Source organism: Podarcis raffonei, chromosome 17 (genome assembly GCF_027172205.1).
Source record: "Podarcis raffonei isolate rPodRaf1 chromosome 17, rPodRaf1.pri, whole genome shotgun sequence".
Taxonomy (NCBI): Eukaryota; Metazoa; Chordata; class Lepidosauria; order Squamata; family Lacertidae; genus Podarcis; species Podarcis raffonei.
The window spans coordinates 10,027,163-10,171,341 of record NC_070618.1 but is presented as its reverse complement, the minus strand read 5'-3'; the positions used below and the strand labels follow the sequence as shown (position 1 = coordinate 10,171,341).

Sequence of the window (144,179 nt, the reverse complement as noted above, 5' to 3'; positions counted from 1 at the left end):
CAATGGCAAGTGGGCGTGGGTATATACGGATGTACAAAAACAACAAATCTAAGACATCAAAAGGACTAATTTCACCCATTATTAAAAGCACAGAATCACGAGTCCCTTGTGGAAGCCTGACTTTCTTCGTCACCCCCCCCCCAGCTCCTTCTCCTGCATCCCCCAAAGGCAGAGCCTTGGGAGGGTTTATTTGACCTTTGCACAGTGCAAGGCTAATGAGAAAGCTGTTTGTTTTTTATTACAGGTTGATTCATGTAAAACGTGCACAGAGGGATAATCTCATCTTGAGATGTGTCCAGGGAAATGGCAGGAAAGAACACACCGACTTATTCATTAATAAAAGTGACATTTAGAGCATATATGGAATTATAACACTGAAACCACAGCTCTGGTATAATGTAGTAGCTGGGAGAATGAATGAGCTATGCGTCAGGAATTTTGAGTTGCAAAAATTACCATGAGCTCATCCACGCTCCATATCTGCAACACGGGGGACAGGGGTGCCAACTGGAATAAAATATTGGGGGGGGAGTAAGACCCACCCCATGTAATTAATCACATGATGCAGCACACACCCCATTTGAATGGCAATGTCCATCAACTTGCAGAGGGGCTGGCCCCCTCAAATATTTTATTTGGGGGGCCGTAGGGACCTCGGCCACTAGGAGTTGGCTCCTATGATGGGGAATAGTGACCTAACTTATAGGGTTGTTATGACATGAAACAGTTCTCATTTTCCCATTCTTATGTTTGGCTTGCTAAATTGCCACGTAGATTTATATGTTCTCTGGCTGGAGAACTGTATTGCAAAGTTTGGAGAAGTGTGGATTTCAAAGGAGAGTGATATTTTGCTTTTGCATATTGGTTCAGGAAGTGCAAATTTGACCAAACACATTTCTTTCTTTTTTTATTTTAAATCATCTTTATTAATTTAAATTACACACTTATACAACTTCACATTTCTCTCTCATTCCTAATTAGGACCAACCAAAATGTCACAAAGAAGTGAATAAGTTTTCCAAGTTTCCCAGAATTCTATTTCAGTAGTTGTTTATGTAAGCAAGACAATTCAGAAGATGGAGAGAAAGGTCCTAACCCCTTATCTGGATAGATCAGTTGGTTTGAGCGTGGTGCTGATAATGTCAAGGTTACAGGTTTCATCCTCATACAGGACAGTTGCATATTCCTGCATTGCAGGGGGTTGGACAAGCTGATCCTCAGGGTCTCTTCCCACTATGATTCTATGATCTGCTGCTGCAACAAGCACAGTGGGTTTAAGATTGCAGCCTTAAGTGAGTAACTATCAGAATACCTTGCAAGATGTGAATTCCATAAGTTAATCATGACCTTAGTGCTGTCTAACAGCTGAAGTCTTTGACTCAAGTCTGCATACTTTATTAAACATATGCTCTGTTAATAACAATGTATTGGACTTGATACAAAATCCCAGAGTATTCCATGACCAACATGGTCTTCACATGTACAGATGTCTGGTTGGTGGGGAAGTGAGACAGAGTCTTTTCAGTAGAGGCATCAATCAGGAGCCCTGATTGGACACTTCATTGTTCAATGGCTTTTCAGCATTCTGTTGTCTTTCCTTTTTGTCAAGCCTTTGAACAGATTTAGGCACCCGCTCTCATATTTTAGTTGGCTTCAGATCAGACAACGTTTGTAGGTTTGCAAGAAGTTTTGTGAGGAGTATTATTGGAAGTGTTGCAAAAATGGAGAAGGGGAAGGATGATTTGTTAAGAGATGTAAAGGCAATATAAAGTCAAGAAATGCATAAGAAGTGATTAAAACGGTGGCTCATCAGAGGTGCTGATGGAAGTCTAAAAAGATTGTATAAGTGATAAGTTTTGTGGTACATTCTATAATTTATATGTTAAAATCAATAAAAAAAATTAAAAATATTTTAGTTGGCTTCATTTTTTAGCTCTCTGTATCGTTTCATTACAGTTTTGATTGTTGCACGTTAACAACTAGCAATTGCGAGCCCCATGTGGGTCCCTGTGTTGCGTCAAACGACTGGGTTAAAATGATTTTGTAAGTAAAATGTATAAAGGAGGAATCAGGATCACCCAAACAGTAATTCAGCAACTTCTCTCGCCCAACTGACTTTGTCTTGCAGTCACTCTCTCATCATCCCTCAGTTTCGGGTCACTTCATTCAGTGGGAGGGGGCCTGGTGCCTTTTCCCAGCATCACAACAATAAAAATAACCAAATGAATAAGAAGATGGCTCTGAACATTCACTGACTGATCCACGTGACTAAGCAATCAATGTCTTGATTCCATATTAAAGACAGAATTCTGGTGAATCAGAGCATCTCGTGTGGGCTCTTCCTTATCCTCACTGCTAGGTCCCTCTACTACTTTCTTCGCTTGCAGTCCGATCAACTTCTTCCTGCTGTTGGAGAAGCAAAGCTGGTTTTGTTTGCCTGGAATGCTGCCATGGAGCAAGCTGGCAGGCCACCAAAGCAAATGAGGAGGAGAAGAAGAAAATGTCACTGGAAGCTGCAAAGTGTACAAGACAAGGAGTTCCGAGTTGTGCCAGAATCTCGCTTGGGGACGGGGGTGTTCTGTGGAATCTGAAGAACTGGATGAGCAAAAAAAATAGAAGGAGGTGGCTCCCTTTAGTATGAGGAAGGGAGACAAACCCCAGTTCTGAAGATGATGTCCAGTAGTGAAGAGCAAGACATGTTGGGAGGCAGCCAGCACTATGACCGGATAAGTCATTGTAACCAATCTGCTTCCTCCCTGCCCAGGGCTAGTAAAATATACATGAACTTTCCTTGGGTCCAAAGGAATAATAATAATAATAATAATAATAATAATAATAATAATAATAATAATTTATTTATACCCCACCCATCTGGCTGGGTTTCCCCAGCCACTCTGGGTGGCTTCCAACAGAACACTAAAATACAATAACCTATTAAACATTAAAAGCTTCCCTAAACAGGGCTGCCTTCAGATGTCTTCTAAAAGTCTGGTAGTTGTTGTTCTCCTTGACATCTGGTGGAAGGGCGTTCCACAGGGCGGGCACCACTACCAAGAAGGGCCTCTGCCTGGTTCCCTGTAACTTGGCTTCTCACAGCGAGGGAACCGCCAGAAGGCCCTCAGAACTGGACCTCAGTAGTGAAGAACAAGACATGTTGGAAGGCAGCCAGCACTATGACCGGATAAGTCATTGTAACCAATCTGCTTCCTCCCTGCCCAGGGCTAGTAAAATATACATGAACTTCCCTTGGGTCCAAAGGAGAGATGGTGAGAACAAAAACAGGCCCTGGATCAGGTCAAAGGCCCATCTACTCTACCATTCTGTTCTTACAGTGGCCAACCAGATACCTATGGAGGTCCACAAGCAGGTCCTGAGTTCTACTGCACAGAAAATCCACCTAGGACTTTTCTGTCCCTGGGTGGCACTATGGGTTAAACCACTGAGCCTAGGACTTGCCAATCAGAACGTCAGTGGTTCAAATCCCCACGATGGGGTGAGCTCCCGTTGCTCTGTCCCTGATCCTGCCAACCTAGCAGTTCGAAAGCACCTCAAAGTGCAAGTAGATAAATAGGTACCACTCTGGCGGGAAGGTAAATGGTGTTTCCGTGCACTGCTCTGGTTCGCCAGAAGCGGCTTGGTCATGCTGGCCACATGACCCGAAAGCTTTACGCCGGCTCCCTCGGCCAGTAAAGCAAGATGAGCGCCGCAACCCCAGAATCGGTCGCGACTGGACCTAATGGTCAGGGGTCCCTTTACCTTTAACCTGCTAGTGAGAAAGAATCGCCTTCCTGGCATCCTCTGTAGGTTGAAACTTTTTTAATAAAGAAAAGAAAGCCCCCCCAACCCCTGCCCCACCCAAAAGGCCCCAAAGTATATTTTGAAGGTATTTGGTTAGTTTTTAATTTGAACTGCTGTTTTGTGGTGGGTATTAATTTGGGGCACTGGGAAGATACATTGTTGCTGTGTTGTAATGCTTTGAACTGGGAGATGGTAATCTGTTACCTGGGTGGGCTAGGAATCTAAAACCAACATGCAGGCAATCTTATACAAGAAATCAGTCTAAATAAAAATAGTTTAAGGCTGTTGTTGTTGTTGTTTTAAGAACAGATATCTAGCTGAGGATTAAACAGCAATCTCTGTAAGTAGGAATCTGAATAAAGCAAGATAATAACATGCCACGAGTGCAGAAGCAAGGGATAATCAAAATCACCCTAACTTTTTAATGTGGGCTTATTTACCACAAACCCTCCTAAACACAGCTTGGAAGAAAGTGCTGGAAATGTGATGTGGTTAATTAGAGTTAATTAACTCTAATTATACATATGCCATATTGTGGGGAGTTGTCTAGAAACAAGTGGGTTTGATAGCTGCGAACGGTAAGTATAATACTGAATTCCGTGGTGATGCTCATTGAGGCAAAACACTCTTTGAAAAGTGAGAGAAACACAAACCAAAACCAGAAACAGTCCTAGCTGCTACGGGATAGCAGCATCTTCCGAGACCCCAGGGCAAGTCCGAGACCCCAGGGCAAGTCTGTTTGCTTTTGCTCTTTCCTCTTGCAGTTTGCAAATGTATGCAGTTTTGATAGATCCATGCTTAGATTCAATCACAGAATTGTAAAATTGGGAGGGTCCACAAGGATCATTTTGTGCAACTCCCTTGCAATGCAGGAATCTTTTGCCCGGTGTGAAGCTCAAAACCACACCCCTGAGATTAAGCGTCTCGTGCGCTAGCTCATGCTTTTACACCGTTCATTTAGTCCAGCAGTTGCAACTCAGCTCTAAAGCACCAATTCCCAAACTGTGTGCACCAAAACAAGCAAACAAAGGCTCTCAGGACCACAAAACAGCCGCTCACAAAGGAGTCTGCCTGCTGCAGCTCAGCATGATTCACTGCTCAGGCCTGGTGTGCTTCTAGTTCATGGGTAGGCAAACTAAGGCCCAGGGCCGGATCCAGCCCAATCGCCTTCTAAATACAGCCCGCCGACAGTCTGGGAATCAGCATGTTTTTACTTGAGTAGAATGTGTCCTTTTCTTTAAAATGCATCTCTGGGTTATTTGTGGGGCATAGGAATTCATTTATTTATTTATTTATTTATTTTTTCAAAATACAGTCCAGCTCCCCACAAGTTATGAGGGACAGTGGACCGACCCCCTGCTGAAGAAGTTTGCTGACCCCTCTATCTAGTTAGGTACCTCAGGTACCGATGATAGTTTGCTGTATAAGTGGTAAGCTGAGAGCTGCCAGGGATTTAAAGGTGAAGTGTTCTGGCTTGGAGCCACACACTACAGCATTGCTAGAAGGCCTCTGGGTGCACCTGTGAGCCAGTGTGGTGTAGTGGTTAAGAGCGGTAGACTCGTAATCTGGTGAACCGGGTTCGCATCCCCACTCCTCCATATGCAGCTGCTGGGTGACCTTGGGCCAGTCACACTTCTCTGAAGTCTCTCAGCCCCACTCACCTCAGAGTGTTTGTTGTGGGGGAGGAAGGGAAAGGAGAATGTTAGCTGCTTTGAGACTCCCTAGGGTAGTGATAAAGCGGGATATCAAATCCAAACTCTTCTTCTTCTTCACCTCTGTCTTCTCAGCAGGGAGCTTAAGGGCAAGTGAGGGGCCGTGGGGCAATTGGTAGAGCAGCAGAGCTGCAGATTCCAGCTCATTGCTAGGCAGGAGTTAGCAGCCTCAGGGGCAAAGTCAGAAGACTAGGCTCTTCTTCAGGTGGCCCAGCTGGTGTTTTTTTCCAGACTAGGCAGCAAGCAGACTTGTGGAGTGTGGCGTCTCTGAAGTACGCTCCTGTTGATCTTCCTTACAGACCCTCTGTGTCTGAGGCGTCGGGAGGCTGGGACGCGACACCAGTGTCTGAAAGCAACCTTCAAGTTGAATGTTCATCATGCTGGTTTATTTCATGGTTCCCTTCCCAATGCTCGCTGCCCCCAAGATAACCAGTTATTGCCAGTGACCTTTTCCTGCAAGCACTGTCTTTCCCAAAGGTCTTCAGAAGAGGATTCTGCCTCCCCAGCACCAGATTCAGTGTGCAAGGATAGGCATTTTGCTGCCCAGAGAGCAAATGCTCAATTTATTATTCACCGCTCTCTGGGGGTTCAGTGTCACTCTGAGTTAGCAGAATTTCCCATGTAGCAGAGTCGCACGCTGCAATTTAACATCCATGCAAGCAGAGGAGACGATGCATACAGGAAGGTCACTGATATTGTACATGAACATTTTCTTGTTCTGCTCTCTTTCGGCTAAAGGTCTGGAAACTAAAATGCTACCACTATTGTACTCCTAATAATAGTAATAAAAAGCCTACCACTTTTATAGCTCCCTCCCCACCCGCCCTTTCTTTTCCTGTTTCAAAGCCTTCTATAAACAGTCATTAAATAATATGTGCTTTGGAGCTCTGTAGAAGAGGGAATTTGAGCAAGTGTATATTGTTTCTCATGCAAGTTTCATCTGCTCAAATTTTCTTCTGCATAACTGTCAGAGGTGTCAGGGCACCTGGGCCATTCCAATCATGGGCATGAAGTTAATTATAAGCTATCTAATAGCTGAAAAAAGAGGAGTGTTGATTCAGAAACCTTTGGTTGTAAAGGGCTATGAACCATCCTTAGCCTGGTTCACAAGACAAAACCTATTTATTGTAATTATCATTATTATTACACAGCAACCTGAAAAAAGGAGAATGTGTCTTGCAAATGTACTGTTTACAGGATATGTGTTTTGTCTGACAAATGAGATAGATCTTTCAGGACACCATTCACCCAGTTCTAAACACTGAGAAGTTGTACTGATTTCAGTGGAAGGGAAATCATAATCCCAATGAACCTGGTAGAACTTCAGAGTGTTTTGTTTTATTTACAGCTTACTTATTTGCAGTTTTCAAATACTGTTTTTCAACTACAATGGTTCTCAAAGTTGTTGAAAAAAATAATAAAGCAGCGGGTGGACTACTAGATGACTCTCGAGGTCCCTTCCAACTCTACAATTCTATGATTCTATTATTTAAAAAAACAAATGTACATGGGAATTAATTTAAAACTACCATCTGCAACTGTGCAAGTAAAACATGAAATGCAAAAAAACACAAAAACACCCAGATAGCAGCTGGATAACAATGGCATGGTGACAAAGTTCCGAGAATAGAAATAACACAATGAAATAATCTGTAAAGGAAGAAAGGGAACTTGCCAACCTAACCCTTGAGGAGGAGGAAATTCTACCTTTTAGGTGCTATCAAAGAAAAGGCACTGCTTCCAGTTGATAACTGTTGTGTATTGAGTCAAAGGATTTTATATCTGTATTATTATTGTCTGTATTTGCATTAGGGTAAAGTAACTGCCTTTTGGTTCCAGAGGGTACAGCTACTATTGGTTCATTTAAGCTGCTGTATTTGGATCCTCTGTTTTATTGGTTTCCTCCAAAAGGCAGGACTGTGATTGCCTGATATTGTTCCCTCCAAAATATCCTTTCTAGCTAGTTCCCTGTCCCTATAAATGTAGCTCTCCCCTCCTCAGTTCTCAGTCTTGTTTGCTTTAATAAAGAAGTGTTACTACAGAACTGTCTCCAGCATATTATGTCAAGAGAGCTGAAATCACAAACCCCACGTCACAACAACTACAATATAAATTCCTTAATTTACAATTTACAGAACATGGAGCAAGGTGAAATGAACAAATTTAATTTCAGGGGTAGGTGTCCCCTGAGATTCTCACTTAATGTTGACTCATTGGTGTCCAAATTTATTATAAACTGAATCCAGATTATGCCAGTCTTATTCAGAGTAGTCATTGAAATTAATAGGCATGGCTATCATAAGCCTATTAATTTCAATGGGTTTAATCTGAGTGAAGCTTAATTGTGTGTGTGTGTGTGTGAGAGAGAGAGAGAGAGAGAGAGAGAGAGAGAGAGAGAGAGAGAGAATTGGTAGAGATTCAGATAAATCCTAACTTTCGCAATAATGTTTGTACCGTATGTTACACAACCTACCCATCTCGATTCTTTTAAATTGTATGAGACTCTAAACTAGTGGCCAAAATTGTGGGAGTCTTTAGGGGAAGTTGTTACTTCTAAAGTTTGATGGTTCAAAATGTCAGTCTTTTCTGAAATAATACCATAACATTATATATCATTAGAAAGATTGTTTCATGCGGAATATAATGCAACGTCTTTGTTCTTTCAAAAGTTACAGCCAAACAACTAGGAAAAAAGGAGAACGCAACTGCCTTATGTAACAAGAAGCGGATTTCCTTAACTCACAACTGACCAATGACAATCAGAGTGAAAAGAGAGGTCTAGTTGCCTAGAAAGCAATGTAACAGCCCTGGCCTGAATCCAACAGAAAACCTGTGGATCCGATTAAAGAAGCTTGTTAGTCAGAAGCAACCAAGGAATAAAGCACAATTGACAGAAGCAAAAATACAATCTTGGTTTCACATTATAACACCTGACAAACTAAAATCCTTGGTTCACTCCATGGGATGCCACTGTAGGACTATAATTGCGGCAAAAGGTTTCTACCCTAACAGAAATTGTGATAAGTTATGAAATACCATTTATCATGTTTTTCTGTGTGTAACTTTTTTTATTTGGCTATACTTTTTGATGAAATAAAGATAATTCAACATAGTTTGTTAAATTATATTCTGCATTAATTTGTCTTTCTAATGATATATATGGTATTATTCTAAAAAAGACTGATGTTGTGAGTCTTAGAAATACATATTTTCCAAAAGGTTTCCACAATTTTGGCCAATAGTGTAGTTCATCCAATCCAAATCCATATCTTGGAAAAAGCCTAAAGGTAAAAGTAAAGGGACCCCTGACCATTAGGTCCAGTTGTGGCCGACCCTGGGGTTGCGGCACTCATCTCGCTTTATTGGCCGAGGGAGCCGGCGTACAGCTTCCGGGTCATGTGGCCAACATGACTAAGCCGCTTCTGGAAAACCAGAGCAGCGCACGGAGACGCCGTTTACCTTCCCGCCGGAGTGGTACCTATTTATCTACTTGCACTTTGATGTGCTTTTCGAACTGCTAGGTGGACAGGAGCAGGGACCGAGCAATGGGAGCTCACCCCATCGCAGGGATTCGAACCACCAACCTTCTGATCGGCAAGTCCTAGGCTCTGTGGTTTAACCCACAGCGCCTAATGCAGGTTCACACACACAAAACACACACACACCCCAATTTGGCAGTAATATTGCATGATTAATGGTGTACTCCCATTTCAAAAGTTGAAAAATACAAGAAAATACACATGCTATGATATGGCAAATACAAAAGGTTTTCTTTTAGGAAAGGCACCACAAAGATGAAATAAATAAATAAGTCAAAGACAAGCTTTACACAATTGGCAAGTGGTATAAGCAATTTCCAAAGAGCTCTTTTCAGCAGTGGCGTAGCGTGGGTTGTCAGCACCCGGGGCAAGGCAAGTAATTTGCGCCCCCTAACCCGTGGATTTGCGCCCCCTAACCCTAACCCCCAGATGTTGCGCCCGGTGTGGCCGGCCCCCCCTGCACCCCCCACGCTACGCCACTGCTTTTCAGCAATCGAAAGCAGAAGAGTTACTAACAGGAAATCTCAGTGGCATTCTGCATGACACAGGCTTATAGTTTGGATGGAAGATAAAAAGGCACTTATCTCCTCTCTTTCTCTCTTCATCTCTCACCATGTCAAAATTACCCCCCTAGGGCGGGGGGGAAGAGGTGAGTGGATTGCTAGCCACAAAGGCAACATATATATATTCTTGAGATATTTCCGGATGTTGATTTTGAATATTTATATGCCCCGTTATATAAACACACCCAAAGCAGCTCACAACACAACAGTAATACAAAAACAAAAAAGACATATCAGTACATTATTACCACAAGCAGTCTAAGATCACTTTATTTCAATGACAATCCAAATAAACAATCTAGTGAAATCCACCAGAAATGATTTTTTTAAATCAACATTTGTATCCTCCTTCCTTTATTAGTAAGAAAATCTAAAATATGTTAAAATTAAACAGTTTTAGCTTATTATTTCAGGGGAAGGGGGAATTCTGGTGGAAAATAGGCAGAAGTTAAAGAGCTTTTGACTCCCTTTTGCTTTCTGGGTGGAGTGATTTAAACACATGCTGGAAAGACTCACTCATTGAAATCAGTAAGATTTATAAGTCCTTCACTTTCTATTCATGTATGAAACTTACACAAAGTGAAATCCAGGACACATGACTCGTTCCCAGCCACAAGCTTCCCTTCTCTCTGTGTTTCAGGAAACCCTGGGGTTCCGTAGAAGCTTATCAGAGCTCAATTTATAACCAAAATGAGATGTTTCAAAGCTCCCTCACTACCAATGGCATCAATGGCTGTGTAGAAGCAGTCTATGTGTGTGCTGGCCTACGGAAAGGATGATAGCTTAGTGACACACAGCACACACTTTGCTTGTAAAATCTCCTGTGTTCCATCCTGGGCAAGTTTGCCACTGTGAGTCCATGTAGGAAAGAAAACTCTGCTGAATGGAACAATGGCCCAGCTCACTTTAAGGCATGGGTGGGCAAACTAAGGCCCGTGGGCCAAATCCGGCCAAATCGCCTTCTAAATCCGGCCTGCGGACGGTCCGGGAATCAGCATGTTTTTACATGAGTAGAATGTATCCTTTTACATTCATACCTCGGGATAAATGTACTTCAAGTTAAGTATTTTCGGGTTGCGCTCCACGGTGACCCGGAAGTAACGGAGCGCGTTACTTCCAGGTTTCGCCACGCGCATATGCGCAGGCAGTCAAAATGATGTCACGGGCCTGTGCGGAAGCGGTGAAACGCGACCCACGGACGCAGGTTGCGTTCGCTTCAGGATGCAAACAGGGCTCCGGAATGGATCCCGTTCGCATCCCGAGGTACCACTGTATTTAAAATGCATCTCTGGGTTATTTGTGGGGCATAGGAATTTATTCATTTATATTTTTTTCAAAATATAGTCTGGGGCCCCCACAAGGTCTGAGGGACAGTGTGGACTGGCCCCCTGCTGAAAAAGTTTGCTGATCCCTGCTTTAAGGCAGTTTAAGGCTACTCAGAGGTTCCTCAGCAGGAAGATCAGTAATGGGAGATAAACATTTCTGTGTCCATCATTACCCTTCTCCCCAATAATGCATAACCGCAGCAGCATGTTGGCTGAGTTCTGCTCATGGGGCACGGGTGGGGATTTGCCCTAGAACAGAGGTGCCATGCGTAGTTTAAACTGAAATGTGGCGTGCCTCTTTAACATGAGCTCAAAACTTCATTTCCCACCTGTTATGTATTCAGTGGTGGGACGTGGGTGGTACTGTGGGTTAAACCACAGAGCCTAGGACTTGCCGATCAGAAGGTCGGTGGTTCGAATCCCCGTGATGGGGTGAGCTCCCGTTGCTCAGTCCCTGCTCCTGCCAACCTAGCAGTTCGAAAGCAAAGTGCAGGTAGATAAATAGGTACCACTCCAGCGGGAAGGTAAACGGCGTTTCCGTGCGCTGCTCTGGTTCGCCAGAAGCGGCTTAGTCATGCTGGCCACATGACCCGGAAGCTGTACGCCGGCTCCCTCTGCCAATAAAGCAAGATGAGCGCCGAACCCCAGAGTCAGCCACGACTTGACCTAAAATGGTCAGGGGTCCCTTTATGTATTCAGTGGTCTGTGTTTGCCTGAGCTTGAGTCTGGACTAAGGAATCTGAGCTCCTGTGTTCTGATTCGATACATGATATCCAATCACAGAACATTTCAGGATTTCGGCCTCTGCCATTGGCCCTTAAACTCTGAGTCATGATTTGCAGCTTGGAAGTCTAGACAGCCAATCACGTAGGGAGTGGGAGTGGCCCAGGCCTTCAGAAATGTATATAAGCAGTTGCTTTGTCCCTGTTGTGTCCAGTTATGTAGTTCAATAAAGGTTCTTGCTGTTATCACTGTGTCTTGCCTCGTGGGAACCCACCTACACTTCACCACCCCCACGCCATGCCGCTATTTTCATTGTGAGCTGGAGCTCACAGAGGCTACAATTTAAGAACCCCTGCTTTTTAAGTGCTGTATTTTATATGGAGTTTGATAGAACCTATTTCACCCACCATCAGTATCACTGAACTGAAAATGTTGCAGGAAGCACTCTAGCCAATTTGCTCTGTGTGTGTGTGTGTGTGTGTGTGTGTGTGTGTGAGAGAGAGAGAGAGAGAGAGAGAGAGAGAGAGAGAGATGGGGAGAGATCTCTACTGCTTTCTCATTGCCCTTTCATTCACTGAGGTAAAGGTAAAGGTAAAGGTACCCCTGCCCGTTCATGCCAGTCTTGCCAGACTCTAGGGTTGTGCGCTCGTCTCACTCTATAGGCCGGGAGCCAGCACTGTCCACAGACACTTCCGGGTCACGTGGCCAGCGTGACAAGCTGCATCTGGCGAGCCAGCGCAGCACACGGAACGCCGTTTACCTTCCCGCTGGTAAGCGGTCCCTATTTATCTACTTGCACCCGGAGGTGCTTTCGAACTGCTAGGTTGGCAGGCACTGGGACCGAACGACGGGAGCGCACCCCGCCGCAGGGATTCGAACCGCCGACCATGCGATCGGCAAATCCTAGGCGCTGAAGTTTTACCCACAGCGCCACCCGCATCCCTTCATTCACTGAAGGTGCGCCCAAATACAGTCCTCAGTACAATCAGCATGTTTGCTTTCCTCTGGGTATATGTTCCCAGGCGTGATTACAAGCAGCAAGGCTCTGGCAAGGAGCAGCCTCCCGCTGGAATCAGCTGTGAAAATATATCCTGAAGAATTGCCACTAAGAGAACAACTCTATCTCATGAGGTCTCCAAATTGATTGCTCGTGCAGGAAGAGGATGGAGGAAGATTTCCAGGAGCATGCCTATAACAGCAAACCGCGCCAGGAGTGTGTGATTGGGTGCACTGGCAATGAAAAAAGCAAATTTAAAGCCAGTGGTTTGTCAAGAAAGGGACTGAAAACAGAACAGCAAGTGCCATAACGGAAACTATGCCAATATTTGATCCAGCCCCATTCAGGGTATTATATATTAAGGCTCTTCTGAACGATTTGTTTCAAAAAGAATCTTCTAGACCTAAAAAGGTAGCAAAAGAAAACTACAACTAAAGGTTCAAGCTGATGCTAAAGGATATGGATGTTTTTAGATGGGGGTGTAATATGGCTAAAGAGGGATTGACAGGGGTTTATAATAATTATATCTAGGTAAAAATGCATTTCTTGTAGTTTACTGGAATTTGATCCACTGGACACAAGACAGAAGAAAAGTATTTCTTTGCACTTTGTAGACCTCCTGGATTTACTACTGGTGTACACTGTTTAAATGGCTTCAGTTTTAAAAAGGGAAAGGGGAAAAAATGGATTAGCCAGATTCATGGAAGAAAGGCATACAGCAGCTTTCATCCATTATAGTTAAACAAAATTATAATAGTGAAATTATAATAGTGAATTCAAGGTGGTGAGTGCCAACAGAACTAAAAAGGGGATACTGAGAAATAAGAGGGAGGTTGCAGATTTATTTTTTATTTTTTGGTGAAACCCAAAGTTTGGGGAAGTAAAATAAAGAAATAAAAATATTTAGGCAACCCTAACACACATGCACATAAAGAAACCACAACCCGGTGAGGACTGAGCATGTTCAGTGGCCATGGAATGCCAGAATGGAGCAGAGAATCCTGGAACATGGCGTGGCTGGAAGACTCAAAAGAAGCCACACTGCAACATTTTGTTGCAGCCAGGTTACATTTGTAAATTCTAAAATTTCCAGATTCAGCAGACAAACGAGGGAGATTAATCAGCTTCATGACCTGCTTCTAGAGGAATTTGGTTGGCTATTGCTAAACAGACAATGCTGGTGCTGCAGTTGTATCTTACATACCATATTGGCACTAGCTCAAATACAGATGATCATTTCCCAAGTGGCAGGTGTACCTATCATGGTTCATGCACAAAATGACTTAGTAACGCCTCTTTTCCCTGGCTTTTGACACAAAGAGGTATATTTTTAGGAGCCAAACTATTTCTGTGATTGTAAGTTGCTTTAAACTGCTTTAAACTGCTTTTAACATTGCCTTTTAATAGTTGTTTTATAGACAGATGATAGATAGATAGATAGATAGATAGATAGATAGATAGATAGATGATAGATGATAGATAGATAGATAGATAGATAGATAGATAGATAGATAGATAGATAGATGATAGATAGATGATAGATAGACAGATAGATATAGATAGATATTTATTTGCTTTTCATTTTTATCATATCAATGCATAGTACGTTACAGACACCGACTGTAAATAATAATAGTAACTTATTCCTCTGATTTAATTGATTCTTATGAGCCTTAACTCCCCTTCCACTCTTTCTCTGGTTTCCTATCTGTTGTCTTTTTGACTGGGTTTTCTTATTCTGTTAAGTTATTTTCATTACCTTACACTGTCCCACCTTGTCACATGTACTGCTGAGTATTTTTTCCCCAGTCTGTTACACTTATTTTCTTGTTATAATATTTTTCCATGTATTCTATATGTAATATCCAGTCCTTTTTTAAATTATCATCTTTATTTCTTAATCTATTTATCATGCTGGTCAGTTCTATATATTCTAATATTTTAAGGTGCCATTCTTCTCTTGATGGTACTGCATCTGTTCTCCACTTTCATGCTACCAGAATTCGGGCAGCTGTAGTCACATACATCCATAGAGTCGTTTGATTTTTTGGGGATTTCTATTGTTATTATTCCCAGAAGAAAAGCTCCTGGGTTTTTAGGAAAGGGTCCTTTAAACATTTTTCTTAAGTTCATTATAAACCATCTCCCATAATTATTTTATTATTCTACAAGACCACCATGAGTGATAAAATGTGCTAAACATTTGCCTTTTAATTGTTGAAACCCATCCTGGTACCTTAAGGTGATGATGGTGATGATGATGATGATCTGGTCACCTGGAGCTGCCGTGTGTAGACCCCTCTGCTACAACCAGGGACTTCCGACATTTATGGGAGTAAGAAACATGCACGCATCCTGCTGCATGAGAATATATGAATTGCTGTGAGTCTACGGGTGCCGGACAACCCTAATCCCTGGTGTTAAAAGCTAATCAAGTCAAGCTAACTTCCTGTGTTCAGGTAATCGCTTGGGTGATGGGCCATTAAGAAAGCAAAGGAGAGGGGGCTCTCTGTGAGATGGCAAATGGGTGGTGCTCCTCCCCCAGCTCATAGTTAGAAGGACAAAAAACACAGTATAGAGTGGAGAGTCTATGTTATGTGAGGTAGAAAGTCTCTCTCTCTTTGGCGATCACTCATAGCTGAGTAAGATTGTCTTCCGTAAACACGGTTTTAACAATGAGTCCGTAAGTGACTGTGGAGGCCAATTCTGGAACCACATGTCCTTCCACAGTGGGGACATTGGTTGATCACAGTGAGGGTTTGCCAAGCGTGCCTTCCTCTTAGCATGTAAAGCAGCAAGCTGGAGAGGCAGAGCATGATATTTGATTTCTGTTTGAATCCAAGGCTGTGGCTATAGGAGAAAGACAACCCTCTTGGGGTGTTAATGCTGTGAACCCCTTCATCATAGGCTCAGGTTGTCTATATGTGTAAATAAAGTAAATATCATAAAGACATCACAGTCGCCGTCATGCCTCATTCCCAAAAGGAAAAACGAACACTGTGTAAGCTCCTGGAACACCTGGAATCTCACACCACTCAGAGACTGGGGTAGCGTATTTGGGTGGCATATTTTAACTCTTTGCTAAAGAACCAGAGAGAGTGTGAGCGCAAAGTGTTTGCAGTGTGGTGGTGAGAAAGAGAGACTGCTGGCACAGTACAGAATAAGACATCTAATGAGGAATCTGTGAGCTGAAAGGAAACCTATATTCTCATGTTTTGAAGGAACAGTTTATTCCACACAGTAGGGTGAGAAAACCCCTACAAGTATTGATCACTTTTACATAAAGGGGGGGGGCAGGAAGGAGAGAGAGAGATTGCAAAGAGTGTGGTGATTATAGAGGTGGGATAGAAAATTGATACACTTCTCACTTGTTGTTGTTGTTTAGTCATGTCTGACTCTTCGTGACCCCATGGACCAGAGCACGCCGGGCACTCCTGTCTTCCACTGCCTCCCGCAGTTTGGTCAAACTCATGCTGGTAGCTTCGAGAACACTATCCAACCATCTCGTCCTCTGTCTTCCCCTTCTCCTTGTGCCCTCCATCTTTCCTAGCATCAGGGTCTTTTCCAGGGAGTCTTCTCTTCTCATGAGGTGGCCAAAGTATTGGAGTCTCAGCTTCAGGATCTGTCCTTCCAGTGAGCATTCAGGGCTGATTTCCTTCAGAATGGATAGGTTTGATCTTCTTGCAGTCCATGGGACTCTCAAGTGTCTCCTCCAGCACCATAATTCAAAAGCATCAATTCTTCGGTGAGCAGCCTTCTTTATGGTCCAGCTCTCACTTCCATACATCACTACTGGGAAAACCATAGCTTTAACTATACGGACCTTTGTTGGCAAGGTGATGTCTCTGCTTTTTAAGATGCTGTCTAGGTTTGTCATTGCCTTTCTCCCAAGAAGCAGGCGTCTTTTAATTTCGTGGCTGCTGTCACTTCTCACTTAAGGTTTACTCACCCTGACTTGCACTTAACAAACCCAAGCCTTATGAGGAACAGTTGAGAGAGTTGGGTATGTTTGTTTTATACCCTGCTTGAATAAAAGGAGGCTGAGTGGAGAGATGATAGCCATCCACAAATATCTAAAGGGCTGCCACGTGGAAGATGGAGTAAGCTTATGTTTTCTCCTGCTCTGGAGGGTAGAGCCCAAACCAATGGCTTCAAGTTGTAAGAAAGGAGATTCTAACTAAACATCTGGAATAACTTTCTGACAATAAGAGCTGTTTGACCGCGACATGGACTCCCTCAGGAGGTGGTGGACTCTCCTTCCTTGGAGGGTTGGATGGTCATGTCATGGATGCTTTAGTCGAGATTCTTGCATTGCTGGGGGTGGGACTAGATGACCCTCGGGGTCCCTGTACAGTTCTATGATTTTATGGGTAATATCTCCCTCTGCACCTTTAGAATAACTCTTGGTGACTGAAAACCTCTGTCTATGCTGTATTTTCTTTATAGGTCTGAAAAATTCCAAGCGTAATATTCAGCTGTTGAATGTGGACTTTTTTATTAGATATTTCGACTGAACTCCAAATGTGAAATTCAGCCTCGAAGTCAGTCTGTCATCATTGTATTAGTATTTGGCAGGCTTCTAAAATGAAATCTAATAAACAGCCAGCTATTAAATACTCAACTCCGTTGCATGTGAGCTTTGAAATGCAAATCCACCTCAAATAAAATCAGCTGTTAATGCTGGGGGGGGGGACCCACTGTGGAGCAGGGGCTGCATATACCGCTTCTTTAATGGGGAATATTCCTTCCTCCTGTTCTGCCTTCCATGTGAACGAGAAACTGGATTAAAGGGAGTTTAAGGTCTTCGGCATGCTGAGTAATTGCTGGGATGAAAACCGCTTGGTATCTTCTCCTTTTTTTAAATCCCAGCAAGGGAAAGGAATGTGCCGAAGAGACTGAGCTGATCTCTTCCGACTGCTAAGCAGCAGAAGCTCCTGATCAAAATCTCTGGAGAAGCAAAGGAAGGAGGGAGGAGGAAAGAGATCAAGTCCCAAAGCGCAGCAAAAGCGGATTCTACGTGGCCACCCTGTCAGGAGCACAAAGCCTTCCGTCACCTCCCCATGTTGATTCCACGGTTCCTTTTTAATTGACAGGCGATGCTTGGGAGATGGAAAGTGCCCCTTCTAGTCAGTTCTCGTCCTTGCCTTCCTCTGCTTTCAAACACACGCATCTCTCCCCCTGGAGCCCGATGCTCAGGGGGGCAGCAGAGCCCAGACATAAGCCTGTTTATAGGCTCCTCCACGGGCATTTGCTTTCTCTTGGTCGTCAAAGCGCCGCTCACTCCTGCTCCATCCATTTCCAGCCAGCCGGAGAGCGCACAACAGCTATTAGCTATAGGGAAAGAGTAAGATCATCATCATCATCATCATCATCATCATTTAAGGAAGAATGAGGGACGGTAAATAAAACATCATTTGGTCACCAGCAACTCCAGGGAGATATGCACCCCGATATTATGCATGCTTACTCCGAAGAAAGACCCCCACAGTGCTCAGGGGGGCTAGTGCCCCCCACCCCAAGAGGAAAGCGCGCAAAGAGATGCACCGCAAAGGGGAGGCGGAAGAGGGCCATTGATAGCACAACCTGAGCACTAGGGGCTAGTAATAAAATAATTTTAATAATAAATAATAAAATTTATTATTATTATTATTATTATTATTAAACTTCACCAGCACTTTCGGCCTCCGTCCCCGATTTCCCCGACGCCTCATGCCGCTCGCCAATTTCCGCTTCTTCCCAGTTGCTTAAATTACATCCCATCTCGCCCTTTTCTAAAACATCCTCCCCCGGCATGTTAGTTCGGTGCTAAAAATGACAGCGGCGCGTATCAAAATAACTCGCGACAATGCCACGAGCTCCTTCGAAGGGGCGGGAATCTTCCCTCTTCTCCGCGCTTTACAGGTGTAGCTCTGAGGAGGCAGCGGAGATTCATCACCATGTTACTGATGAATGAAAAGGCCCCCTTCCCCACGCGCCCACCCACTTTTTTTTATTTTCCAAAGCTAACTCCGCTCTCCGGGGCTGCGTTTCGCTGCAACCCAGCGGAAAGCCTCTCTCGCTGAGGTAACGCGGGCGCCTCCTTTCGGGCGCGAAGGACTTTGCCAGGTGCAGGAGACTTCGAAGTTCTCACCTCAGTTGGGGGTGGAAGAAGAGAGGCGGGGGTGGGGGGGGGGAGAAAGGCACGGACCTACCACTTTTTGGGGAGGGGAGAGGGGGGAGAAGACGCGAAAAACGACGGCACTCGTGGTGCCCTCGAGGGAAGTATCTTCGGGCTGACCTTTCTCCAACTTTCCAGTGCGCCCCCGGCGCGCGCGCCGCTTCTGCCCACCTGCCCACCGACGTGCTCCTCCCGGTTTGGTGCGAATGGACGGCGCTACTGAGCCCTTGTGGGGGGTGGGGGGAGAGGGAGGTGGTACGAAGTCTGCATCAGCGAAGAGGAGAAACCGAGAGAAACCTCTTCTCCCCCCCCCCCCATGCCATCCCAGCGCACCCCACTTGCGCCGGCCCGGCCCCTCCCCTGCCGTCGAGCGCGTGGCTGCCCCTCTCCGAGCGGGAACTTGCTGCCATCAATAATTCATTGGCTCCCAGCAGCGGCGGCGGCGGAGCGCGGGAGACGGCGGCGGCGGCGGCGGCAGCAACAGCAGCCGCCGCTTGGATAAGAGAGAGGGAGGCAGCGGGGCGGGGAGGGAGAAGCGTGCGCGCGAGCCGTGCTTGCCGGCTGCCTGCAGAGAGGCGAAGGCGGCGGCAAGCGGCAAGCAGCAGCAGTAGCGGCGGCCGCTGTGGCGGTAGCAGCGAGAGCCCGAGCAACGGCGTCGTCGTCGTCGGAGCATTTGGACAGCTCCCTTCTTGGCGCCGCCAGCAGCAGCAGCAGCAGCAGCATTATGTCCCCGCAGCGCGCGGCGGCCGCCTCCCCGGCAAAGGCCGCCGGCGCCGAGGAGGACACGGGAGGATGAGGACAGGAGGGAGGCGAAGGAGGAGGAGGAGGCGCAGGCGGTGGGAGGCGGACGAGGCGAGGCAGCGCGGAGGCGGAGGAGGAGGCGCAGGCGGCGGAGGAGACGCGGAGGATGAAGTGGAGTGTCCGGGGAGCCTGCGCCGCGCTCTCCAGCTGCCTCCTGCTCGCCTGCGCGCTGAGCGCCGCCGCCGTGGGCCTCAAGTGCTTCTCGCTGGGCTCCGAACTCAAGGGGGAGCCCTTCCGCCTCGGCAGCGCCGCCGGAGCCTTCTACTCGGGGCTGCTGCTGGCCACCGGCCTCTCGCTGCTGGGCTCCGCGCTCTTCTGCTGCCGCCAGCCCGACGACCACGCCGGACACGGCGCCTCCGCCGAGGGCGCGGGCGCAGCGCCCCCTCGAGGCCACGCGGGCAGCGAGGTGGTGGCCGTGCCGGTGAGCGGGGATTCGCAAGCGCCGCCTCAGGCGCCGCCCAAGGCGCCCGCCAACGGGCGCCAAAACTTCCTGCTGCTGGGGGCGCTGGTCTTCATGCTGGGCGTGCTGAGCGCCTTCGCCGGCGCCGTCATCGACGGCGACACGGTGTCGCTGGTGGAGAAGAAGTACTCGCACTACTGCCTCCTGCAGGCCGGAGTTGGAGGAGCAGGAGCAGCGCCCGCCCGGGCCAGGCCTGCAGGCAGCAGCCCCGACGGCTCGGCGGCGGCGCTGCGCTGCCAGAAGCTGCGCGACTACCAGCGGGGCTTGGTCATCTCCACCATCTTCAACGCCCTCGAGTGCCTGCTGGGGCTGCTCAACCTGCTGCTGGTCAAGAACTACAAGGCGGCCCAGCAGCGGGGGCTGCGGCGACGGCGGCGCCGACGGCACGACCACCACGTGGCGGGCGGGCGGCGGAGAAGGCGCCGGGGTCCCGGGGGCGGCGGTGGTGGTGGTGGTGGCGCCGGCGTTGGACGGCGTCCACAGCGCCCCAGCCAAGGCTCCATCTTCTCCAGCGAGGACCCAGATGTGTCCCCCGGGGGCGATTGCGCCTTCCAGGCCGTGTCGTACATCAACGTTGGGGTCTTCCACGTGTTCGACGAGGCGGGCGTGGAGGTGCACTGCGGAGGCCACCCTTCCGTCGAGCTGCCGGGCTACTCGCCCATGGACCCCGACCTCCAGGTGTCCTACCCGTATTGCTACCCATTGCCCAACGAGCAGCCCCCGGCCTACGAGGAAATCTATCCCAGGGAGCCCTGTGCCAACCGCATCTAGGCACCACCGGACAGCGCCCTTTGGACAATCAGCCTGCTGGACCGAAAGGGGCAGCAGGAGGCGAATTGGGGCAGAGCACGAACACTTTATTGGCAGGACCAGTAGTAGCACAAGGTGAGGCCAAAGCCACAGGTAGTAGTAGTAGTGCGGACTCCTCCGAGAACCCTCCATCAAAAGAGGCAGGTGCCCGTAAGATGCCTAGCATGAGACAAGGCTGGTGCACGCTCTTGGGGCGGATTTGGTGGCAAGTTGAAACATTGGTCCAGACCACTTTAGCTTCGTTTTTCTGAAGACCAGGCACACTTTCTCTTCATCGCCTCTTTGATGGAGAAGTCTTGAACAGTTTCAGAAAGTTGCCAGTGTTTTGCAACCTGTTGGAGGTTTCTCCAATATGTCCTTGTCGAGATTTCTCTTTTCCTGCTCCTTTTGGTTCTATCACTAAAATCTATAGCTACATACTAGAGGTTTTAGCAAAGTGCATTTTTCTCTTGGGTTTCTTAAAGATGGCTGGGCCTACTTGGGGATGATGCTTTTAGTACCTTTTAATTTTACCCCTTGTCTGGTGGAATCTTTTCATCCATCTCTTCGATATTGATTGAATGGCGAACATTTCAGGGTTGGTTTACACAGTCATATTTGGCTCGGATTTGTTTTGCTTTAATGAATCAGCCTGGCTTACCCACACACCTGCCCCCCCCTTCAAATGAATCTTCATGATAGCCTCAGCTTTAAGATTTACAAAATTGTGTTGTTAGAAAGCCAGCCAGAACAAGAAAAACACACACAAAATGTAAGGATGAATCTTTCCCTCTCAAGCAAATATATTTCTAACCATGAAGAGAGACCGAGAGCAGTTTTGATCCAAGCCTCTTATGTTTACAGTATTCCTGGGAGATTTTATGTTTTAAGTTTAAAATTCAGTGAGAGTTAAAACCATTGTTGGTCTTGTAAGATGCACATGATAAACCTGCACTTTCAAAAAGGGGGGGGGAGAGAATCAACAGCAACATTTTTGTACACTAATGTGCCTGCTTTTTGTTGATAATTTCTTACTGTAAAAGCTTTCAAAAAGTCTATAGTGAAAATGTTTGGTAAAGTCATTGCAACGTAGAATTAACAAATCAGTTCCTTTACTACAATAGAAATGCTATATTGAATAGAAGGAAAGTCCAAATCGTCTCATACATTCCTTTTTGTAAACAGGTTCTGTGTTTTTAATGCAAAGCAGGGCTTATATTTATTTTTTATTTTGTTTTAAAACAGTCTAATCCTATTTTGTACACATGCAGCCAGTTATTCTTGTAAGTAGTTTCATTTTAGTGTTACCGATTAATTAATTAATCTGAGAAGCTTGAATAATAAGTTTTTATTTAAATATAAATACATAATATATACATATATCTATATATGCTTTAAGCAGCCTTAACTGATGGTCACAATTTTCAGCGGAGTTACCCAAACTCCTTTGAAGTATGGTTTATAAAAAAAAACATATTTGACAGAATTCAACAGGTGAGCATTGAAAATAATAATACTGCATTAAAAAGGTTCCGATTATAGTGACTAAACTCTTGTCTAGATATTTTAATAGTTTCACCAAAAATGCTCTTTTGGAGGCAAAGCCACGAGTGACACAGGAGACCCGTGATCGACTCTCATGACATTCATTTTGCTTTTAAACAGGTGCAAGGGGCTCCAGCCTTGTTTTGAATAGCAATGCTGGAAGAGGAAAGCATTTAATGTTTTCATCTTTATCATTTCTCTGATCTAAATGCCCAACCCCTAGAGATGGCTTACGTAGCCCCTCTAGAATACTGGAATTTCCCTCTGTGAGGCTAAAAGCATATTCCAGGGCAATTTAAATTGGGAAACTGGCAAGAGGGGAAACAAACACACACACACACACCACCAGCATCGCTGCACTTATCAAATTCAGAGCCAATTGCACCTGTTTTAAAATGAAAGAAAGGTGCATTGTGAGATCTGGTCACAAATCTCAGGCATCATGGGTGGTTTAGCCCTCAGTCTGCTAGAGAATGTCAATGAATCAGGTAGCACAGGGAAGGCAATTAATTTATTTTATTTTTTGGAACACTGGCATAAAAAGGAAGGCTTAATTTAGAGCTGTTCAAAGGGATGAAAGAGAGAGACTTCAGCTCATATTGTTCACCTATTATTCTTGCTACTATGTGTTAAGACAGAATTCCATTTAAAATTCCACCCCTTCGTTAAGCTCCTTGTAGCAGGGACCTGTCTGCTGCTTATATTACTTTGTAAAGTGCCGTGTACACTGATGGCGCTATATAAATATTAATAATAATTCATTTTAGGAGACTGCTGTGGAATGTGAGCGTTATCAACAGAGACAGTGTTAAAGGAAAACAGTTTTTGTCCTATTTTTGCGATGTACAGAAGATTATTTTTTGATTAAGGATCTGAGCAAAGTCTAAAATCTGCAGCCTTAGATTAAAAGTCCAACAGTGGTAAAAGCCTCTCTGCACTACTTTGTTATCTGAAGTTGTTTCGACTTGCACACTTTGTATAATCTAAAATGCAAAAAAAAATAATGCCTTAGAACATTTAAAACTATATACCTTTAAAAACTAAGCAAAACCTGCACCCTAGGTAACTGGATCAAAAGCAACTAATCCAGTTCACAAGGTAGCTTCACATTTTTTCAAAGGTTAGAGCCACCATTATTATTATAAATTATGTAAAAGATTCTCCTTTGCTGAGAGCAAGCACAATGCTTATCTAGTGCATAAGACCTAGTTTGAAGTACTGCACTTCCTTCTTCATTTCTTTACTCTCTAGACTAGTATAGATTCTATCTCGGTGGATCCTTTTTGGGCCCAGTCCACAAGAAACATCTCCAACACATTTTATTTTATTTTAACGAATAGGAGTTGTAGAACAGCATGGCTGTACCATTGTACTCCTCCCATCTTCTTCACAGGGATATTTGGAAGACAAGCTCCTAGCAAATCGTGTCCCCTTAACTACAGTGCAGTCAGGCCGCATTTTGGATGTATATACGGCCAGGAATTTTGTAAGATAAACTGGTGCCTAAATTAAGTTTTGAAATCCCTATTGAAGTATCTAAATAAAAACAACCAAATTTCTTTTTTAAAAGCTCGCATTGCATACTTCTTCCTACATTAAAGGGTGTGGTCAATGCGCTATTCTTATTGGCATCTTTCAGTGGAACGAGAACAGGTCCAGACAAATAGCTAATCATGTGGTTAAAACTGTTCCTGGGCTAGGCAGACCATAAGTACAGGGCTTTTTCCCCCACCAGAACTCAGTTCTGGCCCCTCTTAAGTGGGCGCCATTGCCATTATAAGAGAACAAGGGAGGTGTTCAGGGTGACTTCCAGCACCTCTTTTCTACAAAAATAGCACTGCTCATGTGTGTGTGTGTTTGTGTGTGTGTTAAAAGCCCATTAGGATGAAAATGGCTCCTAGTCTAGCCATTTCTGCAGGCATGCTAACATTCTATTACTTTCCAATTTTTTATTTTATTATGGAGTGTTCAAATGTGTGATCCCATAACTGAAACCTGTAGTAGTGCAGTCCAGAAACAGTTTGGTTTGTGATGAGCTGTTTAGACTATGAGAATGCTTTAAATAATGACAGATTTCCTACATGGACAGCATTTATATTGGGGGCGAGCATGCAGACTGTTTGGTCCCAATCTACTTGCGCTTTACATGTGCTTTCCTACATGGAAATGCAATACACTCCAAGAAAGCTGTCATATTAAAGCTGGCCCTGTAGTCCTATACGGTTCAGTTAGCCTGATTTCAGCATGAATGCAGTTATAGTGGCTTCCATAAGTTTTGGAACTGGCTTCTAAACAGGAGCCCTCAAACCATCTCACTGAGCCAGAGCGTTCTGGTATAAGCTGATTGAGATGCTCTGTCTGGAATCCTTTAAAAAAGAAAAATAAAGGAAACCTTAAACGAGAGAGGCCTCATTATCTCAAGCTGTGCATGAGAAGGTAAGCACGTATCTGGTCTTTGCTACTTCAGAATGTAGATGCTGGCTCACATGGCTAATTGTGGCTGCAAAGCATCTACCTACATGCTAATCAGGGTTTTCTCGCTAACCAATTTTTATGTGCTGGGGTTTTGTTTGTTTGTGAGTAGGAGAATTTAGTCATATATTCCAGCATAAGCAAGCTGAAGTGGTGCGGTCTGGGCAGGGATTTTACCATCTTGTGTGAGAGCCAGGTCTAAACCTCAAAGCAAAATCCATAGACATAATGAACCCTAAGGACCAATCAGGCTAGTTTTTGCAAACTGCAGCCTAAATCATTGCAGTTTACAGATCTATATCTTGGAGTTGTTTCACTGTATTCAGAATGGTGGATCACGAGTTCTACAGGCTTGTTTTTGTAGTTTTTTTTAATAAAAAAATCTTTGTTTGGGAAAATCGTAGGCAGTATGCTTCCAGATTTAAGAGGGCTCACCGTAAACAAAGTTGGAGAAACTCTACACTAGAATGTATCATAAAGTCCTATCATTTGGGACTTCATGATTTCACAGAGCGCTTTTATTTTAGGTTATTTAGGATCAAAACCACCCACAGAGTAAAAAACAAAACAAAACCAAAGGTGTAATCCTCTATTGTGAAATCCATTGTTGATCTGAAGGGGATCTGCAGTCTTAAATAGTACTGTGCTCTTGAACAATTCCCATTCATTTTAATGGGAGTCCCATGAGATAATTCCCTGGTTGACTGTGCTAGGTCTATGCTTCTGAGATTAAAACCAGGGCAGAGAAGGCTACCAGTTATGTGAATACACTGTACATGCTATCAGTCTCCCTACCCTGCCTTTAAAATAACAAACTGCATCCAGTGTTAGTTCTGCTCAGAGTAGACCCATAGAAAGTAGTGACTATGACTAAGTTGCATTCATTTCAAATGGGTCTACTCCAAGTTACTTGGATATAGCCCAGCATGTATACATAAATTTCCCTCCCCAAGCCAAAAGAACAGATGTAATCGAAAGCGTCACAGACCTATATGTCTTGTGTGTGCATGGAAATTTGCCATTATGGGTAAAGGACATTGTCCTATTTTACAGAAGTAAGCCAGGAAGCTTCTGTGCTGAATTGCATCTTTTTGTGGGAATAGTACAGTGGGCACAATTCAGCAAACATCAGTCACAACCAAACCCTATTGAAAGGGATGTGATGGGACTTTTCTCATGTCTAACTTAAGTTCCATTTTGAATTGGACTGACTCATACCTCAGTTTGGCTGGGCTGTTGTGGCCATTAAGAAAACCAAAACGTACCGTATTTTTCGCTCCATAACACGCACCCGACCATAACACGCACGTAGTTTTTAGAGGAGGAAAATCTGTAGGCATGCCACCCGTAGGCATTCCCTCCATGACACGCACAGACATTTCCCCTTACTTTTTAGGAGGAAAAAAGTGAGTGTTATGGTGCAAAAAATACGGTATATTCACGTTAAGTAACCTCAAATTTGCAGAGTTAAACATTTTTAACAACTGTTTATTCAGGCTTAGTTTAAAATAAATATTTTGAGGTGCTTGTTGGCGTGTGTGTGTGTGTGTGTGTGAGAGAGAGAGAGAGAGAGAGAGAGAGAGAGTCCATCCAAAGTTATGCATTTACTGTCCTATTCATTGTGAAGGGGTTAAAACTAGTGATTGTTGTTAAATAAATAAATAAATAAATAAATAAATAATAATAATAATAATAATAATAATAATAATAATAATAATATTCTGCCTATCTGACCTGGTTGCCCCAGCCAATCTTGGCAGCTTCCAACGATTTCTAAAACCACAGTAAAACATCAAGCATTAAAAACTTCCCAATACAGGGCTCCCTTCAGATGTCTTCTAAAAATCAGTTGTTGTTAATAATAATAATAATTATTATTATTATTATTATTATTATTATTATTATTATTTATACCCCACCCTCCCCAGCCAAGGCCGGGCTTATCTCCTTGACATTTGATACCGAGAAGGCCCTCTCTGCCTGGTTCCAGGTAACTTCACTTCTCGCAATGAGGGAACTGCCAGAAGGCCCTCAGAGCTGGATCTCAGTGTCTGGGCTGAACAATGGGGGTGGATACGCTCCTTCAGGTATACAGGGCAAAAGAAGTTTAGGGCTTTAAAGGTCAGCACCAGCACTTTGAATTGTGCTTGGAAACATTTCCATTGAATTCATTGGGATTAAATGTCCTTCTCTTTAGATGGAACGGGCGCCTGGTATTGAAAGGGCTGCTTAGGCTTGATTGGACCACGTGGTCCAACACTCTTTTCCCAACACAGCCAAGCAAGTATTTCTGGGAAGCTTCCAAACAGAGCAAGATGGCAATATCACACACACACACACACACACACACACCCCACCTCCAATGTCTCTGCTACATTAAGCACATTAAAGTGGAACACCAAACATGAAAATTTCTGTGGTAAGCATCTTTCAGTGCAGAAAAAGGCACCACACCTCACAATCCAGCTGAAAGCTCAACACTTTTAAGTCCCATTGATTTGCACATGGAAGTTAAGCACATGCATATATCTCTTGTGGTTGGGACTTTAAAAATAATAAAAAAGGTTTGCACCTGTCCTTTAAATAGGGAAATAAAGCAGGTTTTCTGATCAATTGTACTGTGAAAAACTTAGGCACAAACTTAATTTTTTTAAAAAATGGCCATATATAAGCAAAGGGAGTTTAATTTTATTTGTATAGATGCTTTAGGTGGCTGTTTTGGAGTTTGAAATTGTCTTAAAACTCCAGTTGTTCCAAAGATCAGTGCTCAGGGGTGGGGAATGGGAAGTCACGAGAGCTATGTGTTACAGTCAAGTATTAAACTTGTTAAATTAAAGTTTAACTTAAATTCTTTTTTTTTTAAAGAAATCATTGGATCCAGGACTCTCACCCACCGCCCTTACGTTTGAGGCATTACACATACTGAAGCAGCTTGTTTTAATGACAGGAGAAAAGTGAAGGAAAAATAGTCCAGTCCTGCCAAAATCATTGGGAACATGCCAACCAGTTTATTGGGGGAAAGCGAGAGAGTTGAATAGCATCTATATGCAATCATTAATGGGAAAATGTATGAGTTCCAGTTCAGCAAGGGAGATTGCCGTTGTTGCTGATGTACATCTGAGTGCCATTGATTTAATGAATGCATCTGTTGGGAGGCTCATGCATGGCCATCTGGGACTATTAATTGCATTCATCAGTATAAGGCCACTGGTTTTTCTAGTATAACCAACATGATTCCAAAAAATAAACACAAATAATTGTGGCACCTTAAAGCGTAGCAAGCTTATTGCAGAGTGAGTTTATTTCATAGACAAAAGCCACTTCCTCAAATGCAAGAAGTACATCGCAGATATATGCTGCAGTGAATGGCCACACTGGTGTTGGAAAAAGAAGTTTGTCCACTAAGACTAAGCACGCATAAAATTTTAGAAATAAAAAAAATCAGGCAGGCAAATTAGATGAATGAGCCTTTTTTAATTATTATTTCATTTCAAGGCACACAAATGTTCCAGGTGATTAATGTTTGTGGTGTAGTAGGTGTATTTAATAATTTCTCAATGAGAAATTTATGACTACAAAGAAAGAAGATTGCAAAATATCACTAAGGCTTCAGTTAGTCATTTCTGGCAGCTTTTGAAAATCACCACTATTCATTAAGCAATAATGTTAGAGGGAATGTGAAAAAGCTTGCTGTGATTTGACTGAAAATAGGATAGGATGATGTCCAATTCTTCTGGCGTGCATGAAGTAGAGAGGGAATGAAATATTCCTATGAGATGGGGGCAAACACCAAAAAAAACTCAAGCCTAGGCATGTCTGTGTGGAAGTAAATCCTATGGATGTTAATGGATCCCTGCTCCAAATCAATGTGCTAAGGACTGCAGTTTGGGGCTGCAATCCTATACACACTGATCTGAGAGTAAGCCCACCAGAAAACAAGGGGACTTCTGAGCAGGCATGCATAGGATTGTACTGTTAATGTTATTGTCTAGGACTGATTCACACAACCATGTTTTCTTACGGCATCAATATAGTAGCATGGAGCTCATCTGATGATAAATCTCCATGCCTTCTGATGATAAATCTCCATGCCTTCATGACTTCCTGGAATATCCATGCCTTCGCCAGTTGTGTGAACAGACCTTTAAAAACCTGTGAAGATATTGAGCCTTCGTAGTTTTTAGACAGCTTGCTGAGATTTTTAAGTCTACCATATTAAAGGCTTCAGTAGCCACATAATCTAACTCTAATTATTAGGGCTTTCGTGTAATTAAGAGAAATCTTGGCTGATATAATTGTATGAGTTTTACTCACAGTGGCATACATTTGCATATGTAGAGAATAAGAATTCTAAAGAAGAAAAATACTTCCTTTAGTTAGATTACACGTGTGTGTGTGTGTGTGTGTGTGTGTGTGTACTGCAAAGAGTATCTGGGTATCTCCAGACTGTCACATATTTAAGCACATACCACAAGTTTAGAGCTGCACAATTAAAGTTGACTAAAGCACTTTGTTGCCCTAGTGCAACTACATCACATTAAAAAAGAATTAGGCCTTTTTGCAGTTTGGAAAGTGAAGGGTAAACATATTTTGAAGCGTGGGAGGGACAAATGATTAACGGGAAAATGTATAAACAGCCCACAGGCAAATTGGGATGACTCCAGGACAAATGCTCATTAGTCATGTAAAGGTAAAAGGACCCCTGACCGTTAGGTCCAGTCGCGGATGACTCTGGGGTTGCGGCGCTCATCTCCCTTTATTGGCCGAGGGAGCCGGCGTACAGCTTCTGGGTCATGTGGCCAGCATGACTAAGCCACTTCTGGCGAACCAGAGCAGCCCACGGAAACACCGTTTACCTTCCCGTCGGAGTGGTACCTATTTATCTACTTGCACTTGACGTGCTTTTGAATGGCTAGGTTGGCAGGAGCAGGGACCAAGCAATGGGAGCTCACCCCGTCGTAGGGATTCGAACCACCAACCTTCTGATCGGCAAGCCCTAGACTCTGTGGTTTAATCCACAGCGCCACCCGCATCCCTGTCATTAGTCATATACCTCCCCCATAAACAAATGGAAACAAATGCTCAATAAAGATTGGATATAATTGTCACTTCTGCTGAAGCTTTGTGCAAGCAAATGGGGATGAATACTCAACAAATAGGTTGTCTGGAAGAGCCCAGAGGCAAGCTAGATGTGAATACCATTCATACAATTAGCAATTGCTTGAATGGCATTTTGAAAGTTAACTGCAGGTATTTAGGGGCCTGATACAGTATGGGACCCTGGTATGGGGTAGGGGACTTTGCCACCACTAACACTCCCAGAAGTCCCAGCCTGGAATAGTGCCTTTCTCCCATTGCAAACCAACAGGTGCAAGGGGCTGGGTGGATTGGGACTGCAGGGGAGGAGTGTGTTTAAAACTTCCTGTCCCTACAGGCCATGGTCCTCTTCAGCCCCCATCCCTGACACCTGTAATATACTTTGAAAAAGCTATTTGCACAATTGCTAATTGTATAACTTGTGCCATATCTAGTTTTGCCCTTAGTATAGTCAGTCTTTGAGTGTGTATGGGGTTGGTGGGGGGAGAGGGAAACAGAGAATGAATGAATATGAATATGACTCTAATATGGTGCCATCTTCTAATTGGGAGTAACCGCTGACAGGCAGTGAAAAGATCCAATCAAAATTAGACAGCATGGAGTGGTGCTAATAAATACATTAAAAAGCCAATATTTTAGGAACAATAAAAGATTTTAAAGCATAGCATTATCCTACAAAAACACTTAATTTGTTCAGTGAAAAACCACATCCTCCCAAGGCTATTTTTCCTTTCGTAAAAAACCTCATCAGGGCATTGTTGTATATATCAGCATATAATGTGTAGTTCGGCTTCTGGAGCTAGATTTCTTAAAGCAAATAGGTAAAGAGGCAGCAAACAATACTACCTATATTAATCTTTACCTAGTTGTTAAGACACCAACTGGCAAACCTCCATAACCTTTTGCAAAATCCTTCCATGTAGAAGCAGAGCACTACATGTGGAGGAATCGCCATAGGGTAGAATTCTTGGTGTGAGCGTGTTCCTTGACTGTGTGAACAAGACTGAGCTTGAGAGCTGTGAGGAGACACCATTTCCCACAATGCATTGGTGCAGGGCTTGGGGGTAAAATGGAGGAAGATGGGCCCCTTCTGGTATTGTAGGCAGGCTAGGAATGACGAAGTGTGGGAAGATGAGGCAGGTGACTGTTCAGCTCCCTTCATTTCACATACTCCCTTCAGCATAAAAAATAATCACTCCACAAACAAAACACATAAATTAAAAACATGGTTAAATTGATAACACATCTGGATTAAGAGGTATTGAATATGTGAAATATGTGGTCTTTAGGTCATCCTGTGCCATTTCAAATCTTGAGTTCTGAAATTCGATTTTTTTTGGGGGGGGTGATTTATCTCTAGTTCTGATCCCCAATACTGATCTGTTCACATCAGTAGATCTGCAAGCAAGAGATGTTGAGACAAGGACTGCAAAAGTAACTTGCAGGTAATTCAGGCTTGTGGCTTCGTAGACTTAATAAAAGTTCATACAGCCTCTCTTTCATGGGCTATGAAACCTGAACTTTACTATTGATGCTTTCATGTATTTTGTTAATGGTTGTCATGTTCTGGAAGGTTACTTATTATGCATGCCTAATATTCTTCCCATTGTCTATTTATATACACCAGACAAAAATCAGAGTAGTACTGCGGCCTGTTATAAAATCACGGTGGAGAAAAATCTGATCAGTGCAACATGACCAAGACTTGCTCCTGTCATAGTAAAAGCATGAAATCGGGCCCAAATGCATGTGTTTTTTTAAAGCAGATCAATGCAGACCATAGGATCAATTCAAATTCATCATTGTTTGGCAATGGTGGCTGTTTTCCAAAATGGCCATTGGAGTAATGGATGGATATCAAATATTTGAAATTGGCAAAACGAATGAAGTAAACAACCCTAATGCAGACTTAAACAGTTGTAAAATCTGGTGTGGAAGAACACACCTTTTTTGTATTCCCATGATTTCATGAGTGGACTACATACCATAATTTTACCATTTTCATTGAAATGTGCATGAACACACATGTATGCAATGTAATTCGTTCTTCCAGCAGGGACAGGCTGTTTTATATCCACAGTGGTTAAGCCCATGGCATGAATCCTGAACCTGCGGAAAATGGATCCCAATGTAGTTGCCATCCTATGTTACGCTGATTCTTGCCTCCTTGCTAATGGAGATGGAAATATGTTTGTCCCCCAGTGATTGCCCACACACATCCACATGGGATTCATGGGGTGTAGCTGCAAGGCTTCCACTAAACTGATCTACCTGGTGAAAACACATCTCTTTCTTCATTCACTGATGTCCACTCAGTGCTGTGCTCATACCCAAGTACAGCATACATTTCAATATTGCCTAAACAACCGACTGAACTATTTAAAAATGTCAGAAAGCTGTCCCATGCTGTAGCAATGGAAGAATGGCAAATGTTATTAGCATGTGTGGTGTCCGCAACAATTTCCGTGGTTTGCAAATATGCCTGTGGGCTAAGGCAAATCATGGCTTAGCTCATAGCAGCAGGAGAACCAAGGTAGGAGTGTGAAAACTGATCTCTCCAGTCATCCACAGGCCCATGCCTTTACACTAAACCATGGCTTGGCATTCCCTGCAAGTCACTGTGTAGCGCTACCCTCAGAAGTCCCCTAACCATCACAAAGTAAAACAACTGGTCTTTGAAAGTTTGCATTTTTGTCACCATTGGACATTTTTCATTTATATTCGAATTATGCTTCAAATGTCATAGCATCGGCACCATTTTAGGGAAGACACTACACTTCCTTGCCCCTTTGTACCTGTGTTTTGGATCAGATGTGTTATGTTGTGGGTGAACATATCAGACGACACAGCGATTCTTCAAACAGCTCTTGTTTATTCACAGGCCAGGACAGAACTGAACTGAAGTGCTCAGTCAGCCTGCTTATATAGAGCTCCAGTACAACGTCACTGTAACAACTTTCTAAAACTATCCAATCACTGAACGTCACATTCGATCCCTTATTTGCATAACTATCTACAGTATCCCCCTGCTGGCCCAGGGTGAGAACTTCAGTACATAACAACATGTGATTATTGTTCAGGAGGAGCTAAATCCTTATATGTGGATTTTTAAAAAAAAAATCCAATCACCAGAACCAAGTGCTGCTTTTTTGTCATTTAACCTTAAATCTGAACTTTGAACCATGCTGAGAATCTTCTTTCACCATAAAAAACCCTGTTTCCCACCCTCTCCCAATAAAATATCTCTACCATGGTGCCACTTACAAAAAAGATTCAAAGTCAAACAAGTTATTACACTTTTACTTCCCGATAGATGATATTCTAGCTTTGCAGCATACAGCACACAATTAGGAATCATTATTCCTTCGGAGAAGAGTAGCAACCGCAACACCAAACAGGCGGACACCAATGCCTCACCCTAGCAGTTTCACTGCCCTGTGGAAGGAAGTGTCACAACCCATATTTGAAGCAAGTGTTCATCCCCTCAAGCTTAAAACATACCTAAGCCTTCCACAACATAATATTAAGTACAGGACTAAAAGAATCTCGCTCCCAGCCAACTAGGAATCAGCACCACTGAGCTGTATCCTTCCTTCTAGCAAAAGAGCAGGAATAAAATTTGTACTACTAAGACTCTAAAGCTGCAAACGGCTTTAGAGCTGCAAACAGCTTGGTTTGGAAGTTACGGCGCCTATCCCTCCTCCCTAGTCAGCCCAATGTACTTTGATGGCAGAGCAGTTTGGTCCACCTCTCTCCAAGTCCATAGAGTAATTAGAATGGCTTGACTCCTCTCATTGAATTGCAGCTCCCAGTAATTAGAGATTTAAGAATGCCATGACCACAGAGGGTTTTTTAGCCACCTAGGATAGTCCAATCCTCCCACAATCACCCTAGCTCTTTCCTTGAGCTCACTGTTTACTTGTTCTTTTTCCTTTGACATCACATGATGACTTCCTCAATTTAACAACACGCTTGGATGCTACTTGTCTAAAAATAACACGATGAGTTTGATTGTCATCAAATGAGTGGCTGCATCATCATCATCATTTAATTTGTTGTTAACAAGTCTTCAAGCAGCTTATCTTTAAAAACTTAAATACATTGTAAATCATTAAGTCATCCACACATTCATATCCACCCCACACCCCTTGATAGCCACAGGAAACTTTGGTATCACACTAACATAGCTGTCAACTGTCCCTTATTTGGTGGGAAAGTCCCTTATCCCAGCACTGTGTCCCGCTGCTGTCCCTTATTGATGATGTCCCTTAAATTTCCCAGGTTTCAAAGGAAGCAGCTCCTCTCCCTCCCTCCCTGCTGGCCAAGGAGGAGGGAGACTCCAACTGTGTTGCTTGGCTGCATTGCTCACCCAATAAGAAGTCTAAGAACGACTGGGGGGTGGAGCTTGCATGCCTTGTGCCGATCAAATCGGCCACGTTGCCTGGGGACTCGCCTTTGCTCAGCGCTTCCCAGCGGAGAGGTGACAGTGGTTTTCCTTGCTGTATCCCGTTTGCCGGGTTGCTGCGCTGTGGGAACCAGCGCTTGAGACTTCGTTTGGCTGCTGGCTGGGTTTTCTGCCTTTGGCTTGGAGGGGCTCAGAAGCTGAACATACCTGTGTTCGGAAAATCCCTTATTTTGGCTGCTGATCCCTTATTTTCGAGGCTGCTGGTCCCTTATTTTCAAATCTGTAAATTGACAGCTATGCACTAACGGTAAAACAACATTGTCTCAGTCGACCTGCGGGGAAAGGCAAGTCTTTACCCGACGCTGAAATTATGTCAATGAAGGTACCAGGTGGACCTCACTGGGGAGAGATTTCCATAGCTGGGCCACTGGCCTGATTCAACAGGCTCTTCCTATGTTCTTAGCCACAATTAAAAAGATGACATGAAAATAGTTGTGGCAATTTCCCAGTGACTTTCATGCCCCTGTGGGTCTTAGAAGCTTCTTATCCCAGGGTCACAACAGGCAAATGGGCAACATAACTGTCAAGGGGAGATTGCTTCTGTTCCTGATCCCACTTTGAGAGACTGGGGCAGCAAATCTGCCAAATGGAGTCTCTCAGTGCCTGGCTCCTGGATTGCCTAGGTTTATCTGTTGCAGATCAAGCTCACTTTTGTCTAGAGTCACTAGAAGTTAGCATATGTCACCCAACTGCTGCTTTGTTTCCCATCTGGCCTAGTGAAAAGCTCTGGAGAACCCATAGGCTTGACATTTTTCTTATGGGCCAAACATGAAATCGCTGCAGGCAAAACAACCAATTCAAAGCAGCAGGAATGTTTCCCGAATCAGTTACACGGCAGATCCCAGCTAGCTACACAGGCACTGTGCGGATGTCACTGAGACCAAACCAGGTCAATTCAGAACGAGGACCACGCTTCTTAAATACAGTGGTACCTCGGGTTACAGACGCTTCAGGTTACAGACACTTCAGGTTACAGACTCCCCTAACCCAGAAATAGTACCTCAGGTTAAGAACTTTGCTTCAGGATGAAAACAGAAATCGTGCGGTGGCAGCGGGAGGCCCCATTAGCTAAAGTGGTACCTCAGGTTAAGAACGGTTTCAGGTTAAGAGCCGTCCTCCGGAACTAATTAAGTTCTTAACCTGAGGTACCACTGTATATTTAAAGGGACCTCTACACAAAAGGTCCCTCAAGTGGGATAGGTAGCTTGACTTTCAACTCTAACAAATGCGTTCATGAAGAACAGTGAGGGTTTTCATCTCAGCCCTCTTCCTATCAACCCATGTTGGATGCGAAATAAAAGCGAGCTAATAGTGTTAAGACATACACACTATCAGTGAAAAACATAGGTACAGAAAGAGACGTATTTATTAATTCTTGTATGGAGGTAAAATTGGACCTCAGACCTGCCAGCTGGCCTGGAGGCCAGAGCCTTGGTCTGTCCATCTGAAGGAGTCCTTCAATAAAGGAGGGTGTCTGATGCTGTCAATTAGCTTCTCATCAAAAGGCTGCAGTGCTTCACTGGTGGGGTTTTGGTTTGGTTTGGTTTTTTGTTTTTGTCTGTAAACCAGAACTTTTCCATCAAGAAAGCACCAGGCATTTTAGAAACTTAGTCCCCAGGAGGCAGACCGGTCAGCCTTTTTCCATTTTCTCTGAGTGACCCGCTTGCCACAGAGCAAGCAAGATCAATTTAGAAGCAAATGGAATGAGATGAAGCCAGTCACCTCCCCCAGAATGAGACGGAAAAATTCAGCTGATGGCTGCACAATTACAGAGGTGAACATCAAGCCCTGCAGAGTTGGATTCATCCACTTTGAGTTGTCCCCATTCTGCCTGGCCCAAGTCACACAGAGGCCTAGGTGAGAGTACCCAGCCACCTAAGGGTCTTCCTCTCTACACCATCACTGTATACGTACTCTCCTGGCTCTTCAAGGTCAAAGATCACAGTGAGCAGACCCATTTCTCAAGTTCTGCCACCATTTAAGAAAGACCCCTTCAGAGGCTACTATTCCTTACTGTTGTGCTATGACTTATATGGCTCCAGGCTATGACAACGGTCCTAATTACCTATTTTCCAGGGACTGTCCCGGATTTACAGGAGTCATCCCAGTTTCGGATTTGATCCTGGAATGTCCCGCTTTTCCTTAGGACACCCCTATTTTCATCAGAGAAATGTTGGAGGGTGTGACAGATTGTAAACAGTGAGGTCAGATAGAAATGAATTGCAGAAAAGATCATAATTACCTGATTAATGGTGGACATTCATGAAAAGCACTTGTCTTTATATCCTGGCAATGGTAACCCAATTGACCCATGTACTGTGACTGAAATCCATTGTGCCCCCTTTCATTTCACAAGTGATAGCACTGAGCATTTAGAAGAATTGTAATTCCAAGGTTTGACATTGCAGCCTCAACTTTGAAATTCCTCCGTGTTCTTGTGTCTGCAACTCTGGATAACATTTCATTCATCTGATGAAGTGGGTTGTAGTCCGTGAAATTTTATTCCATAATAAAGCTAATGCCTTAATAAATAACTGAGGTCATTTAGAGGAGCACCCCCATGTTACAGAGGCCTGACCGGCCTTAACCAGAAATCAAGGCATTTAGTGTTGCTGGTCCCAGGCTGTGGGACACTGTGCTGGCAGAGATTCAGCTGGCCTCCTTACTTTCGAAATTAGGGATCATAGGAAGCTGCCTTCTACTGGGGCAGAGCATTAGTCCATCTAGCTCAGTGTTGTCTTACATGGAGTGACAGTAGCTTTCCAGGGTTTCAGGCAGGAGTCCCTCCCAGCTCTGCCTGAGGATGCCAGGAGTTGAACCTGGGACTTCCTGCATGCAAAGCAGATTCTTGGCCATTGAGCTACGGCATGGATCCCTGCACCACAGGGCGTTGCACTACATGACCCTTGTGGTTCCCTTCCAACTGTCCAATTCTATGATTCCCTGGTGTCTCTTGGGGACTTTAAAGTGACTGTTGAGTAGTTGGCCATTCGATTATTGCATCCACTCCAACATTTCTCCAATGAAAACAGGGACGTCCTGTGTGGTGTAGTGGTTAAGAGCAGTTGACTCGTAATTTGGTGAACCGGGTTCGCTTCTCCGCTCCTCCACATGCAGCTGCTGGGTGACCTTGGGCCAGTCACACTTCTTTGAAGTCTCTCAGCCCCACTCACCTCACAGAGTGTTTGTTGTGGGGGAGGAAGGGAAAGGAGAATGTTAGCCACTTTGAGATTCCTTTGGGTAGTGATAACGCGGGATATCAAATCCAAATTCTACTAAGGAAAGGCAGGGTATTCCGGAATTAAATCAGAAACTGGGACGGCTTCTATAAATTGGGGACTGTCCCCAGAAAATAGGGACACTTGGAGGGTCTGCAATTTTTTTGTATTGCTTCCAAATGTTGTTGCATACTGCCCTGATCTTTCATGAGAGAGCAGTATAGAAATAATATTATAAATAAACACAATTTGTGATTCTTTAAAATGGGGCAGGAAATTTTTTCTCAACTCTGCATTAGGTGTGAATGGAGTATTCAGCCACCTAACAAAAAGAGACAGTGGCTCAGGTGAGGGGTCCTGTTGCATCTTTGTACGGGTCATTGTTCTGGGCTGGTTCCTTTCAACCAGGAGTGTCACTCAGAAAAGTGACTCACGCAGAAACCGGACTTGGGCTCCTCTCAGAGCAAGCAATTCTCTGGTATGCTAAAAGTTTTATTGTTAGGCCATGTAAGAGCAAAGTGTGCCATTTGTTTTAATTCAGAAAATCATGCTTCTTAGCATTTTTGGAAAACAGAGGTGTAAGAGTTGATAGAAAACATACATCTCGATGGCAGCTGGTGGGCTATATGCCAATTGACATGTATACAAAAATATGCACCATTAGAAGTATTGTAAATGCTTCACTATGCCCCAAATTCAATTTACTATGATGGATAGTAAAATTAGGCTCTCTTTAAAATAACGTCACATGCCTAGCTTTCTTTTATTTTATTTTGGAGCAAAGAACTTTTTTTATCCAGAGGTAAAGGATGTTGCAGATATTAATACTGTGCAGCTTGAAGTGACTGGAAGCATAACAACTGACTACTTTTGGAATAAATCATTTTCCAGACCCATAAAAATATTATTCAAACTTTTACTGGCAGAAGTCTTTAAAATAAAACAGAATACATCCAATGATACACCCAAAATATCCATACAATGTCTTGTGCTGTCCAGCACAGGCTCATCATCTAAAAAAATATGAAATAATCCAAACAGACCTAGAAGAAAAGGTCTCTCTGTCTCTCTCTCTCTCTCTCTCTCTCCACAGCCTACATTCCAGCCTCCAGGCTGCTTGCTCTCCCTTCAGGGGAGCTTCATTTTACATCTTCACTCCACTAAGTTTGGGAGAAAAGACTCAAAGTCTCCCTTCAAAATGGAGATTTGCAACCCAATACTTTTCCCATGATCTAAGGTTACAACACTCACATGTTAGCTACCAGAGAACAACCACCCATTAAACATTAATTTATCAAGAGCTCAAAGTGCTCTCCTTGGCTTTCAATATAGCCCCATGTCAAACCTTTTTGCAATATACCCTTAGCTATTTTTCATTTCTGTGTCAATTAGACCATTATACTTAACAAAGGAAAAGGGCACTTCTCACGTTACACCTTGATTTGGTTGTATAGCTAAGATGTTTTAAAGCATACATCTATAACTTAAAGGGTAAGTATCATAGCGCTGTACTTGCCAGGCCAATGCCATATGCCGTGGCTCCTGGTGGCTGACAAACCTGGTCTTGCCAAGGGCTCTGCAAAAACATGCAAATGGCCCTTTCAACAGACCAGCCGTCTCTAAGAATGCAGAGTCCAAACTCACTACCAGCACTGTCTACAGCTCTATTTTCAAAATACTCTGGAAAGGGAAATGTGAACCAAGGGGGAAAGAAAGCAGTGCAATACATATTTCAATTTCTTTGTTCATATCTGATGCAAAAATTCCTTCCCTCGTCAGGAAAACAGAAGAAGGAAAATCATGTTTTCAACCAAAACATAAGCCCACTAGACTCAAATGGCAGAAACAAAATAAGAAAGCAATTTGTCAGCAAACGAATATTCTTAAGCTGGTCTTATGCATTCAAGGGCTGAGTTGTTTAAGACTGCTGCACATATTTGCTTATTTCACACAGGAGACTGTTTCCTCTCCTACTTATTTATTTGCAATGCAGATGTTACGGTGCCTCACGACAGCAGACTACTAAAAACATCTACAATTAAATACCAGAACATTTAAATAAGCCTGAAAGGGTCAGGTTGAATTAATTCCACCCAATGAACTACCCTAATCTATTCTTCAATACTCGGTCCCAATAATATGCAAAGCATTTTTATTTTTTTAATGCTACACAGCGTTTCTAAAACTGATTCTGTATACGTACACCTTGGATTGCATAAGAATTGTGTGCACAAGCATGCTAGTGTGTATATTTATTTATTTCCAAGCTTGCAAGATATTCGTTATTTTAGGAGGCATTTGCATTATGAGCATTTCAGATTCTGGTGGAAAAGAAAGGGCATGATCCATGCAATGCTAAGCACTTTTAAATCCTATTTATTGATTTTCAACAGGAGAGCTAAGCACCTACTTAAATAAATAAGTATGAAGTACTTAAAATTTGGCTGGATTGAGCAATTTAATCATTTAAATTGTATGAATGTATGAAGACTCGATCTCAGTGGTTTAGGCACTGGTGGCTTCCAGACTAGGCTACACAAGGCTTCTTTTGCACGTGTAGTTAGCAATTGGGCTGCAGCGTTTTGCAGTAATAGGATTGAGAATTTATCAATATATTATACCTGTGCTCATAGATCTGCATTGGCTGCGATTTCACTACTGGGCTGAGGTATATGAAGCACTTAATGGTTTGGGACCAGTGTAGTTTAAGAAGTTGCCTTACATGGGCCATCTTAAGTCACCAAGATCTGCACAACTGGCACTTTTGCAAGGGCCATGCAATGTCTGTTCCACATTTGTCAGGAAGCATTCCTTTAGCATGGCAGCACCTGTACATTAGAGTGACGCGGGTGGCGCTGTGGGTTAAACCACAGAGCCTAGGGCTTGCCGATCAGAAGGTCGGCAGTTCGAATCCCCGCGACAGGGTGAGCTCCCGTTGCTTGGTCCCAGCTCCTGCCAACCTAGCAGTTCGAAAGCACATCAAAAGTGCAAGTAGATAAATAGGTACTGCTATGGCGGGAAGGTAAACGGCATTTCCGTGCGCTGCTCTGGTTCGCCAGAAGTGGCTTAGTCATGCTGGCCACATGACTCGGAAGCTGTACGCCGGCTCCCTCGGCCAGTAAAGCGGGATGAGCTCTGCAACCCTAGAGTCATCCACGATTGGACCTGATGGTCAGGGGTCCCTTTACCTTTACCTGTGCATTATACAATGACATTCTGATTGACATTGGGCAAGCCCCATCGCAGTACAGTGGATGCTTGGGTTGCGAACGTGATCCATGCGGGATGCACGTTCACAACCCGCAGCGTTCGCAACCTGCGTCTGTGCACACGCAGGTTGAGATTCAGCGTTTCTGCACATGCGCAAAGCACGATTTAGTGCTTCTGCGCATGTGCAACCACCAAAACCCTTAAGTACCCCGTTCCGGTACTTCTAGGTTTCTGTGGTCTGCAACCCAAAAAACGCAACCAGAAGCATCTGAAACCCAAGGTATGACTGTACTCTGCTGAAAACTTTTCTGTTTCAGCAGGCCCCTGCAGGGCTAGCACATCCACATAAAGCAAAACAAAGAGCTGCCCTCGCCACAGCCACTCTGCCCCACTCACCCTGTTGCTGGCATTGGTGTCAATTTCTGGCAAGAGCTGAGATCTCGCTTGATAGAACCAATGAGTGTTGGAAATGTAAAGAAAGGGGTAAATATACAAACTATTTGAAAAGTAATTGTAATGAACAGATTACGCTAGTAGGACTGCAAGAAGTTTTGTAAGGAGGACTATCTGAAATAGTGCAAGAAAGACTATGAGGAGAATAAGAGTAATCAAGAAATTAAGAAATGCAGAATAAGTGATAAAGAACGGAAAATCATCAGAGGTGTTGACGTAAGTCTAAAACATTGTATAAGATAAGAAGTTATGTTATATGATTGTTGGAAATGATATGTTTAAAAAAACTATATATATATATATGGAATATAAAGAAAGGGAAAGTATCTTCTACCACATGTGGTGGACTTGTAAAGAGGTAAAGGTTTCTGGGAAGTGGTATATAATGAGTTAAGGAAAATGTTTAAAAATACTTTTGTTAAAAAACCAGAAGCCTTTCTTTTGCGGATAAGTGGGTGAAGAGATACCAAGGGAAGATAAAAGACTGTTTCTGTATGCAACAACTGCAGCAATAATTCTTTTAGCCCAAAAATGGAAACGGCAAGAAGTACCAACGAAAGAAGAGTGGCAGATGAAGATGACGGACTTTGAAGAACTGGAGAAGCTGACAGCAAAAATCCAAAACCAGCATGATCAAGTATTCCAAAAGGACTGGAGTAAATTTATACAATATTAGACAGATTGTTGTAAGCAATTAACATCACTAGCGGGGTTGTCCAAAGACTTGTAATGAGAAATTTTCTACCCTTCTATATTTATTTAAATTTTGAGCCATTTTGTAATGAGTGTAATTAGAATTGGAAAACCTACAAAATGCAATGATATAAAGGTTAATTTTGATAGCCATGAGGCGGGAGGCAAGGAAGTCAATAGGCTCTAAAGAGCCAAGGAGATAAAGTGGATAATGATGATGTGAATGTATATGTTTAAATGGAAAATAAATAGAGAGCGAGAGAGAGATCTTGATAGAAATTGGGGAGGGCGCTTATGGGGGTACTGTCTCAGGGTCTTCCTTTTTTTACTCACAAAGGGTGCTATTCCTTCTGGTCTCTTCCCTCCCCCCAACCCCTGGATCAGCCCCACCCCACCTCCACAGTGTCAGAAAAAGTGAGAGCAGGTAGACACCCACTTCTTTTCCACCTGGGTAAAAATCAGATCTTGTAGACGGTCTTTATATTTAAATTAAATTTAAATTAAGTACGTTTCCGAGCACGATTCAAAGTGTTGGTGCTGACCTTTAAAGCCCTAAACGGCCTCGGTCCTGTATACCTGAAGGAGCGTCTCCACCCCCATCGTTCAGCCCGGACACTGAGATCCAGCGCCGAGGGCCTTCTGGCGGTTCCCTCATTGCGAGAAGTGAGGCTACAGGGAACCAGACAGAGGGCCTTCTCGGTAGTGGCGCCCGCCCTGTGGAACGCCCTCCCATCAGATGTCAAAGAGATAAATAATTACCTGACATTCAGAAGACATCTTAAGGCAGCCCTGTTCAGGGAAGTTTTTAATATGTAACGCTGTACTGTTTTTAACACTGATTGGGAGCCGCCCAGAGTGGCTGGGGAAGCTCAGCCAGATGGGCGGGGTATAAATAATAAATTATTATTATTATTATTATTATTAAATTTTACATTAATATGTATAAATTGGCACGTGCAAATGTTATGTGAATTTGTGGCCCTATTGTTGAGCCGCCAATGTGTGTTGTCAGGTGCCTGCCAGGGAAAGCAATTGTACCCACTGCAAATTGAATACACCTGCCACATACACACCACCCAGGGAGAATCCATTTGTAACCCTCAACTCTGAAAATATTTGTGAATTACACGTTTTATGAATGATGTTTGTGCCAAAACACTGTAGTGAGTTGAAAAAGGGGAACGGAGGAGCCATGATTTGCCCACACTGTATCTGGCCCTGGCAGCTACCTCTGTAGCAGGAAACTTGGAAACTTCTCAATGGATTGAACTGGTTGCCTGTCAATAGAAAGGTGAGACCTGTCAAACAGGTGAGAGCAAGATGAATGGATCCAAGAGGGAGAAGGAGACAGGATAGTTACAATACCTAAAGGAATGCTTGGGTATATGTCAGGAATACAGTGGTACCTCGGGTTAAGAACTTAATTCATTCTGGAGGTCCATTCTTAACCTGAAACTATTCTTAACCTGAGGTACCACTTTAGCTAATGGGGCCTCCCACTGCCGCCGCCGCACGATTTCTGTTCTCACCCTGAGGTAAAGTTCTTAACCCGAGGTACGATTTCTGGATTAGTGGAGTCTGTAACCTGAAGCGTCTGTAAGCCGAGGTACCACTGTATAATGACAGAGTGAGATGGGCAATTCAGAAAGTATCACAATTGACAAGTTGGGAACCATGTAAATTATGCATGCTCCAGTTTTACCCAACAACCCCTCATTCGATGGCATTTTGTGACGTTTTCGTGTGGTCTTTCTGTCAAGGTGGGGGGCTGCACACTTTCTGAAGTTTTAAAAGTTGCTCCCCACTTTGCCCAGGGCTCTTTTTGTTGGGGAGAGAGACTTGGTTGCCAGAGCTCAAGAAAGAGCAGGCTTAGCAGCTTGCCTTGCTTCTCCTTTTATTTTTCTGCCTGAGACTGGCCCTTGGGAAATCCTAAGCCCCTGCTGTGGGAATTGCTGAGCTGTAAAAGTGAACCCCGATTTCTATAACAATACAAGCACAAAACATAACCCCTCAGATGGAAAACAAGCATGCTAGGGAGATGATGAAATATACATTTATAAAGAAACCAGAGGCCTTGGAATAATAGGTTTTGAATTGCCCAAGAAAGATGCCAAGTTATTCTTGTATGCCACAACTGCTGCTCAAATTTTATTAGCCAAGAAATGGAAAACACAAGAACTACCAACTGTGGAGGAATGGCAGATGAAAATGATGGATTATATGGAGTTGGCTGACCTTACTGGAAGAATCCGCGACCAGAAAGAAGAGGAATATCAGGAAGAATGGAAGAAATTCAAAGACTATTTGAATAAATACTGTGATATTAAAATTTTGAAATTACTTGAAAATACCAAACAGGCCTAGGATTAAAGTAAGAGACAGTAAAATAAATGAGATCTAGAACCTTAAGGAAAGTTTAATTTTTTTTACTTTAATTGGAATATTGTGTTTTAATAATGATATTAGAAAACTGCTACATTTAAATACAAGGAAATTCAGATGGGAGGGCTCAGAGGAAGTCCAAAAATATGTTTATGAGGTTAGAAGTTTAAATAACCAATTAATTTGTAATGTTTAGGTGTTTATTGTCATTTTGTTTCTTTTTTTCCTGGTTTATATTTGTGACGCTGTGTCTTTCTTTTTTGTTGTAGTATGTGTTATATTTGTAAGAAACTTAATAACAAATTATTTTTTAAAAAAACCAAGCATGCTAGGGAGAAGACTAAATTAGGATAATCTTTTTCTCTAACAACATATTTCCTAAGGGTGGGGCGGGTAGAGAGATTAATTTTTTTCCTTTGCATGGAAGAGCATTCAACCCTATGAGCTCCCAGCTACTACAGACTAAGGTACCTCAGTGAGAACTCGGCTGAACTACTCAAGTCCAGCATTTCCCCATCTACTTTTCTGCTTCCTTGAACCCACAGAACGGAACAGATTTCATAGTATTTCATAACACTGGCCCCGGGATTTTGGAGGCTACTGGCAAAGCATCCTCTGTAGGCTCCTTTAACCCAGGAAGGGAGGAAATCGGCGCAAACTGAGGACTCGTTCATGGTGCTACACACTTTCAAAGCAAATGCGGAATCTGCTAGTTGAACTTCGCCACCATGTCTGAACCTTCCTTCTCAAGTTATTTGAAGCTAAATGCTCTCTTCTGAACTTACTTCATAATTGTGCCTTGATTTCCTTCCTCACCAAATCAATACTAGCAATTAAGGCTCATAAACATTTAAATATGCCAATTTGCTGCCATCAGAAGCAGCGGTGGGGAGGGGGCTCTTTCTTCAAGGCTTCTAATTAGAAACCGCAATATATATTAAGTTGCTACTTTAAAAAAAGTTTCTGCTTTGTTCAAAGCCGAGTCCAGACATCATTTTCATTGTATATTCCTTTTTTGTCCCCATCCTTCCCAAAAGTATCTTCATATGAAAAAAACAAGCAGATTGTTTAAATTCACCGTCCTTGAAAGCAAATATTACACCTCTTATGCTTAGGTTTATTGCAGCAAAGCCTGAATTGTGCTCATCATTATCACTTTCATTCATTTTTCATAAGATATATGCTTGTCATAAATCCTCTTAATGGATATACTATGGGAAATGGATTACGGGAAAGCTGGAGATCAATACCAGGAATATTGTGTGATTTATGCTCAATACTTGTTCATCTCACTTCTTTCCTCTCCTCTCCCCCCCCCTTCCCCGCCTTCTTCCTTCTTATTTGTATTTTGAGAGCTCTGGCCAAGCTGGTGCTCCCCTAAATGTTTTATCTAATAATAATAATAATAATAATAATAATAATAATAATAATAATAATAATAATTTATTATTTATACCCCGCCCATCTCTCAATCAAGTGTTAAAAACAGTACAGCATTAAATATTAAAAACGTCCCTGAACAGAGCTGCCTTCAGATGTCTTTTAAAGATAGGATAGCTGCTTATTTCCTTCACATCTGAAGGGAGGGTGTTCCACAGGGTGGGCGCCACTACCGAGAAGGCCCTCTGTCTGGTTCTACAAATCCCATTACCCCTAGCCAGGACCAACAGACAGGAAGTTTAGGAATACTTCACACGTTAGGGTCTGTTTGTTTGTTTTCCTGGTGCACACCCAAAGACCTAAACCCAACAGCAAGTGCTCCAGCAGCCATGGACATCAGGAGATTGGTTTAGAAACTATACGTCCAGGGACTCCTTTTCATATTGATCCATCTGTCAAGAAACAGGACCTCAGAATATTCCAGAGGATTCTGAGCAGGGCCAGATTTAGGTTTGATGAGGCCCTAAGCTACTGAAAGTAATGGGGCCCTATATATGTCCAGCTGTCCTTTGTCAACAACAAATTGTCGCTGTTTTTTGTGTTGAATATATGCTATATGGTAATTTATGGACCTAACAGGTATCTAAAGCCATTTTCACATAACAGTCCATGCAGAATGTAGGCACCCTATATACAGAAATGAAAAAAACAGTGATATTTTAGGGAGCAGGCTAGCAGGCGGGGCCCATTACTTACATCATAGGAGCCTACACAACACAAAACACTGTTGCTGTATATAGGTTTTATTTTAGTTGTCTTTTATCTCATATTTTGGAAATGTACATCCAGTTTGTTTTTTCCTTTAATTTTTTTGAGGGCCCCCAAGAGAGCGGGGTCCTAAGCTATAGCTTGTTTAGCTTATATGTAAATCTGGCGCTGATTCTGAGGCATGTTCAAGGGTAGGAGTGGGAAGAAGATAGATTGGGATCTTCTAGAGATCTGTGAGCACCACACGATATCACCCCCCCCCCCAAAAAAAAACCCAGATTTTTTTGGCTGAGATCGCAGCACAAAATCACGCGAGACCGTGGGACCCGAAATGGCTGCCGTGCTCTTGCACGAAACAAACAAGGTGTAACAGTTTAACCAGGACAGTTGTGGGGTATGAGTTAGGCTACTAAAACAAAGAAAACATGGGGGAGGAATAGTGGATTTGTGGCTGAATGAACAGTGGCTATGTGTAAACATTCCTGCTACTCTACATCCAGCGTGTTCCCACTTCTGCTTTGGGAAGCTGTAAGGTAAAGGTAAAGGGACCCCTGACCATTAGGTCCTGTCGTGACCGACTCTGGGGTTGCAGCGCTCATCTTGCTTTACTGGCCGAGGGAGCCGGTGTACAGCTTCCGGGTCATGTGGCCAGCATGACTAAGCCGCTTCTGGCGAACCAGAGCAGCGCACAGAAACGCCGTTTACCTTCCCGCTGGAGCAGTACCTATTTATCTACTTGCATTTTGACGTGCTTTCGAACTGCTAGGTTGGCAGGAGCAGGGACCGAGCAACGGGAGCTCACCCCGTCGCGGGGATTCGAACCGCCGACCTTCTGATTGGCAAGCCCTAGGCTCTGTGGTTTAACCCACAGCGCCACCCTTGGGAAGCTGTATACACACCTAATTAGCCACCCACAATTCCAAGACCGACCAGCCTGCCTACTACCCTTTTCTAGGACACATACTCAGTTAATGTGAATGGTGCCCTGGCCAGCGAGGCTTGCTATTGTCTCATGTTAATTGCTAGCATGTCCCAAAAGCCACAGTGCTTCCTCCAACAACATGCAAGAGAATGCAGTGTTAGGATGGATTGCACCACTTTTGCACCTGGAAGGAGGGAAACTCTGTTTCTGAACATTTCTCTCTATAAAGAACAAGAACAAAAATCTCCCTGCATCAATAACGCTTGCACCATGGGAAGAAACATAGTATCTTAGCCCTTCACCAGCTGTATCGGTTTTCTATTTACATTTTTAAGCATGGAGGGGCATTCAAAATATACAATTCCCCCATCTGCAACCTGAAGCGACACTCCATTCTGCATCTACATTGTGTTGCATGTGCAGGCAGGCCAAGCTCCTTGAGGAAGCCCTCAGTTTGATTCTTCGGCATGGCCGCAATGTGAAAACCTCAGCATGGCTATTGCAGACCGTCAGTGGTTTCTGTTCCACAAAAGCAGTTCTTGAACTCCTGCCGGGAAAACGTAGCAATTGAGTGCAAAATGAAACAAAAACCCTCATCCTCAGGTAGAAATTTAAAGGTAGTGCGAGGAGGAATGGGGTGAAAGCCTATTTCCAAAAGAACAAAACGCTCAAATGGAAAGGACTGCAGATGTATTGATTTAAGATCACCACATGGTATTGGAGGGTTCCTGCTCCTTTCAGTTCAGAAACAGCAATGTGCTCGCTCTCCCCGGGATGAGAACTGACTGCAAAGGCAGAGAGGAGTGCTCTCTTTTTTTGGCATGGTTCCTATGGAATCAATATAAGGCTGGCACTGCAGAGACACTTTGCTTAAGCTCCTGGCTGGATGCTCAAGCCCAAGCTTCCAAAGGTTTGTGTGTGTACAAACAGAATCCACAGAGAATACAGGGGCCAACAGGTAAAGCATAAAAAGTGGAGAAAGAACATAGATGATATTAAGTTCCCCAAATCTCCAAGGACGTACTGAAAATGATCGTTTTCTATTGTACCTTAAATCTATTTCAGCACAGAAGCCTGACTCAGGAACCGCAGAAATGTAGCGTTAATAGCTCAGGGACTGCAGGACTCGAGCACAAAAATTGCCTGCGTTTTTCAGAGTCCAGTTTACCCCAAGGAACTTCCGAGCCAGGCTGAATTCAGTTGGCCTTCTGTATTTAGGCATCAAGGAGTACAGTGGTACCTCGGGTTGCATATGCTTCAGGTTACATATGCTTCAGGTTACAGACTCCGCTAACCCAAAAATAGTGCTTCAGGTTAAAAACTTTGCTTCAGGATGAGAACAGAAATTGTGCTCCGGAGGCGCAGCAGGAGGCCCCATTAGCTAAAGTGGTGCTTCAGGTTAAGAACAGTTTCAGGTTAAGTACGGACATCCGGAACAAATTAAGTACTTAACCCGAGGTACCACTGTATCTCACTATAACTCATCACAGGAGTATCTCATGATAGTGGGATCCATCCTTTAAGGCAGGGCTTTCCAAACTTTTCAAGTTGGTGACACGTTTTGGACATGCATCGTTTCACAACACAGTAATTCGGTTTTACTAGCAAACCAGAGGTTAAATTAACCCTTTCCAGCTCCATGAGGAGCGTGGGAAACATTCGCAAAACAACTACACACTGAAGCCGACATACTAACGTGTCGTGACACACAGTTTGGAAAGGTCTGAACGAGGGCCACTTCCTATATGTCAGGTGCCATAGGGTTTCAAGGGAATGGAATGGAGTTTCCTGCAAGAAGGCATGGCTGGCTAGCTAGAATCCTGAACAGGTGCACGCCACGCAGCAACATTTTGTTGCAGATCCCACTCGTGACCTATTCCCATTGCTCAGTCTGGGAACAGTGTAGCCAAAATGGCAGCACTGATGTGCAGGAGGGCATTTTTGTAATACCTGTGTGCTTACAAAAGAAGTTTAGCATGGAGTGGGTGCAATGAAGCTCACAGTCTATGAAACAGCACAAGTTGCTTCAAGAGAAAAACAGCCTCTTTCAGAGTCCTCTTGCCCTGCCCCAAAGCTCTTTCCTGCCTGCTGCAAAATTCCAAGCTTTGTTCTTTTTTTGCTGGCAGCCTTGCAACTGCCAAACTGTTTCCTTCAGCTCCCACCCAAGCAGGTGAGGCATGTGCAATAGCTAGTAGCTCTCAGCCACCAAGGCCATTCAGCAAAGTACATCCAGCTGGCTAACTATACCAAAAGCTTCTGGGTAAGGTAATTCTAGCAATTCTACAGAGTCAAAGGATGCTTGGAACAATGCATGTCAATTAATAACTTCACCAATTTTCTTGGCATACCATTTTGACTGATATTGTCTCTCCAGCCATTAAGTAATATGCTTGTGCCAGTTGCAGAATAGTCAAGAAGATCCTATGTTCAGGGTACTATCCTCTCAAATCCAGCAGAAAATGAAAGCTCCTTCTTGGCTTAAATTCTTATTTCTGTGCAGGAAACAATTTTTGTGTGGTGTGTGTGTGTGTGTGTGTGTGTGTGTGTGTGTATTACAAGAGTTCAGTGTGGAATTCCCAGTGAAGAACAAGATACCCATTAAATGTTACAGCTGGGGGAAAATGTATGTGATTGGAGTCCACAAAAATGCATGATTACTTCTGAGATAAACCTGAAGAATTAAACCTTTTCTATTTCAATTTACAGGCAACTTGCCCGGTGGTTTCTTAAAGGATCTTTAAAAATACTGATAAAAGGAAGAAGCTTCGGCAAATGTTTGGCAGCTAATTAACACTCAAGGGTACAGGATAAAACGAGGGTTTCTGATCGTTTGGAAAATTCATCCTGCTTTATTTCTCACACTGCTCCAGGTAAGATTACAAGGGCTCCTCTGGGGTGATTTTATACTTCCACAGAGTTTTTGCTGTTCTTGTTGTTAGTAAACAGTTTCATTGATTCACAAATAGTACACAACAATATGTTCAACAGTGCTGGGTTCCAAGATTTACAGCAAAATCCCCACCCCCCATTCCCAGCAAGAAAAGACGTCTTTTGATGCTACCTCCCTCCTTCTGTTCCCCCTCTCAGTACAACACAATGAGTCATTTTGCAGCAGCACGTAGACCCCAAAATCTAATTTTACAAGGATCTCTCAGTGATAGTAAGTATGGTCTGGTAAGCAGGCTTTCAAAAGGAAGCATAAAAACCCATCAATGTTTGATATGGTTGACTATAAATAAGTTATGTAGCAGGCAGTTCACCAGAGACAAAAGGATGGTTTGGAAGCAGATGTAAAAATAGTGACTGTCATATAGCACAATATTCAGAGACAGCTAAAATATTCAGAAAGGACAACAATTCTTAGAAAGAGCAGCTACATAAATGAGCGTTTGAAACAATATTAAATCTAGGGACACATAATTAGATCTCAAGATTACCTATATCTCCAGCCAGTTCATAGGTTCTACAATCTTGACTGTTATTATAAACAATTAACTAGGTGCATGAACCAGCATTCATGTCAGATCTTCGGGAGGGTTATTCAGATGCACAACCCATGGCTGACCCAAGACGTTTTGCTGCCCGAGGCAAGGGACAAAAGGGCACCGATTCCATGTACATAAGCTAGTTGGGCTGGCCGTTCGATATTACTTCAACAATGGTGACAGGGTGCCATCCTCTATTACACTTGAGGTAACAGACTAGATTAGGCGATTCCTCAAGAAAGGGAATCAGTCCTCCAGCATCTGCCACCTGACACAATTGTCTTCTTAATATGAGGACTGTCCCTGCAAACACACACACATACATATATTAAATGTTCCATGAGGGGTAGTGGAATCACACCTGACAGGCATGCATTCAGTGTTACCTCCCGCTTGGACTACTGCAATGCGCTCTATGTGGGGCTACCTTCGAAGGTGACTCAGAAACCACAACTAATCCAGAATGCAGCAGCTAGTCTGGTGACTGGGAGCAGCCGCCGGGACCATATAATACAGACACCCACTTATTAGTTGGTCAACTTTGTATTTTACAGCTTTTTTAGCTGCCTTTCTCTCGCTGGCATCCAAGGGCATTTACCAAACTGGGTGTGCACAATCTGGTCGCCTCTAACAATTTCGGGTCCATTGCAGAACAGCAGCAAACAACTGGTTCTTGCAAGGTGAAAAGTACTTTTTGTAATGCTGAAGGTTTGTGCGCCCCACAACCAGTATATCTGTTTCCAAACCTTACAAAAGCTGGCACCTTATTATAACATTTGAAACAAAAGGGGTTTAATTGTGGGACAGTTCAGTGCTGAGAAGGAATCAGAGTGGTGTAGATGGTTATTACCATTCACTCACGGCATTACAAGGTAGAAAAAGTTATTTGGCTATGGAAAACACTGTTCAATAAGGGTCTTTTGACTTGTTCATTGTTTTCTGCAGTAAGCAAAGTCAGGAAACATGAAATGGTCTATTACTAGGCAACCAGTGCACAAAAGAGGCAATTGAAAGGAGCTGAAAAGGGCACAACAAACTCAGCTAGTAAGCGGAAAATGGGGCACATCAACACAGCAACTGATGCTGGATAGTTTGGGGGGTGAGGCACATGGAAACTTGCAGGAGGGGAGGGATTGCACAGCAAAATATTCTCAACGATTCTTGTAGATCTCAATTTGAATTATTAAAAAAGGGGGAAGAAAGAGGGGGGGAATACAATATTGCAAAATTAAATATTTCTGTAAACCACTCACAGCCCCAGCTAACAAATGATACCTTATAGTCCGCTGCCCACAAAGCGCCCTGTCCCTCACTTTAATCAACAACAACATGTCACAGCACACCCAGTTTCCCTGGGTTCTGGAACATGAGGGAAGGGAGAGCTCCCCAAACTCCCACACCCATATACTGTTTTATAGCTACTCTGTTCTTTCAAGATAATGCAAAACAATTAAAAGCAAACAAACCAACAAATAGCAGCAATGTACTAATACATAAGAAAACACACATCTGTCCCGAACCCCTGGCCTACCTGGCGGCAAGTCAGAATATCAAGTCTCCAGTCGAGGGGCAAACCACAGGTCCAGAGTCAGCACAGTTCCACAGAGATCCTGCAGAATCCAAGCTGAGATCCATTAATATGGGGAGTTGAGCAGACACAGCACCCCAGCTCAGCTGCCCTTTTGTACTTTGCATGCTGATTGCAGCATGTGGGCTTGATGAGGCAGGTGACCCCACCTCCTCCAAGCCTCCTCCGGCTGAGGAATCACACACCCCCTCCCAGAGCTAGCGAGCCTCACCTGGCCAGGCAGTGAGTTGGGCTGTGGGCCCTGCCTCAGCCTCCTGGAGCATGTCACCCTCTGCTCCCTAGGCCTCACAGCCTGCCATGTTCATGGGGACAGGGGCCCCTCTGGCTCTGGCAATGGGTCCTGCTGCTCTCGTTCCTGTGCACTGACCCCCAATCCTCTCATCATCCTTAGTCACCCAGTGAGGACTTCCTACACCAACTTCTCCCTCCTCAGTGCCAGCTTGCCCTGGTTTGCCCCAGTCCTGGCTACAATCCATAGCTGGAATCCTCTGCCACCTCCCCATTGTCATGGCAGTTCATGACAACACCGTAAGTTTAAAAAAAAAACAAAAAAAAACTTTACTTAGAACTAGGGAGAAATGTATATTTCCAGTATCCAGAGATAACTCTTTTACTTCTAATTATAACCATGCTGTTTAAATAATGAATATTTTCAAATAAGATTACCACCCGTTACCTTTTATCAAGTGAAACAGCACACAATTTATGACTAATTCACATACTTCATATATTTCATCTTTGAATATACAGCCTCTACTGTTCCTTTGTACATATACAGCAAACATTGTTTCCCCCAATAAATGTGGGGTATATACACAGGCAGCTTAAACATGTAGTCATGGTGGAAACTCGCTTGGCCTTTTCGAGAATTGCTTTAAAATAGACTTCTCTGCCACCTGCCCACAGAAAACAGGATGGATGCTTCAGTAGGCTGACAGAAGGTATTGAGCAAGTATCTTCTAGCCATTCATGTGCTGTGTAATCAAGCACCTTTAGCTAAAGAAAAACATAACAATTGTATTCTTTTTGGTGTTGGCACAATATCATTTTTGTTACAACTCCCCTTATTTTCTAAATAGTTAATTATTTCTTGTAAGACAAGGGGTTTTATTGTACACAGGTTAAGGGCTCAAATTAGTCAAAGTTCATGTAAATGGAAAACTGCTTCTCTTTAATTGGCAGTTTCTACAGTATAAGGCAGGGACGTCCAACTCCCAATAGACTGTGATCTACTCACAGTATAAAAAACTGGAAGTGATCTAGCCATTGTCGTTGGATGGGCCAAAGTTGTTGAGCTTTCTTTAGGAAGTCTAAGTTGTTTGTTGTTGTTTTCCCTCTTTGGGGGGGGGGTGAGGAGATCACTGAGGGGCCAATGATCTACCAGGAACTCCCCACAATCTACCAGTAGATCACGATCTACCTGCTGGACATGCCTGGTATAAGGTATTTTCATGCAAAGTCAATACTTTTGATTGAAGATCTTACAGTGTGCCAGGTTGATTGAGATCACATTGCAAATCTTTCCTTCTTTTGCCAAGAAAGTGAAGCCTTTGCTTTTAAACGAGCCACCGTGGGTGCCTGACATTCCATCTGTGTTTCTAACATGATAGCTCCGTTCCACTGTGAAAGCAGAATTAAGTGCGGTGTGCATGTTCACACCACAATTCCACGCTTCACATATGAACTTCATCTTACCTCCCAAGAACCACACTCAAGGATGCCAGAAAAGATGTAAAAACATACTGTGATTTGATGCCAATGGATTTGGGTTCCTTTGGCACATAAGTCAATTTATTTTATTCACTCAGAATGTATAGTGAGCATCCCAAATACAGATGTTATCAACAATCAAAGGAAATGTTCACATATCCTTATAAAACAAAGGTTATTCAATTTAATGGTCACTTTCAACATTTCACTAGCTTGGGTTGGCAGGTTTAGAATTAGTCAGATATTTGGCATGCAGATTATATTGGGCAGACGATTCCTGAAAATGTCAGCCCTCCACCAAAAAAGAAAGTTTCAGAGTGCACCAACGGCAAGATTTGGTTTTGACCCTGATTCTGTGCTTTGTAAAACTGCCCATTTTGGTCTGAGATGTTTCATTGTCTGATTAGGCTCAGGGTCCATCGAGGTGACTCCATCCCTCCTGTTCACATGGAAAGGATAACTAGAACTGGGTATCATCTGCATGCTGGTGACTCTTCACTCCATATCTCCTGGTGACAACTCCCAGAGGCTTCATATAGATGTTAAATAGCATGCAGGGGAAGAGTGGAATGACTGAAACACAGTACCCCCAACTGCACCCTTTTCCTCCCTCGAGAACCAAGGGTCAGTCTCAGGCATTGCACGTGGTTTTGATGTGGCAGAATGGCTCGAAGGACAGACCAGGACCTGGAAGACCAGGGTTCAAATCCTCACTGAGCCAAGAATCTCCCTGGGTGACCTTTGACCTGTCTCCATCTCTCAACCTAACCAATCTTACAAGGCTGTTGTGAAGATAAAATGTGGGGAAGACCATTATGCTGCTTGGAGCTTCTTGGGGGAAATGGCAGGATATTAGTGTTTTGTATGGAAGTGAGAGCTGGACCATAAAGAAGGCTGATTGCCGAAGAATTGATGCTTTTGAATTATGGTGCTGGAGGAAACTCTTGAGAGTCCCATGGACTTCAAGAAGATCAAATCTATCCATTCTGAAGGAAATCAGCCCTGAGTGCTCACTGGAAGGACAGATCCTCAAGCTGAGACTCCAATACTTTGGCCACCTCATGAGAAGAGAAGACTCCCTGGAAAAGACCCTGATGTTGGGAAAGATGGAGGGCACAAGGAGAAGGGGACGACAGAGGATGAGATGGTTGGACAGTGTTCTCGAAGCTACCAGCATGAGTTTGACCAAACTGTGGGAGGCAGTGGAAGACAGGAGTGCCTGGCGTGCTCTGGTCCATGGGGTCACGAAGGGTCGGACACGACTAAACAACAAAAAAGTGTTTTGGAGCTTATGGTGGGCTATATCGCATGTATCCACATTAATGTGGGAGCCACTTCCCTGTGGTGTTATCCCACATTATTCTAGAAACATATTGGTGCTCAGGAAGGAAGGAGAAACATCCTTAGCCTTACCAGTATGGCCATTTCCAACAGCTGCACTCTTAGCAGCATGGCATTACACCACAAGGAAGCAACTGTTGTTAGCATATGCGAATCCTAGAATTGCAGCAAGATAATAATCAATGCACCATATTGTGTCACTCTCACCAAGCTTTGGGTTCTTGCAGAGCCCTTGAAAGTTCCAAGCGTGCAGAATGCCATAAGCATTTAGCCCATTTTCCAAACCAGCTTAGTCTACCCAGGTTGTACAAAGCAAAACAAAAGCATGAGCTGGATGCTGTTGTTTTTCCTCCAGGTGTCTCAAACCTAGCAGCGAGGGCCGGGCAACAGAGCAGTGGCTTGTGAGGAAAGCAGCTAAAGAAAGCTCAATCCCAGCAAGGGCTCCCTAACGAGGAGTGACTAAGCGCTGACTCAGAGGAAGCAATTGGCAGCTTGAACAGAATCACAAGGGCTGCAGTGGGAAAGACGCTCCCTTTCAATCAGTACCTCTTGCACTGATCTCATTCCCTTCCTGCTTCATTCAGCTCCCTATTCAAGCCCCCTCTTTATTCTCATCCTGTTCCAATACGGTAAAAATCTTCCCACATCATATTCGCAGCAGTTAGTTGATTCACTGCATCCCAAAACCTCCTTTTCATCAGCAAACTATCTGAACTAACTTTCCATTTTTATCATTCTGTTACCCAATGACCGGGTCCCACAGAAGGAGAAGAAAACGCTCCGGCATCTGAAAGCACATCAACAGCTGCTGCTTTCAACAAAAACAGCTCTGTTTCTTACTAAACAAGTGTTCGTCGTGAGGACACACAGATATCTGCGTGGCAGGAGAAGCTGTGTAATGCAGGAAGTCCCAGGCTTCCTCCTGCTGTGCCAAACAGGGTCAATACTACCGTATTTTTCGCTCAATAAGACGCACCAGACCACATGATGCACCTAGTTTTTGGAGGAGGAAAACAAGGGGGGGGGAAATTCTGAATCTCAGAAGCCAGAACAGCAAGAGGGATCGCTGCGCAGTGAAAGCAGCAATCCCTCTTGCTGTTCTGGCTTCTGGGATAGCTGCGCAGTCTGCATTCGCTCCATAAGACGCACACACATTTCCCCTTACTTTTTAGGAGGGGAAAAGTGAGTCTTATAGAGCAGAAAATACAGTAAATGGAGGATACAGGAGTTGAAGTGTCACTCAATGGCTCTACCAGGAATAGACTGAAAACCATTTCCCAATCTCCCTCTTTTACGTCTACCACCCTGGCAGCTAACTCAGTTTGTAAAGCATGAGATTGTTAATCCCAGGGTCATGGTTTCTGAGCTCCATGTTGGGCAAAAGATTCCTGCACTGCAAGGGGGGCGGGTTGGAATGACCTTTGCAGCCCCTTCCAAATCTACAATTCTGTGATTCCTAGATTGTTGAATGGTGCTAGCAGCCAACTCTCAAGGAAGAAGAAGAAGAGTTTGGATTTGATATCCCACCTTTCACTCCCTTTAAGGAGTCTCAAAGCGGCTAACATTCTCCTTTCCCTTCCTCCCCCACAGCAAACACTCTGTGAGGTGAGTGGGGCTGAGAGACTTCAGAGAAGTGTGACTGGCCCAAGGTCACCCAGCAGCTGCATGTGGAGGAGCGGAGACGCGAACCCGGTTCCCCAGATTACGAGACTACCGCTCTTAACCACTACACCACACTGGAACTCCCCTCTTCTTCTTTTTTAGTAATGATACATATGGAATTTTTAGGTACTCGGGTGGCACTGTGGGTTAAACCACAGAGCCTAGGACTTGCCGATCAGAAGGTCGGCAGTTTGAATCCCTGCCACGGGGTGAGCTCCCGTTGCTCGGTCCCAGCTCCTGCCAACCTAGCAGTTCAAAAGCACGTCAAAGTGCAAGTAGATCAATAGGTACCGCTCCGGCGGGAAGGTAAATGGCGTTTCCGTGTGCTGCTCTGGTTCGCCAGAAGCGGCTTAGTCATGCTGGCCACATGACCTGGAAGCTGTCTGCGGACAAACGCCGGCTCCCTCGGCCTATAGAGCGAGATGAGCGCGCAACCCCAGAGTCGGCCACGACTGGACCTAATGGTCAGGGTTCCTTTACGTATGGAATTTAAAAAACATACAAGGGGGAGGGGGAGGATGAATGATGAATTGTGGAGAGATGATCAAAGGGTAATTAAAGCCAAAGTGCTGAAAGAATTCTTTGAAATAAATGGAAAACAAGGCACAGATAGGAAAATAATCTGGGATGCAAGCAAAGCCTATATGAGAGGCTTTGGAATACTTTGGAATACAAATTAAGATTGAATAAATCTTAATTTAGATGAGTGGGGGGCTGGTTCTGAAATCTTGACGAGCCCAAAGGTTTATTCCCTTACATGCCTTCCAAATGCATGTTTCAAAAGGGGAAACAGAAAGCTCAAAGCAGGCTTAGTTCATCCTATGTTGACACAGGAACTGGTTCCCTCCTTGGATGAAATCTTCTCCAGATGCTTCTCACCCATAAGAGGCACAAATTAAGATAATCTTGTCAGGAGATGAGGATTTCTGAGTGCAGCTATAGGCAGCCTAGTCCATTTCTTTTTATGGGAAGAGGTATAGCCGGGTCCCATTGGGATGCGGGTGCTAAACCTGCAACCACATTCCTGGGACCAGAGTTTTGGGGAAAGGAAGTCCTCAGCTATGCTACAAATTACAGTGGTACCTCGGGTTAAGTACTTAATTTGTTCTGGAGGTCCGTTCTTAACCTGAAACTGTTCTTAACCTGAAGCACCATTTTAGCTAATGGGGCCTCCTGCTGCCGCCGTGCCGCCGCTGCACGATTTCTGTTCTCATCCTGAAGCAAAGTTCTTAACCTGAGGTAATATTTCTGGGTTAGCAGAGTCTGTAACCTGAAGCGTATGTAACCTGAAGCGTATGTAACCTGAGGTACCACTGTACAGCCCATTTACTTTGCCCCTTACAACTCAACGGGAATCGAGACAGCCCTTTCCTGCGCAGCGCTACTGATTATTCCTTTTCTCCAACAATATTACCGGGTGATGCCTGACTAGGGTGCCTCAGACACCAGAAACTTGGTTTGTTGTGGATTTTATGTACTTGGCTGTGTTTACAGTCCCGGTCGACATGACTCACTCTACTGAAGTTTCCCACTCATCCCTGCTTGAAGCAATATGGTGAAGTTATAGTCATTCCAAAAACAGGTGGCATGCAGTACTGAGACTTGAAAAACAGGCTCACTTACCTATGCTTCGATCACCACCTGCTTAGACCACTACAATGCGTTGTTGCCAAGGCTGCCCTTGATGGCTTTGCAGAACTCATTCCTGACAGCACCTGATGTGGCCTTCATTAAAAGGGATGCCAGTGGGGTGGATGGAATAGTCTGCTGAAGGCGGCTGGTTTAGCAACTCAAAAAGCACCCGTTAAGGTTCTCCCCCCACTTATCACAGGTTTTTCTGCTGCCAAAAGTGCAAACATGTCAATTTCTGAGCATGTCGTTTGTAGGGTGTGTCGTTTCGGGGGGTGAGGCTGAATTTGTGCAAATTTCTTCACTGAGGGGTCCTTGCGAGAAGGGAGGTTACAGGGACCCAGGCAGAGGGCCTTCTCGGTAGTGGCGCCCGCCCTGTGGAATGCTCTCCCATCAAATGTCAAGGAAATAAACAGCTATCTGACTTTTAGAAGACATCTGAAGGCAGCCCTGTATTGGGAAGTTTTTAATGTTTAATGCTGTATTGTGTTTTTAATATTCAGTTGGGAGCCACCCAGAGTGGCTGGGGAAACCCAGCCAGATGAGTGGGGGATATACGTGTGTGTGTGTGTGTGTGTGTGTGTATGCTTTTTGGATGTGAGGAATTGAAATTGCCTATTATTTTTGTGATTGGAAGTTTTGCTTGGTAAGTCTACCTTTGATGAAGAAGCACATCAACTGCTTTTGGGGGGAAAAGGTAAAAAATAATTTTACCTTTTGAAAATGTCAGGTAATGCTAAATAATTATTATAATAAAAAGTAATATTAATATATAACAAAACTCCAAGTACTTGGCAATCATTTTTAATGATTTCTCTGCAATATTACACACATTTTACTTACCAGGGAAAACTAAATTATATTAATTCAACCAAAATATCTATTGAATTCCCAAGTTATGTTGCAACTTCTTAGCACCCCTCAATTTTGGAATGTGAAAGTTGAAAAATTCAACATGCCCTAATGCCAGACCCTCCAAGTGTCCCTATTTTCCAGGGACATCCCTGATTTAGAGAAGCCGTCCCAGTTTCTGATTTGATCCTGAAATGTCCCACTTTTCCTTAGAATTTTCAGTGGAGAAATGCTGGAGGGTATGGAGTTATCCGATCCCTGAGCCATCTGAAGGCATTCCTTTATCGGAAAGTTTTTTAAAATGTTTAATTGTGTTTTATATATCTTGGAAGCCACCCAGAGTGGCTGGGGCAGCCCAGTCAGATGAGTGGGGTATAAATAGTAAAATTATCATTATGGAATGGGACGTCCCTATTTTCATTGGGGAAATGTTGTGTGTAATGTGGTAGCTCACACTCTTTTTTTGATGGGCTAGCAGAAGATTCTTGAGAGTCCCATGGACTGTAAGAAGATCAAACCTATCCATTCTGAAGGAAATCAGCCCTGAGTGCTCACTGGAAGGACAGATCCTGAAGCTGAGGCTCCAATACTTTGGCTACCTCATGAGAAGAAAAGACTCCCTGGAAAAGACCCTGATGTTGGGAAAGATGGAGGGCACAAGGAGAAGGGGATGATAGAGGATGAGATGGTGGGACAGTGTTCTCAAAGCTACCAGCATGAGTTTGACCAAACTGCGGGAGGCAGTGGAAGACAGGAGTGCCTGGCGTGCTCTGGTCCAGGGGGTCACGAAGAGTCGGACACGACTAAACGACTAAACAACAAGAAGCATAAGATTACGTCCATCAGAATTCCTTGCCTGAAGGAATCAAAATGGAATTCCAAGTGTCGCAGCAAAAGGGCAGAGGGCTTCAGTTAAACCTACTGATAAATGCTCTGTAGCATAGTGAGAAAAGAGACAAAGTGCGTTAATTGCTAGACCGGTGCATTTCCAGTGGTCGCCATTCAAAGGGATGGACATTACCTTTCACGCTGTAAATGGCTTGGGACATTGGAGGACTGGCTCCCTCCCCATATGAGCCTGCCCAAACCTTGATAACGATTCTTCAACATCTTCTGAAGTTAGGCTGGTAGTCATTGGAAAGAGGGCCATCTCAGTTGTGGCACCTTGCATGTGGAATGTTTACTCCAGGGGTGCTCACAGGTTACCAAATCTGATGTCTTTGGGGTACTGGGTAAAGACATCGCAATTTGCCCAGTGCTTCCAGCATGTCATCAAAGCTGGTTTAAATTGATTTTTGATTTTTTATTTTACCAATCCCGCTGGTTCTAATCACTCTGCTGTGCTGTTATTGCTTTTGCTAATTTAATAAAGTCATGTTGTATTGGATAGCATTTTAATGATTTTCCGGAGGCCCCTGGGAGTTTTGTAAACTGAACATTTGTAACGTTTCCAATAAATAAAATGCTTCAGAGAGTCAGAAACAGCACCCCTACAAGTAAAGGTGGGGTTAGTCTCCCAATGCACTCCCCACCCCCTCATGGTAGCCGAGGAACAAGCAAGACCTGGGAAAACAGCAGATAAGCATGCAGAGAGAACTGAAAGGCAAGTCATAACAAGGGTGTTTCATAGATAGAATCATAGAATCATAGAGTTGGAAGAGACCACAAGGGCCATCGAGTCCAACCCCCTGCCAAGCAGGAAACACCATCAGAGCACTCCTGACATATGGTTATCAAGCCTCTGCTTAAAGACCTCCAAAGAAGGAGACTCCACCACACTCCTTGGCAGCAAATTCCACTGTCGAACAGCTCTTACTGTCAGGAAGTTCTTCCTAATGTTTAGGTGGAATCTTCTTTCCTGCAGTTTGGATCCATTGCTCCGTGTCCGCTTCTCTGGAGCAGCAGAAAACAACCTTTCTGCCTCCTCTATATGACATCCTTTTATATATTTGAACATGGCTATCATATCACCCCTTAACCTCCTCTTCTCCAGGCTAAACATGCCCAGCTCCCTTAGCAGTTCCTCATAAGGCATCGTTTCCAGGCCTTTGACCATTTTGGTTGCCCTCCTCTGGACACGTTCCAGTTTGTCAGTGTCCTTCTTGAACTGTGGTGCCCAGAACTGGACACAGTACTCCAGGTGAGGTCTGACCAGTGATCAGTGATGCGGGAACCAGAGGAGGCTAAGCCAACTTGGTGTAAACCAGGCTTCCTCAACCTCGGCCCTCCAGATGTTTTGAGGCTGCAGTTCCCATCATCCCTGACCACTGGTCCTGCTAGCTAGGGATCATGGGAGTTGTAGGCCAAACACATCTGGAGGGCTGAGGTTGAGGAAGCCTGGTGTGAACTATCTGAAGTAGGGCTGGAATGCAGGCAGAAGGATAGGCAAGGATGGAGGAGAGGGATATTGGAGGCTACCAACCATGATGACTATATGCAATGCCTCCACAGTTGGAAGCAGTGAAGCTTCTGAATGCCAGTTGCTGGAAACCACAGTTCTGCTTCTTGGTTTCCCATCTTAGCAGATTTTGATGTCACTTTCTTGAACCTCATCCAGCCAACCATTGCACCCAAGCGCCAGTCTACGACCTGCAGAGCCTCAGCTCAGCACTGGGGGAGTAGAACCGTACAGAAGACTAAGAAGAGAAAGTCTGTCCTTTCTTCTGCCACTTGCCAGAGCAAGGCCTCCTATGTCATATTGCAGCTGATTCATAAAACCACAAGAAAAGCCTCGTGGAGAGCCAGTATGGTTTGGTGTGGTGGTTAGAGCATTGGAATAGGACCTGGGAGACCAGGGTTCAAATCCCCACTCACTAACTAGGTGACCTTGGGCCAATCACTCACTCTCAGCCTAACCTACCTCAGACATTCTAAATTAAATTCTAGAAGCAGGATATGGAGGGAGATAGATCAACAGCAGAACAAGCCTTTAAATATATATATATTTATAGGACATTGATCTGAAGTCTGACTTTGGCTCAATTTTATAGCAGGCAAAGGCTGAACATTCCTCTATCTCCAATACATCCCCCTGCAGGCAATGAGAAGTAATCCTAGAATAACATTAGAATAAAACAAGCCCACAACACTCAACTTTCCAGCAGAAGAAATGAAATGTGGGTTAAAACCCAGGTCCTTGCGCTCCAAACACTTCAAAACAAGTGCATCTAATTTCTCTCCCCCTTTTACAGCGGGCAAAGGAGGCTAGAAACACAAAAGCGCACACACAAAGGCTTCCTGATTGCACAACGGCACAGAAGAAAATTAGCAATTAAAAGCAATTACGTTGCAGTCTGAAGTTAGAGGTGGTTTCATTAAGAGCAATTTGGCAATTTCCATATCAGTTCATGGCATTCATTAAGATTGTAAAACATGCCTTTTCAGAGGAGCTCAAGAGACCCTAATGATTCAACCTCATTCTAACAATCACCACCAGCAAGGTGTGACTGAGCTGTTATTAGCAGAGCTAAAATTATCACGGGGGTCCTGAGGTCTGCAGGAGATTAAGAAGGCAGGGCAGGCATGTCTGCACCATATAGCTCTGTGGTTCAGTAATAGGAACACACAATACTGGCCTGTGTCTAGTAAAACAATCCCACACAAAAGTAAAGGGGCGGAGAAAAGCCCAATGTAAATATTGAGATGAAGAGTTCACTGTGCAATGAATCCCTTCATTTATCTATTTAAAAGCGAGCTTTTATGTTCTGATGGCTGAAAGCACAGAGCCAGATCTTCCTTTGCCAACCTGTGTCCCTATACCGTCGCTGCCAGGAAGCAAACTCAAGCTAAGAGCCAAGCACTGCTGCTAGCTAGGATGGGTTTCCACCACACAAGTTTTAGTACATGACAACTGCAGTGTCATCAGGTTTTGACTTCTTAGTTTATTTTGCATAGGGTTCTTCATCTAAAGACCACAGGGTGGTTCACAACATAAAAATGCAAAATGAAGACATAATAAAGCAAAAGCAGTCAATAACCGTATCCCAGACACATTTAAAGGGTCATAGAATGTTAACCAGCCAAAGGCCATGGGGAAGAGGAATGTTTTTGCCCTGCAACTAAAGATATGTAACGAAGGGGCCAGGCAAGCCTCCCTGAGGAGAGCATTCTACAAATGGGGAGCCACCTCAGAAAAAGCCCGTTCCTGTGTTGCCACCTTCCAGACCTCTCGCTGGGGAAGCACACGAAGAAGGGCCTCAGATGATATCTCAGGGTCTGGATCAGTTCATATGGCACTGGCATGTGTCAACGATGATGTCATGGATAGAGTGTTTCATATCACATGTCATATCACATTGTTCAAACATTCAGCTGCAACTTGCCAGGTAGCAAGGACTCAAATGATGTACTTGCCAGTATGAATCAGCTGTTAAGAATGACTGGATTCAGGCAACTTTTATCTATCGGCTAAGCTTATATCAACTTCAAGATAACGTTGCCCTAGTATAGTAAAGGGTAAAGGGACCCCTGACCATTAGGTCCAGTCGTGACCGACTCTGGGGTTGCGGCGCTCATCTCGCTTTATTGGCCGAGGGAGCCAGTGTACGGCTTCCAGGTCACGTGGCCAGCATGATTAAGCCGATTCTAGCGAACTAGAGCAGCGCACGGAAATGCTGTTTACCTTCCCGCCAGAGAGGTACCTATTTATCTACTTGCACTTTGATGTGCTTTCGAACTGCTAGGTTGGCAGGAGCAGGGACCGAGCAACAGGAGCTCACCCCATCGCAGGGATTCGAACCGCCGACCTTCTGATCAGCAAGTCCTAGGCTCTGTGGTTTAACCTGTTGCCCTAGTATACATTCCACATAAATAAATGTACCCAAGTGCAAGGCTCCATCCAGTAGCGGCATCCATGACAAGGAGCTATGAAACTGCAGGTGTAAAGTAATTGAGAGAGACATATGTTCAGGGCAAGGCTGGATCTATGGAATCATTTTCCTTTTACTGGTCTCTTGTGTCGGCAAGAGAAGCATGGTGGCAAAGAAGTGTTTCCCACTCAAGACTCCAGCTGCCCAGCATTTCTTCCTTAAAACACAGCTGACAGCAGGCACAGGAAGTAATACTTCTCGCAATCAGGGCTTTTTTCAGCTGGAACTCACCTGAACTCAGTTCCGGCAGCTCTCAGGTGGATGCCGTTGCCATTCTAAGAGAACGAGGGAGGCGTCTGTGGTGAGTTCTAGCACCTCCTTGTAGAAAAATAGCACTGCTCACAAGGCATAAAAAAAGTTGTGCAATTAAGAGATGCAAGATGCAGTGAAGGACAAGCACTGAAAAGGGAGGCAGAATGAGGTCAGCTAGACAGAAAATCTGGTAGCACAAGAAATGCACCCAAAAATATATGGTAGGGAACAAAATCCTAGAATTGCATGAACACAGCGCAATTAGAACATATAGGTGTAAAGAGTAATCTGTAAGGAAAGTAATGGGTACAAAAGACAGAAAAGATGCTGGACATCTAAATGCCGAATAAACATCCAGCACATTACCAGAAATACCAAAATATTCAGCCCAGCATGAATGTAAAGTTGCCGGAAAGTCCATTAATGCAGAGATCGCTTCATATTCTGAACAAATCCCGACAGGAGGCTGGTCCATTGATTTATTTCGGACGATCTTATTCATAGGAAAGATAGCAGCAGGAAAACATCCATTTGTAAATCAATTGCGGTGTACTGGACCTTAATAGTTTATATATTGCGAAACTGCAAAATTCTGCTGGTAGAGAGGCTTTAGCGTGGATCAAAGATAAACTGATGGGTTGCCTTTTGAATGAAACACACCTTCTTGCAACTAACACACAGCACAAGGTTCAAGTGGGGAGGATCTATAGAGTTGTAACTTTTGCTAGTCCTACTCAGAGTTGAGCCACTGAAATTAATGGGCATGACTAACAGGTTCATTAATTCCAACAGGGCCTACTCTGAGGAGGTCTTAGATGAATGCAACCCTGTAATTCCCCGAGTCCAGCTACAAACAATTAGAATACAACTTCCGGAGGCGGCGCAAAACCGTGATGGCGGACCTCTTCGAGCTCTGAAGAGGGGCACCGCAGAAAAGGGTTGCTCGCGACGGCGCAGCGGCAACCCATCAAGATAAACCACGGGCAGAGTGAGTCCGTGGCCGTGGGACCCGGCGGGCACCTGGAGCGACCCCGAAATCACAAAAGGAACCCCGTAAGGGGCTCCGGAGTGAAGGAGGGGGAGCGGTGCTGTGGGTTCATCGCTCTTTCTGCGGAGGCGAAGCCGCGCGGCTGTCACGGATGAGCGCTGACCTTTCTTCCAAGAAACATCGGGCTGAAACATCAAACCCGTGAGTAAGGACCTAAGATTCTACAAATCAAATCGGAAAATTTGGCTAAAAACGGGAGACGAGAAAGAGGAAGTCCGTCTTCCGACACTGCTTTCAAGATCAAAGCAGACGGTCTAAAGAGCGGAAAGCGCTGTGAACAGGGAAGCTTTGAAGCTTTAAATCGGGACTTTCGTGCACATTTGAATTTTACTTTTAAAGAATAAATACAGCATAAAATTGACTTGGAGCGGACACCCCAAGGGCAAGGGAAGACTCTAACCCCAAATTCCCGGGTGGCCGGGTAAAGTTGTTTAAACTGCGGAACTGTTGCAAGCTTCCAGATACTTTTGTAACTGGATAGTGTAATTTTGAGCTCACCTAGCTGAAGTGGATACAATTGCAGGCACCTTGCTGGAACTTTGTTATATGTTTAAAAGGGCTCTGCAGGACCTTTCTTTTAGCGTGCTGGAACTAATTTGCTTTTAAAATTGTTTTTAAAGTTGGAATAAAGAGACTTTAATTGCGGAAAGTTACCTTCTTCTTACTAAAACTTTGGTGGCACTCCCCCTAGAGGACATTGGGAATATAGAGGCCTGGGAAAGTTTCTCTGTTTACCTTCTCTCAATAGACTGTTTTTAATTCTGGACTTGCCTTTCCCATGGGATTACAACACTTGACCTTGAACGTTGACTGATGAGTGGCACAGGAAAGACAAGAGCAGCCAAAGCTAAGGAAGCTAAGGAGAAAGAGAAAGCAAAAAAGCAAGCACAGCTTTTGCAAACAACCTTAACTCAGGGACGTAGATTATCAGTTCCAGCTGTGCTTGCGACACAAAAAGTAGAAACCGAAAAGCCTGAAAAATCTGAAGAGGAAGATATGGCAGCAGGAGGAGCTGAGGCAGTACTGAAACAAGTTTTGGAACAATTGTCAGCAATAAATCAAAAAATTGATAACCAATCAACAAAAATTGACCAAGCAACATCCTCGATCCAGAAATTGACAGATCAGGTTTCCCAACATACCCAAGCAATTGAAAAATTGCAAGGAGCAACAGAAGAGAATCGTAAACTGGCAGGGGAAGCCGTTCAAATTGCAACATCAGCTAAAAAAGAAGTCGAGGAAGTTAAAGCGGAAGTCAAGCCTCTTCATAAACAGATAGGGGACCAACAAACCTATCTCTCGTTGGTGGAATTGAAAAATCGCGAGACCAACCTCAGACTAAGGGCAGTCCCAGAAATTGAACAAGAAGATTTGAAAGGACTTTTGACAACAGAGTTTACAAAGTTCTGGGACTTAAAAGAAGAAATTGATTTCAAAATTGTATCGGCTTTTCGGTTGGGAAGATTAGTAAGAAAAGATAGATCCAGAGACTGCTTAATAGCTTTGAGATCAAGGGAGGAGAGAGACAAAATACTAGGCCTACACTTCAAAAACTCAATTGTGATACAAGAGAAAAGGGTGGAAATTTACCGAGATATTCCTAAACAGTTATTGGACTTGAGAGCCACCTACTCAGATTTGGCTAAGTTGCTGAGACTCAACACAATTCCTTACAGGTGGGAGTTCCCACAAGGGCTATCATTCACTTACAAACAGAAGAAGGTTAAAATAAGATCACCAGAGGACTTACAAAAGTTCCAGCACGATCACGGAGAAGACCTCCAAAAAGAAGCAGCAGCTAATTGGCCTATACCCAACCCAGGTGGAGCAATACCTGCACCTTCGGAACCAGAGGAGAAAGAAGATACACCGCTCTAGGTGTAGCAGAATAGTTCAGGATGTCTCTGCGGCTACTCAGTTGGAATATAAATGGCGGAAATTCCCCGGAGAAAAGAAGGAGGTTATTTCACATATTGAAGAAAGAACAATTGGACATTATTTGCCTACAAGAAACCCATGTGACCAGGCTCCACAGGAAGGTTTTGGTAAATAAAAGATTAGGCCAAGAATTTATTTCGTCTGACAAAGTAAAGAAAAGAGGAGTGGTGATCTACGCTAAGGAGAGCCTGATACCCAAATTTCTATTTAAGGATGAACAAGGAAGAATTTTGGCAATTGAAATTCAAACCCAAGGAGAAAAAATATTGATATTAGGAATTTATGCCCCAAATGACGGGAAATCAGAATTTTTCAAGAAGCTGCATGAGACGTTGCTGGACTATCTGGATTATGCTAACATCATAATGATGGGAGATATGAATGGAGTGGTGTCTACACATATGGATAAGTCTTACAACCAAAACTTAACATCAGACGGCAGACTGCCCAAAACTTTTTTCGAACTGACTGACAATCTGGATTTGATCGACATATGGAGGACAAAGAACCCCCTAGGTAAAGAAGGAACTTTTTTCTCTGAGGCCCACCTGTCTTGGTCAAGGATCGACCAAATCTGGACCTCCAGGGGGCTGGCACCCAAGACTAAAAAGGTGGAAATCTGCCCAAAAACATGCTCCGACCACAACGCCTTGAAAATAGAACTTAGATTAACTCAACCCGGTTCCTTCAGATGGAGAATGAATGACACACTACTAAGAGATCAAGAGATTGTGAAAAAGGCCCAAAAAACATTAAAGGACTATTTTGAGATAAATCTGAATACTACAGTTGAAAAAAGAACGATCTGGGACGCAAGCAAAGCTCTTATGAGAGGGTTTCTGATACAACAGAATTCAATCAAGAAAAAACTCTGGAACGGAAAGAAGGACAAAATATTGGAGAAAATACACCAAGGAGAAAAAAAACTGAGAACCAAACCAAAGTCCAAGGAGGTGCTGAGAGAAATTAAATTCCACCAAGCAGAATACTCAAAATTGATTAATCAGGAGATTGAATGGAAAATAAAACAGATGAAGCAAAGATCTTTTGAATCAGCAAATAAATGTGGAAAGCTGCTAGCTTGGCAGCTGAAAAAAAGACAAAAGCTAAACACGATAACAAATCTAGAGATTGATGGAAGGATCGTACAGAAACCAGAAGAAATTAGGAGGTGCTTCCACAGATACTTCAAAGAACTGTATGCACAGGGGCCCCAGAAAGAATCAGAGATAGATCAATTTTTAAAGATAAATGGACTATCAAAAATAACTCAAGATAAAAGATCAATCTTGAACTCTACAATAACCTCACAGGAAATTGAAGGTGCCATTCAGAATATGCAACTAGGCAAATCTCCAGGCCCGGATGGACTTACCTCCAAATATTACAAGGTTCTGAAGGACTATTTGATACAACCTTTGTTGGAGGTATGTAACCAGATTATGGATGGGAAGAGGGCACCAGAAACGTGGAAAGAAGCCTTCATCACATTGATACCTAAGTCAGAATCTGAAAAGACTCAGCTTAAAAACTACCGTCCCATCTCACTCCTAAATGTGGATTACAAAATATTTGCAGACATTTTGGCAAATAGACTTAAAAAAGTCTTAAATGAAGTAATTCATAAAGACCAAGCTGGCTTTCTCCCTGGTAGACATTTATATGAGAACACTAGAAACATCATTGACATTTTAGAACTTTTGCAGACAAACAGGAACACAAGGGCGGTGTTAATCTTTATTGATGCGGAGAAAGCATTTGACAACATATCTTGGATGTTTATGAAGAAGAACTTGGAAGGGATGGGAGTGGGACGGGGGTTTGAGAATGGATTACATGCAATCTATTCAGAACAAAAAGCTAAATTAATAGTGAACAATGTGGTGACGGAGGAATTTAAAATTGAAAAAGGGACACGACAAGGGTGCCCTCTATCCCCTCTGTTATTTATTTCAGTCCTGGAGGTGCTATTGAATATGATCAGAGAGGACCGGTTGGTACAAGGGATAGAGGTCGGAGTGAAACAATATAAACTGAAAGCTTTTGCAGATGACCTAGTTTTGACACTGCAGGAGCCAGAATCCAGTACAAAAAGAGTTCTCGAACTTATATCTGAATTTGGTCGGGTGGCGGGATTTAGGTTGAATAAACAAAAAACTAAGGTTCTGACCAAAAATTTAACAATTACAGAAACAGAGGGGTTTCAGAGAGAAACAGAACTGAATGTGGTTAAAAAAGTGAAATACCTTGGGATCTATTTGTCCTCCAAGAATTTGAATTTATTTAAGGATAATTATGAGAAATGTTGGTTGGAAGTTAAAAAGGATTTAGAAATTTGGTCAAGATTGAAACTTTCCTTGTTGGGAAGAATTGCAGCTATAAAAATGAATGTGTTGCCGAAAATGTTATTTTTGTTTCAAACCTTACAGATCGTGGACAGAGTGGATTGCTTTGGAAAATGGCAGAAGGATATATCTAGATTTATCTGGCAGGGCAAAAAGCCCCGAATAAAGTTTAAAATATTAACAGATTCGAAAGAAAGAGGGGGGTTTGCCCTGCCGGACTTGAGGTTGTATTATGAAGCTGCAGCCTTCTGCTGGCTGAAAGATTGGTTTTTGTTGGAAAACACCGATGTCCTAGATCTGGAAGGTTTTAATAATGCTTTTGGATGGCACGCATACCTATGGTACGACAAGGTTAAAGCACATAAATTGTTTAAAAGCCACATTGTCAGAAAAGCAATTTTTGCAGTCTGGATGAAATATAAAGACTTACTAGAGAGTAAAACTCCGAGGTGGCTATCACCAGTGGAGGCCAAGGCCCGAAAAAGACCCAATATGGAGGCCTATTGGCCGAAATATTGGGAATTGACTGAAAAAATTGGAGACAATTGGAAGTTGCAGAGCCAGGACAAGCTAAAAAATAAGGTGCGAGATTGGCTACATTATGCTCAAATTCAAGAGGTTTTCAAAATGGACAAAAAAGTTGGTTTCCAGGTGGAAAAGTCGAAACTAGAGACAGAATTGTTAGAACCAAAGACAAAGCTGTTATCTAGAATGTATAACTTGCTGCTTATGTGGAATTTACAGGATGAGACAGTTAAATCTGCTATGATTAAATGGGCACAGGATGTTGGACACAACATTATGTTTGAAGACTGGGAAAGGTTATGGAACACCGGAATGAAATTCACGGCCAGTACGGCCTTGAAGGAAAACATTATGAAAATGATATACCGGTGGTACATGACCCCAGTCAAGTTAGCTAAGATACATCACCTGTCTGACAATAAATGTTGGAAGTGTAAGGAAGCAGAGGGGACTTTCTTTCACCTCTGGTGGACATGCCCAAAGGTTAAGGCTTTCTGGGAAATGATTTACAATGAGTTGAAAAAGGTATTTAGGTATACCTTTCCCAAGAAACCAGAGGCCTTCCTGTTGGGCATGGTAGACCAGAAAGTGTTAAAGAAGGACAGAACTTTGTTTATGTATGCTAGTACAGCAGCAAGAATACTCATCGCAAAGAACTGGAAGACACAAGATTTACCCACGCTGGAGGAATGGCAGATGCAGTTGATGGACTACATGGAGATAGCTGAACTGACCGGCAGAATCCGAGATTTGGATGTAGAAACAATTGAGGTGGACTGGAAAAAGTTTAAAGACTACTTGCAAAAGTATTACAAACTGCATGAATCTTAAGACGGTGCATGATTTGGAAATGATACGCTTTAGCAATTATGATTAAGTAAATAGTAAACTAAGTGATAAAAGAGAAAAGGAGATAATATGAAATTGAACATGTTACGTTTATTTTAAAAGTATAAAAATTGTGACATAATACATTGAATATAGATACATAACATGTAAAAGTTACAATAAGGTATGACATAAGGTAACAAATTGCTGACATTGTTAATATAAAGAACGCAGAATCGGAAGGGGTGGGGAAGTCCAAGTTGGGATTTTTGTTAAAAAAAAAAAAATGGTTTCTTGTAAACTCCTTATTTGTTTGTAATGTATAAAATTTGGAAAGAAACGTAATAAAAAATATTATTAAAAAAAAAAAAAACAAACAATTAGAATACAAATCACCAACATTCACAAACGACAGAATGTATATTTTATACAGGCGTTCCCCCCACCACTTACGCACATTTGACTCATGTGTGACTGCATATATGCTTAGCACCGGGAAATAAATAGATTCAAACCAGGAAATGGCGGAAGAGCTGGGGAGTCTATGTGGCTCATGAGGAGATCCTCTCTGGAGCTTGAAGACTTCAGTGTGGGTCGAGGAAGCCCCAAAGAGGCACAGCAGGGCTTTGTTTAGGGCCAGTGGTGTCCAAACTTTTGATGAAGTGAAGGGCCGTGAGGGCCGACCAAAGCTGTTAACCTTTTTTTTTAGGACTGAAGTTGTTGAGTTTTATGATTTTACCCCAAAGTTGTTGAGCTTTTTTGGGGTTGAAGTTTTAGGATTGAAGTTGTTGGGACACAGGGGACAGATTAAGTGGTTGAAATTAAGTGGTTTTTAGCTGTAACGATTATGTAATTAAGAAAAGAAAGGTCAAAAATTATATAGAAATTAGGGGAAGGATTTGCTGAATTGAACTAATTAGAGATTGGAATACAGAAAGGGGAGGTATGAGGAGGTCGGGAAAGTAAGTTTTATGAATATAGGGGATTGAAATTATACTTGTTGTTGTATGTGTTTTGTATGTATTTTTGTTGTTTCTGTTTGTTCTTTTGTTTTTTCTATTTTATATAAATCTTTAAAACTTTAATAAATAGCTTATAAAAAAAAATTAAACCAACCGGCGGACCAAATTACACCCCCAAAACGGACTTTGGACGTGCCTGGTTTAGGCTGCTCTCAGCCTCCCTGTCTAGCAGCTGATGCAACAGCAATGTTTCCACATATTCTCCAGCCTCCACTCAGCCCCAGAGCTTCAACTCTAGTTGAAGAGAGAGTTGTATGGAGAAAGAGCTGGAAAGCAGGGGGGAAAGAGGCTCCCCCCCCATACACCCATGTACAGGCCACGTCTTCAGCGCCTGCATGGGCTGGGTGTCGGAAGCACCCTCTCCAACCTTCCGATCACAGGAACGCAGGAACAGCAGCACAGCCTTCCCGAGGAATAGGTCCTGGTGCAGTGGACTCACATTTGCTGATGTGAGCACCTCAAAAGCAGCCGAGTAACAGAAGCAAAGCTGTGGAGGTTTTGTGGCATACCTAATTTATTTCTACTGATTAAACAAATAAAAGACCATAACAAACATGTACGAGAGAAGCAGCTCTCTCATACTGCCATCTTGTCTCTAGACAGATCAAAGAAAAACCACCACAGTACTAGAGACGGAAGTCTGGAAGAGTAGTCTCTGCCCCCTTCTTTCTCTCAGACAGAAAGTAAAACAAACATGATCTGGTGATCTTTGCAATGGGAGGGATGAAAATACTGACCCCCCCCCCACTTATATGATGATTTTCACTTATGCGCATAAACGTAACCTCTGCTTAATTGGGGGGGGGCGGAGTCTGAATATTCAGTGGGTTGCTCTTAGAAGTCGTGAGACAGCAGTGCAGGTCTGCTATCAGCACAATTTTGAATAAATATGTCCGCTACACACAGCACGTTTGGGTTTTTCTCGTGCAGCTAATCAGTCTTACAATGGGTAAATCCATTTGGGAGTGACGCACCAGTCTCCCAGCAGGGTTTTAGGCAGAACATTAAGAGATGTCATCAGCACCGATGGTTCATGAGCAACTTTATACCCATGCTGGGCAGCGGGTGTTTGTTGATATTTCTAATCACGTCCTGCATGTATAATTTGGCTCACTTCAGCATTTTCCATCTGTCATTTGTACAGGCTAGTTGTAGGTCCACATCACCACTGCAGTCCAATTATGCTGTGTCAATATTTGTTATACAGTTTAGTATTAATTTTGTTGCAGTTATTTGTTTTGGGGTAGATTTCTTGTGCTTCTATTACAAAAAAGACAAATCCACTGAGTATAGGTCTATTAAAAGTTTCTAGCTATTCCATGATCCCCTTGTATCTTCTTCACTTTCACATTATTCCCTAAAATCTTTTTCTCATTTTTTCCCCTGATGAACCGACTGTGGATTTCTGCTCCTTTGTCATCTGCATTTACTTCCTCTGTCTCCACTTAGAAGGCTGTTTGCCTGATGAAATCTAATCCATTCATTTCCTTCCAGCCACTAAATAAGGAATTGAATATATATGTTATTGTATATTTGGTCTGTGGGAATACAGCCTTCCCTTCCCCGTGTGCTTCTGACATGGAATGAAGATGCATTTTTGTGAGGGGAAAAGGGAAACGGAGCTGCAAATATATATACAGTACTGGCGTAGAAACTTCAAGGAGGGAAACGTACCACGATGGATTCCAAAAACCAGCCGAGCTGTGCTCAAGATGACAACATGCTTAAAAACAGCACAATCAAGAGCCAAATTAGTCAAAAGAAAAACAAACAAACTTTATTCAGAACAGGAGAAATAACTCGTGTACAGAACACACACAAACAGGAAATTAAAATATGGACTAATCAGAAGTCAACAGAAGCTGAAAACAAGGGAACTCTGCCAACGCTGAAATTCTCATTGTAGTGACTCTTGCAAGCGCCTTCAATTTCTGCCCTGGACTTGGAATATTTCTTTCCTCTGTCATCATTGCCCACTTCAGTCCTGAAAGCTATCCTTTCGGGCCTAGCAGTATTCCTTGTCCTTTCGGCTTCCTGACTGGAAGACTCTCCCACACCTTCCCAATTCTGAGGTTGAAATTCCATGCACGATGACCCAGGAGTGAGCTCTACGGAACACAGGGGGACTTCTGAGCAATCATTCATAGGCTTGGGCTGAAAGTCAACCCAAAGACTAACCCACGTTTCAGTTTGTACAAAGTAGGTGTCTTAAGGAACAAGAATGCTTTAAAACTATTAAATGCTAATTCAGATTGTTATCAAAGAACTAGAAGTAACAGACTTCTGGCATTTCAGCCTGGAAACATCTAAAGACACACTCAACTCACTCCTTCAAAGCTTGCAGATTTAGACTTTTCTCCATTACCATTAAGCTGCCACCACCACAACCACCCAAAATCAGAATTCCTTCCTTCCTTCCTTCCTTCCTTCCTTCCTTCCTTCCAATACCAAAGTTAATTTTGATTCCATGGTGGACTTCAAGTAAGTAATAAACTTGCAGCAAGTCCCCAAAATGCACTGCATCAGCCCCAGCTCTTTCTTTAAAAAGTACCGTATTTTTCGCTCTATAAGACGCACCAGACCATAAGACGCACCTAGTTTTTGGAGGAGGAAAACAAGAAAAAAAATATTCTGAATCTCAGAAGCCAGAACAACAAGAGGGATTTGCTGTGCGGCGAAAGCAGCGATCCCTCTTGCTGTTCTAGCTTCTGGGATAGCTGTGCAGCCTGCATTCGCTCCCTAAGATGCACACACACTTCCCCTTACTTTTTAGGAGGGAAAAAGTGAGTCTTATAGAGCAAAAAATACGGTATTTGCTTTTAACCTCATGGTTTCCATGTCTATTTCCAGAAAGCTTTGTAACAGGAAATATATGATTTAGGGCTACTTTGAACTGCTCCTCCCCCCCAAAAAGAGGGGTGGGAGGGATTATCTACACAGAGAACTAGATTGTCACAGAATAAGGGTTCAGTTTAAGTACCATGTCTAGGAAAAGCGCTCTCTCTCTCTCTATATATATATATATATATATTCCTTGGGGGAGAATGTATACAAATATGCCGTTTTCTCTCAATGCACAGATGCAAACAGCTGCACCCTGATGTTCCTGAGTCTAGAAGAAGAAAAAAACATTTGCTACATGAGTCTGATTGTGCAAACTGGCCAAATCAATGGGCCTCGTATCGTACCGCAGGGAGGCAAACTTTCCCATTAAAATGAATCTTTTCAAAACAGCAGGGAATTTGAGCTACAATGCATTACCTAATTAAGCAAATGGACACCGAATAAAGGTCAATTCTTAGAACAATCTTGAGCTGAAAGATTTACATGGGATCCTGGCTTATGACCTGAAGAACTGGCGCAGCTACCCGCCTGAATGTCAAGTGGCCAGGGGTTGTGTGTGTGTGTGTGTGTGTGTGTGTGTCAGAGAAGCAGTTGTGGCTCCAAACTCGTAGAAATCCTGCAGTAGAGACAATTGTATACAGTAAGCATGCCTATCTGGCTTTTTGCAACAAATTCAAAGCTGCTGTTTCCTGCTCCCCAAAAGAATCTCCTTGTTAGACCAAAATCCTGACAGATGTGTTGCAAGCCTCTTGGGGAGCAAGCTGCCTTTGAACAGCAGCAGGTCTCACGAGCGCAGGAGCTAGTTAAAACAGCAACACTTCTTTTCTGACATTCATCATAAAGCAAAGCCCATCCAACAGATATGTTAGCTGAGAAGAGAGATGAATTCTAATGGAACAAAACTAACACGCTGCACATACTGTAGTTTATACCATGGTTTGTTTTCCTTAACGAGGGTTAATACTGGCCATAAACCATGGTTTCATGTGGGCATGCAAACCATAGGTAAAGAATAGGATCTACACCAAACCAACAATGATTGAGGCAGTTTCTCTGCCCCTCCAGCTTCTCCACTTGCAACATGGCAAGCGGCTGTCACACCCTATGGGGACAGACCTCAGCTTGACAAGCCAAACTACCATTTTACTGTATTTTTAGGGTCTCGCTCAGAATTAAGACAACAAACCACGTTTAGCACAAAGGATGGTTGAACAATACATCCACGCGTGACCTATCTGGAGAACAAAAGAAATATAACTTTCTTTGGGAGTTGTCATGAAAAGGTCACTTAGCGCTGTGCTGTCCACTACAGCCTAACGGACAGCACACAATATGCAGCAGCAAACCAGACTTGCATGAGAAGTACAGTTCATGCCTTTAAGATCTAAAGTTGGATACGCAAAGAAGCATGTATGTACAGCAAAATACTTTTGCAGTGCTGTGTTAAAGCATAAAAGCCCCAGCCAATTTTTTTTCCCCTGATCACTGTGGGTGTTCTCCCTTTATTTCTTGTAATTTCATCTGTACATAAAATTATTTAGGAAAGAGACAAGCCTGTTTATGTTGCTGTGTAAAGCATCAAGTGCACAGATGCTGCTAAAGCAAAAATCATTAAAATTAGTATATGTTGGTACTTGTATTATTTTATTGTTGTTAGCCGCCCTGAGCCCGGCTTCAGCTGGGGAGGGTGGGATATAAATAAAAATTTATTATTATTATTATTAAGTGAAATTGGCTGGGATACTCAACTGCAACCAATTCCAGCTCCCTGCCATGTCTACTGAACTGAGATGTGCTTTTGTGAACATGTTTGCTGAATTTGCACCTTTATATTTTTGACATACTTAGAAAACATCTTAATGCATACAAATAAAAATCTACTGTGCAATGAGGCCTTAAGCGAAATAATAAGGTGCATTCACTAATTTCTTCTTAATCCATTTTTGGAGTCCTAATCTTTCCTGGCAAATGGACATAGGAGCCACTATGAAATCAAAGGTTCCTTTTTGGTTTTCTCCATACCCATGCAAAGACACGACACAAGATCATTTACTTGAAGCGCTCAAAACTTTCAGAAGCAATGACTGGTAATTACTAGGCAAGAGTCCTCTATGGAGATGAAAAGGGAATGTACGAATCTGGGTATGTTTACCCTGGAGAAGAGGAGACTGAGAGGAGATACGATAGCCACTTACAAATATCTTAAGGGCTGTCACATGGAAGAGGGAACAAGCTTTTCTTCTGCTCTGGACCAATGGCTTCAAGTTACAAGAAAGGAGATTCCGACTAAATATATGGAAAAACTTACTGACAGTAAGAGCTGTTCAACAGTGGAACAGTCTTCCTCAGGAAGTTGTGGAGTCTCCTTCCTTGGAGGGTTTCAAGCAGAAGTTAGATGGCCACCTGTCATCTTAGCTGAGATTCCTGTATTGCATGGGGTTGACTAGCCTTTCCAACTCCACGGTTCTATGATTCTAATAATAATGTCTTGTGCCACTCTGATAATGCTTGACCTAAGAAGTCAGATATTTTTTGCCCTAGGTCATTCTGTTAGATAGAAAAGCGGTTCAATTGTTTGGTTCAACCATCACATTCCTGGTTTGGGGAATGCACCATGTCCCTGTGTGGTTCCTCCCCTCCTCACACGCCCATCTTAGTACAAGAGTTACTAGTACAAGAGTTACTGGCTTGCTATAACACCTTACTGGGAAACTGGTGTGATTCCCACCCACCCATTACAAATCATGAGGTAATCCTGGCTTGCAGTATCAGTTTGCAGGTTTCCACCTGGCATGCTGAATGGGAAGTGCAATATCTGTATTGAGTCAGTGTGTGAGATAGGCAGTCATGGCCTCCGTTTTATGAGAGGCTGTGAGGGAAGGTTGTAAAACATGTTTACACTGCATTCAAGTTGCATTTTAAACCAGGGTCATAGCCAAACTGGAGGTGATGGGGGAAGATCTGTGATCGGAGTTCTAGAATTGGATCAGGCTCCGATACGGGAGAAGGCAAAGTCAATCCTTCCAAGTCATTTTCCTCATCAAAAGCACATGCGTAAGTTGTCATTTGCCCTGTGAAGAAAAAGATATAGCTACCTATAGAAAGGCCACCCCAGCAAAGCAAAGGGAAACACAACAGGAATTAAATCTTCTTCCCCAGGCCCAGTCTAGTTGAGGGTCCAAAACTGCAGCATTGGAATAAAGCTGAAAAGCACCAGGAGATCCAGATTCAGATCTCCTGCATCTCATCTAGTTTGGCCCCGAGAGACTCTCTGTTATTCAAACTAAAACAAGATTCTTATCTAACCTATAAAAAACACTGCCTGAAAAACTGCCATCCTATTTTAAATATTAGCATATATACAGGCCAGAGTGGTTGCTCAGATAAACTCAAACTGTATTTACATGTGGCATGATTCAAATGTTTCTTATAAGCTATTTTTTCTTATTGGAAAAAGATTCAATTGTTCATTTGCCCTGGAGCAGTAATTTGCCAAATTGTGCACTGGGGCACATTAGCTTGTTGCACTAGAAAAGTAAGTATTAAAATTTTAAAGAAACCAATCAAAGACTCCTGTAAGCCCAATGTACTTACCTACTATGTCACGGCATGCAGGTAAGCTTCAGGTGTGAGCACCCACCCCCTGCTTCCAGCAGAGGGACCTCTGACAACTGCCTCCCTCCCTGTACAGAGCAAAACTGCCTGTCCTCAGAGGAGTCTGCTTATTGCACCTCCGGTTTCTCCTCCTTCCAACGGGGGCTGAACCGGAACAGTGACTCACACTGAGATGCAGGGAGAGAGGGCCTGCTCTGGAGGCAAGCAATTCCACTTGGAAAACACCGCCTAGAAATATAGTGAGAAAATTTCTTTTTTTAAAGTAGGAAATAATATTAGCATTGCTGTTTGCCAGAGCAGCAGCGTTGTTTGCTCTGCTCCTGCTTGCTATTCCAAGAGTTTGCAATAACATGTAAATAATCAAATGCTTTCAGAACCGTGCAGCTAAAAACAATAAGAGATCAACAGCTGCAAATGCAGAGATGCTGCTTAAATCCCATCGTTAGTGCTTCTGCGGTCCTTGCTTGCATGTCTGTAGGAAGGAATGAAAACACCTTGTAAATCACCGTTGCTCATGGCACAAAGCATTCTGTCCTTCCACGGCACGGGAGAAGGAAAGTACCATATTTTTCACTCTAAAAGACACACCAGACCACAAGACGCATCTAGTTTTTGGAGGAGGAAAACAAGAAAAAAATATTCTGAATCTCAGAAGCCAGAACAGCAAGAGGGATCGCTGCACAGTGAAAGCAGCAATCCCTCTTGCTGTTCTGGCTTCTGGGATAGCTGCGCAGCCTGCATTCGCTCCATAAGACGCACACACATTTCCCCTTACTTTTTAGGAGGGAAAAAGTTAGTCTTATAGAGCAAAAAATACGGTATACCTCGTCTAGACGTTTAGATCTGACACCATTTCACCAAACGCGAGAAGCTTGAATAATATGGGGTTAATACTTGAGTGCGTAACTTGAGAATGTGAACGAGCTTTGGACTGACACACTATAAACAGAGAATATGAAGTATGGGCCAGGCTCTATTGTGCCTATGGGCTTTTCCTGCCTCCATGATCTGAGAATGAGTCGCAGGGTAAGTGCAGGCAGATAAATGCATCATACCCGCCCCCCTTCTAACATCATGTGAGTAAGCACCCACAACCAGCTCCCACTCACCCCACAAGGGCTGGATTCTCAGAAAGGTAGCCTCTGAATACACGCTAATACCAAAAAACAAGGTCTCACCCAGGAGAGTTAAAGTTAGCATAAATAAATATAACTCTTCTTTTTTTAAAACATAGATTTTGCATTTCTTAAGCAAAGCTTGCTGTCAGCAGCAAGTATACTGACATTCGCCGATAGCTTATTTATATAATTACATATATAACTTGTAACATTTCCATGCTACAATTCAGCTATCAAAAATAATGGAATTAGTTGCTTTTCCCTATAAAAAACACATTCCAGTAATGCTTATAAAGAATTTCACACACATATTTACAGATATGCCAGCACTTTTAAGCCTGCCAGAGCGCTTTCATAGTCTTTGACTGCTGTTTGCAGGAAACGCCAGGAAACTGAGAGAGCTACATTCATAGAACTGTGATGTGTGTGTGTACAAATGTATGTGTGTATGTCTAATCTCCAGTTCACAGCATCCTGTCACATTGTGAGCCATCATGTTCAGAGGATATCAAAGGAACAACAACAAAAATACAAGTAATTGGTTTGGAGAGAATCTTCTTCATAGTTTTAACCTTTTGAGTGAGGTCCATCAGCCAGCACTCCATGGAATTTGATAAGGAGATAAAAACTTTACTTTTTCAAGTTATGATTAACAAATGAGAAACGAAGTGCAGGAGTGGAATAAAATTTCAACATACAGTCCCAGTGATAGCGAGAACCCTACCCCCAGCAATCTGTTAAAGCCTGGTAGATTTTCATCTAAACTCCAATGTGAAGGAATGAAGACCAGTAAGAATTTCTCAAGAGATGATCCTGTTCAGATGTTCAAACCCAGATAGTGAACACACAACACGGACAACTGTGGTGCAATTAAGAAATTGGGGGCAGCCTGTGACCTCTTCCAGCATCAATTGCCACTGATTACTATAACCACGATTTAATAGTCAGCAATGGGTATTAATCATAGTTAAGTCAAGCCAAATGCCCACTTGACCAGGGCCTGTTAACCAGCTTCAAACTCTGGTTTAGTAAGATGGAGAACAGAGCCTGGCTAGTTTCCATTGCAATCAACATCTATGCCAATGGGATGTTTAACTGTAGTTAAGGCAGGCAATGAAAACTGGCATGGAAGGGACACAATCCAACAATCCATTTATAGTCAACCGAAATTTAGATACAGTTCCCGACCGCATGGCCTGTTACACTTGGAACCGCACTTCAAGACAGACTCTGCAATGCAACCTGTGTGTGTGTGTGTGTGTGTGTGTGTGTGTGTGTGTGTGTGTGTTTGGATATGTATGCATGTATAAACATGTTTGCCAAAAATAGATTACCCAGTTAACTTTTAAATATCAATCTAAAGGCAAGAATCCACATTCCATAGTAGAAATTCAGTCCGTCGCTCGAAATTATGCAAGACTCTGCCTTAACAGTTGCTTTCAGTCATGGGCTTTACGCAAGTGGTTGTGATCCATGGCTGTGAAGAAGGTGCACACGGCTGCCGTGATGAAGACGTGCACCCCCTCGTAGAGAAGCTTTGGCGAGAAAACGCTCCAGATGAAGAGGTGGTAGCGCAGGCCCGTGACCAGGACGATGTACACGGCAACCGGGATGGAACGCAGCAGCGCGTAACAGAAGCAGCCGTGCCCCATGGCTGAAGGATTCCTTGAAATAATAAAAAAAGCAAAACATGATCTCAGCCCGTGTCAATGCCCTATCCAATAATTTCCTCGGGGTGGCCTAGGAAAGCCTCTGTAATAAATGAAAGATGGAAGTGGATTTAGGAAACGCAGGACAACCAGCTTCCAGCATTGCAGCCTGATCTGCAGAGAGCCAAAAACAACTCAGGTGGAGTTATGCCGAGTGGAGACGTGAGTCTCAATGGATATATGGTTCTTCTAGATGCCTCAGCAGGTGCTGTAACTCTCCACTCCCAAAGGTGCACTCCTTCTCCTGAGACAGACAGATGCCAACAACAATAAAGGTGTTTTATAAGGGGTGGGGTGGGGTCACAGCAACCCAACTTAGCAAAACTAAAAGGAATGCTGATGGTTTTGGCTTGTATTATTCATAGATCGTTGTATTCTTTTACTGCAGTGCACATGTTTACATACATATTACTTTCATATTTTTTTTGCTAAATTGTCTTCCTGGGACTTTGTCTTTCTGTTACCTACAACTGGGGACACCCACCCTCCCACCCTTTTTTATTGTATAAGAAAAGCGATTGTTTGGAGGCGGCGCCTTGCCACTGCTAAGTTCCAAAGCAGGCCCAAGACGATGGGAACCATCTAAGTGCCGGGCAGAAATCCAGACGTCGACTTAACAGTTCAAGAGATGGTTTGGCAGACACCACATGGCAATCACAGAGAACTAAAAAAAGAATAAGCCATACTGGTGGCTCCCAAGGCTGTAGATTTATTGCCCATTAACTTTGTAGAGCTATTACACATGACCTTTTGTAAGCCCTGTCATAAAGAGAAGGCTTTGTCATCATGACAGTCAGTGAATAAAGAGAAATGATGGGACTGCTCATACATGAAGACAGCTCTCGCTGAATGGGTAATTGGGAAGGAACCAAAATGAAACATGTCCAATGGGAGCTGTTGCCGCCAAGCAGTAATAACGCTTTTGGAGCAGCAGTTCCGCCAGTGTGTTCCAGGGAACTGTGGTTTCCTTGAAAGCATGCCAATGGCTCCTTGCGGAGGCAATCAGTAATGGCATGCAAGCTTCTTGGAACGACAGCTTGCCCAGCGCAACTGGCATTCCCTGGCAACATGGGGCCATGGGAAAGTGCTATGTGTTGACTATCAGTTCCCACAGAGAGCTGGGTAATTTGCAACAGGCCTGATGGGGCCCAGTGTGAACTCTGTATATGTCCCAGAATTCCCTGCACACTGCACAGGTGTTTCACGGCAGAGGAGCAGGGGCTCGCCAGGAGACAATTCTATTGCCTGTGTATGTATAAGAAACATGACCCATTGCATGCTGTGGCCTGTGTACTGCACAATACTGCAGATATGGCTCAACTGAAGGTCCTCATTGTCACCCCAATACTATTTTAAGATATGAGGTGAGAAGCTGCCTGTCAGGTTCTTCAACTGGGAGAAAATTAGTCTCCCTGGTTGAGATTATGATGATGATGATTAATTGAGTTTATATACCGCTCTATACCCAGAGGTCTCAGGGCGGTTCACAGAAAATATAATAACTATTATTATTATTATTATTATTATTATTATTATTATTATTATTTCATTATTTATACCCCACCTATCTGGCTGAGTTTTCCCAGACACTCTGGGTGGCTTCCAAGAAATATAAAATACAAAATAATTAATTTAAAATAATTAAATACAATATACTCCCATAGAGACTACCTTACACTGCATTTAAACCCCAAATCGCATTTGGATAGAAACTGTTTAGACCACAGCACCACCCGTGTCCCTTGCAGAATGATACCCAAGGCCAAACAAGTAAGAGTGCAAAGAGCAGATTTTTAATTTTTGGCAACAGACCCCACAGTCCCACTGCATCTGATGGGAGGAAAAGCCTGCTTTAAACTGTCAAAAGGTGACAGTCCAATCCCACTTCATTAATGAAGACGAAAGACTCCAGAACAGAGCCACCTAGCTGGCAGAAAGCCTATCCTTCAGCTTCCACTATTTGGCTCTGCTATCCACTGGTCTTGTGCCAATTTGATCTTCAAAGCTTGACACAATACAGGCGCAATTATTTCCATTTACTCAACGTGACAATGCGCCCCCACCCGCCAGCATCAAGGCACTCAAGATGATCGTTCTAAAGGGCCGGCAACATCAAATCTTTGATTCTATACACATCTCTAGCGCTCATCACCAATTATCAAGCTGAGAGGTCCATCTGCTATCATTAAGGTGCACGTCAAATAGCACCGAGGCACCTGAATGTCACATGCATTAGGAACTAGTTAAGATAAGCAAGATGTGCCTATGAATGTATGGTCAACACAGGGGCAGTAAATCCATTTGTTCAGCTACTCTGCACTCCTCAAACCAGACCTGTGTTTCTTCAATGTTTGATACCTATAAAGGTAAAGGGACCCCTGACCACTAGGTCCAGTCGTGGCCGACTCTGGGGTTGCGGCGCTCATCTCGCTTTATTGGCCGAGGGAGCCGGCGTACAGCTTCCGGGTTATGTGGCCAGCATGACTGAGCCGCTTCTGGTGAACCAAAGCAGCGCACGGAAACGCCGTCTACCTTCCCGCCAGAGTGATACCTATTTATCTACTTGCACTTTGACGTGCTTTCGAGCTGCTAGGTTGGCAGGAGCTGGGACTGAGCAACGGGAGCTCACCCCGTCGCGGGGATTCGAACCACCGACCTTCTGATCGGCAAGTCCTAGGCTCTGTGGTTTAACCCACAGCGCCACCCGTGTCCCTTGATACCTATAGGCTGGGTTTATTTTAGGAGGCAGGTGCCGCCGTTGTTTATTGGAAACATTTGCCACAGTTCAGCCAAGGCTCCCAGAGGAGCTTACAGTACAGTGCATTACAGAGCTCAGTGGGTTAGAGCGTGGTGCTGGTAACGTTTGCAGGTTCGATCCCCGTATTCCTGCATTGCAGGGGGGTTGGACCAAATGATCCTTTGGGTCCCTTCCAACTCTACAGTTCTACATATTTTTATTGATCAGTGCTCATAAGGACAATCTCCTTGCAAATTCCAGCCAGATCTCTACACTTTGGCCGGGGGGGGGGGAGAGAGAGAGAAGAGGGAGGCTGCAGAATACAATGAAATTTGAGAACTGAAGTGAATCCTCTTGAACACTGTGCTTCATCAGGAGTTTCTCCCCTCTCCAATGTTAGCCTATTGATGAACCAAGGTCAGCTAAAAGCTCTCCAGGTTCCTCTCTGCGTGAGGAGCATTAACCATACCATGAATAACACTTGTGATTCTGTGGCGGCTGTTAAGGGATTTCTGACAACACAGCCTCTGCATCCTGGGAGAACGTATTTATGCAGGCTTTGCAGCCGGCGCTAGAATTGTGTACTGCACAAAAAACAGCTTATTAAGTTTAATAAAGGGTTGGAGGAGGGGTGGGGGGATGTGCTGTAGGTTTTGTAATGCAAAACAGAATTACAGGCACACAGGCAATCTCTCTGATGCACAGTAGGTGCTTGCTAAGTCTGTAGAGACGCAATACCAAAGCACTTGGTAAACAAAATGATGTGCCGCTGAACACGCTAGCCATTGGGTTGAGCAAGTAATGGTTGTCATAGGCCTAAACGCTGGTTTTTATATTGGGCAGTAGTGAGACTGATAAGCCAGTCTCTACTTTGAAGCGAAAATCACAGCAACCTGGCAATAATTCAAAGGCAGGTCCTGTTCTCTTAATATAACCTCTGGCTAGTCAGGTTTTTCCCAGCTTGTGTGCTAGTGAGGCAGAGAGGCTAAGTAGCTGAACTGTGGAATCAGGAAGGCCTCAGTCCTCATGTTGTCCCTCCTGCCCATCCATGGAATCTGCAATATGGAAAGAATGGTGACCAACCTGGCAGGTTTATATTCAGGTGCGGCTTATATTCGGGCCAATATGGTAGGTTGAGCACTATTCAAATGCTCCAGCCTCTCTGCCTTCCTCAATAAAACACAGCTGGGATTTCAAAATAACGTCAGGAGCCAAAGTAACAGTCTAAAGCATGGGTAGGCAAACTAAGGCCCGGGGGCCGGATCCAACCCAATCACCTTCTAAATCCGGCCCACGGACGGTCCGGGAATCAGCGTGTTTTTACATGAGCAGAATGTGTCCTTTTATTTAAAATGCATTTCTGGGTTATTTGTTGGGCATAGGAATTCATTCATTTTTCCCCCAAAAAATATAGTCCGGCCCCCCACAAGGTCTAAGGGACAGTGGACTGGCCCCCTGCTGAAAAAGTTTGCTGACCCCCTGGTCTAAAGTGCACTCTGGGTGTAAGAATTAAGGCCCCCGCTTGAGCTCTGAGTATTCACGTGAAATTCTGATGGCACAAATTACCAAGGAAGGCAGAAGCCAAAATGTTTTAACTACACAGCATTAAACCCTTCTCTGGCCATTCACATATTTTCACATTACAGTGGTACCTCGGGTTACATACGCTTCAGGTTACAGACTCCGCTAACCCAGAAATAGTGCTTCAGGTTAAGAACTTTGCTTTAGGATGAGAACAGAAATCGTGCTCCAGTGGCACGGCAGCAGCAGGAGGCCCCATTAGCTAAAGTGGTGCTTCAGGTTAAGAACAGTTTCAGGTTAAAAACAGACCTCCGGAACGAATTAAGTACTTAACCCGAGGTACCACTGTATTATGACTTGCGTCTTAACAGAATCATGTTAGGACTCTCGGTCTACTTCTTTGCATTGCCATGTGGCTGTTGTTCATTTACCTCTCCTGCACCTGGGTGTATTTTTCTACTTAGCTATATAAAGGTTTTGGAATGAAAACACGTTTTAAAAAAACTGGTGTTAATGTGACTGTCGCTGCAAGGATTGAATTAGCTAGTCAGTGGCAATACCGCAACAGGGGTATTTTCCTTTTAAAGGATCTGAACTACACTGCATATGGGCGAAATCCACCCATCTAGTAAGGCTTTAGGAAAGTAAAGGGAACACAACCAATTAAACTAAGAATCTATTTTAAGAACATGAACAATATTTGCAGCTCTTTAATCAAGCAGTCCAGCCAGGAAAATTTGTCATTCTGATGTAATGCAATTAATCTTTTTGCCAAATTTTCCAGTTACTGTTGTTCGTCCTAAGTTTTAATACGAACTGTTTGCGTTGTTTTTTTAAAAAATGGAGATTATATACTTAAAACAAACACTTTCATCCCCCTAGGGCTTGTCCAAACATTACTTCTGGAGCCGATATTAAATGATTTTAACATAGTTCAAATAAATTAAAAATACTGTAAATACGTTTCTCTTAATTGTCAGGTCATCTTAAGTTAATGTTTTAAGTTGCTGTAAAATAGATTAGGAATAGTTATTAACTAAACATTTGTTTAGTTGAGTCATTTTTCCAATATGTAACTCAAAGTACTTATTTCTTTTTGGCAACTAATTTTTAAAATAATAGAAAATAATAAAATATAATAATAATAAAAACTATAAACGCCCCACCAGGCATTTGCAGCTGGCTACAGGGCAGTGGCAAGTGTGACATGGCAATTTTTATGTTGTCATTTTAAGCATGTAAGCTGCTGTTTTTATTGTTGTCTAATTTTTATTTCTGAGTTTAATAGTGCTTTTATTTGATACTTGTAACATAAGCAGCTTTGACGATCCTTATAGGGAAGGAAGGTGATTTTATTTATTATTTATTATTTTATTTTATATATAAATAATATGAACTACCTTACTTTAAAAAGGAGAAAGGCAACAAGGTTTCCTGAGTTAGCAATTCTCCTGAGTTTTTACCAGGAAGCCCCGCCAACGGCTTCAAATTAGCTTACCTATAATGAGAAAGTGTGCTGGTCCCGGGTTGGGGGGGTTACCATGAGGCGTGGTCAGAGTCTGGTCCTGGGCCGAGGGTCTGGAGACTGTCCCCCAAGGGGGAAGTGGGGTCCAATGGAAGAAGCCAGGCATGGTCGGGAACTCCGGAAAACAGGTCTGGGTGCTGGCAGAAACAGGTTTCCAACGTCGTTGCTCCCTCAACCTGGGACTGGGCTGACTGGCCTCCTCTGGGGCCTATGGCGGTCCCAGCCCACAGGTGACTCGCCTCTCCTGGCCTTAAGGCAAGCACTCCTCCTAAGAGAACCTAGTTCCCTCCGCCTCTCTGCCCTGAGCCCCTGCAGCTCAGGAGAGGCTGGAGGGTTACTGGACCCAGAGGCAGCCTCACCTTCTCCTGACAGAGCTGGGAGAGGAGCACCTGCAGGCAATGGGTCCTCAATCACCTCCGGAGCCAGAGTAGATTCATCTGGTGTCTGCTCCTGAGGATCCGGCACAGGTGCAGGCCCTTCAGATTCAAGGCCCTGCCCCGGCTCAGCCGGCCCTGGAGGAGGGGACTCCTGTGCAGGCTGGGATTCCTCCGGTTCAGCCTCTGAATCAGATTCCCAGGTCATCACACCAAGCTTCAAAACCAGTGCTCAATATTAAAAAGCTGATACACATTCAGCTGCAAGCCCTTTATATTGTGATTATATACATTCACTCTATATGGGGGGGGGGGTGTCTACAATTTTTGGATGGCCTTGTTGATAAGGCCAAAAACCCTAGTCACTACCCCCAAAGGGAAGGGTAGGAGGGGACAGAGGCCAACTGGGTGATGCTTCTTGAAGCTACCTTGCGTGCCCTCAGGCTATGGCATCCCACTCCCTGCTCCCCATCATTCCTACTCTGAATCAGGAAAAGCCAACAGGTGTTGAGACTGTCAGTTTGGATCTTTGTAACCAAGGCTCTCCAATGCTCTTGACCACATAGCCATATCCCAGGCATAGGCAAACGCATCCCTCCAGATGTTTTGGAACTACAACTCCCATCATCCCTAGCTAACAGGACCAGTGGTCAGGGATGATGGGAGCTGTAGTCCCAAAACATCTGGAGGGCCGAGTTTGCCTATGGCTGCCATATCCCATTTGTGTTATTTTGAGCCAAAGCAGAAAAAGAAAGCACACCTTCTCCAACCCTTAGGATCAGACTTCTGACACTAAAACTCCACTGCCTTCTTCAGGAGAAGGAAAGGCTAAGGAGTAAACCCTTCACAAAACCAGAGTGGAGTCCCCAAGACAGCTGGATGGGGCCGCCCTATGCCTCGGGGCAGATAAAAGCCAGTCAGCCCCAGTCCCAGGTTGCGGAAGCAACACTGTTGGTAGCCAGTTCTTGCCTGCACCCTGTCCTGCCGGAGCTCCTGACCTCCCCCGACTCCCTGCCTTGGACCCAGCTTCAGCTTTGATGGACTGCCTCCATACTGCACCCTTGACCTCGGATTGGACTCGGACCTCGCCTCACGGATAACCCACGGGACCAGCACACATTGTCTCTTGAGACAGACAGATGCCAACAAAGCCTTTTTGAAATGCTAATATGGGGGGAAATGTGGACAATTGCAAAGCAGAATCTGCAGGCAGGTATGTTTATCCCCCCTGCCCAGGAATTCTCTCCCCACCCACCAGTAGTTTTTCACTTCTTTTCTCCAGCCAGACTCTAAAAACCCAATTGCTGGATCAGTGGGCAGAACAGAAAAGAGCCTCCTGCTTGCCTGCCAGTTCTGCCCTCTTAAACGTTCCATTATCTCGGCCCACGCAACTTTGAGAACACGCATTTGCCAAAACGTCTCCAGCTCGCCCCTTAGGCTTGCGAAGTTCGCTGGAGCATGGACTGTGACATTCAGCACACAGCCAGAAAGAAATTAAACATTTAGCAGTATTTATAAAGCTGCGGTCAGTGCAAAAAAAACCCAAACACACAGATTACCTGCTCACTTCGGAGCTCAAATAGCACAGTAAGTGAATGGCCCACAATAAAGGTCCAGAGTACGTCGCAAATCCAGTTAGGAAGATGGCCGGGATTTCCACGTAGTTATCAAGCCCGACAAAGCCAGCCGAAACGTCCACAGACGCAATGCTGTTTGAGTTGCCCTGGAAGAAAAGGAAAATACTAAGCAGCTAGATCCACACAGTGAAAATTTGAAAGCTATTCTGCGAGGTAAAGGTATCCAAGATACATCTCGAGGTCATAAGGGGTAGGAGGCCTTTCAGAACTTTGTCTTTACACCTTTCCCCCAGGCCAGGGGCAGGGAATACTTTTAGCCCAAAGGACAACACTCCGAATAGTGGGCAACTGTCCAGAGGCTGTGATTCAGCCACAGAGAAGTCAGAGGTTTCTACATGCACCGTATTTTTCGCTCTATAAGACACACTTTTCGCCTCTTAAAAAGTAAGGGGAAATGTGTGTGTGTCTTATGGAGCGAGTCCAGGCTCCATGGCTTCAGTGAAAGCAACATGAAGCCTCCAGAGCGCAGCGGCTTCATGTTGCTTTCGCTGAAGCCAGGAGAGCAAAAGGGGTTGGTGCGCACTGATCCCTCTTGCTCTCCTGGCTTCGCTTCGCTGGAGAGGCGCTGTGCAGCTTTCCCTCTCTGCACAGCGCCCCTTCAGAGAAGCAGGAGGAGAAATGGAAGGGGCTCTGTTGCTCCTGCCGCTTTACTGAAGGAGCGCTGCGTAGAGAGGAAGAGAATATTTTTTTTCTTGTTCTCCCCCTCTAAAACTAGGTGCGTCTTATGGTCGGGTGCATCATATAGAGCGAAAAATACGGTACACCTCTCCATCCAGTAAGAGGCATTATTATAGATCAAGGATCCTTCCAGCCAGGCAGAAGAACTGGAGGAGGAGTGTGGCATTGTCAGTGAAGGGGGTGGCCTGGGGAAGCATCTCCAGGGCCCGTTACACAAGACCGGAAGTTCCACACTCAAGCCCTAGACATTAAACAGGTGTCAACTATATCATGTTTTCTGCTGCCTTCTTAAGAAACCTTTCTCTTTACCAAGCATTCCTGGATTATTATTGTCATCAACAAAAGGCCACTGATCACTATGCAATATGTTCTGCTATATTTTATGCTTTTTTATTTCCCTTATAGTACACTGTTTATGTTTGTGCGTGTGCATTTTTTAAATATAAATTTCCTAAATAAATAAGACCATTAATAGTAACAGAGACCTGGAGACTCAATCAGCCCCCAACCTCAGGAAGCTGTCCACTATTGAATTGAAATTTTTTTTGAACTGAAATTGAAATATTTTATTGTCACTTGTACAACTTGTATACAGTAAGATTACACGAGCACCCCCCACTCAGCTCTCTTAGTCTCAATTCCCCTCGTTTACTGACGCACACCCACCAAACCCAAAAGTCAGTTGCCCTGTTGTTATATTTTCATTCAGCAGCCTAACAGCCCACGGATAGAAGCTGTTCTTTACCCTGTTGGTGCGGCTACTCCTGCTTCTATATCTTCTGCCTGAGGGCAGGAGATCAAGAAAGTGCCGGCCAGGGTGTGAATCATCCCTGAGAATTTTCCTCACTCTCCTGAGGCAACGTTCTTCCGCAATGTCATCCAGTGGATTCACGGGACAGCCCATAATATCTTGTGCCGTATTCACCACCCTCTATAGGTACTTCCTATCAATTGATTTCAAACCAGAGCACCACACCGTGATGCAGTATGATAGGACACTTTCTATTGTGGACCGGTAGAAGGAGATCATCAAATGTTGATTGACATCGTTCTTTTGCAATACTCTGAGGAGATGGAGTCTCTGTTGGGCTTTCTTAACCACCTGGGTTGTGTTGATTTTCCAAGTAAGGTCTTCACTTCTTCACTGAGATAAACTCTTAGGAATTTAAAGGAAAAGACTCTCTCCACACAGCCCTCCCCGATGTACAGTGGGGCTAGTTCTCCTCTCTTCCTCCGAAAGTCCAACACCATCTCCTTTCTCTTGCTGATATTAAGGTGCAAGTTGTTCCCTAGGCACCATGTAGATAAAATATGTCCCGTGTGGATAATCCGGTGCCATTTTTCTAGAAAAAGAGGTACTGGAAGTCACCATGAACACCTCCATTGTTTTCTTAGAATGGCAATGGTGCCTACCTGAGAGGTGCTGGAACTGAGTTCTGGCTGAAAAAACCCCTGGGATAATCCATTGTTGTTGTTGTCAACTCAGGGATATAAAGGACAATATGAGATCCTTCCAGTGTTTAAAAGAGGCATTTGAACCACTTCTGTATAAATCACAAACAAGTGGCTTATTTATTTTTAGTTTTCTTTATATAAAGATTTTATATACTCCCCCGGCTCGAAGCGAATCTGTTCTTCGTTCCTTATTTGATTCTGCAGTTTAGAGCGTGGCATACCTTGAGGTAAAGTGTACTGTGCGGATATTACATTTTAAATATTTACGCTGTGCTACGCGAATTCTGTTCCCAAGAGGATGCCAGCTTCACAAAGCCATTGCCCGGTGCTCAGAGGCGTATACAAATTTGTATTCGGGAGAGGACAAACCGTCAGAATGGAAGCATTGTGCGGAGGAAGCAGCCACACAATATCTATCTGCTGCAACGGGAAGCCTAAGTGGCCAGACAAATGTTCTCTTTTGTTCGTTATAAATTTTTGAACATGCATTAGAAACAAAATGAACAGAACAGTAATTTTTAATGGCGACTAGGTTCTATATCAAGAGGTAGACAGAAACGGGCTAAAAGCAAAACACAACAATGTTTGTACGGTAACAAAACTCAACATCTACTTTCGTGTTACTTTGAGAGGAAGCCCACAAAGCACCCAGTAGATTTGGTGAGGAATGAGGACAAATCTCTGGCTTCCTAGCTTGTGCAAACACTAGGGATGGGCGATATCTGGTTTTCAACTTCATGACATATCACCAGCTAAACATCACAACAAACCGATATATCACAATGTCTGAAATAAGGATAGAGCTATGAAGAGGCATCGGCTGGCTTCACGTTTCTCCCCACATTATGATGTTTGCACAGCACACACCCACACACCATGATTCGCAGTATATTGCCAGGTCAAAAACTAAGAAACAGATATCATGATATGTACTTCAAACCAGTTTTGGACGATATATTGCCCAGCCCTGGCACACACTCATGCCCATATCAGTCACGATTAGAGCCTGAGATGCGGCCTGCACACCAACCCTTTGGGCCTTGTTTCAGCATTCATCCACCCTTTGCCTTATAAGCACAAGCATGCACACATTGGGTCCATGTCAACCAGTACCAGCACAATTCAAAGTGTTGGTGCTGACCTTTAAAGCCCTAAACGGCCTCAGCCCAGTATACCTGAAGGAGCGTCTCCACCCCCATCATTCAGCCCGGACACTGAGGTCCAGCTCTGAGGGCCTTCTGGCAGTTCCCTCACTGCGAGAAGCAAAGTTATAGGGAACCAGGCAGAGGGCCTTCTTGGTAGTGGCGCCCACCCTGTGGAACGCCCTCCCATCACATGGCAAGGAAATAAACAACGATCTGACTTTTAGAAGACATCTGGAGGCAGCCCTGTTTAGGGAAGTTTTTAATGTTTGGTGTTTTTTCGCTTTTTATTATTGTTATTAATATTTTGTTGGGAGCTGTCCAGAGTGGCTGGGGAAACCCAGCCAGATGGGCAGGGTATAAATAGAAAATTATTATTATTATTGGGGCAGGCCATAGTCCTAAAGTGGGTAAATCTGAGGAGAAATCTGATTTAAGAGATTAAAGCTTTTCCTGGCTGCAGAGAACCTTCCAACATACACTTATTTGCCAGGGAATCCTCTGGTATCGGCCGTAGAGCCCTGGAACACTCCAGAGAATGTTCCTGTGTGTTTCAGGGCATTCTTTCAGGTCCTACATTACTACAATCTGCTAGGCCTCCGCAGAGCCCCAGATGAACCCAGAGTGTGCTACAATGTGCTTAACATTTCCCCGTGGCTGCACATTGCAAGGGAAGATTAATAATAGCTGTTGGCAACCGTTGTTTCAGGAAAGATTGCCCAGCGTTATTAATCTTCTTTGAGGAGCCCCGATGAGCGTCTGAGGAATTCCAAGTTAAACATAAGGACATAAGATGAGCCTGTTGTTCAGGCCAAAGGCCCATCTAGTCCAACATCCTGTTCCCACAGACGCCAACCAGATGTCTCTGGGATTTCCGCAAGGAGATCCTGAGCCCAACAGCACTTAGGAACTGATATTTAAAGCATTTGGGCCTCCAGCAGAGTTAACTCTGAATTCCCTGAAATGTAGTTTGAAAGATACTTCGCCTTCAGTCCTGTGATTCTGGTTCTTGTGCCTGAGACTACACTTTCTGCACTGTCATCTAAATTGTTTTGTATGGTGTTCTGGTTGCAAGAACTCCCATAAGAAATTGGAGCCTATTTCAATTGCTTGATCTGAAGATTTACCACCAAGCTTGGAAATACATGTCTGTAGCTTCACTTCTCGCAGTGAGGGAAGTGCCAGAAGGCCCTCGGAGCCCAAGGAAAATGCAGAGACAAGCTACACATGAGGTCCGCAGAGGAAGCACCTTGTGATATTCTGAGACATTACATATGCTTCCTTGAGGGGCCTTGATGGGAATCGTAGAATGCAATGCAGGAATCTCAACTAAAGCATCCATGACAGATGGACAACCAACCTATGCTTAAAAACAGGGGTCTGCAATGTGCGGCCCATGGGCTGGATGCAGCCCACGAAGACCGTTTTACCAGCCCATGAGCCACCCCTGAACCGAGCCTTCCGCTCAGTGAGTCCCCCTCATGCTGCGCTAAACTGGTGCAGCGCGGTGCAGGGACTCACAGAGTGGCACCAGAAATTGAGTTTGCGCACGGGCAGATACCGAAAATTGCATCTGTGCATGTCCAGACACTGAAAATTGCTTCTGTGCAAGTGTGATTTTCAGCGTCTGGGCATGCGCAGAAGAAGTTTATGGCGCCACAGACATGCACAGACGCAATTTTGGGTGTCGCACTGTGCCAGTCCAGCCCACAGACTATCTCCGTGGGAGTGATCTGGCCCATGGCCGGTAAACCTTGTCGACCTCTGCTTAAGAACCTCCAAGGAAGGAGAGTCCACCGCCTCCTGAGAGAGTTCGTTCCACTGTCAAACAGCTCTTACCCTCAGAAAGTTCTTCCTGATGTTTACCCAGAATCTCCATGCTTGTAACTTGAATCCATTGGTTTGGGTCCTGCTGTAAACAATCCCTAAGAACTAACAGTATCCTGTTAACACCGCCATGATCCCATCCAAGCAGTCTGGTGTGCAGACATTCTCCTGTCTACCCTATAAACTCCAGACACACACATACATCCCACTGTAAACGCAAGGCCTCCAAATATTTCAGAAGCTTAAGGCTTTCCTTTCTAGAATAATCCTGAGGAAGCTTGCATTAAATAAGTACAGGGAGATGGAGGGAAGTATATAAGCAGTACTTTTCATTAGGTTTTAATGGGATCTTTAAAAGCTATTCGTACTTGCTGCCTCAGAACTTCAGGATCATTAGCCAATCTGTTGCAGGAGGGGTGCATGGATGGATAATTCAATTAAACCAAAGTATGAACCAAGACTCTACCAATATACTATAGCCTCTAATGCAACAGAAAGTCTGCAAAGAAACCATATGCATCTCACCAGCATTGCTTAATTGCCAGCAGTTCTACACAAGAACACAGCTAAGAGAAAATGGCAACACAGAGTTTAATTTAAGAGTATTCCAAAAATAGTATTCCTGAGGCTTCTAAAAGCGTTTCCAATTTCAGTTACAGGGTTGATCACATGAACTATTTTATGAAGACCGACTGCCTGTTAATCGCTCAAGCTTCTTTTAACATGGAGGCGGGGGGGGGGCAGTGTTTAATGACTTTTCTGGGTGCAGGGCATGCACTTCTATTAATAGTGAAGCAAAGCCAAAAGAGATTGTATGCCTAGCAGTGTGTCAGTAGGAAACAGGACAGGTTTTAAAGAACAAGTATTGGGTGTGGAAAAATAAAGTGGTGTCTTTCCGTTGCCAGAACCACTAATCCTGTACCAAGTATTCTGAATTGGCTTGAACATGTATTTTATTAGAAGGTGTTCCGAGTGCCCTGACGGACAGGTGGAGGGGATGCAAATCCCCATTTCCTCTTTTAAACACTTGAGTGGTAAATTTACACGCAAGAAATTCACCAGAGAGAGTTTCCTCATGCTGTTGTTGGCATCCATCTGTCTCAAGAAGACAATGGAGTGCGCCTCTGGGGGCTAAGTCAAACGACTGGAGAATCACAGCGCCTGCTGTGGCTGCAGAGACTGGTAACAACTGCTGCCTTCTGTGTTGTTTCTGCTGCGTTAGCAGCACCAAAGTGATCTCCCTGCGGTGCAAGCCTGGGCAGTGTCTATGGAAGTCCTGGGTTGCCTTCCTCAGAAGTCCCTTCTCAACCGTGTTGATGTGATCCAAAGGAAAGCAGAGCAATACATCTGGTACCAGCTTGGCTGCAGGAGTTGCTGGAAGGAGGCATACGAGACATCATCCAACTGCCTTAGGGACTCCACTCCGGATTTGTGTAGCATTAACTCCTTTGCCTTTTGAATTCTGGTGCTGGAGGAGACTCTTGAGAGTCCCATGGACTGCAAGAAGATCAAACCTATCCATTCTTAAGGAAATCAGCCCTGAGTGCTCACTGGAAGGACAGATCCTGAAGCTGAGGCTCCAATACTTTGGCCACCTCATGAGAAGAGAAGACTCCCTGGAAAAGACCCTGATGTTGGGAAAGATGGAGGGCACAAGGAGAAGGGGACGACAGAGGACGAGATGGCTGGACAGTGTTCTCGAAGCTACCAGCATGAGTTTGACCAAACTGCGGGAGGCAGTGGAAGACAGGAGTGCCTGGCGTGCTCTGGTCCATGGGGTCACGAAGAGTCGGACACGACTAAACGACTAACAACAACAACAAATGAGAAGTGTATCAGTTTTCTATCCCACCTCTATAGTCACCACACTCTTTGCAATCTCTCTCTCTCAAACTGCAGGAGGCAGTGGAAGACAGACGTGCCTGGCGTGCTCTGGTCCATGGGGTCACGAAGAGTCGGACACGACTAAACAACTAAACAACAACAACTCCTTTGCCTTTTCTCCTCCTGAAGATGTCCCGCAAGGTAGTGGGTACAGATTTTTCCTCAGGGTTTACTCCCGAAGCTGATCTCATGAATGAGTATAGACACAGGGCAGCAGAGTTTGGGGATCAGTTTTCCTTCTCCTAGATGGGCTACCCTTCCAACTTGACAAGCCCCATCTGCCCCTTACAAGTGTAGAAACTGCTTTCTTGGCCATTAGACCCACACCTTTGGTCTAGTCTGTTCAATCTGCCGGGCCTGTCTTTGCATGCCTAAATCATCAAATCTTTGAGACCCATCAGCTACCCTCACCTGGTTTAACCAGCCGGTCAAAGCCATTTCCCAGTGTGTGGCCACTGTCATATGCTGACAGCTTCTGGCAGCTGCAGGTGAAAGGTGAGTGCAGGGTTGGGGTCAAAGGTGGAAGAACTATCCCAGAAGTAGCACAATATGTCCTCCACCAGAGGAACTACCCCTCCCCTAAAACCACATATACTTCAAGTATTCCACACACATTAGTATGTTCTCCACTATAAAGGAGGATCATCTGTATTTTGGGACTTTCAATTCTTCAAAACTTAATTGCCAGTCTCCACAGGCAAACATTTTTGTAGTACAAAGGTACAATAGCCACTACAGAAATTCTTCATGCCACTTCTCTGCTTTCCATATGAAGGTTGCATTTAAGCAGAACTACAATTAACCTTTCAAAAGGACTCAATCTGAATTTTCACAAATTGAATTAAAGCTGGCAAGATCTGGCCATTGTTGCCATGGCTGAAATTTCTTGGTAAGTGGCTTTAAGTCTCTTTAGAAGCGAGAGGTCTTTTTAAATGCTTTGAATGAAAACAGAGCTTGCCTAGAAACCCAAGGCTGCCACAATGCTACACAAAACACCCAGTAATTCATTTCCATCGACTGCCTTTCGGTCCAGCAAATGAAAAACAAAAATTTAATTCTGATGAACGTTAAGTGGTAAACAAAATATAAATACGAACCATCGATCAGCTTGCTAAAATATTAAAAACAAAAACCAAAAACATGAAAAGGTAGGTTTTAAATGCTCTCTGGAAGTCCAAAAAGGACTACCACATGGGTTTCTTTCAAAAGAACCTGATGATTCTGGTCTCCCTCAAGCAAATTTCTTAAGGTCCACCACCACATAAAACTGAGGTGTACCGAGGCATAAGAGTCCTGCAGATAGGAGGAAGCACTCCCCTGAAGTATCTTGGCCCCAGATCACTTTTGGGCAGAAATAATCAACTGGAGGTACCATGGATAAATCTGGCCTCTTAACTCTTTGAACCACTCCCACAAGGGAAATGGCATGTGTGCAGATAACAGCTGCAGCAATGGGCCCTGCCAACCTGTGTCCACGTTCCATTCTCAATGTAGCCCTAGTTCCTGGTCAAGAGTTTATCGCCTAAGAGGCAAGCATCTGAACTGAAACAAGAAACTGGCTACAACTGAGGAAATACAGTGGTACCTCAGGTTAAGAACTTAATTCGTTCTGGAGGTCCATTCTTAACCTGAAACTGTTCTCAACCTGAGGTACCACTGTAGCTAATGGGGCCACCCGTTCTGTTCTCATCCTGAAGCAAAGTTCTTAACCTGAGGTACTATTTCTGGATTAGCAGAGCCTGTAACCTGAAGCGTCTGTAACCTGAAGCGTCTGTATGTTCCTTCTAAAGACAATATGCTCTTACCTGGAAAAAGAAGAACGCTTGTCCAAACCAGTAATGCATGATGGTTACTTGAGCTGCATCAAACTCCAGTGGCTTCCAGACATACTTTGTCATCATGGCTTGGATGAGAAGACAGAAAACCAACACGGGCAAGTTGTGAGGCCTGAGTAAGAGCGCAGCCAGCAGGACCAACCCACTGTAGATTTCCCACAATCCTATAAACTTTGTCTTAGCATCTGTCGAGAGAACCTGAGATTTGAGCAAGTCTTTGGTGCCTGTGAAGACGATGCCAAGAACAAAGACATAGACGAAACGTGCTTCAATTATGCCTCTAAAATGGGAGAGAAAAGATAGAACAAATTCAGCATCTGATGGGTCCAAAAATCTGCTTCTGTTGAAACTAGAATAAATATTCCTGGAGGAATTAAGAGTCCAAAGTATGCCCAAGGCAATGGGTTTTGGGGTGCCATTACCAATGGAACAAGACATTAACAAGAAGTGACTGGAATAAATCAAAGAGTTCTGTGTGGAAATCTTCCTGGTGGATTGTACCCCCAGAGGATGCAGTGTTAGAAACTAGGATAGAAAATCTAGGAGCCAAATGGCTTCTGGGACTTGGGTTGTGGGCACCCAAACAGAATGTCTAGGCATCACGGGGTGGGGCGGTCAGCAACACTTTTTATATATTATTTTGATAAGCAAGAATTAATATGCAATTCACGTAAGTGACACATTACTAACATCACATTTTTAACAGAAATTGTTAATACATGTTTAATTTGGTGTTTACAATAAAAACATTGGTACCATACTTCAGTTTTCAAAACACTCTACACTTTGTTAAAACTCCTTAACATATTGCCTATCCTTAACATATACTTTAAGGCTTCAAAGCACATTTGTTGTTGTTTAGTTGTTTAGTCGTGTCCGACTCTTCGTGACCCCATGGACCAGAGCACGCCAGGCACTCCTGTCTTCCACTGCCTCCCGCAGTTTGGTCAAACTCATGCTGGTAGCTTCGAGAACACTATCCAACCATCTCGTCCTCTGTCGTCCCCTTCTCCTTGTGCCCTCCATCTTTCCCAACATCAGGGTCTTTTCCAGGGAGTCTTCTCTTCTCATGAGGTGGCCAAAGTACTGGAGCACATACATTTCAGTAATCCTTGAGTGTCAGCCAGGTGCAAAAAATGGCACCCAGACTCTGTGAGGTGCTCGCAAATGGAGAATCTTTAGGCACAAAATGTGCCTAGCCCCCTGCTGATTTTGAACCCTGATAGGATGCTGAGTAAAATTTGCCCTCAGAACTTCCTGTTCTACAACTCTCAACCATAACCCTGTATGTTTATTCAGCTATGGAAATCTGGAGCCTTTATACCCGTTATGGAGATGTTATTCCCATGACGAAACCTAATGCTGCAATCCTGCGCACATTTGCCAAAGAACAATGGACACTGAACTCAGCAGGAATTTTTTCTGAGTAAACCCCAAATCTTTTGAACACCCACTCTTTCAAAGTTTCAACAGCTCAGACCAAAGTCTGTTAAAACTTTGAAAGTGTGGGTGTTTAAAAGATTTGGGGTCATTTCACCTCTTATTTCATAACCTGTCATCACATCTCCATTGGTAAGGACTAGAAATTTATAGTGCGATCCTAACCATTCCTACTCGCAGTGCAAAAAGTATTGCTACATGCCACCCCACTATCCAAGCGAGCAGTGAGAGATTCCAGGGGTTCCAGGCACTTACCCAGGGTCTGTCTTTCCTTTGGAATGAGGCACAGCGGAGACTGTGGTGTCTTTCTGTTATATTGTTTAAGGGGTTCACAGCATTCGCACCCAAGAGGGCCCTGCTTCCCCCAAAGCCACAGCTGTCTCTCTTTCAGATCCCAGTTTGCTGTTTTGCTTCTAAGCTCACATCACTGGCAACCCTTTGCTCTCATTCCCAGCTTTGTCTTTCCAACTATTCACAAACTGGGGTAAGGTACCTGCACCAAGCATAGAGCCCCATTCCTTTGATCCCCTTAATGGACCATCGCCCAGGCAATCGCCTCAACAGGAAGCTAGCCTAACTTATATCTTAACACTTGCTGGATCCAGGGGTTTGGGGGGGAGGTCTACCCCCCACCCCTCATAGCAGTATATTGGGATATTGGACCCCCGCCCCAAGGAACGCTAATCACAAGCAATTCATAGAAACAATATTAGCATCAAATCTATATAAAAACATGTGATTTAGCAGTTAAACCCAAAACACAGTGCATGGAATAACAATTCCTGCATCCGAAGACCATGTTCTCAGTGGTGTCTTTCATTTGAGTTGGCGCCCAGCACCCAGGCAAAGAAATGAACAGCTGACTCAAGCTCACAGGGCCTTTATCTCCCTTTCTTTCTCTGGAAATCACTTTGAAGGAGGATGTTGAATTTGAAGGCAATCAGACCCCTGCTGAACTCCTTCAAATACCTCAAGAGGGATGGGAGGGCTAAAAATAAGGGGAAGGTGTTGACGGGCTGATTTCCACTATTCACATGCCTTTTGAACATCAGCAGGAATTGGATTTTTGTACACAACCGGGGTGCATAAAGGACCTGTTATTCTGTAAACCACCATTACCTGATGAATTGCACTTTCTAATGGTTTTGGGGGATCGGAGCAAGAAAAGGCGAGAGAAGCCGGAGCTTTAAACAACTAGACTTAAAATCACACGCTGGTTTCAACGATGGCTGCAGCCAAACCCATTACACCCAGGGGCTTTCAAACTTTTTATTGCAATAAAAACTTTGGCTTATCTGCTGAGGAAACCTGTATATCTGCCATGGAACTGCCAGCATGTCCTAGGCTCCCATTGCACTCATGAGGAGCACTGAAGAGGCCTGGTACGCCTCAGTGGGGCGTGTCCAGAACTCACCTGAACAACGTCCTGTACCTGCACACTGAAAGGAAGTAGAAATAATGCTAACATTCAAAGCATCTCATCCGCCACTAGGGCTGTGCGATAAATTGCCATACCTTTGAATTGTAATCAGATGTAGGTTTGATGAGGCCCTAAGCTACTGAAGGTAATGGGGCCTTTATATGTCCAGCTGTCCTTTGTCAACAACAAATTGTCGCTGTTTTTTGTGTTGAATATATGCTATATGGTAATTTATGGACCTAATAGGTATCTAAAGCCATTTGCACATAACAAAATAGATATTTTATCAAAATAAGTGTTGAACTGAAATACAATTAAGAAAAAGTATATTAACAGTGAAATACAATTAAGAAGAAGTATATTAATAATGAAATAATTATTAAGCTCTAACTGTATACAGGTTCTATTTTATTTGTTTTTTATCTTATATTTTGGAAATGTACATCCAGGTTTGTTTTTTCTTTAAAAAATTTGGGGGGCCCAAGAGAGTGGGGCCCTAAGCTATAGCTTGTTTAGCTTAAACGTAAATCCGGCACTGATTGTAATAACATCATGATAAGCGTTTCAACAAGGCAACATACTGGTGAACAAAAGCTGGACAGCTTTGCGGGGGTAAGCACACCTGAACTTTACAGATACAGTGGTACCTTGTTTTGAGTCCGGGATCCGTTCCGGAGCCCCGGACGCTCGACGAAAAGGACACTCTGCGCGAACACACACAGAGCGGTTTGTGCTTCTGCGCATGCGGCAAACCTGGAAGTAACCCGCTCCACTACTTCCGGGTTTGCTGCAGACGTTCACCAAAATGGACGCTCAACTACTGTACTTTGAAGAGTTTGCAGGCTTTGTTTGCTCTCTCCCTCCACCTTCCTAAAACACACACACACACACTGATAAATAAGGATAGAAGCCCGAGGCTGCAGCCAATTTTAACCCCTCGCAAGCACACAAACCAACTCTTTCAGAAGAACTTCCTGCTCTCAAAAACTCTCAAGAGCTCAGCTAATTATGCAGAGGCTGCTAACAGGCAAAGTAAACAGGGAATGTAAACAAAAAACTGGAAAGCGCTCCCTACCGGTAAAAAATAAACGGAGGAAGTGTTTTGGTTTTTATTTCCCCCCTAAATAGCTTTCCTCCATGTTAAAAAGGAAGGTTCTTTGTTTGGTTGGTTGGCTTTAACGGATTTTAGTATTGCCTTTTTATACTATGGCAATTCCCCCTGGGACGTTGGTGATGAAGGGCGGGTAGGGAATATATATATGTGTGTGTATATGCATATATATGTGTGTGTGTATCCTGAATCTTGCTCAGTTAGCAAGCTCCATTATCTTTAAGGCACCTTCACAGCTCCAGTTGATAGCATAACATTTCTCTGGCATTATCGCAAGAGATCTTGAACACCACTGTATTACCAAAGACCGGCAATTTAAGCAAATTACAAAAAGGTCCCTTTCCAACTGTACAATTCTATGATAAGAGATTTTTTTTTAAAAAAAACAACATTATATTTCAGTCTATGATAATTGGAATTAAAATGCTGATTGCACTTAAGCTGTCAGAAGCAGGTTTTTAGTAGGCATTTCAAAAAGAAGTTATTCACTACTCTAATTGCATTAAAAAATACCCTCTCGTTTCAATTGAAGCAGTTATAACTTTTCTGTTCTGTTTCAAGAAAGAAAGAAAAACATTTGACCCTAAGGAACATCCACCAGAAAGTTAAAGTAAACTATGCCACTAGTAAATCAACCCATATAAACAAATGTGTCATTTAAATGAAGGGTTGCATCCAACTAAGTCCTACTCAGAGTAGACCAACTGGAATTAATTGGCCTATTTTTATGAGTTGGATACAATCCTATATTAAACAGCTAACTGAGTTCCACTTTCTATTATCAGAGTTGAATACCTTTTATATCAATATGCTGCAAATCTTACATAACAGAGACTTAAACTTTCTGAAAATGTTGAAGTCATTATTTTTTTTAAAGGACCTATTGGTTTCTCTCTCTTCTTCATCCATCCCTGCCAAAACAAGTTTGGGAGAGGAACTGAAATATATGCAATATTTAACATTCTCATAAACCCTACCTTTATTTTATGGCTTTATCAGTATAAAATGTATTATTTATAAAGTATACCATTTGCTGTGTTTATGAAATTCACAAAGCAGTCCTACGCATGCTTGCTAGGAAGTAAAACCCATTCTGTTTAGTGAAGTTCTCCCACGATAAGCACACAAAGAATTGCAGCCTCAAAAAGTATGCCTCTGTTCTGTAGAAGCAAAATTACTAATATATGATCAAATACTAGAGAAAGCTGCAAAGTGCTTTGCCCTATGGTACCTTAAGTACACATATCTTAAGCATTTGTCATCTGATAAGTTGAATGCCCTGAGATCTATGGATGAAGGGGATGTATACCAATTTAATAAATCATCATAATGATAATAAGTTGGGGAAAATAAATGTTGAAAACAGAAAGTAGAAATTTTGTTATTGACAAGAGAAAGTGTACTATTTGGAAGAATGGTCTCACACAGTCATAATGTTGATGACTTGCTGCATATTTAGATAGGTAAAACTTTTGCAGGACAGTCGTACCTTGGATACTGAATGCCCTGGAACTTGGACCTTTTGGCTCCCGAATGCCACAAACCCGGAAGTGATTGTTCCAGTTTGTGAATGTTCTTTTGGAACCCAAATGTCTGACGGGGCTTCCATGGCTTCTGATTGGATGCAGGAGCTTCCTGCAGCCAATCAGAAGCCACGATTTGGTTTTCGAATGTTTTGGAAGTCGAACGGACTTCCGGAATGAATTCCATTCTACTTCCAAGGTATGACTGTATTATATTTGAGGGGTGTATATGTTGTTACAGAAAACACAGAAATCATCACTTTCTAATGTTGTAGATCATTTTACATAAAACTTCAGAGTATACATTTTAAAGCAAGTAAAACCTTGTCTTAAAAAAGCACGTTATTCATTTCAAAGTATTTTATAGCGATTCCTTTTCAGTATTCCCCCAAGTGAAAATAAAATTCAGAGGGGAAATGGCATGTACCCAAATAACACTCACCCACCCAATTCCCAGGTCTTCACACCTTTGTATACCCATATTCTTCCCTTGATCCAAACTCCACCTGTCTTGCCCATAAACCACCTGAGCACAACTATGCTGGTTTTATGAATCAAGCAAAATCAGGCAAAAGGACAGGGAAATGCTGTACATGCAACTGGTGCAAATAACTTACTGGGGATGAGAAAAGGCTACATTTGGCCGTGTCACCAGAGACAAGGACCTCCACAAACCACAAGTCCAAGTTACTTTTAAAAATCTTACTTGCTTCATAAATGAAGAGACCACCAATTAGTTGCAGGGGAAACATCAATTCAACCACCTCTCCTTAAAAGTTACAGGAATGCATCCTAGTGTTCTAGTTCGTACATGTAGCTACAAACACTCTCGAGATTTCTAGCTATTAAAATGAGTGCTCTCATTGACGTTCAGAAGCAGAAGTTTCTTGCTGTATTTTTAATGAACTTATTTATAGGCCAACTTTTGGGGTGTAGTCCAGTCAAGGAGGCATACATTTTAGTGTGTGTGTGTGTGTGTGTGTGTGTATGCATGTGTGTGTGTGTGTATATATATATATATATATATATATATATATATATGCGTGTGTGTGTGTATATGTGTGTGTGTGTGTGTGTGTGTGTGTGTGTAGATATATATACACACACACACACAGACACACACACATGTATGTATGTGTGTGTGTGTGTGTGTGTGTGTGTGTATATATGTATATACAGTGGTACCTCGGGTTACATACGCTTCAGGTTACAGACTCCACTAACCCAGAAATAGTACCTCGGGTTAAAAACTTTGCTTCAGGATGAGAACAGAAATCGTGCTCTGGCGGTGCAGCGTTAGCAGGAGGCCCCATTAGCTAAAGTGCTGCTTCAGGTTAAGAACAGTTTCAGGTTAAGAACGGACCTCTGGAACGAATTAAATACTTAACCCCAGGTAGGTACCACTGTATAAAAAACACTAGACAATTTTAAATGACAACAGTACAAAATGATTATAATATAGCAACCCAGTTAAAGATGCATTTTAAAAAAGAGTTGTTGTACCTCAGAAGCCTCAGATCACATGCCTCTAAACTGCTCTTCACACTGTAATGGCGATATTAAGCCATCAGCTTTAAGGGAGGAAGAGTCACACACGGAACCTGCAGCTTTGAAAGTTCAGCGGATTATGCTTCCGGCTTAGAAGCCCCCAAAGACATTTGTGAAAGAGCAGGTGGCTGCAACTAGGAAACGGAGAGATTTGTGGAACCTTGCTTTCAAACTGATCCCCAACTATCCCTCGAGTTGTCGTTTAACACTCAGCTGGTCGCCTGCAATGAGCCAACCATGTATCTCCAAGCCGACTAGGTGTCTCCTCATCCCCACAGTGCATTATAGAATCACAGAATTGTAGAGTTGTAAGGGACCTGATGTTTACTCCTTCCTTGTAACATGAAGCCATTGGTTCGAGTCCTACCCTCCAGAGCAGGAGAAAAAAAGCTTAGCTCCATCTTCCATGTGACAGCCCTTGAGATATTTGAAGATGCCTATCTCCTCTAATTGTGAATTATAATATTTCATTTATTATAATTATTACTCGAATTAATTGAATTATTTGAATAAATATTTGAATTATAATAATTCAAATTCTAATTTGAATTATGGTGCTGGAGGAGACTCTTGAGAGTCCCATGGACTGCAAGAAGATCAAACCTCTCCATTCTGAAGGAAATCAGCCCTGAGTGCTCACTGGAAGGACAGATCGTGAAGCTGAGGCTCCAATACTCTGGCCACCTCATGAGAAGAAAAGACTCCCTGGAAAAGACCCTGATGTTGCGAAAGATAGAGGGCACAAGGAGAAGGGGACGACAGAGAACGAGATGGTTGGACAGTGTTTGTGAAGCTACCAGCTTGAGTTTGACCAAACTGCGGGAGCCAGTGGAAGACAGGAGTGCCTGGTGTGCTCTGGTCCATGGGGTCACGAAGAGTTGGACACGATTAAACGACAACAACATCTCCTCTAAACATACCCAGGTTCCTCAACTACTGCTCATAAGGCTTGGTTTCCAGACCCTTGATCATCTTGGTTGCCCTCCTCTGCACACATTCCAGCTTGTCCATTTCCTTCTTAAATTGCGGTGCCCAGAACCAGACACAGTATTGATGGTGTGGTCTGACCAAGGCAGAACAGTCTTACAGAGGCTTCCCATTTGGCAATGGTCCCTGGCAAGCTGCAAAAGCTCTTAAGGCTCATGCCCAAACCAACACACCGCTCGCTCATATAACATTTCCTTTTAGACCTCGCAGTGTTAAGTACATTTACATAGCTGCTAATGAACTTACTTTGAAATATCTTTGCTGTCTCGTTGCCATGGAAATTCCACATTTCCAATGGCTGCCCGGTAACTGTACACTCCCAAGAGTCCAAGTGCCATTGCTATTTTTGAAACCAGAGAACATCTCCGCTGCACAAGAATAAAAATCATAACTAAAGATACAGATGCCACGAGAGAAAGTTCAGCTTTATGTTCAGAACTGCAAAAACACAAGAATAATTTCAATTAGATCCATTTTAACAGATTCAGCTACTGCAAGTTCATTTTTTGAAATTGTTGGCTGGTTGGACCTGTATTAAAGTTGTTTATTGGGAAGGAGGCTAAAGAGTTAACCAGTTTCAACATAAAAACAGCAAATCTCATACCCTGATATATAAGCTTTTGTCTAAATTGCATATTACTTCATTTTGTCACATTGTTCCAGACACTTTTTATTATTAAAAAATGGAATTGCCTCTTGATTACAGCAGAGGAATTATCCCTATCGTAAACCTTAGATACAGATAGATACAGATATAGCTAATTATAACTAGATATATTTGCCCCAGCCAGTGTAAATTATTGGAATTTATTGCCCCATTGGGGGTTTTCCCAACAAAAGGTAATCCAAGGAAGAATTACAGCACAAACCTAACCATGTCTACTCAGAAGTAAGCCCTACTAAATTCAATAGGGTTTACTCACAGGTAAGTGGGTTCAGGATTGCAGCCTTAATACATTTCTTCTGATATCACACATGTGGATCTGCTTGGGGACAATTTTACTACCCTGAGAAAATTGGAATTGTGCTTGGGGTAGTCAAATGTTCCAAGCACCATTTGTAAAAGGGCTTTGCTCCCCCCCCCATCCCTGCTCCAGCAAAAGAGCAGCTTTCTAGCCATTAGGGTTGCAAATATATTCTTCAAAGTGCAGTGCCAACACCTGGTGAAATTTCAGAAGTCACGAGTTCTAGCTCCTTGCCCCTCATCACAATTAGCGGAAGCAGAATATCCAACGCAAAAATAAATAAATTAAAATAGTATCAAGCACAGTGTTATGCAAAACTAGAGAAATCTCACAAACTTGCCTAATTTATACAAGCAACATAATTCAGCTTTTTTTTTTTTTTTTTTTTGCATCAGAGAATTTGGATTGCCTTGGAGCAGAGTTTTCGCTGTATTTTTAGCACGGAGCACAGAGAGCTATTTCTGCCATGGCATTCATTCTGGGTGCCTGGCACCTTCCTCTCCCCCCCTACCTTATTTTTGCACATGAATATAACAAGGAAGTGTCATAGCTCAGTGATAGAACACCGCCCTGACATTCAGAAGGTCCCAATCCTTGGTGTCTCTAGGTAGTGCTGGGATAGACCTTGCCCAAAAACCTGGAGAGCCAGAGTGAGGTTGTGTAAACCAATGGTAGGAGTCAGTATCAGGCAGCTTCACTGCAGATTTAGGGTGGGCTGCTACACAACGGCAGCTGACACTTAAGCCTTTTCGGCTTGCTTTAAAAATCTTATTTCACAGGCCAAGCGAGTCCGTTGGAAAGAAGTCTGTAGTTAAGGATCGGCAAGTTATGTCAGAAAGCATCATATTTCCACCCAAGAGCAGGTAACTGTTTCCTAGATGCAAAAGGAAACTTTCTTTTTAAAAAGAAAGCAAGCAGATGCAAAGGAAGATTGTTCCAGTCTTTTGCAAAGCATCAAACAGATACAACTGCACTGCAGGGGGCTGAACTAGATCAGGGTTTCTCAAACTTGGATCTCCAGTGGTTTTTGGACTACAACTCCCATCATCCCAAGCTAGCAGGACCCATGGTCAGTGATGATGGGAACTGTAGTTAAAAAAAAACAGCTGGAGATCCAAGTTTGGGAAACACTGGAATAGATGATCCTTTGGGTTGCTTCGAACTCTGCAATTCTATGAATCTAACTACCAAGCAGAGCTAGAGCAGCAGGAACCAGGAAGCCGCCAGTTCTAATCTGGCCTCTGTCGTGAACTCATTTAAGTAATACACCACACTATTCAGGCTCAGCACCCCATTGGCTAACTGGAGATAGAAAGGAAAGTCATGGGGAAGACTAGCCTGGCCCAGCGTTTCTCAAATTTGGAGTCCTCAGCTGTTGTTGGACTAGCCATTCCTAGGCCCTGAACTTCATCCACCCATTCATTCTAGAGCAGCCTTTCTCAACCTGTGGGTCCCCAGATGGTGTTGAACTACAACTCCCATCACCCCTAGCTAGCAAGGCTAGAGCTCAGGGATGAGGGGAGTTGTAGTCCAACAACATCTGGGGACCCACAGGTTGAGAACCGCTGTAGAGACTGGCATAGAGGCTGCTTTGACCATGAGCGGGCAGGCACCACCCTGGCCTAGGCGCCAGGATTTTCATAAGATGGCGCTTGTTCTGACTGTGACGCCGGTGGTGAAGCTGTGCCTTGATTTGTAGAACAAAGGCATTTTGAGGGGTCAGACAAAACCCGCAGCAATTTCCAAAGTGGTCTGTAGAGTGCGGGGTGGAGGGGTGGGGTGAAGTAACAGTGCTCCACAGCCAAAGTCTGTTGCTCCATGGCTTCAGAGGTAAGGGAACCTCCAGCCACATTCCAAATGATATTGGAATCCCTCCGCATTGTCATTAACCCAGAAAACTATGGGGTTGCCATCTTCCTCCCTGGAAGAGCGAAAGTGCACAGAGGAAGAACATTCCACTGCCAAATTTTCAAAAACTGCATAACCTTTTCAGAGCCTTTGAGTGACGCAGGGTAGATGGCTGACCTACGTTCCACTGTTTTGGAGGTTACCAAGAAAACATGAGGAAACCTTCCAAGGCATGGCATGAAACACAAATGATTACAAATACTAGCTAATAAAGCTGCAAGATCCATAAAGTATCAATAGCTTGTGGCCCAAAAGAAAGACCTTTTGTTATGCTTCCCTACATAATAATAGGGTTTTTTTAATACCCTGCCTATCTGGTGGGGTTTCCCCAGCCACTCTACACCTCCCTGCAGGTGAATTGCCATGTACAAGCCTTAATCCATCACCCATCCTGCCAAAAACAAATACAGAGCAATTCAAATACGCACCTTGTCAACCAGTGGCCAAAATCTGGCTTGTGAGCCCACTGAACCCCAGTCTGATTTAGCGAGCGAAGCAGACGGCAGCAAACGAGGACAACCCATGGAGTGGCCAACGCCATCCACTTCTCGGAGCCCCTTGTGCTCTCAGAGTTGGCAGCCTTGCCCGTTTTGGGGACATCCTGTAGGTAGCCAGCATCATCCCTGTGGTGGTGGGCTCCCTTGACTTCTTCAGGGTTTGCTTTGGCTGAAGAGGGAAGCTGAAGATCGCAGTCTTTAGCCAAGAAATAGTGCCTGCAGGTCTCCTGGCAGAGGGCGAGGCAGAGGGTACTGACCAGGAAGTACCACGTTTGGTGCTCCTCTTCAATGAAGCTGCTGGCGCCCAGACTTGACACATGGCCAACGGTGCCTGCCAGGATAAGCACGTCAAATTCAGACCAGCTGGAAGTAGCGGCAGCTGGATTCTGTGAAGAGGGGAGGGAGAAAAATGTGTTGGCGATATAATCTGGAAAGAATCCAATGCATCATTAGAGCCCGCCGGCATATAAAATTGCATACATTGGCTTCTTCAACGACAACGGTATTTTTGTTACGTTTTATGTAATTCTCCTACATTCCTAGCCCAAAACAAGGTTAATTTCAGCATAATTCAGAGTTGCTGTCAACATTCGGTTAATTGTGCCATTGAAACGGCTGCGCGTTCTCTTTCAAGGAGTGTGCAGGGCTCCTCTCTGAATAACCGGCATTACCATGTAAAGTTCGCATTGTCTCTCTAGCCACGCGACTGAGTATGAAGTGCCTCAATGTGGAACTAAAAATAGAAAATCTTTTCGCAATCAGAAAATTCTAAAGGAGGTAAGTAGGGAGCCGTTTCTCTGATCTCTTTAAATCTACCCATTTTCCAGCGTGTTGCAATGCAAGGGAAAAAACCCAACCATCTACAGTTGTTCATTTAGCTTCGCAGCTGCAGCAAGAATAATATTGATCCGCTGGTTATTGCATTGCTCATACTAAAGCTATGGGTTTATTTCCTAAGAAGCCGCCAGGCAAGGCTACCTCGGAAATGGCTATTTTATATGTTAATTGCTGCAGAGTAACCCGGTTTAAGGATAGCTCTTCAGAAATCCTTGAGTGCACCCTTTTTTAGCAAAATGAAGTTCACTTAGCACAGTGTTTCTCAAATTTGGGTCCCCAGTGGTTGTTGGACTACAACTCCTATCGTTCCTGACTAGCTAGGGATGATGGGAGTTGTAGTCCCAAGTTTGAGAAACACTGGCTTAGCTCTACAAAAAACAAAACAACTCTGGAAAAGTGCAGTCAAGTAAAATAAAGGGATATCATCTGAACACTAGTAAGACATGCAGAGAGAAGTATATAAAAAATATCCAGCCATTCAGTTGACCAAAGTCATAGACTTCAATGCTGTATGTTAGGCCTCTCAGTGCTTGAAATGATCTTGATGTATATATGGGAAATAGAAAGACTGACTTGCTTATTCAGTTACTGCTCCAGTCCATGCATTCAATGTAATCAGTTTCGACTGCCGGAAGGTATCAGGAATAATAACTCTTTCACTACGGGTATATCAAAGAATATTTGCCACCTACGCTCAGACTGTCTATAGCAGCCTTCATCAAGCAGATGTTTTGGACCATAACTCGCCATCAGACCCAAGTTAGCATGGCTTTGCTGGCTGCAACTGGTGAGGGTTGTAGTTCAAAACATCTGAGGGCACCAGGTTGCTGAAGGCTGCTCTTTGGGCATACCACTTAAAGCCCTCCTTTTTAAAACTTAAAGCTCATAATGAAACATCAAGCATAATTATTTTTACTGGAGATGACCACCTTGAATCCCTCAGCTTGGGAGGGGGTAAATGGTTCCCACTTGTGGCAAGTCAGTTTTATTTATTTATTAAGCAGTATGGTTTTCCCAGTAGTGATGTATGGAAGTGAGAGCTGGACCATCAAGAAGGCTGGTCGCCAAAGAATAAATGCTTTTGAATTATGGTGTTGGACGAGACTCTTGAGAGTCCCATGGACTGCAAGAAGATCAAACCTATCCATTCTTAAGGAAATCAGCCCTGAGTGCTCACTGGAAGGACAGATCCTGAAGCTGAGGCTCCAATACTTTGGCCACCTCATGAGAAGAGAAGACTCCCTGGAAAAGACCCTGATGTTGGGAAAGATGGAGGGCACAAGGAGAAGGGGATGACAGAGGACGAGATGGTTGGACAGTGTTCTCGAAGCTACCAGCTTGAGTTTGACCAAACTGCAGGAGGCAGTAGAAAACAGGAGTGCCTGGCGTTGTCTGGTCCAGGGGGTCACGAAGAGTCGGACACGACTAAACAACAACAACAATAGTTTTCTATGCATAAGCAGTATAGATAAGTGTGATGGGATGGTGAGCTGCTTGTGCGTAAAATCCTAGTCCCTCAGAGTTTGGCTAAGTCCACAACCCTCTGTCTGTGACGGAGCTCCTTAAGCATGGCTCCATCAGTCGCTCGTAGAATCAGACAGTGGGCGTTTACGGAACTTCTTCCAGCATAAAAGTTCCTTAACGGAAACGCGTCTTCTGGACTCTCGGCGTGACAGTTTCCGGCGAGGAGTAGGTGTCCCTATGGGAGGTCCTGAAACCTCCCCACTATTTTCACTGGAAGTGTCTCTGAGCCCTCCCTCCGACTCACTTTCCCTTGGAACTGCTCCACCTCTCCCCCTGCTGGTTCCCTCCCCAGCTGAATAGTCTCTCTCAGCCTCTGTGAGCCCTTTCACCTCCTGCTTCTCCGATGGCAGTTCCCTGACAATAAGTTTTCAGCAGATGCATAAATATCAGCACGGAAGAAGTCTGCTGAATTTCTATTGGCAGAGCATTGTGCAGGGCAGGCAGGGCCAATGACACTAAAGGCTCAGCTCCCTTTTGCTGGCAGATAAGCCTTGCCAACTCAGGAGATGACGAACCATGCTCTGGCAGATGAACTAGGCAGCTGAGCTGGAAGGTAAGGTTTCAAACAGTTCCTACCCTGGACCTAAGTTGTTCAGGGCTTTGTAAATTAATACTAGAACCTTGAACATGACTCTGGAGTCAATGGGAAGCCAAGTGCAGATGTTTTAACCGGGGCGTCACGTCATTGGCCATGTGCCCCCCCCCTCAGCAATCTGGCCATCAGATTCGCCACCAACTGGAGCTTTTAAGCTAGGCCCCCAGGGAACGCATTGCAGTAATCCAGCCTTGTGGTTACCAGCACATGGATTACAGTGGTCAGCCAGAGGCAAATCAACCAATTCAATGTACGTTAAGGTGCTGATGGAAGTCCAAAAAAACTGTATAAGAAGTGAAGTTCTGTTGTATGATTGATAATCAATATGCTAAAATTAATAAAAATTATTATATTAAAAAAAATGCTTGTATGCCCTTTCTCCTACTCAGTTTCCATACAGTGGTACCTCTAGTTGCGGATTTAATCCGTTTTGGGGTGCCATTCGCACCCCGAAAAGTCCGCAACTAGAGCACCTCTTCTGTGCATGTGTGCAGCACAATTGAGCGCTTCTGCACGTGCACAAAGCATGCAGGTCGCTTCTGCGCGTGCACCAAGCACGCAGATTGCTTCCGCACATGCACAGGCAGCGAACCTGGAAGTAAGCCCTTCCAGGTTTGCCACGTTCGTAAGCTGAAAGTCCGTAACAAGAGCGGAATGCAACACGAGGTATGACTGTATTATCAAAACCTCAATGTTAAGATTCTGAAGGAGTGCACAAGGTTAACCTACAAGTCAAGGGAAGTTACCACTCGCTGTTAACCTAAAGCTAATCTTTAATGCTTTCTTTTCAGTCTCTCATACAGCGATGCCACCGGAACCAAAGTAGCTTTGAAAGGTTTGCTCATAAACTCACAGCTGTACTGATTTTGGTGCTCACCAATTCCATCATCCTCACCAATTCTAAGCTAAGGTTCCCCATGGCTTGCACACTTCTGCCCACATACATAAACTGGTCAAAAAAAGGCATTCGAGTCAAAGGGAGGGGCTTAATTTCCTTCGCGTGCTTCCCCTTTTTCTGTGCTAGTTTTTCCCCGTCACAATTTTATGCCACTTTTATACAAAACTACTGTATTCCCAGAGCACTTTTGCAAGAAACTGCATGTTAAAAAGCAGTTAAACTGAAATCTATAGACGTGACTTCAAAACTAGGGTTTTCATTATCGCTCCAGTATAAAAATCGGATAACATGGATTACTGGGAGAAGCAGCTTTCATGCAGCGGTTTTCAAAGACTAAAAGATGCCCGTTGAAGCTCTGCGGAAGAGCCGAGCCAGCAGCTCCACCACCACTAATCTCCCTGAACTCTGCTCTTAGGCACTGGTAATTTAGTCATTATAACTGAGAGCAGCTTACCTTTCAGGCAGCAATATCACCACTGTGGCAAATCGATGTTTGCAATTCGCCACGCTAAGATCATTTGTAACAGCCTTGGACTGCAAGACCTCACCAACCTAGCATGTTGAGGAGTAGGTGGGTTTAAAAAAATAAAATTAAACAGGCAATGGAAAAGCAAAGAAGTGGGAGTCGTTTAATGTCCAATTCCAGCCTGGGGATGGTGTGGGGAGAGAGACCATCCTATTTAGAATTCCAGGGCATTATGCAACTAACTGTATAGCAGTACGAACACAGTAACAACACCAATGCAATTGTTAGCACGCTTTCTACAAGCTAAAATGCCTGGGACAAAAAGAAACGCTTTTGCTTAGCATGGAAAAGATTGCGACGTAGGTGCCAGGTCAGTTTCATTAAGGAGAACATTGTGGGCTTGTCTGCCTATGAGGGGCTACCAACAGGCAGAAGTGTTGGGGCTGAATATAAATGTGAAGCATGCTGGTGTATGATGTATGCTGTTCCTTGCAAAGGTTTAAAGCAGTGTTCCCCAACCTTAGGTCTCCAGCTGTTTTTGGACTACAACTCCCATCATCCCTCACTAGCAAGACCAGTGGTCAAGGATGATGGGAATTGTAGTCCAAAAACAGCTGGAGACCCGTGTTTGGGAAACACTGGTTTAAGATACCATGTGAAAGGTGTAGTGGTTTTCCAAAGCAACAAGGCACAAGAAAAGCACAGATCCACATTCCCCGGCAGCTTAAATTACATTCCTGTATCTATTACCTTTGCCATTTGTTTGGGGTTCACAAACACCTTTTCCAGGGCAGAGAGAATGACGCAGAGAAGCCCGGAAATCAGCATGATCACTCCAATGGCTGTCAGCCAGGAGAGGCTGCAGAAATAGCACGAGCTCTCCGTTGAAGTGCACACGACGACATGAACCGCACAGAGCATCAGGCATGTCAGATAGAACAGCAGAGAGCACAGTGGGGAGAGGGGCACTTCCAGTTCTGCCCTGCTGCTTAGAGCTTTTGCGGTACTCAAGAGTAGCAGCACCAGCACCTAGGAGGAGAAAACAAGCAAGAACATCCCATGAGAGTCTAGAACTCAAAACTGGTAAAAGGAGCAGCTTTTTGGGTTTTTTGACCATTACGTTTCCATCCTGCCTTTCCTCCAATGGCCTCAAGGGGGCGTATCTGGTCCTCCCCACTGCACACCTCCATTTTGCCCTTTCAACAACCCTGTGAGCTGGGCTAGGCTGAGAGATGGTGAGTGGCTCAAGGTCACCCAGTGGCAATGGCTGAGTGGGGATTTGAACTCCGGTCTACAATGTCTTAGCCCAACACTCTCGTGCCCCTATACCACTCTGGCTCTTTTTTATATTTAGTTAGGGTCCTGCATTATTTCACATTATGCGTGGCGCAAGGAACAGACCAGACCGGCTGACTTCTCAAACTACCTGAGCAAGACAGCGTTTCTCTGCATCTACTGCTCGTGAGCATTTTGGGAGCAAAGGCAAGACTTGCTCTTACAGCGTTTGAGCCGCAGACTCTATGACCAGGATCCGACAGGAAAACACACAAAAAAAATATTTTCCCACGCTCATAAGAGTTTCAGGCTTGGGTCTCTCAAATAGCAGCCCCTTCCCAATGCCATGTAGGAAAACAAAACTTTGGAAACTGCGGAAAGTCTGCAATCCAGCATGGTTTTCGACGCAAATATAGGAAGCGTGGATTTAGCTGGTGAAGCTTTCGCTACTGTCAGAAAAACAGTATTTTTATAAAGGTAAAGGGACCCCTGACCATTAGGTCCACTCGTGACCAACTCTGGGGTTGCGGCGCTCATCTCGCTTTATTGGCCGAGGGAGCCGGCGTACAGCTTCCGGGTCATGTGGCCAGCATGACTGAGCCGCTTCTGGCGAACCAGAGCAGCATACGGAAACACCGTTTACCTTCCCACCAGAGCGGTACCTATTTATCTACTTTCACTTTGACGTGCTTTCAAACTGCTAGGTTGGCAGGAGCAGGGACCGAGCAACGGGAGCTCACCCCGTCACGGGGATTCGAACCGCCGACCTTCTGACCGGCAAGTCCTAGGCTCTGTGGTTTAACCCACAGCGCCACCCACATCCCAGTATTTTTATACTGCCCACATGAAAACCAGAGACAACACATGTAAAGTGCAAGGCCAGGTCAGCAACTTCTGAAGAAACATCCCACTGCTCCTTGCCGATATGTTGCCACCTAAATTTGAGTCAAGAGGCTGGTGCTGCGTCAGCTTGTTTCAGAGCATGAACAAAGTACGTTCTAAGTAGGTTAACCACACAACTTGAAAAAGAGACAGTGTAAGTGATTTATTGACTGAACTGAAAATTTTGATGGCTTCAGTACACTCAACCGTACCTCCAGAACAATGATGGTTCCCACTATCATTGAATACGTGTCGTATTGTGCCACTTGCTTGCTTAAGGAAGAGCTCAGGACCCTGATGGCCTCTAAATACTGCCTGAGAACTTTTTTGCCAAGGTTTCTGAGGACTTCCGAGGTATTCCCTTCCAAATACAGCTTGATCCAACTTCCGTGGGATTTTTCCGCCATCTTAAACTGCTGGAATCCAGGATCTAGTCACAAGAGACATTAACGCAGACGGGAAAGTTATTTGAGGGATCTGCAGAAAGGATTTTTCTTACTTGCACTGAGACATAAAGGTCTGTGATGGTTCCCTCGCAACCACTGAGTTGCAAACTCGCTTTTAAAAACAGAATCTGAAACACAGTTTGCAAAGAAACCCAAGTAAGTGTTTATGAGCACGTGTCCACTTTAAAACACAGTTAAAGCTAACAATTCATTTGTTTTATACACTGTTTAAACTAAATTAAAATAAATAAGGGAGAAGAGCTGCCATTTCCCTCCACAGGCAGGATTTATATGAGAAAATTTAAATGCCTCAGCCTGATGTCCGCACTGCAGCAGAAACTGACCAACAGCAGGTTCTGCCTTAAGAGGAGGGAACCATCCCTGACTATTGAGTCACAAGAACAAGAGTTGCTTTTGATCCTGTCTCTCTCCTCTCATGCTACAAAAATCGTATTTCAATCCCCTAACAATCAGAATACAGTGGTACCTCGGGTTACATACGCTTCAGGTTACAGACTCTGCTAACCCAGAAATATTACCTCGGGTTAAGAACTTTGGTTCAGGATGAGAACAGAAATCGTGCGGTGGCAGCAGGAGGCCCCATTAGCTAAAGTGGTGCTTCAGGTTAAGAACAGTTTCAGGTTAAGAACAGGCCTCCAGAACAAATTAAGTTCTTAACCCGAGGTAGCACTGTATTGTCATTTCTTCAAAGCGGGTTTCCTGTGGGTTAAGAACGTTTCGACAGCTATCATAAAAAGCACAGACATTAACTTACTTGCCTTTTTCATAGGTAGCCATGTTCTCCTGGAGGAGTCTGCTAAGCTGGAACCCATTTAAATGCAAGTACCGCAGCTGTTCTCTCACCGTCTTCTGCTGCACGACAGGCAGCAAAAGCTGCCCGACGCTGTTCCTTGAGATGGGCAAGCCAAGGCCTATGGCCAGAGTGACGGCCAAGTCAGTCTGCTGAACAAGCTCTGGAGGTTTCAGGAGACCTGAGAGGAGAAAGACGCCAGCTAAGACTTCCCCGGCTTGCCTTCCCAAAAATATGATAAATGCAAAGAGGTATTTGCTACACAGTCATGTTCCTTCTGATCATAGAATTGTAGAGTTGGGAGGGACTCTGAGGATCATCTAGTCCAACCCCCTCCAATGCAGGCCTATGCAGCCAGCCCATAAGGGGACAGAACCTGCAACCTTGGCAATATCAGTGCCACGTTTTAACCAAAACAGATCAAGATTCTCCCCATTATTACCTTCCTAAGGGAGTAAAGTGCTGGAGCCGTTCACAGCTGTAATAATAATAATAATAATAATAATAATAATAATAATAATAATAATATGACACCCTCCTCTAACCTGGTGCCCTGCAGATATTTTAATCACTACACCCAGAAGTTTGATACCTAAGGCTGAGGGGAGTGGTAGTCCGGGGGGAAAAGAAAAGAAAAAACCTACTTTGGGGAATGGTGATTCCTGACATTTTTTAATTTATTATTATTTTGACAAAGTAATAAGCATAAATAAATAAGGGAAAAAATGTGCACCCCAGCACCGAGGCCATTCCATTGTAACTATCCAACATCCCAAAATTTCAACACCTCTTGCGATGGTTTGACCCCTTTCCATTTTAACAGTACAAATTCTACAAATACCTTCCCTATCTCCTCAAAATTATTTCTCCTGCATATTCCCTGTCTTGCCTTAAAGGCACATGCTAATTGATCATTAATAGCTATATCCCACAGCTCTTTGTACCATTCTTCCATTTTATATTCACCTTGCCCCTTCTACTTCCTAGCTATAATAATTTGTGCAGCTGTCCTGACGATATTCGTGGGTGGCGCTGTGGGTTAAACCACAGAGCCTAGGGCTTGCCGATCAGAATCCCGTTGCTCGGTCCCTGCTCCTGCCAACCTAGCAATTCGAAAGCAATGCCAAAAGTGCAAGTAGATAAATAGGTACCATTCCGGCGGGAAGGTAAATGGCGTTTCTGGTTCACCAGAAGCGGCTTAATCATGCTGGCCACATGACCCGGAAGCTGTACGCGAGATGAGCGCCGCAACCTCAGAGTCGGCCACAACTGGACCTAATGGTCAGGGGGGGTCCCTTTACCTTTTACCTGACGTTATTAATGCTAGGGCTACCACAGACCTGAGACATTTTTAACTCTCTTTTTTTCTGAAATAAGACTGTCTGTCTACCAGGACACATTGAGCACGCCTTTCTAAAGTTGCGTCACTTCACAAGCATTTCGCAAGGGAGCAGCTACTCCTCTGCGGCACTTTTTAATAAAAGCAGCTGGATCTCTTTACTGAAATAACAGCACCGGCAAGAGGAATCCAGCCCTTACCCCCGGCCCTGTCGAAAGCAGAGCTGACAAAAAGCAGGGGCGTTCGCACTTCGCCCTCCGAGGATCCCCCGTGGCTCCCCGTTTCGGACATCCCATGGTCGCCACACACAACAAGCAGGTGGGGTGAAGCCACCTCTCCCTCCTCCTGAAAAGGAAGGAAATTGCAAAGGGCTTAGTGGGGCGATTGACATACTCCATTAACCATTTCATTTCCTTAACTCGCAACATCTAAGCTCAGAAAACACAGGTGGTCGTAGTCAAAACCGTTTGAGCAGGAACAGGGCACCCATGGCGCTGTAGAAGCTCTTGGGAGGTCCAGCTCCCCATATCCCTCAAAGCTGGTCATGCTGGCTGGGGCAGATGGGAAGTGGAGCCCAACAATGTGTAGAGGGCACCGGGTTCCCCATCTGCAGTTTGAGGAATGGCTGCCATTCAGCCAATTGTTTGTTTTTTATTTATCTATTGGATTGATATACTGCCCTTCATCATAAGACCTCAGGGCAGTTCGCAGAATTAAATACAGGATAAAACAACTAAATACGGAGAACAAAACAGCAAAGCAATTCTCCCCCCTTCCCATTTAAAAGGCTGTAGAATATTAAGCAGCCAAAGGGCCAGTTGAAGAGGAACGTTTTTGCCTGGTGCCTAAAAATATATAATGAAGGTGCCAGGCGAACGTCCCTGGGGAGAGCATTTCACAAACGGAGGGCCACTACAGTGGTACCTCGGAAGCTGAACAGAACCCGTTCCCGAAGTCCGTTCAACTTTCAAAATGTTCAGAAACCACGGGGTGGCTTCCGATTGGCTGCAGGAAGCTCCTGCAGCCAATCAGAAGCCGTGTCGGACGTTCGGGTTCCAAAGAATGTTCGCAAACCAGAATACTCACTTCCAGGGTTGCGGCGTTTGGGAGCCAAAACGTTCAAGTCGCAAGGTGTCTGGCAACCACGTACGACTGTACTGTTCATCCAAAATGGCAGAGAGCAGCACCATGGCACATGTAGTTTGTGCCACACAGCACAGACAGGACTCCCCCCCACCTCCAAAAAGGCACCTATTTCTCCTCAAACACTAGAGCAGTTTCAGAGGGCATTTCCTGAATGGCTTCGGAAGGACAGAGAGTCCCCCAACACATCGGGGATTGAGGGAGGATGGAATAATTTCCAGATCTGGTGGCATTCTCAGATTTGAGCCCCGGCATCACTTTTTCAAGTAACTAAGCCACAAACTGGTCCCCCCCCCCCTTTTTACACACACCCTGGTAAAAGCTGGCAGTTGGTCCTTTTCCCTTATGGAGCTTTAAGGTCACTCAACACATTTCACTGAAAAAAGGTGCAATCTGAGTACCGCAGTCCTGTGTATTACATACAGGTGCCCTTGCCAAGAGAGCTGCCTTCAGATGCAGCTCCGTGTTGAGTTGTCAGGTGGGTGGCAAACATGGATTTGCCTTTGCATAACGCCTGAAATAGCCATGAATGCCAGAAAACAGCCTTTGCATAATGCCTGAAATTGTGCCACATGCATTGATGACGTTTTTAATTGTTATGATTACTCGTATCCTTAACACATCAGCCAAGATTTTCAAGGGCATCAGGTTAACTTGCCCCAAACGCCAAAGGCGACAACACCACGAAGGCAGTAAACCTATGTACATTTGCCTGAGAATAAACCTCGCTACATTTTGTGGGACCTTCTTGCAAGTAAGCTTGCATTAGGACAGGATGATAAGCGTATAAATGACATTGGATAGAAACCTAAGGCTTCATATGCTGTTCCTACTCTCATGATTAAATTTACATCAATATATATATGTATGTCACCTTGGAGAGGAGAGAAGTATGAATCTTCTTGATGATGTTATCCATTTCAGAAAGCTTTGGCCCTATTAAAGGACTGTGCGGTCCACTCAGATGACCAATATGGTCCAGCCCCAAGTAGTGAAGGATGAGCAAATCCCAGTCTTCTCTTTTCATCACATTATCCAAGTGTCTGGTAACATTATCATCAACCTTAAGAGGGAAAGGATAAGCAAAGTCAGGGTGAAACTCCTACGCCATCTTAATTTTTCAAGCTTGCAGTTTATACAGTCGGCAGAATCTAAGGGGAAAAGCTGTTCCTTGACTTTATCACACGGCAATGATTCCGATCATTTCCTACACAAGAGGGGAAATTGCACACGAAAGGGAGAAGTCAAGGCTGAATGTCTCTCGCAGAAATGCTCATTTTCTACATACAATGAGCTGTTTTCAACTGGGGAGCGTTCAGACATGATGCCCCTCTCTTCTGGAGTGTTGGAGTCCAAGAAACACTATAGAACAGTGTTTCCCAAACTTGGGTCGCTTGCTGTTTTTGGACTACAACTCCCATCATCCCTAGCTAGTGAGACCAATAAACAGGGATGGTAGGAATTGTAGTCCAGAAAAAAACATCTGGAAACCCAAGTTTGGGAAACACTGGTATAGAAGGATCTTTAGGCAGATGGCCAGTTAATAAGAATTAAGTAACCATGTGGACCTAACTGAATTTCTAAGCCTCTAAGCACAGCATGTTTCAGGTTAACTGGTTCTCTGAATCAGAGCAGACTCAGCTGCAATCCACAAGACCAGGCTGCCAATCCTCATGCTACCAAGGCAGTGGCAGAAGTTTTAAACTCCTACAGCAGAAGCAGAGACTATACCTTTCAAAACATTGTTTTAATAATAATAATAATAATAATAATAATAATAATAATAATAAGCCAAGTGCATCAACTTGGGAAGAGCCAGAGATCATGGCATGGTTTTCACAGAGGAAACTCAATCCTTGGCATCTCCAGTTAGAAGGTTCTTGTAAAAACCCTTCCATGAAGATGCGGTAGAGGAACAGTTGAAAAAGCTAGGCTCTCCGCATTGGCTCAGCTAGGCCAAGGTGCCATTTTGATTCTTCCCTGCCAGAACCATCTCTTGCAGAGAGTTCTCTGCCCGGTCATTAACATAACCAGATGAAAAAGGCAATATTCAAGTAAGTTATTTTACTCTTCTCCCTAGCTTCCTTGTATCTCATGTATCCATTGTTTTAAAATAAATAAATAGCATTGAGTTCTTTGGTAGAAAAGGCAGCATATAAAATATAGTAAATACAAAATTAAAAGGGACTGGAGAGAGCCCTGCCTGAAGTTCTAGAGAACCGTTCCAAGTGGACTAGTTGTAAATAAGGTAAAGGTAAAGGACCCCTGACAGTTAAGTCCAGTCGCAGACAACTCTGGGGTTGCGGCGCTCATCTCGCTTTAGAGGCCGAGGGAGCTGGCATTTGTCCGCAGACAGTTTTTCTGGGTCATTTGGCCCGCATGACTAAGCCACTTCTGGCGCAACGGAACATGAAACCAGAGCAGCACACGGAAACGCCATTTACCTTCCCGCTGGAGCGGTACCTATTTATCTACTTGCACTTTGACGTGCTTTCGAACTGCTAGGTTGGCAGGAGCTGGGACCGAGCAATGGGAGCTTAACCTGTCGTGGGGATTTGAACCACTGACCTTCTGATCGACAAGCCCAAGAGGCTCAGTGGTTTAGACCACAGTGCCACCCGCGTCCTTTTGGACCAGTTGTACTTGCTGCAAATGGCAATTCCAAAGCCTTCAAGGGTTTGTGCAGGCTAGGGCAGGACTGAGGAATCAGTGGTCCTCAAGATGATGTTAGACTCCAACCCCCATCAGCTGCAGTCAGCGTGGCCAATGCTCAGCAATGATGGGAGTTGGAGTTTGGCATCTTCTGGAGGGCTACAAGCTCTCCATTCCTGAGCTAAAGTAAGGAATGCCGTCCTGCAATTTTGTGACAACAACATACAGAGCTTTTAGTAGTTCGTCACAATGGGAAGGCAGAGCCTGTCAATTATGTGACTGCCTCCAATTGAAAAAAAAACACCAAAAAACAACACCACAGACATGAAAAACATACTCATTTTTGAAATATGGCAACTACAACATGTTTTAGAATATCACAGATCAATCCAGCTTTTTTACTATGAGCTAATACACAGATCTTTAAGAACACATAGGCAAAAATAAATCAAATTTTCACACAGCAATCATTTGCACACTAACCTAACAATGCAATTTCTTACATCACTGTACCAGAGCATTTTCTTACCTCAGTATAGTCCGAGACAAAAAAAGATGTCGTTCCATCATATTCCACAAACTGCTTTGGAAATAATCGAACCCAAGTATCATCACCATAGAAGATTATCCTTTTCCCAGCTGCTTTGGCCTGCTGGATCAAGTTGTCTTCCAGCAAGGCTGGAGAATTGAGATTCATGATGACATCGATGAAACCCGGGATGCTCCCCGTTGTCAGTGCCTGCAAACAGATGCCCCAAAAGCAGAGGGGGAAACGTCTTGGTAAGCTTTGAGAAGAGGACAAGGGTGCATGGACAGTAAAAAATGTTATTACAATCATGTGTAACAGGCTTGATGAACCAATTCTGAGACACTTTTTAAAAAAAACAAACAAACAGAGAGAACACACCTACACAACTGCCAAGCAAGTCTCAGTTAGATATGTACACAAGCATAGCCAATGTAGTATCCTCCAATTGTTGCTGGATTCCTCCCTCCCATCACCCCACAGTCAGCATGGCCGAGGTTCAAGGATGATAGGAATCTTAGGCTAGCATTATGGGCAAACCCAGAAACAACGGGTTCATCATTCAGTTGTAAGCCAGGATTCCCAGTTCGCACACAATGCAAAGCTGAGATTGTTTTCAATGGAAGTTATTCTTGGCAGTAGTCTTCTACCCAACAGAACAGAAGGGGGAGAACACATGGGCGCCATGTTGGGCTAAAGTGTGAGAGGAGGACTGGGTGAAGTTGCTGTCCGTTATTCTCTGCTCATCTGTCTGCCATCTGCTGGCCAGCCACTCCTTTCTGCTCAGGCACTTAAAGGTGGAGGACTTCAGGAGTGCGTGACCTGCATAGCAAAGTGCACAGCTGGCAACTACCGTATTTTCCGCTCCATAAGACGTACCAGACCACAAGACGCACCTAGATTTTGGAGGAGGAAAACAAGAAAAAAAATATTCTGAATCTCAGAAGCCAGAACAGCAAGAGGGATCGCTGCGCAGTGAAAGCAGCAATCCCTCTTGCTGTTCTGGCTTCTGGGATAGCTGTGCAGCCTGCGTTCGCTCCATAAGATGCACACACATTTCCCCTTACTTTTTAGGAGGGAAAAAGTGAGTCTTATAGAGCAAAAAATATGGTAAGTTGTACAGAAGAGCACAGGAACCTCTAGGTGCCCAAGTCTTCTAGGAATGGAATAGTGCTAAGAGACATCTTCCGATATGGAGTGCATTCCTTGGACCAGCACGTAATGGAACATTTCATTTCCCATCCCCACCCCCATTCAAAATCCTGACCCTATTTATTTATTTTTTGATTTGCTTGATGTTTTTTATGAATCGTACTTTTATGGCCTATTTCTTCTGCACTGATATGTATTACTGATGCTCAACGCTATGGGGGCCTTCGGGCTAAACTCCAGTATCTAAATAAACCATACCATCCCTATAGTCCTCCTCCTGACAGAGCACAGTAGCCTGATGCTTTGCTTGGGTTTGCTGAGTCAACTCTACATAACCCTCACCCATGTTATGAACCAGCCCTAAGCTTGGAAAGAAGGGCGGGAACTCACCTGGGCCACAGTCCCTAGCCGCCACCAGCAACGAGGCAAATGATTATTTGCTTTCTAAGAAAAACAGAACTTCTATCCATCAACAAGGAGAAAAATGTTCCCAGTTCCCAGGATCCAACACTGAAAGTTTAGATAGGAGATCAAGAATGTCCAGAGCAAACCCAGCCCAACAAAGGCATGCTATTGGAAATTTATTTCTTTATTGGCAAAGAACTCGGCCGCATCATCTCCTAAGGCGCAATGGTAACACACACCACCCCTGCTAAGTAGCTGCCTAGGCAATCTAATTCTACTGCCCTGCACTCCAACAGATGGAGCAGCTCTAGGACCACAGCCCTTTCAACTAACTTTAAAGCCCTTGTCTGATGCAATGTTGTTGTTTAGTCGTTTAGTTGTGTCCGACTCTTCGTGACCCCATGGACCAGAGCACGCCAGGCACTCCTGTCTTCCACTGCCTCCCGCAGTTTGGTCAAACTCATGCTGGTAGCTTCGAGAACACTGTCCAACCATTTCGTCCTCTGTCTTCCCTTTCTCCTTGTGCCCTCCATCTTTCCCAACATCAGGGTCTTTTCCAGGGAGTCTTCTCTTCTCATGAGGTGGCCAAAGTATTGGAGTCTCAGCTTCAGGATCTGTCCTTCCAGTGAGAACTCAGGGCTGATTTCCTTAAGAATGGATAGGTTTGATCTTCTTGCAGTCCATGGGACTCTCAAGAGTCTCCTCCAGCACCATAATTCAAAAGCATCCATTCTTCGGCGATCAGCCTTCTTTATGGTCCAGCTCTCACTTCCATACATCACTACTGGGAAAACCATAGCTTTAAATATATGGACCTTTGTTGGTAAGGTGATGTCACTGCGTTTTAAGATGCTGTCTAGGTTTGTCATTGCTTTTCTCCCAAGAAGAAGGCATCTTTTAATTTTGTGACTGCTGTCCCCATCTGCAGTGATCATGGAGCCCAAGAAAGTAAAATCTCTCAATGGGGGCTAGAGCCTTACAACTCCGCTCTAGTTGCTCTCGTCACTTTATGACCCTCCTTATGCGTGGAGACAGTGAAAGCGAGGACCAAAGGCAAGACTCTCCCTGGGACTGACACAGCCCCTTCTGCCTCTTGGACTCCCTGAATCTCTCCTCCCACCTCCTTTCCCCTTGTCTCTGGGTGCCCAGCCTTGTCCCCTTGGCACCTGCCGCAAGGGTTCCACAAAACCCCACATATCACTGGCCCCTTCCCCCGGATCATCATCCAGCTCCCCTGCCTCCTCTGCCCACACATCACCCCCCTCTCCTCAGACTTCTGCCCGTCCCCAATATTGGACTTGGAAAGATTCCAGCTGCACAGCAAAAACGAGACAAGGAAAAGACACATCAAGCACCGAGTGCCGTTTCACAACACACAAAATTAAAAAGTTGATCATCTGCGCTGTAGCTGTTGTGCATCATTTACAGAATCCATTCACCAAAATTAAAAGAAACCGATACTTAAGACAAATTGTGATGACGGCCACTTTCCGAAGCAGACAATCAATCCTCACAGGCATCTATTTTGGGACGGAGATTGCAATGTCTTTTTTTGGAAACTTCACAGTAAGTTTTAAGGACACAAGATGAATTAATTGCAACGGCTCATTAAGTTCTAATAACACAGTTCTTGATGTTGTCAGAGTATTTAATTAGAAACTCATTTAATATTAGTACTGAGGAATTATTATCCTGATGCACAAAATAGTATAGTCATACCTTGGAAGTCGAACAGAATCCATTCCGGCAGACTGTTTGACTTCCAAACAGTTCAGCTTCCAGTAAGCTCCTGCAGCCAATTGGAAGCCCCGTCGGACGTTTGGCTTCCAAAAGAACGTTCAAAAACCGGAACAGTCACTTCCGGGTTTTGATTGTTCAGGAGCCAAAACGTTCGCGAACTAGGCTGTTCAAAAACCAAGGTATGGCTGTAGTATGTGTTCCTTGCTATAGAAATTCCTGAGGGTTGCATGTTTTATTTTGTCTTTAGAACAGAAAAGTTCGTTTTATTTTGCCCATTCCTACGTTTCTCACAGGTCAATAAGGCCTCCATCAAGGTCAACATACTACTGAATTTGACTTTCAGTCTTTAAGCTGTAACTGGTTACAAAAATAGGTGGAAGACTTTCTCTAAATTATTCCTTAACAATTTCTGATTGTGTCTTTTAAATTTTGTGTCTATATTTAATGTAAATTGCTTGTATGGTACAGTTTACACATCGTCAATAGCCAAACTGTGGCTTACTGGGATTGCGCAAACCTGCAGGCTCCAAGACAGGAACTTGCAGTCCCTTTGCTCCTCCCTGGTCTTCTTCATTCCTGTGCCATACTGAGCTACCCTAAGACCAAACCTGGGCTGCTTCTTGCAGTTAGTGATGGGAAAGCTTAATTATGTCCCTGGGTTCTGTCAACACACTAAACACAGCTCAGAGTGGTGCGTGAGTAAAAAAATACCGGGGGGAGCATTTCAAAATCTTTTGAGAGATTAAAAAATAGCACAGGCAATTTTATATCTGAAGGAGTGTTTCCTCCCCTACAGACCAGCCTGGGATTAAGACAATTGGAAGACCACCTCCTGGTGGTTTGAGGAGGAGCAGTGAACTCTTGAGGGGGGCTTCTCGGTGGTAGCCCCAAGAATGTAGAACTCCCTCCTCAAAGAGGTGCACCATGTTTCTACAGCTTCCATTGTTTGCTGAAGTTTTTATCCTGGTTTGGGAAAATGAAGAATTGGTTTTAGTATCCTCCCTCTATTGATTATTGATTTTAGAGCGATGGATGGGTATGTTTTACTGTTGCTTCAATATGCTGAGGCCTACCTTGGGCACTTCTGACAAAGGACAGGAAGTTCAAGCAACAAACAAGAAGAGGTAGTAACCCTAGCAATAATTCTCTTCCATACATTTAGCTCAGTTTATCACATCACCCAGCTGAAACTTCCCACGTGGTCGTGACTCTAATGAAGTGGGAGCCTGCCTTTTTATGTCTTATTTTGTGAGGGTTTATCTTTTTGGATGCAAACACTATAGAGATGTGAAGGTCTGTAAAAAAAAAATGAGGGGGGGACTGGAGGGGGAACTGGGGGTGGGGGTTCACATGGGCTTTCACATCTCCAGCCAACACCTGATAAAGGAGCCCTTGCCTCCTTACTCTCATTTAAGATACAGCAAAAAGAAAACATATTAGTTATTGCTGCCCCTCAACAATCATATCACCACAATGACACATGTAGATATTGGAGATCTGAGCCTTTAAAGCAAACAGCCCACCATTAACTCCCAACAGGAATATTCTTAATGAATAGGACCAGATGAATTCTTTAAAGTACTGAGTTGTATCCAAGGTAGCACTAAATTATTTTTATTTATTTTTTTAAATTTTAAGATCTTCATTGAAACTTACTTAACATATATACATAATAACCAAAATTCCCAATGATTCCCTCACTTGAAATATAATATCTAAATTACAACAGCTGCATAATTATATACTTAATTTTAAAACCCACCCCCACCCTCTATTCCTCCACAGCAATTCAACTTCTTTATATTTCTTTCTACCTTTTCCCCCCTTGCATTCTATAATAAACTGTTTTTGTTAAATTCTGATTTTCCCCTCTTTATTGGCTTTGTTATTGCTTACATTTTTTATTCTAAGCCTATTAGCATGTCATTTTTAGAACAATGTTTTGACATATAATCTTTGAAATACTTCCACTCCATTCTTAACTTTTGATTTGATTGATATCTTATGACTGAAGTTAATTTTGCCCATTCTATATACTCACTTAATTTACAAATCCACTCTTCCTTTGTTGGTGTGTCCTGAGATTTCCATTTAGTGGCAATCACTATCCTGGCAGATGTTGTTGCATATAAAAAGGTAGCACTAAATTATGCACCCCCTACATCTGTTCTAGGAGTTCCCCCAACACTCCAGAACAGATTAGGGGAGGGCACAGAGCACACACATGGGCGGATGGGGTAGCATCCCACCATGCAAGAAGATCCTTGGGCTAATGGGACATGTTGGTTGCCTGCAACCCACTAAAGCATACAGTGGACACTCGGGTTGCAATTTGGCGCTTCTGCGCATGCGCCAAAACCCAGAAGTAACCCGTTCCAGTACTTCCGGGTTCGACGCGGTGTGCAACCCAAAAATGTGGAACCTGAAGCATCTGTAATCCGACGTATGACTGTATTTCCATCCTTAATGTCAGCAGCTTTTGTTGATTTGCCTAAGCAAGCTCATGGAGCTCTTACATGCAACCAATTGCACCGTAGAAACACAATTTAGCACCTTCCCTGCTCTGCATCCACGTTTCTTTAAAAAAAAAATCTGCAACAGCTAGTAGTAATATGTTGCTTCCTAAAATGTACTGGCACACATGTTAAATCTTAAAGGTTTTTAAACCTTTAAGAGTATTTAAATGTTATGTCAGTCTTCATTTGTTCATATTTGTGATATAAAGGTGTTTTATATAACTGGTTTATACTCTTCTGTTTTGTGGAATTTGGATGTCCAGATCCCAATTTGTTTGTAGGTACTTTGCTGGGCTGAAGCTACACACAGCAGCCCAAGAAAGCCACAGGATACATCACATAATTCAGATTAAACAATCTGTTTCCCTTTTAAAAAAAAAATGTTAGTTTCTAGTCCTCATAGTTGTGAACATGTGTATGTTTGCAAGTCTTTGGGGAAATGTAGATATAATCTCAGAAAACAAAGGAGTTGCTAAGCAAATTTCCCTGGGGCAAAGAATATAGATAAAATTATACCCTGATCTCATGAACACTTAGCAGAAGTCACTACTGGTTCCGCTCAAGAAACATTTTTTCAAAAACCTTATAAACTATCCACCCTCAATGTGACAACAGGAGATTTTTCATTGTCTGCCCTTCAGTATAACAACAAAGCCAATGGCCAGGAACAAAAGGAGGAACATAAATGTATGAGGACCACAAACACATGCAAAGTTTTGCTAGTTTTCCTCTCAATAGTTGCTGCTATTGAAGAGACAAGCCTCTGCTCTGTTCAAAAGCAGTGGGAAGTTCTAAGGTGAAGAAACAGCTAGCAAGACTCTGTCCTGCACAAAGATACCCGACGCTTGAAATTCTATCCTACCCCTAGAGTGCTTGCTAATCTGGAAGTCCTCTCAAAAAAGTACAACCAATTCTGAAGCAGTATTAGAAACTCATATATGTAAGCTAATCACCAGATGGCACCTTAAACCTAGGTTACGGTCACAGCAATGGAAAATCTAGGGGCCATTTTTTAAATGAAATGTATTAATATTTTTATTATTATTAATATAATTTCTATACAGCTTTATGTTTTAAAGGGTGGGAATCTCAAAGGACTTTATACCACATTAAAACATTAAATAAAACAACCTAGAATAAAAGAAATTCAAGCTTCAAAGAAAGATTTAAGATCCTTCTCTAAGTGACATTCTGCTTTCCCCATATTTATTTACTTGCTTAACTTATATAGCTGTCCCATAGCAGAAGTACTCTAGGAAGGCAGGGTGGTGCAGTGGTTAGAGTGTCAGACTAGGACCAGTGAGATCAGGGTTCAAATCCCCACAAAGCCGTGAAGCTCACTGGGTGACCTTGGGCCAGACACAGCCTCTTGAACCTACCTCACAGGTTTGTTCTAGGGATTAACTGAGGGGGTGGTAAACCATGTACTCCTTGGAGGAAAAAGGTGGGATAGAAATGTAATAAATAGGTTCTTCTGCTTACCTGCTTTAGAAAGCTGGAGAGGCCAGCCAGATGGTGATGTCAGTCGTCAACATGGCAGCCAGAGATCTCCACATGGCCGCAATCAGACCCGCACTGGTTGCAAAACATGCTTGAGACCCGGCTAATTTCTACCATTGTTCTGAATCGCATGTCCAAATATCAGAACTTACCTTAATTCGAGGCATGGTGACTGTAGGTGGCTTGGCTTCCGCTACAAAACTATGAGATGTTCCTCTTTCCACCAGCTGGCTTGTGTAGGGCATGAACCTTTTGCCTTTCGAGCCAAACACAAAGTCATCTCTCAAGGCATCAATCAGTACTATGACAGCTTTTTTAAAGAGAGGGGACGGCACCTTCGTCCAGTTAGAAGAGAATCCTAAAATATATTTAAGACGTGTATGAGTCACCAAGTCAAGTCAATGTAAATACTATCCCCAGCGGTCTGCCTTGCTGCATAAAGTGGGCAACCTGCCAGCTCACTCCCTACTCACTTACCCTCCCTCTCTCCTGGGCTACATGATGGGTGGCGGTTGTGGAGAAACAAAGGAAACTGCCTTATATAGTCATACCTCAGGTTACAGACGCTTCAGGTCATGTGTTTTTGGGTTGCGCACCGCACTGAACCCGGAGGTACCGGAACAGGTTACTTCCAGGTTTCGGCGCTTGCATAAAGTGCTAAATCGCGCTTGCGCATGCGCAGAAGCACCGAATAGCAACCCACGTGTCCACAGATGCTGCAGCTTGCAAACGTGCCTCCTGCACAGATCACGTTTGCAACACGAGCATCCACTGTAGTGGGTCAGACCACTGGGTGCATCTAACTCAGTATTCCCTACTCTGACTGGCAGTGGCTCTCCTGGGTTTCAGAAAAGGCTCAATCCCAGAGCTCCTTGGAGGTTGCTCCTGGGACCTTCTGCATGCAAGGCAGAGCCTCTTTTCATGGGTGTAGACAGGATTTATGTTGGGAAGGGGGCAGGACACTCACCTGTCATCACCTTCTCTCTGGCTCCGTCTAGCAGATTCAGAATGAAATGTCTCAACAACAGTTCGACACGGCAAGTCTAAAACTGAAGGCTTGATTTACATGTTTTATGTGTTTTCATCTTATGCTGTTCTACTGTAACTGTGAGCATGAGTAAGTGTACCCTCTACTTTGGCAGTTTGCGGGACACGGATGGCGCTATGGTCTAAACCAATGAGCCTTGAGGGCTTGCCACTTGGAAGGTCAGCGGTCTGAATCCCCTCAATGGAGAGAGCTCCAGTTTCTCTGTCCCTGCTCCTGCCAACCTAGCAGTTCAAAAGCACACCAGTGCAAGTAGATAAATACGTACTGCTGTGGCAGGAAGGTAAGCAGCGTTTCTGCGTGCTCTGGTTTCCATCACAGTGTCCTGTTGCGCCAGAAGTGGTTTAGTCATGCTGGCCACACGACCCGAAAAGCTGTCTATGGACAAACGCCAGCTCCCTTGGCCTGAAAGCGAGATGAGCACCGCAACCCCATAGTCGCCTTTGACTGGACTTAACTGCCCAGGGGTCCTTTACCTTTTTACTTCGACAGTTACGCTATTGCCTATCTAGCATGTTACATTTATGTAAGATAAAGGTAAAGGGACCCCTGACAATTAGGTCCAGTCGTGGCCGACTCTGGGGTTGCGGCGCTCATCTCGCTTTATTGGCCAAGGGAGCCGGTGTACAGCTTCTGGGTCATGTGGCCAGCATGACTAAGATGCTTCTGGCGAACTAGAGCAGCACACGGAAACACCATTTACCTTCCCGCCGGAGTGGTACCTATTTATCTACTTGCACTTTGACATGCTTTCAAACTGGCAGGAGCAGGGACCGAGCAACGGGAGCTCACCCCATCACGGGGACTCGAACCGCCGACCTTCTGATCGGCAAGCACTAGGCTCTGTGGTTTAACCCACAGTGCCACCCGCGTCCCTTACATTTATGTATGGAGGTGCTTTTATGCTGGCCCCTGACCGTAATAAGGACTTGATTTAGATTGGACAACAGTTGTTTTAAATCGCTTTCTTTTACCCCCAAGTTCTCAGGAAAAGCTGTCGAAATCTTTTTACTTATTTCTACTTGTAAGCTATTTTCGATTATTATCTTGATTTAGGGGTGGGGCAGCTACCCCGCCCACGCCTCTTTCCCATGAAAAGGGGTGTGAAGGGAGGAACTCCCGGCTTGGGCGATGAGAAAGAGGCCGACCCCCGTTGTTTTCAAGCGTGCAACCCCCCACAAGGCCTGGAAGAGACGCTCCCCACACCTTTCCCGCCCCCCTCGCCGCCAGGTAGGAGGCAAAGCGCTTACCTGTGGGAGGCGGCTCCGCCGGCGGCCCGGCAAGCACCCCGCTCCTAGGCAGCGACCTCACCGGCACCGGGAAGAAGCCCCTGAGGAAGAGCCCGACGCCCAGCGCCTGCACTAGCAGGCAGGCGGAGGCGAAGACCCCCGAGCGCAGCCGCATCCTCCGGCTCCAGCGCGGACAGGTAGAGCCGGAAAACAGGTGAGTTCGCGAGGCGCGCCTGCGCACACCTGCGCCGCTTCCGACGAGCCACAACAATCGGGGAAGCCCGGAGGGAACTCTCGGCAGCTATTGGCTGCCGGCTGACCAATGCCTGGCCTGGCCTGTACGCAAGACGCCTCCTATAAGGAAGGCGTGGAGGCAAGAGCCAATCCCGAGAGGGCGGTGGGGAAGACTACATTTCCCAGAAAGCCACTGCGACGGAGCTTTTACGTGCGTTAAAGTGCGTCTTGCCACATATAATCCTTTGCGGGCCAAGCTCTCAAGTAAAGTGGGCCGCGAGGGGCCGCACACTGAATTAAATTTCGGCACCGCAAATTAAAGTGTTTGCAGTACAGTTCATATTAGTTAACCTGCACAATATGCGTAATTGAATAGATGAAATTCAATATGCAAATAACAGCACCAATAGCTTTATTGATTTAAACAAAATGAATACACAAGATTACAGAATATACAAGCCTGACTTTGCTCCCTCTTGTGATGTATACGATATTATGGGACCCCTGGAACTGCTCAACACTTGGGAGACTGAGGAGGGGAACAGATAACAGTATATTTGTTATTAAATAAATCATCCAGAAAGGTTCACAGATTCTGCTCTGACTCCCAGGAAGTGTAAGGGAGGAGAAATGCAATTCTCAGTAGTTTAAGACCAGGAAATCAGACAAAAATAAAAACAAATACAAGGAAGCAGAGAAAACCATGTTTTTCTTATGCATTAACTTGTTTTGAGATAATCGGATGAAGTTTGTGCTTTCAATGGTCCATTGCTAGCATTCTTGTACAAACAAACAAAACATGACAAGACTGACAGAAAATGGGTCAACAACCCAATAGTCTCCCCCCAAAAACCACATTTTAAAAGGGCATAGGATGTCAATAAAATCAACCCAAGGCATGGTTAAAAAAAATTTTTTTGCCTAAAGGTAGTCTCTGGTGAAGAGTCCTGGAGCCATCTCTCCGAAGCCCGCCTCTGCCCGCCTTTCTCCCTGGTGTAACGCTGATTTCCTTCCCCGGTCGCTGAGTCCCCTCCTTTCCTGCTGGGACCTTCTCCGGCATCGCTTGGGAGCCCTTCCTCCACTCCTGGCTGCGATGGCAGTTCCCTGACAGGTCGGAGCAAGTTTTAGGGCAAATTTCCACTTTTCTAATCTTGGGTGCCAGTCCTCTAGTTATCCAAATTTGGTCAATTCTTGTCCATGTCATTATGGCCTCAGAGAAGAAGGTTCCCTCTCTACCCAAGGGGTTCTTCACTCTCCAGATGTCAGTCAAGTCCATATTGTCAGTCATTTCAAAAAAAGTTTTTGGTAGTCTGCCATCATTTGTAACTACCTGTCTGTGTGATTTGTCCATATTTGTAGATACCACCCCATTCATATCTCCCATCATAATAATGTTGTAATCCATATAGTCCAGCAATATCTCATGCAACTTCTTAAAAAATTCAGATTTCCCCTCATTTGGTGCATAAACTCCTACAATTAAATATTTTTCTCCTTGTGTTTGGATTTCAATTGCCAAAATTCTTCCTTGTTCATCTTTAAAAACAAATTTCGGTGATAGGCTCTCTTTTGCATAGATTACCACTCCTCTCTTTTTAACTTTGTCCGATGAAATAAATTCTTGGCCCAATCTTTTATTTATCAAAAGTTTCCTGTGTAGCCTTATCACATGTGTTTCCTGTAAACAGATCAAGTCCAATTGTTCCTTTTTCAGTATATGAAATATCCTTTTCCTTTTTTCCGGAGAGTTCAGACCATGAATGTTCCAACTTAAAAGTTTATTTTTCACAAGTTACACTATGCAGCACATTATAATAAAAAATTCCAGTGGTAGCCCAGCAACAAGATCCCTACAGAGCACAAAGATAATGCCAGCGTTCAACCAAGTGGCTCCCTTCTCAGAAACCCCTCACACTCCTATTCCTCTTAACACCACATAGATGTCTTGCTTTTATTGTAACACCATTCCCAATACATATAGGGCACAAGGGAAGGGTGGAGGTAAAACATGTTTATCATCCCTCACCCCACCTTCCCTTGAGCATCAAAGAGATCAAACTTCATCCAGTGGACCACATCAAGGGGACAGACCCTGCAAGTGTCCCTATATTCCAGGGATAGTCCCAGGTTTACAGAAGCTATCCCAGTTTCTGATTTGATCCCAGAATGTCCCGCCTTTCCTTAGGACGTCCCTATTTTCATCAGACAAATGTTGGAGAGTATGGAATCATGCAACCCCCCCCCCCCCCAAGCCAAGGAGATAAGTAACTATACGAGAAGATGTCTGAAAGCAGCCCTGTATAGGGAAGTTGCTTAATGCTTAAAGTTTGTGTTTGTGTGTGTGTGTGTGTGTGTGTGTGTGTGTGTGTGTGTGTGTGTTGGAAGCCGCCCAGAGTGGCTAGGACAACCCAGTCAGATGGGCAGGGTATAAATATGAAATATACTCAGAGTCGCGAAGTGATTTCATGCTCTTTATTCAGCTCATAGTGGTGAGGAGGAATGAATGAAAGTCCCCTCAAAGTATCTGCTTTATATACATTATTTACACAATGGGCTGCACCTGATTGGCTAATTCCGGAATTCTACTGTAAGCCAATCAGGTTGTGGATTCACTTCTATCTGGAGCATGATTGGGTAGTTCCTGCCAACCAATCATACTGCTGCATTGTTCTAGGACCAATCAGACTGCTGCATTCTGAATCCTATTGTTCTAGGACCAATCAGACTGCTGCCTTTTGGATCCTATTGTTCTAGGACCAATCAGACTGCTGCAGTTTGGATCCTATTCAACTCAGTACATAACACCCCTCCCCTCTAAGTTCCAGTCCTGCCCGGGAGGTCGCATTCATAGTCCTCGAGGTACGCTGGCGGCCTACGTGTGCGTTGCGGCCTGGGGTGTTCCCTGGTCCGGGGTTCAGGTTCTGGCTCGTGTTCCAAGGATGCTGGCTGTGATGGGGCTATTTGGTCTGGCGCAACCGGCTCGCTCAGTCGTGGTTCTGGTTCCCGTGTCCTTTCGGCCTTGCAGGTCCTCTCTGTATTTACTGATTCTGCCTCTCCTGCTGGCCCCTCGTGCTCTATGGGCCTCACTGCCCCTCTGTTCCCTTGGGACTCCTCTGACCTTTCCTCCTCCTGGTTTTCTCCCGGGAATCGTCGCCGTATCTGGTCGCAGTGGCGGCGCCAGCATTGCCCCCCATCTGTTAGCACCTCGTACGACACGGGGCCAGTGACCCTGGTGACTGTGGCGGGTACCCATGCTGGGCCTGCCCCAAAATTCTTTGCGTACACTGGGTCCTGGGCCTCGAAGGTCCGGGGGTTCCTGCCTTCCCCCACCACTACCTCATCCTGAGCTCTATCGGGGTGAATGCGGTCCAATCTGATTGCAAGGCGCCGACCCATTAGTAGTTCAGCGGGGCTCCGGCCAGTTGTTGAGCTGGGGGTGCTGTGCTGTGCTAGAAGGAATGTGGCAAGGCGGTACTCCCAATCCCCTTGCGTCATGCGGCGAAGGGTGTCCTTGGTGGTCCGCACCATGCGTTCTGCTTGGCCATTGGTGGCAGGATGGAATGGCGCCGAACGGATGTGGCGGATGGCGTTCTGCGCTGTGAAGGTTTGGAATTCTCCTGACGTAAATGCAGTCCCGTTGTCTGAGACGAGAGTGTCAGGGAGCCCGTGGGTTGCAAACAGCCTGCGTAGTACCCGGATGGCTGCGGACGTAGAAGTGGACGGTACCAGTGCGACTTCCAGCCATTTGGTGTAGGAGTCCACCACTATGAAGAATGTTTTCCCCTGAAAGGGGCCAGCGAAGTCCACATGCAGGCGTGACCATGGTGCTTGGGCGGACTCCCAGGACTGGACTGGGGCCCTTGGGGGATCTGGGCGGGATTCTTGGCAGGCCTGGCAGTGTTTGACCCAGGCCTCTATCTCTCCATCGATCCCCGGCCACCACACATAACTCCTGGCAAGGGCCTTCATTCTTACTACCCCTGGGTGTGTCTCGTGTAGGGCTGTGAGGACCCTTTTGCGGAGGGGCTGGGGAACAACGACCCTGCTTCCCCATAACAGGCACCCCTTGTGGGCCGACAGTTCATGTTTGCGGGTTGTGTAGCCGGCGAATTCTGGCCCGGGGCTGCTGCTGGGCCATCCCCTCCACACCCAGTCCAGGACCCGGGAGATGACCCTATCTTTCTCGGAATGGTGTGCAACTTCTTGTGCCTGAATGGGGCGGTCGGGAAGCAGCTCCAGGCTCATAACCTCTTGTGCAGGTGCTGGGTCGGGGCCTGTTTCCGGTAGTGGTAGCCTGCTGAGGGCGTCCGCATGGCCCATCGCCTTCCCCGGACGGTGAATCAGTGCATACTGGTAGCTGGCAAGGAAAATTGACCACCTGAGGACGCGAGGAGACAGCACTTGGGGGGTCTGCTTTTCAGGGGCAAATAAGCCAAGCAACGGCTTGTGGTCAGTCACCACGGTGAAGGGCCGCCCGTACAAGAAATCATGGAATTTTTTTACTCCCTTCACGATTGCCAGACCCTCCTTGTCGATTTGCGAGTAGTTCCGCTCGGTTGCGTTGAGTGTCTGGGAAAAGTATGCCACCGGTACCTCTCTTCCATCCGGGAGTTGGTGTCCCAGGACAGCGCCAATTCCATAGGGCGAGGCATCGCATGCTAGCACCACCGGCAGCCTCTCGTCGAAGTGTGCCAAGACCGAGTTTGAGACAAGCAAGTCCTTGACTGCCTGGAATGCGGCCTCCTGGCGCTGGCCCCACACCCAAGGGGCCCGCTTGTCCAGGAGTCTGTGTAGGGGCTCTGCTACCGCCGCCTTGTGGGGAAGGAAGGAATGGTAAAAGTTCAATAGTCCCAAGAAGGCCTGAAGTTCAGTCTTGTTCTTGGGCGCTGGGGCATCACAAATGGCCCGTACCTTGTCCCCAGTCGGGTGGACCCCTTCTGCGTCCACCATAAATCCCAGAAAGTCCACCTGAGGCACTCCTAGTAGACATTTTTCCCGCTTCACCTTGAGACCCGCCGTCTGGAAACGGTGCAGAACGGTGCGGAGGCGGTCCTCAAACTCCTCTGGTGTGGGCCCGGCAATCAACACATCATCGAAGAAGGGGGTGACGCCAGGAATCCCTTTAAGTAGAGAGTCCATTAGATTCTGGAATATGCCTGGTGCCACGCTGACACCGAATTGCAGCCGCTTTACCCTGAATGCTCCTCTGTGCGTCACAATCGTCTGTGCCTCTGCTGTGGCCTCATCTACTGGCAGCTGTTGATATGCTTGGGCCAAGTCCAGCTTGCCAAAAATTTTCGACCCAGCCAGGGTGGCAAGAACATGGCTGACCACTGGCACTGGGTATGCATGGGCCGTGAGGGCCTTGTTTATGGTACATTTGTAGTCTGCGCAGATGCGGACTGAACCATTAGGCTTGACGGGCGTGACGATTGGGGTTTCCCAGGGGGCATTAGGCACCGGCTCCAGCACTCCTTGCTCCACGAGCCGGTCCAATTCCTCGTCTATACGGGGTTTCAGGGCGAACGGGACCCGGCGGGCCTTGAGCCTGACCGGTCGTACTGCGGGGTCAAGCTGTAGAGCAATGGGGGGGCCCGTATACTGTCCCAATTTCCCATCGAAAACCCCCGGAAATTCCTTGCATATGGCGTCCACGTCCACTTGTAAGCTAGTGTGGTTCACCCCGGTGACGGCTAGCCCCAGTGGTCCAAACCATGCCAATCCCAGTAAGCTAATGTAGGGGCCCTTGACCACAAGCAAGTCCAGTTGCCGCGTCCGCCCTCGGTATTGCACCCTGAAGGTCCCCACCCCCATTGTGGGGACCTTACGTTTTTGGAAGTCCCGGAGGGTGAATGGGGCCGGCCTGAGTTTGGGACCCCCAGTAGGACACAGTTTCCTTAAGGTCCTTGCCGAGATTATGGATAGAGTTGAACCCGTGTCAAGCTCCATGCGGCATGGGGCCCCCTCTATCTGTACGTCAACATAAATTTTCTCTACGTTGGGGTGGGGCAACTGGTATACCTGGAAGTCCGTGAGCTCTGTCGAGTTGCCTTGGTGCGTTGGGCCCCGGGACCTGGGGCTCTTGGATTGGTCATCTGACGCCTGGCGTCGGGTGGGCCGAGCCCGACACACCCGGGCGATGTGTCCCGATTTTCTGCACTGCTTGCACTCTGCGTTGCGGAAACGGCAGGTCCTCCTCTCGTGACTTTCTCCACAGCTTGCGCAGTTCCCTCCTTCTCGTCGAGGCAGCTGTGGTATGTGGGCTGCTTGAGTGCGCTGCTGTACTCGGTGCACCTCCTCCCTGTCGGATCCTGAGTCGTCGGTGAGGTCTTCGTGGTGGACCCTCGGTTGGGACAGCTGGCTCGGCCGTGCCTCTTGCGTCGACCTCTCGGCAGCTTCCGTTGCCAGGGCCTCCTCCAGAGCGACCTGGAACGTTAGGTCCTTCTTAGCGTAGAGGCGTCGTTGCAGCTTCTCATCCTTCAGGCCACCGACGAGGCGGTCACGAAGCATGTTCTCCAGCTCTGAGAAGTTGCAGGACCGGGCGGCTTGGCGGAGAGAGGTCACAAACCCAGTTATGGTTTCCCCAGGGGCTTGCCGCTTTGCGTAGAAGGCATTTCGACGAGCCACCACTGAGGGCTGTGGCGAAAAGTGCCCCTTCAGCTGTTCCATTATTGTTTTGTATGGAACAGTAGCGACGTCTTCAGGCGCAAGGAGAGCCCGGGCGATTTCAAACGTCTCCTCTCCGCAGACGCTGAAGAATATTGCCCTCTTCTTGGCGTCTTCTTCGTCGGTGACCCCTTTGGCTTCTAGGAGGAAGGTGAAACGGGAGGCGTACGCTTCCCAGTCTCCAGATGCTGGTTTGAATGGCGAGAAGCTGTTGTCGGTTGCCATTCTGAGTTCCTTGTGTCCCGGAGCTGAAGCCTGGATACACGGTGCGAGGCAGCGGTGCGGCAGGTGGCGGTGCTGCGGGGCTGTGTGTGGCAGTCAGCTCAGCGGGATCCCACCTTCGTCGCCAGTGAAATATACTCAGAGTCGCGAAGTGATTTCATGCTCTTTATTCAGCTCATAGTGGTGAGGAGGAATGAATGAAAGTCCCCTCAAAGTATCTGCTTTATATACATTATTTACACAATGGGCTGCACCTGATTGGCTAATTCCGGAATTCTACTGTAAGCCAATCAGGTTGTGGATTCACTTCTATCTGGAGCATGATTGGGTAGTTCCTGCCAACCAATCATACTGCTGCATTGTTCTAGGACCAATCAGACTGCTGCATTCTGAATCCTATTGTTCTAGGACCAATCAGACTGCTGCCTTTTGGATCCTATTGTTCTAGGACCAATCAGACTGCTGCAGTTTGGATCCTATTCAACTCAGTACATAACAAAATAATAGCATCATTATCATTATTATGGACTAAAGGTAAAGGTAAAGGGACCCCTGACCATTAGGTCCAGTCGTGGCCGACTCTGGGGCTGTGGCGCTAATCTCGCTTTACTGGCCGAGGGAGTGGGCATATAGCTTCCGGGTCATGTGGCCAGCATGACTAAGACGCTTCTGGCAAACCAGAGCAGCACACAGAAACGCTGTTTACCTTCCCGCCAGAGCGGTACCTATTTATCTACTTGTACTTTGACGTGCTTTCGAACTGCTAGGTTGGCAGGAACAGCGACCGAGCAATGGGAGCTCACCCTAGCGCGGGGATTCGAACCACCAACCTTCTGATCGGCAAGCCCTAGGCTCAGTGGTTTAACCCATAGCGCCACCCGCGTCCCTATTATGGAATAAGATGTCCCTATTTTCATCGGAGAAATGTTGGAGGGTATGAGGGGATCTGATAAGAAGTGGAAACACAGGAAACTGCTTTATACCACCACATCAGACTATTTGTCCATCTAGGCCAGTTGAGTGACAGCAGCAGCTCAAGGAGATAGCCTTTCATATTACTTACTGCCTGATCCTTGTAAATGGGGAGACAGGTGATGGACTCTGGGGTCTTCTGCATGTAAAAAAGGAGGGAGGGAGGGAGGGAGGGAGGGAGGGAGGAAGGAAGGAAGGAAGGAAGGAAGGAAGGAAGGAAGGAAGGAAAATGTTTCTACTAATCACATTACTTATAAGGTCCAGATCTGGGGTCCAGCTTGTGCTGAGGAATAGGCAGGTACATTATCTCCAAATAGTGTTATGATGGACAGCAGAAGAAAAGCAGGGCTTTTACCAACCTCATTCTAGTGCATAATCTGGCCTTAACACCTGGAGTTCCCAGACATACCCCTTATAAACATACCCATCAATCCATCAGTCAATCTAGCCACACTCTAACCACCAAAGCACACTATTTCTCTCTCTCTGTGTTATGTACTGAGTTGAATAGGATCCAACTCTGATTGGTCCTAGAACAATAGGATCCTAGAACATTGATCCTAGAACAATTGGTCCTAGAACAATAGGATCCAAAAGGCAGCAGTCTGATTGGTCCTAGAACAATAGGATTCAGAATGCAGCAGTCTGATTGGTCCTAGAACAATGCAGCAGTATGATTGGTTGGCAGGAACCACCCAATCATGCTCCAGATAGAAGTGAATCCACAACCTGATTGGCTTACAGTAGAATTCCGGAATTAGCCAATCATGTGCAGCCCATTGTGTAAATAATGTATATAAAGCAGATGCTTTGACGGGACATTCATTCATTCCTCCTCACCACTATGAGCTGAATAAAGAGCATGAAATCACTTTGCGACTCTGAGTATATTTCACTCTCTCTTGTACACACAGCTGAAAAAGCAGAGGAAACCCTTCAGCAAATATGAGTGGCACCATTTGCCACATACATTTCTCTGCCTCCTCCACTGAAAGAGACGCTCTGGCCCCTTGTGCATTCTCAGAGCGAGACAGAAAAACTTTATAGCTTGAGCAAAGCATCGTCTCGAAGCAACAAGAATTAAATAATTGTTTAGCCGGTCGCAAGGAAGAATCTGCCATTCAGCTAATTCTCTCTCTTTTATTGAGTTTCTGAATAGCTTTCGTTGGTGCTTTTCAGGCCAAGTACAGCCAAAGCAAGTCAGAGCGCTTTGCCGATCAACATTTCAAGGCACAGGATGCTGTCGCTTTGCCATTTTCAAATGCCACCATTTGTGACACACCTGGAGCACTTGGTACAACAATAACTCTCCTCCTGGAATGAGGATGCAGCAATTACCTGGGAGCACATGGTCTCCTGGAGAACACAGAGTGCAGGAATAGCACAGAGCTTACCTTGAAATGGTATCTGAAGTACTTGCAAGCGTCAATAGATTATTAATGTCAGCAGTAGTCAGGTTCCTCGGTACTACATAACATAGCTAGCCCAGGGACATGAAATGTTGTCTCTGCAGGAAGCACAGTGAAGTGAGATGACGATTCATCTGGGGCCGTGAAACTAGAAGGGACCAGATGCCAAAGAAAACCATCAAGGAGGAATGTGCAAGGATCATCTGGCATTTCATTCAGTTTTCTGGAAAACTAGGTCCAGTTCTTCAAATGCCCCAAACCAGGCATAGGCAAACTCAGCCCTCCAGATGTTTTGGGACTACAACTCCCACCATCCCTGACCACTGGTCCTGTTAGCTAGGGATGGTGGCAGTTGTAGTCCCAAAATGTCTGGAGGGCCGAGTTTGCCTATGCCTGCCTCAAACAAACCACTGGCTCCTCAAAGCCTTTGCTTTTCACAGAAGCAACCACTACAGACATTTTCACAAATGAGGCTTAAATCGGCCTCATTTCAAAGGAGCTCCTGACGCAGCCATTGATGTTTGCTGTGTCCTGCTCCCACCTCTCCAAACAAATTAGCCCTACTGCAAAGAAGAGAGGCATGTTTGGTCCCATGGCAACCAACAAGAGTTAAGTTAGTTCCCAAGAGGTTTAGATGTAACTCACTGTCATGAGCCTGGAATGTCCCGCTTTTCCTTAGGACGTCCCTGTTTTCATTGGAGAAATGTTGGAGGGAATGGTATCACTATCTAATAATTTGGCAGAAGCAGAAACCCAAGTTTGGGTTCTTCATTTGGTAATAAGGCCTGGGACACTTACTCTAAATTGGGACTCTAACTTGTTTTCACACATGCTGCAATCCTGCACATGGCTCCTCAGGGACTTACTCGCAGGTTCATGTGCTTAGCATAGAATTGCCTGTAGCCTTATTCTTCCTATCTTGCCATTTATGCTAAAAGCTGGTGCAAAAGAATAAAATGCGACAGAGAAGCATGTGTTTAGGCCAGCAGCAGCCATGTGGTCCAAATAGCAAATGGTATGGGACAATGGTGCCCTTCAGATGTTGCCAGACTACAGGGCCAGCGGTGGCAGAGATACAACTGTTTCATCCCAAAAAGTAATATACATCATAGATAAGACAACACAAGTAGCTATACAGTGGTAACTCAGGTTAAGTATTTAATTCGTTCCGGAGGTCTGTTCTTAACCTGAAACCGTTCTTAACCTGAAGCACCACTTTAGCTAATGGGGCCTCCTGCTGCTGCCGCGCCACCAGAGCACGATTTCTGTTCTCATCCTGAAGCAAAGTTCTTAACCCGAGGTACTATTTCTGGGTTAGTGGAGTCTGTAACCTGAAGCGTATGTAACCCGAGGTACCACGGTAGCTATATGACAACTGATATCACTGAGTAAAGGTCACACTTGTTTATTCTTTGGTTCTGGTGATCTACCAGAGCAAGTGTTAAAAATAAAACAGTAAATATGGTCTTTCCTTTTAAATTACAAAAGGCACCAAAGTTGAAGGTCTGGCAACATGCAAATTTATTTAAATCTGACCTTCATTGCAACCATCAACTCATCTAGCATATGGCACCTCACTCATCAGCTTTCATTATTTGACAGCCAGGAGGGGGCTTGTAGATAGTGCTAGGTATAAATTTATATCGGTTTTCTATAAATAAATGCCACGGCATCCTGGGAATTGTACCACAGTGAGAATTCTCTGTTGAAAGACCTTTGCTAACCCTTCCAGAACTGCAATTCCCAAGGACTCCTGGAGAGAAACTATTAAAACAACATAAATCTGTGCTGCAGAAATACTCGCTTCCCAGTTGTGCTTTAGGATTTCAGAAC

At 44.5% G+C, this 144,179-nt stretch overlaps 2 protein-coding genes across 6 annotated transcripts; one reads left to right on the top strand and one right to left on the bottom strand.

The window, feature by feature from the left end:
- The first annotated feature begins 19,122 nt into the window (after window positions 1-19,122).
- On the top strand, window positions 19,123-28,265 carry TMEM271 (transmembrane protein 271). 2 transcript variants are annotated; one of them, XR_008328229.1, is made up of 2 exons: window positions 19,123-20,960; window positions 27,747-28,265. XR_008328229.1 is itself a non-coding variant. In XM_053371342.1 (1 exon), the coding sequence occupies exon 1, from the start codon at window positions 19,722-19,724 to the stop codon at window positions 20,844-20,846; it is 1,125 nt and encodes a 374-aa protein (XP_053227317.1). In that variant the 5' UTR covers window positions 19,123-19,721; the 3' UTR covers window positions 20,847-23,978. The 2 variants fall into 2 exon arrangements, 1 of the variants encoding a protein (XP_053227317.1); XM_053371342.1 differs by lacking the exon at window positions 27,747-28,265 and having other exon boundaries at window positions 19,123-23,978.
- A 53,009-nt stretch (window positions 28,266-81,274) lies between these two features.
- PIGG (phosphatidylinositol glycan anchor biosynthesis class G) lies at window positions 81,275-133,137 on the bottom strand. Of its 4 annotated transcripts, XM_053370387.1 has the most exons (13): window positions 132,865-133,134; window positions 130,722-130,927; window positions 123,260-123,469; window positions 120,953-121,141; window positions 119,136-119,280; window positions 117,565-117,777; window positions 116,552-116,769; window positions 114,933-115,211; window positions 109,794-110,248; window positions 106,739-106,930; window positions 98,434-98,743; window positions 89,565-89,728; window positions 81,275-81,804 (listed from the first exon to the last, which is right to left on the bottom strand). In XM_053370387.1, the coding sequence occupies exons 1-13, from the start codon at window positions 133,016-133,018 to the stop codon at window positions 81,579-81,581; spliced, it is 2,961 nt and encodes a 986-aa protein (XP_053226362.1). In that variant the 5' UTR covers window positions 133,019-133,134; the 3' UTR covers window positions 81,275-81,578. The 4 variants fall into 4 exon arrangements, 3 of the variants coding, with proteins under 3 accessions (XP_053226362.1, XP_053226364.1, XP_053226365.1); XM_053370389.1 differs by lacking the exon at window positions 89,565-89,728 and having other exon boundaries at window positions 132,865-133,135; XR_008328146.1 differs by lacking the exons at window positions 81,275-81,804; window positions 89,565-89,728 and having other exon boundaries at window positions 98,634-98,743; window positions 106,739-106,860; window positions 132,865-133,136.
- Window positions 133,138-144,179: the final 11,042 nt, after the last annotated feature.

Bases quoted from the DNA above. Each gene is read 5' to 3' on its own strand.
- TMEM271 (XM_053371342.1), top strand. From the start codon at position 19,722: ATGAAGTGGAGTGTCCGGGGAGCCTGCGCCGCGCTCTCCAGCTGCCTC.
- PIGG (XM_053370387.1), bottom strand. From the start codon at position 133,018: ATGCGGCTGCGCTCGGGGGTCTTCGCCTCCGCCTGCCTGCTAGTGCAG. The intron at 121,142-123,259 runs GTAAGAAAATGC...TTCCCTCTTAAG, and splicing joins TTGTCTCGGACTATACTGAG to GTTGATGATAATGTTACCAG. The intron at 89,729-98,433 runs GTAAGAGCATAT...CTTTTCTTCCAG, and splicing joins AAGCGTTCTTCTTTTTCCAG to GGCAACTCAAACAGCATTGC.